This window comes from Heterodontus francisci, chromosome 3, assembly GCF_036365525.1.
Source record: "Heterodontus francisci isolate sHetFra1 chromosome 3, sHetFra1.hap1, whole genome shotgun sequence".
Classification (NCBI taxonomy): domain Eukaryota; kingdom Metazoa; phylum Chordata; class Chondrichthyes; order Heterodontiformes; family Heterodontidae; genus Heterodontus; species Heterodontus francisci.
In genome coordinates, this window is record NC_090373.1 from 114240112 (window position 1) to 114384290 (window position 144179).

Below are 144179 nucleotides of genomic sequence, written 5' to 3' on the forward strand. Positions count from 1 at the left end.
AAGTAATTCACCAACTGTAGCCAAAAGGTAGATTTAAATTTTTTAAAATTCTTTCACGGGATGTGAGCATCGCTGGTAAGGCCAACATTTGTTGCCCATCCCTAATTGTCCTTGACAGGATGGTGGTAATCCGCCTTCTTGAACTGCTGCAGTCCATGTGGTGTAGGTAAACCCACAGTGCTGTTAGGAAAGGGAGTTCCAGGTTTTTGACTCAGCGATAGTGAGTATAGTTCCAAGTCAGGATAGTGTGTGGCTTGGAGGGGAACCTGCAGGTGGCAGTGTTCCCATGCATCTGCTGCCCTTGTCCTTCTAGGTGGTAAAGGTAGCGGGTTTGGAAGGTGCTGTCAAAGAAAGCTTCGCAAGTTGTGGCAGTGCATCTTGTATATGGTACACATTGCTGCTACTGTGCGTTGGTGGCTGAGGGAGTTATTGTTGAAGGTGGTCAATGGGCGCCAACCAAGTGGGCTGCTTTGTCCTGGATGGTGTCGAGCTTCTTGAGTGCTGTTGGAGCTGCACTAAACCAGGCAAGTGGAGAGTATTCCATCACACTCCTGACTTGTGTCTTGTAGATGGTAAAAAGGCTTTGGGGAGTCAGGAGGTGAGCTATCGCCACAGAATTCCCAGCCTCTGCTCTTGTAGCCATAGTATTTATATGGCTGGTCCAGTTAAGCTTCTGGTCAATGGTGACCCCCCCAGGATGCTGCTGGTGGAGGATTCAGCAATGGTAATGCCATTGAACATCAAGGAGAGATGGCTAGATTCTCTCTTGTTGGAGATTGTCATTGCCTGTAACTTGTGAGGTGAGAATGTTACTTGATTATAAAACAAGGAACACCGCTTTATATTTGCATTTTTTTCACTAAAAGTAGCAAATAGAGGAAAATATACATATACAGTGCCAAATATCCCTGCTGCTTCCTCTTACACAGAGTTGAACATCTCTGAGTAATTATTTATTTATTTAGAGATTACAGCACTGAAACAGGCCCTTCGGCCCACCAAGTCTGTGCCGACCAAGAAACACCCATTTATACTAACCCTACAGTAATCCCATATTCCCTACCACCTACCTACACTAGGGGCAATTTACAATGGCCAATTTACCTATCACCTGCAAGTCTTTGGTGGTGGGAGGAAACCGGAGCACCCGGCGAAAACCCACACAGTCACAGGGAGAACTTGCAAACTCTGCACAGGCAGTACCCAGAATTGAACCTGGGTCCCTGGAGCTGTGAGGCTCTGCGCCACTGTGTCACCCGAAATTAGTTCAACAAACTTTCTACTGACAAAGTTCCGGTCAAACTGCAAACCCAAGATGATCGAAGATGGACCATTTTATATTGATTTACTGGATGAACACATCAGGCCAAATTGGGTAATATGTTTATTCCTTTACAAAAAGGAAAACAAAATACATCCACTAGTTAGTTTCACTAAAGAGTCAAAGTGTCATTTTTTGGAAAATGTCCCATTTTAGAGTGGGAAATGTCTCATTGCATCTGTAATTTGTGCCTTTGTCATCTTGTCATGTGCACATAACTGGCTTCAATGGACATAAAATTATGAATATTAACCACAAACCCTGGAGATCCAAATGCTAAATGTATACATAAGTTGGCAGTGTCAACATACTCCCTGGTGATCCAATGGTGAGTGTGTGCCTAAGTTGGGCATTCCAATGCACTCTCAGGTGATCCAATGGTGAATGTGTGCCGATCATGCTGCAGTTCATGGATTCTGTGGCACGTTGATAAGTACTTGTATAATTCCTTGATTGGCTACTGGAGCAGATGAATCCATGTTCACAACTAGTCAGCACTTGATTACATGCAGTCTAAATTATCTGTGTGATGCCTCCGAAGGAAATTGCAGGCCACCAAGGGAAAAATGTAACACCTATTTAGCTCTAGGCATACCTCAGTTAAGGGCAGCACTTTTCTCAATCCCCAAGAAATATGAATAATATTATAAACTGTTAAAAATCTACTTCACTGTTACATCAGCAAATCATTTATAATCCAGCAGCAATTAAGAGGACAATGGTCAATAAGTTATATAGTAGCAATATGCCAAAGTGGAAAATGCACTGTAAGCAAAAGTTAATGTAGTTAAATAAAACTAAAGAGAACCATCTGTGCAGCTGAAATCTTCTAAATGGAACTTTCCAACAGTCATCAGGTCAGGTTCATAGACTTCTGGCTGCGGTACACCCTGTCAGCTGGCTTGGTAAAGCTGCAGTGTTTGATTCTCTGTTTCCTTTATCTGCTGTCATTTCTTTCTGTTTTGTTCCAACCTACTGAATCATATCACTTTTGACCCAACACACTTCCCCAAAATGAGCAATGAGTCACTTCAGTTGTGATTTCCACATTTGACGCTTCCAGAGAGTTCAAAAGAAATTAAACTATAATAAAAATGATTTTGGGCTGAAACAGGCATATCAGAAATTACATTAATAAATGGTAAAGCAATGAAGGGAATTGTACAAAGTTTCCAACATTCCACCGCTGGAAAACAGAATTGCTTTCTTGACCTCTTCTTTCTGGCTTACAGATATACTATGTTGCATTTCTAATGACTGGGTGGTTCAGTGAGTTGAAACATTGACTTTACACCTCAAGGACTTGGCTTGCAATCCAATCCAGACAGACAAGCTGAGGGCTTGTTTTTTTCAAACAGGGTTGGTATGAATCTTAAGAACCTCAGGATGGAAGTGCTGTCTCAGTACTTTTAAAATCTCTGAGAATACAAATGGTCACAGCTGCCAAACTGCCTTTGTGGAGGACCCTTCCACAGGGCCGCCTGTGACCATTTGTAAGTCGGCTTCAGCTGCGGGGGAGGTCGGGGTAGAATGCTTAAATACTGAAACGGAGCGCTGGTCCCCCAGTCTGTCGCTGGGAGGCTGCCTCCTTTTTTTGGCCATGTTTCAGCCACTGCGGAGGCCCTGCATGCTAACTGGAAAATTCTATGGTCTGTCATGCTGTGCCGTTATTGAAAATTAGTTGTAGAATGACTTCCAGTGCCTACTCCAGCCACAATGCACCTCCTCTTTAACAGGTGCAGGTCGGCTTTAAGTAGTGCAGGCTAGCTTTAACTCCTGCTGGCCCCTGTTCAGGCATGCAGCCACCCAATAGTGCACTTAGAACTAGCTGCATGTTACAATCATTTAAATTAGAGGCAGTGCAAAGTTTTCTTCGGAAGCAATGTGCGTGGGTTAATCCTGCAACAGGACTCCTGCACCTATTTGTGGGCCCTGTCCCATTTTGAGGCTAAAATCTCTTGTAAGCAAAACAATAACAAGAAGCAAAACTGGAAATGAATTGCACTGCAACTGAAAACCTTTCCGTTGCTTTTGTCCTGTCTAATATTGTGTTACCTGCAGAATTGTATTCTACAAACAGCTGCATTTAAATGTAATGAAGTTGCATAAATATCCGAAATCATAAAATTATTTTTTCTGTGTGGGGACCTTGTCCTTATCAACTGTCAGCATAAAAGAGTCCTTGGTGAATTACAGGATGGTCCAGATGGAGAATAAAGCTCTCTCTCTATCCCAACTCTGTTCCAGAAACTTTTACTCCTAAAAAGCAGGCCTTGCTGCACTCAGTGTGATATTTCTGGATCTTACATGAATCATGGGATTTGTGGGTGATAGTACCAATTTGGTGCCACATACTGCAGAATTATGCTAAGGTTTGTGTTATGAACTGAATTGCAACGACCAACCATTATTGCGATTGAAAATATAGAGACATTTCAGGGAACTTATATCATAACTCCAGTGTGAAAACAATGGAGTTGATACAAATTAGGTTACGGCCCAGCTAGATTGAATCTTAACCATGCTGTCTGCCTCTCTCATATAAGGCCATTGATGCAGGAAGGAATGGCACCCTGGCTAGGATTTCCCTATGCCAGGAGCTGTTGTGTCCTGAGTCCAGCAAAGACATGGCAGAAAAATGGGGACAGCATAATAGACTGCGAAATGATGAATTAATGGTGGGTAATTAAACAACTAACAGGAGGAAGAGGCGCTACAAATATCCCCATCCTCAACAATGGGGGAGACCAGCACATCAGTGCAAAACATAAAGCTGAAGCATTTGCATTCATTTTCAGCCAGAAGTGCCGATTGGATGATCCATATCGGCCTCCTCCTGAGGCCCCCAGCATCACAGAGGCCACTCGTCAATGCACTCCAATACTCCATTTAAACCATAGAAAGCAGTTGAGGTCAAATCATTAAATATATTCAAGAAAGATTTAGATATAGTTCTTAGGGCTAAACGGATCAAGGGATACGGGGAGAAAGTGGGAACAGGGTACTGAGTTTGGATGATCAGCCATGATCGTATCGAATGGCAGCGCAGGCTCAAGGAGCCGAATGGCCTACTCCTGCTCCTATTTTTCTATGTTTTCTATGTTCTATATCAAGAAACAGCTGAAGGCACTGAATACTGAAAAGACTTTAGGCCCTGACAACATTCCAGCAATAGTACTGAAGACTTATGCTCCAGAACTAGCCACACCCCAAGCCAAGCTGTTCCAGTACAGCTACAACACTGGCATCTACCCAACAATGTGGAAAATTGCCCAGGTATATCCTGTCCACAAAAAGCAGGACAAATCCAACCTGGCCAATTACTGCTTTATCAATCTACTCCTGATCATCAGCAAAGTGATGGAAGGGATCGTCAGTGCTATCAAGCAGCACTTGTTCAGCAATAACCCGCTCACTGACGCTCAGTTTATGTTCCACTAGGGCCATTCAACTCCTGACCTCATTACAGCCTTGTTCCAAACATGGACAAAAGAGCTGAACTCCAGAGGTGAGGTGAGAGTGACAACAAAGCAGCATTTGACCGAGTATGGCACCAAGGGGCACTAGCCAAACTGAAGTCAATGGGAATTTGGGGAAAACTCTCCACTGGTTGGAGTCATACCTAGCACAAAGGAAGATGATTGTGCTGGTTGGAGGTCAAATATCTCAGCCCCAGGACATCACTGCAGGAGTTTCTCAGGGTAGTGTCCTAGGCCCAATCATCTACAGCAGCTTCATCAATCACCTTACCCCCAACATAAGGTCAGAAGTGGGGATGTTCACTGATGATTGCACAATGTTCAGCACCATAAGCGATTCTTCAGATACTGAAGCAGCCTCGTCCAGATGCAGAAAGACCTGCACAACATCAAGCTTGGGCTGATAAGTGGCAAGTAACATTTGCGCCACACAAGTGCCAGGCAATCACCATCTCAAACAAGAGAGAATCTAACCATCTCCCCTTGACATTCAATGGCATTACTATCGCTGAACCACACCCCCCCCTGCCCCCACTATCAACATCCTGGGGTTTACCATTGACCAGAAACTGAACTGTACCATCCACAGAAATGCTATGGCTACAAGAGCAGGTCAGAGGCTAGGGATTCTGCAGCAAGTAACTCGTTTCCTGTCTTCCTTGTGCCTGTCTGCCATCTACAAGGCACAAGTCAGGAGTGTGATGGAATACTCTCCTCTTGCCTGGATGAGTGTCGCTCCAACAACACTCACGGAGCTCGACACCATCTAGGATAAAGCAGCCCATTTGATTGGCACCCTATCTACCACCTTCAACATTCACTCCTTTCATCACAGTGGCAGCAATGTGTACCATCTATAAGATGCACTGCAGCAACTCACCAAGGCTCCTTCGACAGCACCTTCCAAACCCGCAATCTCTACCACCTAGTAGGACAAGGGCAGTAGATGCATGAGAACACCACCAGCTACAAGTTCGCCTCCAAGCCATACACCATCCAGACTTGGAACTATATCACCGTTCCTTCACTATCGTTTGGTTAAATTCCTGGAACTCCTTTCCTAACAGTATTATTGCTATATCTATACCCCAAGGCCTGCAGCAGTTCAAGAAGGCAGCTCAGCACCACCTTCTCAAGGGCAATTAAGGATTGTCAATAAATGCTGGCCTAGCCATTGATGCCCAAATCTCATTATCAAATAATAAAAAAAAACTGTGGGTCCTCTTGGAGGTCCAGGCTAAGGACCCAAACTTACATGCATTTTTTATTTTTTAGCAAAAGTTGTAGGGCAAGCTTTTGGCTCAGTGGTGGCATTGCCATCTGAGTCAAAAGATGCAAAGCTAAAACCCCATTCCAAACATTTCAGGTGAGTGGAGACCAGAGCTCCTGCTCTGAATCCTGGATTGACATCCAGTGAAGGATATTTATGTCCAATGGGTATAGATGGTATCCCCATATCCCATCCCCCTCATTGTTTGGGTTTTGAGAGTCCATAAAACCCTACTGCCCGAACTACCATAACTGCAGGTATAAAGATAGTAATGGTCATGGACAGAGGGTACATTTCACAACCTGTTAAGACTGTTAATCGGTTGATGAATTCTTCCAGTCTTTGCACTGTTCTCCAGTTTGTAAATGAGGTGAGAAAACTGTTCTATGAAGGAGTGGTGTGGAATCGAGGTGGGGAAATGGTTACCAGCAGATTGTTTCCACTTTGCTGCTGTGTGGATTTTCCAGCACGTGCGTCAATGCAGAATACGGTTAGATTTAATGGTTGTAATGGATGTGGCTGATGCCACCATCCTGGGAAGACAGTGGACCGGGCTGTCAAATACCCAAAAGATGTGTGTGAGTATGAGGACAGGACAGATGATGAAATGCTACATGACATGTCAAGGGCACTGAAAGAGGGAAGGACAGTTAGAGGTGTGAATGTCTGCAATCCATTAAGCCACCAAGTTTAATTGCAAGGTCCCCACGACCCTTAACTGAAAGGAGATACTGGAAGGCAATGGAATGGTACATGTGGCTATTGTTCTACAGTTTGCCATGTTTAAGTGGGATACTTCCAGATATTTATTTTAATCGCTTGGTAGTCCTTGTTCAGGTTTCCTTCCTCTTGTTCCAAAAATCAGTTTCCCTGATGAAGTACACAAGTGCGATGCTTTGATATATTCATTTGTTGGCAGGGTGCAAATTCTATACAACAATGGCGCCATGGCATTTAACGTGCATTTATTGACACATCTTCCCAAATGTGTGTCCATGTGGGGCCCCTCACACTATAATTACATGGCTCCTTGTAACAAAGTGTTCTTGTGCAAATCTCAAACAAAGCCATTGAAATTTTTACTTCATTTATTTAACGTTATTTTTGTGAAATCAATAAAAGAATGTGACAATGAACATGCGCCTCAAACAGACTTTCATTTTCACAAGGCGGAGGTTGGGGGTCTCCAGACCTCAGTAATAATGTACTTGGAATCATGGAGTTCATTCAGTGAAGTATGGGCATGATAGTTCAAATCTAGCAAAATCTCCAGCCAGAAAAAAAACAGAGTATATCTTTCAGTAGCTGAACACATTTTATTGCGAAAGCTGAAATGCACAAATTCAAAATCGTTGCACTTTTGGCTTCTTACTGAGATCTTGGATTTTCTCAATTTTGTAGTTGCTGAATCTCGCAAGCTCTTTTGAAACAGCCTCCTCAGTCAGCCCCTTCATTTGTAGGTGATAGTGGCAACATGCTGAAAAGAGGAAAGAGAGACCAAATTAAGCAATTTGAGACTTTCTCAAAATGTAAAAAAGGGACATCCATGACGTATTTTTAAAAAAAGATCAAAAAGTCAACATGGTTACTGGTTTGCTTTACACTATACTGCAGTATGCTTCAACTGCTGTGTCCTCACTTAAATTAACAATCAGCTCAAGTGCACATTGGCAACTGGATCCACATGTAGCAAAGTTGAACTGGTTCCAGTTTAAATCAGATAGAAAAAGCTACCTACAGCTGGACAACTGACATGCCAACAGGTTTTCAGTTCTACAAGCCTGTTAACCCAGTTCCCTCTAGTTGCCTCCAGTTTAAAATCATTTGAGACCAGTTGAGACCATTTGAAATTTGAATTGGATCGAACTTTTTTTCCTTAGGGAGATATGATAAATAAAAGAGCTAAAAATTGGTGTGGACTGTTTTTCAGGCAAGGGGAGGGCGGGCGGTGGGGTTGGTGAGGGGGAGAGGGGGTGAGGTCATGATTCGTATAATTTTCATGCTGCCTTCTCATTTAAATCATTGCTGACTGGCTGCACGTGCAGCAGGGGGCCAAAGGGTGTCCGAAGCTAGCACATGTTCCAGCTAGCCACCAGCTCTTAAAGGTAGTCCGTCCCTCTTAAAAGAATGCTGCCATGGATAACTGAAGGCTGTAAATAACTCATACTGATACAGTCTATGTGAGGGAACATGGAACACCAGGCCAGACAGAGGACTCCCAAATTCTCAGAACTCACGCTGGAGGTACCAGTGTCAGAGCTGGACTCAGGTAGAGAGGCAATGCCAGGAGAATCTCATAACAGATCCTCCTAAGGGACTGGGAGCAAGTGTCAAGGGAAATAAATGCTCAGAGTTTGACCCGAGGACATGGCAGCAATGTGGTGTGGGGTTGCTCTCTCCTGTCCTCCTGCTTGTGCTGTGGTTGTCCAAGCGGCAGTCCTTGGGTATCCAAAAGCATAAAAGCAGAAGGGGACAGTTGGGTTAAGGGATTGGGGTGGGGAGGAAAGCAAGAGTTCTACACATGTAGTCAAGGTCAGTCACAGAATCCCAGAATTACAAAATTGTTACAGCACGGAAGGAGGCCATTCAGCCTGTCCTGTCTGCGCTGGCTCTCCAAATGAGCAATTTACCTAGTGCCACCCCCACCTTCTCCCCTTGGCCCTGCACATTGTTCCTTGTCAGATAGCAATCCAATTCCCTCTTGAATACCTCGATTGAACCTCCCTCCACAACACTCTCAGGTAGTGCATTCCAGATCCTAACCACTCACTGCATGGAAAAGTTTTTCCTCATATGTCGCTATTGCTTCTTTTGCCAATTACCTTGAATCTGTGCCCTCTTGTTCTCGATCATTCCACCAATGGGAACAGATTTTCCCTATTTACCTTGTCTAGACCCCCTCATGATTTTGAACATCTCTATCAAATCTCCCGTCAACCTTCTCTTCTCTAAGGAAAACAGTCCCAGCTTCTCCAATCTATCCACTAACTGAAGTTCCTCATCCCTGGAACTATTCTTGTGAATCTTTTCTGCACTGTCTCTTATGCCTTTATATCTATCCTTAAGTTTGACACCCAGAACTAGACGCAATACTGCAGTTGAGGATGAACCAGTGTTCTATACAAGTTTAACAGAACTTCCTTACTTTTGTACACTAGGCCCTTATTAATGAAGCCTAGGATGTTGTATACTCTGTTAATCCCTCTTTCAACCTGCCCTGCCACCTTCAATGATTTACGCACATATACACCCCAGTTCCTCTTCTCCTGCACAATCTTTAGAATTGTACCCTTTATTTTATGTTGTTCCTCTGCATTCTTCAAACCAAAATGAATCACTTCACACTTCTCTGCATTAGATTTCATCTGCCACTTGTCCACCCATTCCACCAATCTGTCTATGTCCTTTTGAAGTTCTACACCATCTTCCTCCACAGTGTTTCCAAGTTTCGTTTCATCCGCAAATTTTGAGATTGTACTTTGTACACCAAGGTCTAGGTCATTAATATGCATTAGGAATAGCAAGGGTCCTAACCCCGTCCCTTGGGGGACTCCACTACAAATGTTCCTCCAGTCCGAAAAACATCCATTAATCACGACACTCTGTTTCCTGTCATTCAGCCAATTTTGTATTCATGTTGCTCCTGTCCCTTTTATTCCATGAGCTATAACTTTTCTCACAAGTCTGTTGTGCGGCACTTTATTAAATGCTTTTTGGAAGTCCATGTACACCACATCAACAGCATTACCCTGATCAATCTTCTCTGTTACCCCATCAAAAAACTCCACCAAGTTAGTTAAACATGATTTGCGCATCACAAATCCATGCTGGCTTTCCCTAATTAACCCACATTCTCCCAAGTGACAATTAATTGTGTCCTGAATTATCGTTTCTAGAAGTTTCCCCACCACCAAAGATAAAATGACTGGCCTGTAGCTGCTGGGCTCATCTTTACATCCTTTTTTGAACAAGGGTGTAACTTTTTCAATTCTCCAGTCCTCTGGCACCACCTCTGAACCTAAGGAAGACTGGAAAATTATGGTCACTGCTTCTGCAATTTCCAATCTCACTTCCCTCGGTATCCTTGGATGCATCTCATCTGGTCCTGATGCCTTATCAACTTTAAGTACAGCTAGCCCATGCAATACCTCCTCCTTATCAATTTTAAAACCTTCAAGTGTATGAATTACTTTCTCTTTCACCATGACCTGTGCAGCATCTTCTTCCTTGGTAAAGACAGATGCAAAGTATTTATTTAATACTTCAGCCATGCCCCTGCCTCCATGCATAAATCCCCTTTTTGGTCCTTAATTGGGCTTACTCTTCCTCTTACCACCCTTTTACTATTTATATGCCTGTAAAAGACTTTTGGACTCCCTTTTATGTCTCCTCATATCTCCTCTCATACTCACCAGACCACCAGCCTCTCACGCTGCTCGATGCATCACACCCCCATTACTCACCCAATAGCACTCAGGAGTCACCCCTAACATTCACATGTTTCATCTCATCTATACACACCTTCCACTGATGCCAGCCTCATACCCACCACTACCTGCCTCTACATAACTCCAGTTATTCAGCTACAGCAGGCGCATCATCCAACACAATTACTGACATTCTGCCCTCTCTCTTGCAGATCAATGTTGCTTATAACAGGAGTGAGAACCATAGGAGTGGTGGTGTAGGAGGACACCATGACTCCAGTCACTCAGCCTGTTAGAGGACATAGTACTCTGAATAATGGGGCTCGCTGCAACAGAGCCCATGGCATCCAGTATCACTGAGACCATCGAGAATGACAGTAAGCTACTGCTAAATGACCCTTCTCAACACCCTTCTCACCCTGATCCTGAGATCTGGCATGAAGTGAAAGCTACAGATGGTATGACCATGGACCTCCTGCTTTCCTCCTCATCCTCCTTCCTTAATTTAACCCTCTGTTACTTGTATGTTAATTGTGTTTAAAGTGTGCATGTGATGGGCATTAAATGGGGTTTCACTTGAACTATGAGGAGACACTTATTGAAACTGAGTTAGGGGGTATATGCTTGTAATGTTTCACTCTGTAAATAAATGTAAGACTGGGTAAAGATTGGCTCTAGTTTTATCCTTCATCAACTGACTTTCTGGATTAGAGTATGGTAGCCGAGAATGGTTTCCGAAAGATGAAGGTTGGAAGCTAAAAAAAAATCACAAAGGAGATTGCCATTAGTATCCATAATGAGAAATGGCAGAAAGCAAGTGCAAATTGTATGATTACCCTCTGATGTTCTCAGAGTCTGAACCATATGACCAGTGAAAAAATGAAGTAATGAGGCTCGCTGCAACAGAGCCCATGGCATCCAGTGTCACTGAGACCATCAAGAATGACAGTAAGCTACTGCTAAATGACCCTTCTCAACATGTGGGTTATGTCCCTACCAAAGAGGAAACAAGGTATGGCCTTGGCATTGTTGCTTACGATCAAAAGTAAAGTATTTTGTGAGCTGGATGCCCATCAGTTGGTTAATGATGAAGGTTTGGATCTTCTATTAGAGTTCTTGGATGAAATTTACAATAACTATGATCTATTAGATGCCTACAAGGCATGGTCAGAGTTTGATAGATTTTGGAAAACAAATGGTTATTCAATAGACTTTACCATGGGCTTTAACAGACTGTATAAAAGATTGAGGAAATTCAATTTAGAGATCACTGGTTCAGCACTATCATTTAAATTGCTGAATTGTGCTGAGATCCTGTATATGGACAGGCTTCTGGTTCTAACTGGTGTTTGGTTCTCAGAGAGAGATACCCGCTTGGATCAAATGTCTGCTGCCTTGAAATAAATCCTGGGAAAACAGTCACTTTTTGTAGCCTTTGTGGAACAAATGGGACATTTCACAGTGTCACAAAGAATAGAGGACTCAATGATTGCCAGATTTTGAAATGGTCCAGATACTGGACTCAGGCATCAATACAAGGGAAGGGTTACAGACAAGCGGAATGAGGAGGAAAGTACCTTTAGCAGATCTAGATATTATAGCAGAACACAGAACTGGAACTGTAATATTAGGCAAATGAATCCCAGGAATGCCCAAGGAACAGTTAATAGTTGCTTCAGGTGTGATTCAAAGTATCATTATGCAGTAGAAGGGTGTTTTTCTGAATGGAGGGATGTGACTAATGGTGTTCCGCAGGGATCAGTGCTGGGACCTTTGCTGTTTGTAGTATATATAAATGATTTGGAGGAAAATGTAGCTGGTCTGATTAGTAAGTTTGCGGACGACACAAAGGTTGGTGGAGTTGCGGACAGTGATGAGGATTGTCAAAGGATACAGCAGGGTATAGATCGGTTGGAGACTTGGGCGGAGAAATGGCAGATGGAGTTTAATCCGGACAAATGTGAGGTAATGCATTTTGGAAGATCTAATGCAGGTGGGAATTATACAGTAAATAGCAGAACCCTGAAGAGTATTGACAGGCAGAGAGATCTGGGCGTACAGGTCCACAGGTAACTGAAAGTGGCAACGCAGGTGGATAAGGTAGTCAAGAAGGCATACGGCATGCTTGTCTTCATCGGTCGGGGCATAGAGTATAAAGATTGGCAAGTCATGCTGCAGCTGTACAGAACTTTAGTTAGGCCACACTTAGAACATTGCGTGCAATTCTGGTCGCCACACTACCAGAAGGACGTGGAGGCTTTGGAAAGGGTACAGAAGAGGTTTACCAGGATGTTGCCTGGTCTGGAGGGCATTAGCTATGAGGAGAGGTTGGATAAACTCGGATTGTTTTCACTGGAACGACGGAGGTGGAGGGGCGACATGATAGAGGTTTACAAAGTTATAAGCAGCATGGACAGAGTGGATAGTCAGAAGCCTTTTTCCAGGGTGTAAGAGTCAGTTACTAGGGGACATAGGTTTAAGGTGAGAGGGGCAAAGTTTAGAGGGGATGTGCGAGGCAAGTTCTTTACACAGAGGGTGGTGAGTGCCTGGAACTTGTTGCCGGGGGAGGTGGTGGAAGCAGGTACCATAGAGACGTTTAAGAGGCATCTTGACAAATACATGAATAGGATGGGAATAGAGGGATACGGTCCCCGGAAGTGCAGAAGGTTTTAGTTTAGGCAGGCATCAAGATCGGCGCAGACTTGGAGGGCCGAATGGCCTATTCCTGTGCTGTATTGTTCTTTGTTCTTTGTTCTTTGAACTGCCCAAAGTGGAGAGGCAGGGTCTGCGAAATGACACATGACACAGAGAATTCTGAGGAAGATAATGATGAATCAAATAAATTGTACTGGTCACAAGGAGTTTTAGTAATGTGATGAGTGTGCTAGTCATGGACCTGCTCGACTGTGCTATGTTAGATAGTACTTGCACTTCAACAGTATGTGGAACAGATTGGTTAAAATGTTATCTAGATTCACTAAGTAGTGAGGATCGATGTAAGGTTAAGGAGTATAAAAGTACAACTTGCTTTAGGTTGGTGATGTCTATACATTAAGGTCACTAAAGAGAGTTGTAATTCCACATTAAATAGCTGGAGTAAGCCACTTTATCAGTACTGATGCAGTCTCTAGTGAGATACTTATCCAGTTGAGTGAACCTTCCATGCAAAAGGCACCAATGAAACGTGACATGGAGCATGATAAGGCAATTATTTTTGGAAAGTTAGTGGATCTGCAGTTTACCCAATCAAGACATTATTGTATCCCTTTAACAAAACCTGATGCTTCTTGTCAGAGAAGTATTTATTTTATTTAGAGATACAGCACTGAAACAGGCCCTTCAGCCCATCGAGTCTGTGCCGATCAACAACCACCCATTTATACTAACCCTACAGCAATCCCATATTCCCCACCACCTACCTACACTAGGGGCAATTTACAATGGCCAATTTACCTACCAACCCGCAAGTCTTTGGCTGTGGGAGGAAACCAGACTCCCAGCGAAAACCCACGCAGTCACAGGGAGAACTTGCAAACTCCGCACAGGCAGTACCCAGAATTGAACACGGGTCCCTGGAGCTGTGAAGCTGCACTGCTAACCACTGCGCCACCCCAACCACTGCACTGCCCCCCCTGATTTATTAATTGAATTTCAACCTTCTGCCGTGGTGGGATTTGAACCAATGTCCCCAGAGCAATATCCTAGGTCACTAATCCAGCGATAATACCATTACACCACCACCTCCCTTAACAAAACAAACAGCTCCAAAGAGACCTTGGGTTCTCCACCAGGAAGCATTGTGACTGGTTTGATGAGAACGACCAAAACGTAGTACAGGAGCTAGTTGAATGTAAGCACAAGGCCTTCGAAGACTGGAAACTTCCAACCAGCTCCCACAGCAGAACACCTCCCCTGTCAATCAAGATCAATGGTAAGATCCTGAAAAAGTAGGACTATTTTCCATATCTTGGGAGCCTCCTCTTGGCGAAGGCAGACATAAGCAATGAGGTTCATCATCACCTCCAATATGTCAGATCAGCCTTTGGCTCACTGAGAAAGAGAGTAGCTGAGGATCAGGATCTCAAATCCAAGACTAAAATCATAGTTTACTGGGCAGGAGTGATCCCTGCACTCCTTTATCCTTCGGAGACTTGGACAACCTGCAGCAGGCACCTCAAAGTACTGGAGAAGTACCTCCAAAGGTGCCTCCGCAAGATCATCCAAATCCAGTGGCAAGAAAGGTGGTCCAACAGCTGCATCCTCTCCCAAACCTCAGAGCATCCCTGAAGAGATCAAACATCCCTGTCAACTCATGGGAGTCCCGGGCTCGTGACTATCTAAGATGGAGAAAGCTTATTCGGGAAGGCATCGTACACCTTGAGGGACTTTGTTGGGAACATGTGGAGGTGAAGTCAAGGCATCGGAGGAAGTGTACAAACCTCCAAACTACTCATCTACCTTCAAGCACCACCTGTGTGGCAGAGTCTGCGGCTCAAACATTGGACGTATCAGCCATTTCAGAACCCATCAAACCAGGAAGCAAGTCATCCTCGATCCCGAGGGACTGCCTAAGTAGAGAAAGGCATCAAGTGATAAGAGACGGAAAGAAAAAATTAAAATTGCCTTAAAGTTACATAGACAAGTTTCCCTGCCTACATGTCAAAGATTAAAAATCCTGATAAAGGATGCAGGTGTGGTTAATGAAGAATATAGGAGGCTAATAGAAAAGATTAGTGAGAAGTGTAAGATGTGTAAAAAGTATCAGAGAATGCCTTCATGTCCTATTGTAACTCTTCCATTGGCATGTGACTTCAATGAAGTAGTTGCCATGTATCTAAAGGTATGGGACAAAGATAGAAATATATCATTCTACATTTTTATAGACCTAGCAACTAGTCTTTAGTCTTCAATTTAGTCTTTCTACAATAATATCGAATCATAGAAAGATTAAGGCACAGAAAAAGGCCACTTGGCCGATCGTGTCTGTGCGAGCCGAAGAACGATCCATACATTCTAATCCCACCTTCCAGCATTTGGTCAATAGCCCTGCAGATTACGGCACTTGAGGTGCATATCCAGACTCCATCTAGTAAGGACAAAAGTGTGATTATTGACAAAATCATAAATAAATGGAAAGGGACTGGATTGGGGCACCAACTAAGTTTGCGACTGATAATGGAGGGAAATTTGCCAATGACGGGTTCAGAGACATGTATGAAATCATGAACATTATGTTCATGAATACTGCAGCTGAAAGTCCTTTCAGCTATAATCTCTGTGAAAGGAGTAATGCAGTGATCTATAAAATGCTGCATAAGACCTTAACTGATCAACCAGACTGCAAGTTGACATCAAGCCTGGCGTGGGCGGTTCATGCAAATAATTCCCTTCAGATGGTTGGAAGGTATCATGCATATCAATTGGTTTATGGGCGAAATCCCAAATTGCCTCCTGTGCTGTGTGATAGTCTTCCTGTTCGAGAAGGTATTACAATTAGTTCCATTTTTCTCAGTACATTTGAATGCTTTACATGCAGGGAGATGGACTTTCATCAAGTTGAAGGTTTTGGAAAATATTTGGAGAGCTCTGAGGCATTGTGTAAGACTATCTGAGACAAAATTAAATTCATGAGATTTAGTATATTATAAAGGGAATGGATCAGAGGGAATGGAAAGGCCAGCCTAAGATTATAGGTTGTGATGGTAAGACATCAAATATGGCAAACTGTTAAGGTTCATTACTGATAATTAATAGAGTACAAGAAGACAAGAACACAAGAAATAGGAGTAGGAGTAGACCATATGGTTGCCGAGCCTGCTCCGTCATTCAATATGATCATGGCTGATCTTAGGCTTCAACTCCACTTTCCCGTCTGCTCGCCATGTCCTTTTATTCCCTGAGAGACCAAAATTCTGTCTATCCCAGCCTTAAATGTATTCAATGATGAAGCATCCACAACCATCTGGGGTAGAGAATTCCAAAGATTCACAACTCTTTGAGTGAAGTAATTTCTCCTCAGCTCAGTCCTAAATGACACGCCCCTTATCCTGAAACTGTGCCCCCATGTTTTAGATTTGCTGCCCGGTGGAAACAATTTCTCAGTGTCTACCCAGCCCCTTCAGTATCTTGTATGTTTCAATAAGATCGCCTCTCATTCTTCTAAACTCATGAGAATATATGCCCAATTTACTCAGTCTCTCATCATAGGGCAACCCCCTCAACCCAGGGACCAATCTAGTGAACCTTCACTGTATCGACACCAATGCAAGTATATCCTTTCTTAAATGCGAAGATCAAAACTGCACGCAGTATTCCAGGTGTGGTCTCACCAAAACCCTGTACAATTGTAGCAAGACTCCTTTATTCCTGTACTCCAGTCCCCTTGCAATAAAGGTCAACATGCCTTGCTAATTGCTTGCTGTAACTGCATGCTAACCTTCTGAATTCCTTGTACAAGCACACCTAAGTCTCTTTGAACATCAACGCTTATAAGTTTCACACCTTTTAAAAAATATTCTTCTTTTCTATTCTTGTGACCAAAATGACTAACTTCACACTTCCCTACATTATATTCCATCTGCCATCTTGTTGCCCACTCACTTAACCTCTCTATATCTCTTTGCAGCCTCTCTGTGACCTCCCCCACAGCTTATCTTTCCACCTACCTTTGTATCATCAGAAAATTTAGATACATTACTCTCTGTGTCTTCATCTAAATCATTAATATAGATTGTAAATAGCTGAGGCCCCAGCACTGATCCTTGCGGCACTCCACTATTCACTGCCTGCCAACTTGAAAATTTTCTGTTTATGCTCACTCTTTGCTTCCTGTCTGTTAACCAATCCCCTATCCATGCTATTATATTACCCCAACTCCATGAGCCCTTATCTTGCCTATTAACCTTCTGTTCAGCACCTTATCAAATGCCTTTTGGAAATCCAGGTATACTACATCTGGTTGTTTGATAGTACAGAACTTGGGTATTGCTGAAAATAGAGACATGTTGTCGAAGCATTTCGTCTTGCACTCATCAGGTCAATCTGCAAGAATACCAATGTAAGGGACAACAACAACTTTATACGATATAAGAGAGTGCTGACTGGTTGGCAAGTGAACTCTGATTGGTAGAGGCTTGCCATGGAGAATGCACCAGTTAACTGCCAAGCTTTGTTTGAAATTTAAACCAGGGCAGCTTGACTCTGATTGGTCAAGGCATTGCCCTGAGGAAGGAACCAGCGAACGGCTGTCACTTATTTTGTTTAGCTGAAACAGGCGCAGTGTTCGTACATTTTCTTTCTGTTTGCAAAGAACAGGGCCCTGTGTATTAATATATGTAGCTTCGAGTATGAGCAAATGCACCCTACTGTGAGCCCTACTGACAATCTTAAATTGGTTGTCAGTGTAATTCTTAGCACAATGAGGATTATTTAGCAAATGTTGTCCAATCACGGAATCACATCTAATGTTGGACACTGTGTTTTGAGTTTGCAAGCACCGGCGGTTATGTACGGCCTGTACCTTCCTGTCGCGAACAGCAGAAGGGATATGTTGTTTGATACGATCCTTCAGTCTTTGGGACATATGGCCTATATACCTAGCATCACACTAGCATTGAAATTCATATATCACATTCCTCATTTGTGTGATAGGGAGGACATCTTTTTGGCTTGATGGCAGCATCCTGTTAGTGGCGAACACCACACGTATTGCTACTGCATAGTAGCAGTGTGAAACAGCTAGCTTCACTTGTTGCTCAAGTTTGTGGGATACATTACCCTTCCAGGGTAATCTGAGGTAGACTGGGCACTTCTCAGGGCCAAAAATGACGGCCTTAGGCCCGTTCATAAGTTTGTGCTATTCTTTGGCCTCCTTATCTCGAGAGACAACGGGTAAGCGCCTGGAGGTGGTCAGTAGTGTGTGGAGCAGCGCCTGGAGTGGCTATAAAGGCCAGTTCTAGAGTGACAGGCTCTTCCACAGGTGCTACACTTCTCAGGGCCAAAAATGACGGCCTTAGGCCCGTTCATAAGTTTGTGCTATATACAGCAAGAAATGATCTGATCAGGGTAGCCATTGTCACGCAGGATGTCTTTGATTCACCCTATTATAGCATCAAGCTTGCATGGTGAGCAAATGGCTCAGGACCTATTCATGAGGTTGCTGATAAGGCCAATCATATAGCACGTGGAACTGTAAGAATTCCAACATATGTATTGACCAGCAAAGGTAGGTTTGCGGTAGACAGTGTAGAGAACCCCTTAGCAGATTTCTCAACTAGTACGTCAAGGAAAGGGAGCTCATTTGACTGCTTCATTTCAAAGGTAATTTTGAAAGCAGGATGGAGCCCATTAAGACATGTCAGGAAATTATTGCATGCAGCTGCGGATTCAAATATAGCAAACATATCATCTACATATCGGAACTATGCCCAAATAGATGTTGTTGCTGTGGGATCCCTTCTAGGTCCAGCTCTCAAAAACATCTTTGTTGGGTTCCATGAGAAATGTGTCTTTGAAGGGATGACACCTAACCTCCTACCTCTTGCATATTTCCTATATGTAGATGATATGTTTGTTATATTTTAATCAGCAGCTGCATGCAATAATTTGGACAACATTTGCTAAATAATCCTCAGTGTGCTAAGAAGTACGCTGACAACCAATTTAAGATTGTCAGCAGGGCTCACAGTGTGGCACATTTGCGCGTATTGGAAGCTACATATATTAATACACAGGGTCCTGTTCTTTGCAGACAGAAAGAATATGTACAAACATTGCACCTGTTTCAGCTAAACAAAATAAATGACAGCCATTCGCTTGTTCATTCCTCAGGTCAATGCCTTAACCAATCAGATTCAAGCTGCCTGGTTTAAATTTCAAACAAAGCTTGGCAGTTAACTGATTCTCCATGGTAAGCCTCTACCAGAGTTCACTTGCCAGCCAATCAGCACTCTCTTCTCATACAGTATAAAGTTATTGTTTTCCCTTACATTGGTATTCTTGCAGATTATCCTGATGAGTGCAAGATGAAAGGCTTCGACAACATGTCTCTATTTTCAACTATACTACATCTATGGGTTCCCCTTTATCTACCCTTGTAGTTACATCCTCAAAAAACTCTAATAAATCTGTCAAACAGGATTTCCCTTTGGTAAAACAATGTTGACTTGTTCTAATCATACTGTAATCAGGATTAGTTACAAAAACTCGGCAGCTGATAGAAGTAAACGAGACACCTGGTACCTCAAATGATCATGTGTTTTGTGATGAAGGTCTTTAGGAACAGGATAGGGTAGATCAAGGGCAAAAAGTCATAATGTGAGTGACAACAACTCAGGACAGAGCTATCTCATCCACAGGTCAATTGCTCGGAGTGGGTACGAGGGTGACATATATTCCAGAGGGGCAAGTGAATGGAATGATGTGACAAATGTGGGATGTGCAGGAAAAGCTACTGGCAAGTTTAAATATTTGTTGAATGTTCAGGGTGATGGCCACAAAGCGAGGTCCATTGACTGGTTGAATGAGATGAAAGAATGGAGAGTATAAAAGCACAGTGCACGTACTGATAGTGGGTCTGGAAGTTACTCTTGTGTTAGAAAAGCATCAAGTACTGGAGAGCCTCTGATAGTGCAAAAGGAAGATCTCGCAGTAGTAGTCCTGACAGACATAAAAGTGCAAGTAGAGGCCAAAGCTTGAATAAATTACACAATGAAACTAAGGCTACAGAACAATCTTGGGACAGAACTAGAAGCAGAAGTCCTCATCACCATGAAGTTTTGGCAGCTGCCAATAATCATGAGGTAAACTAATGAGAGGCAAAACAAAAGGAATTAGATTATTGGAGAGAGTTTGGAATTTATTCTGAGGTACCAGATGAGGGGCAAGCAGCCTTGTTACATAAGTGGATTTGTACTGAAAAAGACTTCACAGATGGGACTTATAAGGCTAAAGTGAGGCTGTTTGCTAGGGGTTTTGAAGAGCAACCGGGTGATACAGATGTTCAAGTGGACTTTCCCACAGGTGGAAAAGTAAATCAATCTTGAAAATTCTTTTTGGCTCTTTTGGACACATACTCATCATGGGTTGTGCAGATCAATTGACAATAAAAGCCGCGTTTCTGCAGGGTGATACTTTTCAGAGAAAAGTGTTTCCGAAACTATCTGGATGCAGAAGGGAAACTATGGAAACTAAACAAATGCATCTATGGCCTGAATGATGCTTCCAAGGTGTGGTATTTTTAAATGAGATCTGTTTTACTGAAAATAGGTTGTGATCAGCTAAAAGCCAATCCCACAACGTTTTAAGAGTATCATAAATGGAAACTTTTGGGCACCTTCACGATGCACATTGCTGATTTCTTATGGAGTGGTACTGTGGAATTTGAGAAATATGTGTTATTAATAAGATTAGAGTAGAATTTAAAATTGGGAGTCAGGCTTGTGGGGCTTTTAAATATATTAGTTTAGATATTATGTAGACTATGTCTAGAATAACTTTAAATCAACAATCCTATTGAAACCGTGTTACTCCCATATAAAAACAAGAAATGCTGGAACCACTCAGCAGGTCTGGCAGCATCTGTGGAAAGAGAAGCAGAGTTAATGTTTCGGGTCAGTGACCCTTCTTCGGAACTAGTGTTACTCCCATCCTGGTTAATTGTGCTAGGCATCACAGAAAGATGATGCTATATCTAAGCTCATCAGGTGAGGAGGGGTCGAAAGGCTCCCCTCTTGTCCCTCTCCTTGTTTGACTGCAACAGGGTTTATTTATACTTAAATAGTGGATGTGCTTATTAATTCAGTGAGTGTTTTACCCTTTATGTGTTGTGATCATAAAAGAACCAATCAGATAGGTTTTCTTAAGTTTAAACAAGAGGCTAGTTGATTGTTCTTAAAATCAAAATCCGATCTAAGTAAAATAATAAACTATGCTCCAACTTACACACACACACACACACACACACACACACACACACACACACACACACACACACACACACACACACACACACACACACACACACACACACACACACACACACACGAATTACACACACACAAATAGAGTGATGAAGAATAGCTTGGTTGGATTAGAGTCCAGAACAAATAAAAATAATATACAGTCTGTGGGGTCTGGTAATTCAGTTGTCTTCCAGCTGAAATCGTGATTCTGAAGTTCCTGGCTCATAGAAGTACACTTGTAGCTGGTCCACCTGGTTCAGGGTTTTCTTGGAGACAATGATGTAAATGTTTTTTTCCCTGGGGTCTCTGTCTGTGGCAATGATAGACTTGGACAGTTTTCGAAATTTTCAGTGCTACCTGGAGAGAGAGAGAGAGAGAGAGAAACATAGAAACATAGAAAATAGGAGCAGGGGTAGGCCATTTGGCTCTTCGGGCCTGCTCCGCCATTCAAAAAAGATCATGGCTGATCATCTAATTCAGTACCCTGTTCCCGCTTATTCCCCATATCCCTTGATCCCTTTGGCATTAAGAAATATATCTATCTCCTTCTTGAATATATTTAATGACTTGGCCTCCACTGCCTTCTGTGGTAGAGAATTCCACAGATTTACCACCCTCTGAGTGAAGAAATTTCTCCTCATCTCGGTTCTAAATGGCATACCCCATATCCTGAGACTGTGACCCCTGGTTCTGGACTCTCCAGCCATCGGGAACATCCTCCCTGCATCTAGCCTGTCTAGTCCTGTTAGGATTTTATAGGTTTCTATGAGATCCCCTCTCATTCTTCTAAACTCTAGTGAATATAGGCCTAGTCGACCCAATCTCTCCCCGTACGTCTATCTTGCCATCCCAGGAATCAGCCTAGTAAATCTTCTTTGCACTCCCTCCATGGCAAGAACATCTTTCCTCAAATAAGGAGACCAAAACTGCATACAATACTCCAGATGTGGTCTTACCAAGGCCCTGTATAACTGCAGTAAGACATCCTTGCTCCTGTACTCAAATTTTCTCAGAGAGACAGGCCCACTGGGGTCCTGTACAGATTAGGTCTCAAAGCTTGTCTGTTGTGTATAACAGAAACTCCAAGTTTTCACACATGCTGGGAAGACTGTCACATGATTCTCTCAGTGTACTCTTTTTTCACTTTAATGTGAGCCAAGTCTAAGAATCCCAAAACTCTCTCAGGTCTTATTGTTTCAATTTTCATCTCCTGGAGGTTCGTCTCCACCAGTGTGAATGCTGCAAGATGGCTTTGAATGTTTTATAATGAGGGCAATATCAGATGATTCACTCAACTCTTCAAGCCATTGTTCTGGATGAGAGCTACCTAGACATGCGTCTCCACTTTGATGCCTTGGAATGTGAGGTATTTCAATGCATATTTTGTAGGCCATCTTAGCTGCTTGTTTTTTTAAAAGTTCAATGTAGGAATCTAGCTTTCCTTTGAAAAGTTTAATGTAGGTTTCCAACAGATTAATTAAAATCATCAATCAGCATAGCATGTTTTCATGACAAAAGAGACATAGCAATTGCAAAGCTGGATTGGTCATTTGAACTGGTTGGGCACTCAGATGAGACCAGATGATAGTACTTAACTCTAACATATCAAAACTATGATAAAACACCCTAAAATCGAGAATGTTTTAAAGGCAAATAAAACATTTTTTTAAAAATCTGGAGAAATGTATATCTATGTTCCCATCCTTAGGTGGCCCAAAGAACAAGAAACCAGTCATTCTTACCAATGTTTCACATGCTAATCTCCTTGATGGGTAGTCTAGTGCAGCTGGTTTCATTGTATTTCATATGGGTGAAAATGGGAGATATTATCCTTTAGGTTGGGAAGCTAAGAAAATAAAAAGGGTTATTAAAAGTACTTCAGCTGCTGAAACACTGGCTCCGATGGAGGCAATGGATATGGGATTCTATTTGTCAAATATTTTAAGTGAGATTCTGTACAAGGGACAAGGGACATACTGATTATAGTATACCCATTGAATGTTATGTAAATAATCAATCCTTGTGGGATAATGTATACCTTATGAAAAGTGTGACCGAGGAAAGTTTATGGATTGACCTGGCTGGGGGAAACAAGTGTTGGAGAGAAAGGAAATCTCTAAAATTAAATGAAAACTGTCTGTTTTCCAAAAATAAATCCTTGTATGAAGACATTTTTAAGGATCCGAGTGGAGGGGTGCCTTACAATGTAAAAATGTGTATAGAACATGGAAGTTTTATTGATTTTAATTTGCTTTGAAATTTCTCTTGCGCATAGTAACTCTAATTTTTTTATTTAGAAAAAGAAAGGAATCTGTTAATTGCATGCAAGTGGTGGGTGTTAATTGGGGTTTCACTTGAGCACATATGAAGAAGCACTTTTGAAACTGAGTGAGGAGGTATATACTTATAATGTTTCACTCTGTAAATAAATGTAAGACTAAGTAAAGACTGGTTCCAGTACTATCCTTCACCAACTGGCTTTCTGGATTAGAACACCCTCCTCTTCTGCTTTCAGATACCCAAGAACTGCTGCCTGGCCAACCACAGAAGTTTCAGGAGGGAGAGAGGGAGCAACCCCATATCGGTGATGAGGAAGCACCATCACTTGATTGGACACTCACAGTCATCAGCTCAGATATTAGCATTGCCTGTAGTTTAAAGGCTAATATAGAGTTGGGATCTGCATGTGGTGAATCACCAGGTATGAGTGGGCTGCAGCCAGGCCAGCGGGAAAGTGTAGCTAGTGTGCCAGCTCACCAGAGGGAGAGGTGGCAAATGAGTTCTGCTCAGGGAACTCGGATAAAGGTTTCGATGAGGCGGCCGACAGGAGAAGCATGATTAGCATGTGCACCAAGAAGCTGGCACATTGGCAGGCCTGCCACAGAGCTTCATGTCACTGTCAAGGAGTATAACAATTCCAGTTCCAATGTAGCACAGAGCATTGTGCAGAGCTTGGAGCCCATCTTTTCCATCGTGGAAGTGGTGGCCAACTCCATGAGTGCATTAGCAGACCCAACTATGATGCAGCAGCTGGTAGCCACTGTGTCAGCTTCCAAGGGAGCACAGGCAGTAGACATGCCATGTCTGAGCGCTACAGTGCAAGCTCAGATGGAGGTCCTGAGATACATACTTGCTGCAATGCAGGCTCTGACTGCTTCCATTGTGGCCACGAATCTCAGTGCTCAAAGCAGTTTGCAGGCTATCATGGCAGTCCAGCAATCTGTCTCGCAACAGATTACTAGGATTGCTGAGGTAGCATCCCATCTCTGTGGTGCACGAACCTGCTGTCCTCTCTGGGGATTACAACATTCATGTTCCAGCCGCTACCACGCCTTTTTGCCAGCAAGCTCAGAGTCTGCCATCCATGCTGAGGTGGTACATTCTGAAGTTGGGCCTTCATAGATGCTTGAGGACATCTTGCAAGGCCATCTGCAGTCTCTGCCATTGAAAGTTACCAGCCATGCTGCAGCCACTGGGGTAGCACTGCATAGGAGCACTAGGACAAACAAAGGCACCCACAAGACAGGCACTAAGGGGATGTACAAGAATGAGTAGTTTATTTTTGTTTGTATAATTGGATATGTTGTTGGATAAAGATGTTATGCAAAGGTTTTTGTTGCTGGCTTTTATTATTAGATGGTAGCCAAGGGGACGCTGTGATTGGGTGTCTCAGATGGGTGTAATAGTGGGAAATGGCATGTCCATGTTGATCTAGGGAAGTTGTATTACTGATATTGGAGCCTCATAGTCTACCCTTTCACAGTCTGTCTGCTTAACAGGGGTCCAGGATGCTTCCTTCCTCCCTCCTCCTATTCCTTCTCCTACTCCGGATCCCATGAGGTCATGACAGTGCCCACAAAATGGCAAGGTTGCAGAGGACACAGCAGATCACCATAAACTTTGAGACCCACCCTGGCATGTACTGCTGTAATAACTCCAAGCAGTCAAGGCAGTGGAAGCATTGAGGAGCCATTTGCCTGTTAAATGTTCTGAGTGACTTTGTGTTTCTTGTTGAAGGGCCACTCTACTGTCATGGTGGAATGGCGGCAAGGCTCACTAGCCATGTACCAAGCTGTAGTCCTTGTCCCTGAGCAACCAACCTCCCATTCCTCCAGGAAGGCCATAGATGGTAGGTAGGGCCGATTGGCGCAGGATGAATGCATCGTGGCTGCTGCTAGGATAGCAAACATTTACTGAAATGATGCTCTTAGCATGGTCACGTACCAACTGCTCATTTATGGAATGGAAGCCCTCGTGGTTCCTGTACCTCATCCTATTGTCATGGGGTGCCCGCAATGCCATGTGTGGCGGTTGATGGAGGCCTGCACCATTGGGAATCCCATTACCCAGGCAAAGCCAAGTTCCCTTCATTCTGCTTATCCCTCCTCAGCAAAAAGACAATGAACTGCACTTGTCTGGAGAAATGGCCTCCATGATCTCCTGAATGCTGCGATGGACAGCATACTGGGAAACATTGGTGATATCTCCTGCTGCTACCAGATAGGACACAGAGGTGTAAAAATTGAGGCCAATTGTGACCTTTATGGTCACTGGCAATGCCATCCTTAAACCATAGAACCATAGAAAAATTACAGCACAGAAGGAAGCCATTCAGCCCGTCGTGTCCGTGCCAGCCGAAGAAACTAGCCACCCAATCTAATTCTACCTTCCAGCACCTGGTTCATTGCCTTGCAGGTTACAGAACTTCAGTTGCATGCCCAAGTACCTTTTAAAATGCCCTGCTGTGAGGCTCCAGGTCAGGTTAAAGGTGGTGATACAGTTCAGTGACCACCTGCTTGTTGAACTGAGTCACCCCAGGCACTATTCCTGGGTCAGGTGCAGGTATGAGAAAGTGCTCTCTGAAAACCTATGGTGAGTAGGGCCTTCAGTGTAGAGCCTTCCTCCTCCTCCCCCTTTGTAGAGCTTCCTCTGTCTCCATCCTTTGGTCTATTTTCTGCTCATATTGCAGAACAAGAGGCACTACCACCACAGCACCCATACCTGGGTCAGGTATTCTGCTGTCCTCCCAGATTCTAAGCTCCAGCTCTCAAAATCCAACTCCAAAGGTACAGCACAGGACCTCCATAAACTGAGCCTGAGCCTAAGTACATCGAAAGCATCTCACCTGCAACTTGTTCACTGGCCCTTTAAATAGCATTGGTGCAGCGCATATTTTGCAAATGAATGCTTGATCTTTGATGATTGGCAAGCAAATTCATTCAATGGGTCTGCGTGGTCCAAATTGGGCAATTGGACATCATGCCAGTTGGTAGGACTGTGTGACAACATGATCAGGCCAGTTCAGAAGCCTTCAGCGCACTGGAGGGGACACCTGCACGAGCAGTCTTCTCAAAGTGGTGCACCCTGCAGATTGCATCAGAAACAGCTGGTGGGGCAGCACACACCCCCCCAGGAGGGTGATCAGCTTCTGTTGTGCAATCTCCAGGACGCTACGGATCCAAATTTCATGCCCCAAAAGTTTTTCCCATTTGAGGAGATGGCTATGGCCCTTTTTGGAATGGAATCTGTGCAAAGTATAGGTCATAGTTGGAGATGTGTTGTCACCGCACAGCATGAATTCTCCATTTACTTTTACCCTTCCTACCCTGATTCACTTTCACAATCATCGCCGCAGGGGAAAATTTTTCATAGCAAAAGCATGATGAGTAGGGGCCAATTCCACAATCCAAGGGAAAAAAGGCCTCAGAATTATGGTGTACCTCACTGCTCTCACAATGGTGGGGTGGAGAGCTGACCTATCAAATATGCTCCACATGCATTACACACATGTGCACGCAACTCTTTCGCTTCCAGTGGAAATTGACTAATGAATGCAGTAGCTCTTAAAGGGCAACCACTCCTTTTAATTGCAAACGTTTTTTTGCGAAGGAGAATTGTCACAGGCTATATCACAGAATAGTCCCTTTTGATGAGAATGTGTGGTTAGATGTGGTGCAATAAAATAAAATCTTCCGTTTTGGCAGGAAGGAATCACCTTCTCAGAGCTAATGTGCAGCAAACAAAACAGGAATAACCTACAGAGTAAATGCAATTTCCCATGTCCATAGGTTTGTCAATTCAGATGAAATGAATGCTAGTGTTACATTTTTGGATATATTTACCTGTTTTAGGCTAGGCCTGATTAAATGAGTTAATCTTGGCTCGGTAGGAAGACTCTTGACTTTGAGTCAAAAGGTTGTGGGTTGAAGTCCCACTCCAGAGACTTGAGCAAGTACTCTAGACTAACACTCAGTGTGGTACTGAGGGAGCACTGCACTGGCCAAGGTGCCATTTTCAAATGAGATGTTAAATAGAGACCTTAACTTCCTTTTCCCATGGATGTAAAAGATCGCATGACACTATTTGAAGAACAACAGTTGAGTTCTCCCTGGTGTCCTAGCCAATAGTTGTCCCTCAAACCAACATCACTAAAATAGTATTTAATTGATCGTAAAGCACTTTGGGACATCCAGAGGTCACAAAAGGTGCTATTTTAATGCAAATTGTTTTTTAAATTCCTTTGTCTTTTGTGTTTCAAACTACTGTTGTAGGTGACCACTCACTCCCTAAATTCTTGAGATTGTTTACAGTTGTCCTGCTACCTCGGTAAGTTTCATAGTGGTCCTAAGTAAAAAGCAGTAAATCTTTATTTAAATTGTTTCAACTACTTGTTCGATTCATGCCACAACAGGATTCTCCTCAGGGCTTTGAGAATCGGTAAGATTACAGTGCTCTAGATCTTGTTTTAGGCTTTACTTGTCAAGTGAATTTATGAAACAGTAAATGACAAATGAATAAATCACAGAAATATGTTATATATTTACAACAGCTATTGGAACATGTTAGTTCCAAGTATAAGGAAATTAAATGGCTCCACATTTCTATTCTAAACTGTATACTGTAATTTGCTTTTAAGTATGTTGTTCTTTTTTATGTTTCCAACCATGGGAGTATTTGATTAGCTAACATTTTTAAAGTTTCAGACAAATTCAATCTAAAGATTCTTGAAAATAGTTTCCTCATTCCTGTACAAAACTCTCAGACAAATTCCAATATATGAATGGAGCAAATTGAAAATATTAACAATCAGAGCCAAGTGTAATACACACAACTGTGTTCAAAAAGCTTCCAATCATGCACATATGTGAACAAATCACACAGCATGTGTGTGTTTGAATTCGACTTGGATAGAATTGATAAATCCTCATAACATTGTATCAAATTGTGGGCTGTGGAAAACTCTATAACATGTTGTGCCTTGGCAAATCTCAGAGTTGAATATGCAGCTAATTTGGAAATGTTCCTTTGTCAAGTTCATACATGAAGCATGAGGTCAGGAGCAAAAAAGAACACAAGCTGATGGTAGCAACTTCTGAAACCTTGAATGATGACTCTTCTTTTCATGAAACAAAAATATGGTGTTAACTAAAATAGAAATAGAAAATGCTGGAAATGCACAGAATTATCAGTTCAGCTGAGGAATCCCAAATGAAAGCCAATCTTTTACTTTCAGATGCTGACTAATCACATTATTCTCTTTCTCTCTATATGTTGTTGACTAATTGGGTCAGAATTTCCTCTTTTAACACCTGGACATAGGCATCAAGTAGGCAAAGGACATAGATGAAAATTGGGCAGAGAGGATTGCTTATGCTTTACTTTGGAATTCCCTCCCTGAACCTCATTGCAGCTCGACCTCTCTCTCCTCCTTTAAGTCACTCCTTAAAACTTACCTCTGACCAAACTTTTGGTCACCTGTCCTAATATCTCTTTATGTAACTTGGTGTCAAATTTTGTCTGATAATGCTCCTGTGAAGTACCTTGGAATGTTTTTGCTATGTTAAAGGTGCTATATAAATGCAACTTGTTGCAATTTTACCCTGAATTGTGTTAACAGCAGTTATTAGTTTATCTGCCATATATTTCTATGATATTAAATGACATTAGTTGAGCATTTAAGATATCAAATTCACCAAGTTAGTGAGCAGTAGATCAGTCACAGTTTATACCTTATGTTCTTCCTTTTCCCTTATTTTGCTTATAAGCTGGGTTTTCTGTCTCCTTATCTCTGGTTACATTTCCTGCATTTTATCGGTGGACATTTGGAAATTGTGGACCCACCACCACCCCTCCCCCCCCCCCCCCCCACCCACCCCCGCCCCATGATACTCTATTGAAAATAGGTAGAAAAATCATAGCTGAATGTCATTGTAAACAAACACTATATCACATCATTATAGTGGCCACAAAACCAAACATGTATGTATAAAATTATACCATCATGGGAAAGAAAAGTCATTTTATATTTAGTGTAAATGATTACATGATGAGAAACAATTTTTATTGAATAAAAGCTGATATAACAGCTGTCTTCATTATATTCATTCTTGACAGAAAATTACTGTATTTTGTGATTCTTATAAGTTTATTTTTTTGCCAAAGTTATGGCAAATTGATCTTAGATTTTCTGTACCAACTCCTTTCTGGTTGCCAATAACATTTTGCAATCGAATGTAAGTGAAGCCGCCAGTATTTCAGAGGACAATCCTGTTAAGAGATTATGTACATAAACAGCTGAGGAGACTAGATTATTCCACATGACTGTAAGACCTCTTGAGTCAGTGTTGCTGATATTCCGTTTCTGTTTATATCTAAAGTATGGATCATCTTCCTTCCTCTCACATTTATTTGTGGCTTATTATATTTAAATTCCCCTTAGTTCCTCACTGAAGCAAAATTGTCTGTAAATGTGTAACTTATACACATTTCACTATTTTAACAGCTGTTACGAAACAGTACAACTTAATTACAGAAAGAATATAGAATCAGCACTATGAATGCTGTTTTACCTCCAAAATGGCATCCACAGCACAAGCGCACACTTCTGGTGCTAGCCACGCTAAATGCCATTTTGGTGAGATAGTTAGCGTGGACACAGGGACTGTCTGCTGGACATATGCAGAGGAGACAAATCATGGCATCGATCAGCAGTTTTTTATTCATTCCACGGCATGCGGACGTCACTGTCCAGGCCAGCATTTGTTGCCAATCCCTAAGTTGCACTTGAACTGAATGGCTTGCTAGGCCATTTCAGAGGGCACTTTAAGAGTCAACCACATTGTTATGGGTCTGGAGTCACATGTAGGCCAGGCAGATTTGCTTCCCTAAAGGGCGTTAGTGAACCAGATGGGTTTTTATAACAATCAACAATTGTTTTATGGTCATCATTAAACTAGCTTTTTTTTAATTCCAGATTTATTAATTGAATTCAAATTTCACCATCTGCTATATTGGGATTCGGACCCATGACCCCAGAGCATTAGCCTGGCCTCTGGATTACCACTATGCCGCCACCTCCCCCTCTGGTGCGGGTATGTCCACAGTGCTGTTAGGGAGGGAGTTCCAAGATTTTGACCCAGTGACAGTGAAGGAACAGTGATATATCTCCAAGTCAGGATGGTGTGTAACTTGGAGGGGAACTTGCAGATGGTGATGTTCCCATGAGTCTGATGTCCGTGTCTTTCTAGGTGAAAGAGGTCACTGGTTTGGAAGGTGCTGCTGAAGGATACATAGTGAGTTGCTGCAGTGCATGTATATGGTACATACTGCTGCCACTATGTGTCAGTGGTGGAGGGAGTGAATGTTGAAGGTGATGGATGGGGTGCCAATCAAGCAGGCTGCTTTGTCCTGGATAGTGTTGAGCTTCCTGTGTGTTGTTGGAACTGCACGCATCCAGGCAAGTGGAGAGTATTCTATCACACTCTTGACTTGTGCCTTGTAGATGGTGGACAGGCTTTGGGTAGCTCACAAAAACTCTTCAGATATTGCCTCAAACTTTTCCACTTTATTTTTCTTCTGCTCTTTTCTGTCTCTATTTGAACGTGTGTATTGCGTGTACATGCTAGTGTCGGCGCATCGTGAATCCATAGGCATCAACCGAATTAGAGTATAAGTTCAAGTTTAATAAATTTCAACTTTTCTTCTTTAAACCTAAGAAAACCTATTTTTGCTGGTTTCTTCGCCTTATAATTGAAAAGCGGTGAACAATGATTCACCAAGGGGGAGCTAAAAACACACAGTGTTTTAAAAATTAAACCTTGTTCAGGTAAGACCAGGTGAAGGCTGAGAGGGAACCTTAGACACCTTTCTCACCTGGTCATAACAGGTATGCGCAATGAAATGCTTGGTGCATTGACAGGCCTGCCAGAAAGCCCATGGTCAATGTCAAGGAGTATGGAGGTGTCTAACACTAACTTGGCACATGGCTTTGCACAAGCAGAAGCCACCCAATGTCAAGGTGCTGCAGTGAAAGTTCAGAGTGAAATCGTGCAAGCTCAGCTTGCTGCCAAGGAAGTTCAGACTGCTCTCATGTAAGCTGAGTTTGCTGCTTCACAAACCAGACTTCTACCATCATGGCTGTGGATAATCTCCAAAATGGCAGTGCTACCATTCACAACTCCTCAGATACTGAAGCAATCCATGTCCATATGCAGCAGGACCTGGACAACACTCAGGCTTGGGCTGATAAGTGGCAAGTAACATTTGCACCAGGCAATAACAATCGCCAACAAGGGATATTCTAACCATCTCCCATTGATATTCAACAGCATTACCATCATAGAATCCCCCACTATCAACATCCTGGGGGTTACCATTGACCAGAAACTGAACTGGAGCTGCTACATAAATAATGAGACTATGAGATCAGGTCAGAGGCTAGGAATTTTGGCGTGAGTATCTCACTAGCATGTACATGCAATACACACGTTCAAATAGAGACAGAAAAGAGCAGAAGAAAAATAAAGTGGAAAAGTTTGAGGCAATATCTGAAGAGTTTTTGTTACAGTTCTTTGAGCTCACTGTAGAGTCCTTGATTGTGGGTAGATCCTGCGTTTCGTTGGGGCCCTGTATTTTTCTTAAACCTTGCTCGCTGTAGGAGACTTTTCTCTCTTGGGGTTTGTGTGTCTTCAGTGGGTTTGGAGTTCCGTGAGAAAGAGATGGGAGCAGACAGGAGAGATCTTCTCAGTCCAGGAGCAAACAGACACTCTCAGTTCAAACTGTTTGTACAATTAAGAAAAACCCAGGTTGCCCAGCAGGGTAGTCATGTGACTAACTGATCTGACCACATCTTGGATTGTATCACCTTAGCAGTCTCTGGAATGCTCCTCTTACATACAATATCTGGTGATCAAGATCCATGGTGGGTTGAATGTGTCAGGGAATGGTCCTTTACCCTTCCAATCACCGTCTGTTAATATGCAAATGTCTTTTCCAGCCCTGGCTGATCTGTTTAACAAGTTCTTTCTTCACTCCAGTAACAGTTTAAAATCAATGTTCTGACAAAATTAATGTGCCTCATTCTTGGCAGGTGGGGGCCTAGCTTGACAATACCCATCAGACTTCTTCTGTAGACTGCCCCATTGAAGTCCTCATCTGACTCCTCTGCAGTAGAACTCACCTTCTGGTGAGCCGGCACATGCGCTACTCTTGTTCTCTGCCCTGGTTGCAGGCTACACATACCCACTGTCTCACCATGTGCAGATTCTGCCTCTCAGGTATCCTCTAAAGTACGCGCAGTGCCATTATCAGAGCTGATGGCTATGAGTGTGAGATCGAGTGATGATGTTTCTTCCTCATCGCTGTCTTCCTACTCTTCCACGTGTTGTTCTTCCACCATTGCTTGGTTAGGTGGCAGTTCTTGTGTATCGGAAAGGAAAAAGGGACAAAGGTAGGGTTGTCATGAGGGGAGGGGGGTGGGAAACAAGTGGTGCATGATTATACTTTCTGCAACTCATAAATCAGAAGAGATTGTGGAATGGGGGGAAGTGGGGTTTGAGAAGGAGGATGAGGTATGAGCATACAGCCATCTTTAATGGCTTCAGCCCCACCACAACCTCAGCCATGATGGCTGCAATGATGGCGAACACTCTCTTTCATCAGGGTAAGGACATGCAGCTTTGCCTGTCCACCGCTGGTTAGGTATTGCTGCCAATGGTTGTGTGCCACCTTGTTATGCTAGAGAGAGTGAAGTGTAGTGCAATGTGCTTAGGTGATGTAGCTGACATGGTTGAATAGCTGACAGTCTGTGCAAGCTGTGAGATGTGGGTGTGAGTCTTTCAGCAGTGTTAAGTGTGTGAGGGTGAGGTGAAGTAATGAATGTTAGGTACATGTCCTGATTGATAGGGATTGTTGGTAGGTGAGTGATGGGTGTGTGGTGATTTGAGCAGTGTGTGAGGTTTGTGATTCAGTTATGGGATATGCCAATTGAAGATACATCCACTAACTTTTACTAGTCGTGGGAGCTCATTGAACTTATGCAGCACTACATGCAGGTCCTTGGGGCGAGACTTCTGGCATTGACCGCTACTGCTTTCTGGTCTCACAGCCTTCAGAAAGTTTGTCTGGAGTGCCTCCTGTCCGCCTGTGGATAGATGACATCTCTCCTCCTTTTCACCTCCTGCACCAATGTCTACAGTGCAGCACTGGAAAATCTTGGAGTCCGCTCTCTACTGAAGTGCCATTACATGAAAAGTAGTTTCAGAATGATTTCTAGTACCTACCCCAGCCACAATACACCTCCTCTTTAAGAGATGCATGCTGACTTCAAATAGTGCAGGCTAGCTTTAACTCATGTTAGCCTTTCACGATTATGCGCCCCCTGCTCATCTGTGCAGCCACTCAACAGCGTTGGCTGCACACTACAGTAATTTAAATTAGCAAGTAACATTGGCACCACTCAACTGCCAGGCAATGAACATCTCCAACAAGAGAGAATCTAACCATCTCCCCTTGTCATTCAATGGCGTTGTCATCACTGAATCCCCCACTAACAACATCCTGGGGGTTACCATTGACCAGAAACTTAACTAAACCAACCATATTAATACTGTGGCTACGGAGCAGATCAGAGGCTGAGAGTTCTGTGGCAAGCAACTCACCTCCTGACTCCCCAAAGTCTGTCCACCAGCTACAAGACACAAGTCAGGGGTGTGATGAAATACTCTCCACTTGCCTGGATAAGTGTAGTTCCAACAACATTCAAGAAGCTCAACACCATCCAGGATAAAGCAGCCCACTTGATTGGTGCCCTAACCATCACTTTAAGCATTGACCTCCTCCACCATCAGTACATAGTGGCAGCAGTGTGTACCATCTAAAAGATGCACTGCAACAACTGACCAAGTCTCCTTCGACAGCACCTTCCAAACCCACAACATCTATCACCTAGAAGGACAAGGGCAACAGACGCTTAGGAACACCACCAGCTGAATTTCCCCTCCAAGTGATGCACCATGCCTACTTGGAACTATATTGACGTTCCTTCACTGTCGTTGGGTCAAAATCCTGGAACTCGCTTCCTAATAGCACTGCAATGGTGTATTTACACCACTTGCACTGCAGTGGTTCAAAAAGGCAGTTCACCACCACCTTCTCAACGGCAGTTAAAGATAGGCAATTAATGCTGGCCTTGCCATTGATGCTCACATCCCATGAATGAATAAACAAAATTATAAAGTTTGCGTGCTGCCTGCATCAGAAGCAACAGGCTCGGGGTAATCCCCATCACAATTCCACACCCATTCTTGGACCCTGTCCAATTTCAAAACCATTGTTTTTTGTTCCTCTTTTTTAAAAAGAATATTTTGAAGCCCTGGTAACAAAACAACCTCTTAATTTTTTTTGTCTATGATTTCAAATATTATTTATATATTCCTGTCAGGGGACTCATTTTTTGTTAAGTGTAAATCATTTTGACTGACAAGTGCCAACTGATATTAAGGATAGCCTAGGCACAATCTCTGCACTGATGTTTACATCTGTGCTATTTGAGAGGCCACAAGACTTCACTAGATTCCACAGCTTGGGTCATTTCAATATTTTTCATATCCTTTGTGAGTCTTGCAGAGGGAACATTGGGAATAGAAGCCCAAAGAATGAGAAGTGTGAAGATCCAAAACAGCTGCTGCTCAAAATTAAAGAGCAAAGGCTTCACATGGGGAGAAAATGTTGAAACATTTTCAAAACCGGAAAAACGAGATTTTGACAATTGCAAAGGCTGTATGCGGAGAGAGTATTTGGGGCATTTACTACTAACCTCCAGGGGTGGCGTGCAACTTCTGTGTTTCTGTGCAAAGGTGCGGTCTAGGGCTCATACATTTTACTAATCAACAATACTACGTACTTTCTACTTAGTCTGGTGTCAAGTACATACATGTATGATCATGAAAAGGCATGTTTGCAATGGGTTATATCGAAATAGTTGGCAAAATGGGTGATAGAGAAAACAAGAATATATGACATTGAGTGATTATAAAGTCCCTGAAACATTGATGTTGTTTCACCATATGAGCCGTATGACAACTCAGAAACTAGCTTTTAATGCTTTCTGTGCAATAAAGTCTTGTGTAATATATGAATAATATATGGTACCTCCAGTCATATGAACAGGTTTGATCTTCTCCTTCTCCCAACTCAGCCACAACTGTGAAGGATGAATGGGGTAGGTGAGAAATCAAATGCTAAGATCTGAGCCCAGTGAAAGCTGCTTCTTGTTAGTTCTCTCACAGACTTGCACTCACTGACTTATGCATACTCATTCTTACTCTTTCACTTATTCACACTTACTTCTAGACTCACTCATGCTGTCACATTCATTCAGCAACTCGCACACTCACCCCTTTACTCTCATATGCACTTACTCTCACACACTATCGCGGTCAGTCTCTAGATCGCACTCTGTCTTTTACTCAATCACTTATTCCTTCACACGTTCTCTCTCACTATTTCACTTGTTCAATCCTTTCTCACACAGTAGCTCACCCCCTTTAATCTCATTCACTGTTGATCATACTCGTTCACTCACTCCATCTTAAACTCATTTTCTTCCATTCATTCTCATATCCATTCACTGGCACTCAAGTCCACACACTCAATTTCTTGCACTTGCTCACTCACTCAGTCACACTCTTTTTATAACTCAATAGCTCTGTCCTGTACCTGAGGGTATGAGGAAATATTACTCCTGATCATTTTTTCTCTCTCTCTGTCCTGACCCCTATCTCACACTGATCTGATACCAGCCCCTCCTTGCCCTTTTGTTCTATGGGACCCCAGAGATAGACCCCTCCACTCATTAGCAGCACAGTATCAGCAGCCCTATAAGAAATTCTGTCCTTGGAATTAATGCCTGAAGCTCAGCCAGAACCTGGGGCAGACTCCCACTAAGTTCTACCTTTGGAATTTGTGCCTGTGATTCTCTTTCCTATACCCGTTGCAATTTTTTTTAACAATATGGAGGTGACTTACCTATTTAGTATGCTAAAGCAACAAACCATCTGAAAGACATAATAACCCTCCTGGTTATGGTCGGTGATGTGCTGCATGTCCCATGGTGCCGAAGGGTCCTTTCACTGGACCCACCTGGAGCCCCTGAATGTCTTCAGGCCCTTTGCAATTGCACAGGTTACACAGCCCTACCACTGCTCCTGACTTACTATTCTACACCTCCCTACAAACTTACAGTCCTGTCTTCATATCTCATGCCCACTCATAAAATGTCCAATAAAAGCCATGCCACACTCACATCTTCCAAGGCTTCAAGTTGGATACATGGTAGCAATGAGTGACTCCCTGTATATTGGGAAATAAACCACGCTATGGATTTCAGTGGGAAGTGTGCTGGCCATACTAACCAACTAGCAGTCACTTTTTGAAGCATGTATGAGCAGCACAATGCCAGATATTACAGTGCTTGGACAGATTGAGCCATTGCCACAACATTTGAGAGCAATAGTGATCTTATCATCAACTGGAAGTGCCATTTCTATGTTGCAAGTTTGCTGAAAGTGCCCTTGTTGCAAACAATTAAGTTCTGTCCTGCTAACCTGGAAGAAGCAGTTAGTTGTCATGTGTATTGGCAAGAACGTGTTCAAAAGACTGCAAAACATGTTTGGGACCATCCCCACTACAAAGTTCTGTTGCATTGAAAATAAGCTCATTTTAAGTATGAACAAAAATGACGGATAATTTTTTTCCTAAAAATTAAGAAAGGAGGGAGAAAATGGGAAGCTACAGATCTGTTAGCCTGATGTCAGTAGTAGGGAAAATACTAGAATCTATTATAAAGGATGTGATTAATGGACACTTAGAAAATAATGGTCTGGTTGGGCAGAGTCAACATGGATTTATGAAGGGCAAATCATGTTTGACAAACTTGTTGAGTTTTTTTGAGGATGTTACGAGCAGAGTGGATAAAGGGAACCAGTGGATGTGGGTGTATTTGGACTTTCAGAAGATTTTTGATAAAGTCCCACATAGGAGGTTACTAAGCAAAATTAAAGCACATGGGATTGGGAGTAATGGATTGAGGATTGGGTAACAGGCAGAAAACAGACAGTAGAAATAAACGGGTCATTCTCAGGTTGGCAGACTGTGACAAATGGGGTAGCACAAGGATCAGTGCTTGGGCCACAGTTGTTCACAATCTATATCAATGATTTGGATGTGGAGACCAATTGTAATATATCCAAGTTTGCAGATGATGCAAAACTTGGTGGGAAAGTGAGTTGTGAGGAGGATGCAAAGAGGCTTCAAGGGGACTTGGACAGGCTGAGTGAGTGGACAAGAACATGGCAGATGGAATATAATGCGGATTAGTATGAGGTTGTCCACTTTGGTAGGAGGAACGGAGATGCAGAGTATTTCTTAAATGGTGAGAGATTGGAAAGTGTTGATGTACAAAGGGAACTAGGTGTCCTTGTTCATAAGTTATTGAAAGCTAGCATGTAGGTGCAGCAAGCAATCAGGAAGGCAAACGGTATGTTAGCTTTTATCGCAAGAGGTTTTGAGTACAGGAGCAAAGAAGTCTTGCTTCAATTATATAGAGCATCAGTGAGGCCGCACCTGGAATATTGTGTGCAGTTCTGGTCCCCTTGCCTGAGGAAGGATATTCTTACCAAAGAGGGAGTGCAGCAGAGGTTCACCAGACTGATTCCTGGGATGGTGGGATTGCCCTATGAGGAGAGATTGAGGAGACTGGCCTGTACTCTCTGGAGTTTAGAAGAATGAGAGACAATCTCATAGAAACTTACAAAATTCTTAAAGAGATAGACAGGGTAGATGCAGAAAGGATGTTTCTCCTGGCTGTGGAGTCTAGAACCAGGGGACACAATCTCAGAATAAAGGGCAAGCCATTTAGGACTGAGATGAGGAGGAACTTCTTCATTCAGAGGGTGGTGAATCTGTGGAATTCTCTGCCCCAGAGGGTGTTGAAAGCTCAGTCACTGAGTAAGATCAAGACAGAGATTGATAGATTTCTAATTGCTAATGACATCAACGGATATGGTGATAGTGCGGGAATGTGGCATTGAGGTAGAGGATCAGCCATGATCTAGAATGGCAGAGCAGACTCGAAGGGCTGAATGGCCTCCTCCTGCTCCTATGTTCCTAATACTCTGCGATAGGGCATATCCACCATAAGTGTCAGGTTGTGCCTGTTTGGAATCTTCATTGTTAACCCTGCTGATGTTTGTGGGGGCAGGAGGAAGTCCTTTAATTAATGTGCCTCTGGCTTTGAGCCAGATCACCAGTTGCATATCTGTGGTGCCCACCAGTTGAAGAGGCTGCATATTGCAGTGTACTGTGCTAGGATCTCCCCAGAAAGGTCATCAATATTCACCCTAGTTTTATCAACTTGTCTTCCCACCTCGGACGACTTGTGCATCTGAACCCTGCAAGACCCCTACTTGTTTACTCCTTTTAAATTTTGACCCTTTGGTGTATATGTCCTGTCCTTAATCTTCCCCCCAAAATCATTCTCATGACATTAAGTTTCATTTATCTACCCACTTATGAAGTCCCCCTGAAGTAGCTGAAAGCCCTTTTCAGAGATATCTACAAATTCGTGTTATCTAGAAATTTTCATATTATGTCCCCTATGCCCAAATTTACATCATTTAAAGATATGAAGAACATCAATGGCCCCAATGTAGGCCCCAGGGAATATGGGTGTATACACGAGTTCCTCAGGGTAGTGTCCTAGGCCCAACCATCTTCAGCTGCTTCATCAATGACCTTCCTTCAATCATAAGGTCAGAAATGGGGATGTTCGCGGATGATTGCACAATGTTCAGCACCATTCGTGACTCCTCAGATACTGAAGCTGTCCGTGTAGAAATGCAGCAAGACCTGTACAATATCCAGGCTTGGGCTGATAAGTGGCAAGTAACATTCACGCCACACAAGTGCCAGGCAATGACCATCTCCAACAAGAGAGAATCTAACCATCTCCCCTTGACATTCAATGGCATTACAATCGCTGAATCCCCCACTATCAACATCCTAGGGGATACCATTGACCAGAAACTGAACTGGAGTAGCCATATAAATACCGTGGCTAAAAGAGCAGATCAGAGTAACTCACCTCCTGAATCCCCAAAGCCTGTCCACCATCTACAAGGCGCAAGTCAGGAGTGTGATGCAATACTCTCCACTTGCCTGGATGGGTGCAGCTCCAACAACACTCAAGAAGCTCGACACCATCCAGGACAAAGCAGCCTGCTTGATTGGCACCCCATCTACAAACATTTACTCCCTCCACCACCGACGCACAGTGGCAGCAGTGTGTACCATCTACAAGATTCACTGCAGCAATGCACCAAGCCTCCTTAGACAGCACCTTCCAAACCCACGATTTCTACCAACTAGAAGGACAAGGGCAGCAAATGCATGGGAACACCACCACCTGCAAGTTCCCCTCCAAGTCACACATCATCCTGACTTGGAAATATATCACCGTTCCTTCACTGTCACTGGGTCAAAATCCTGGAACTCCCTTCCTAACAGCACTGTGGGTGTACCTACCCCACATGGACTGCAGCGGTTCAAGAAGGCAGCTCACCACCTACTTCTCAAGGGTTATTGGGGATGGGCAATAAATGCTGGCCTGGCCAGTGACGCCCAAAATCCAATGAATGAACATGAAAAAATCTCCCATGAAAAAATCTTCCCAGTCCATGAAACATCCATTAACGGCTACTCTTTGTATTCTGTACTTTAATTAATTTCCTATATACGATGCCCTTTCTGCCTTGCGCCTTTATTTTAATAGCACCCCTCCTATGAGGCACCTTATCAGTCATCTTTCATGTATATCGATAAAAAAAATCTACTGCATCCCTGTGTTTCGTTCTCCTTTGGCAGAAAGGATGCAATATTTGTTGAAAGGCTTTTACGACCTCAGTGAGACTGTAACGTTAAAAATTAGAAATGAACCCACAGATCAACTTAAAGAATTACGTAGCAAAATTTCACGTTTTAAGACTTTTATTCCAACAACTAAGCTAAAAGAAAGCCCTATTAACTGAATCGGACTTTGTAAGTAGCTGATACACCAAATAACAGAGAAAGTTGTTTTCTTTACTTATTAAATAACTTGAAGACCTCACACCACACTTATACGCTACACAATCCCCTTTGATGGCAAAAACCTAGTTGCAATGGGTTGGATCTCTCAGACCTTTTTAAAATCAATATCCTTTTTACTCACTTCTCCGAGCATTTTCGACCTGGACATCCATGAATAAGGTGATTCTGTTTACAATCCAAAAGTCGGGGAGGGTGAAACCCATTGTTCTTCAGGTATTCTACCCCAACAGACTCTTTTTCAAAAAAAATCTTTGATCTGTGTTCTCTGTTATCCTGGTAACCAAGATTTCGGTCTTGTCTTTGAACAGAGGGGATGTGAGGTCATGTGACTTCTCCGACTCCATCTTAAACTTTGAAAAATCACAGTTTTTAAAACATAATCATGTTACAAAGTCCAGCGTTTATAACAATGGCATACGTACATCGTTTCAGTGTTGAACCTCACCCACGTATCATTATATCGTTTCCTGCCTTCACCCACTGAGTTCTGCTGAAAAATTGGTAGACTGAGGGAAGAAAATACCAGCCCTGAGATCTCTGCAAATGCATAAATTGGTCATACTGCAGATACAGAAAATGACGATCGAGAAGTTAAGGTCTCATGCTATTCTACTGCTTCAAATTAATTAAAAGTGGTCTTGAAATCACCACAGAAACTCAGTCCTATAGCAATATATTTTGTGTAATCACTTATATATTGTCTGTTCCATTGCCAATAATTCAATAGTGTCAATCCTGCTGTTGGCAGAGAATTCAGTTATTGTTGGTGAAGACATACAGATGTGTACAGAGTCTCTGTGGGAGGGTGTGTGGGAGCACAGAGAAAATAAGCAGTGATTACGTGTGTAGTTGTGGCAATGGAGCAAGTACAATGCTACTTTAATTCTGTGAAGGAACAAGGAGACAGAAGGGACTATTAATACCAGGCCTAAGCGTCTCAAACAGACCAGAAACACAGCAAATTTACATGTTTCCAACTCAGGTCCGGTTCCCCTATGTGAGTTAAGCCACCAATCTTTGGGATTTTTGCCATCATCACAGCAACAAAAGCAGAACCAGATTTTTTTTTTAAACTGGTGTCCATGGATATTTGCATTCAACAATTAGGGAGCTGAATAACCCTGCAGAATCAGAATTTTTGTTTAAAGTTTAATGTATTTATTTTGAATTTGCTACTATTATGGCATTCGCCACGATGGGGGCATGGCTTCTTCTTTCCCCTGTTTTCTCTTCCCTGCACCTTATAACTGAGAGCACTGATTTTAACCTTCCCAGCCAGCAGGTAAAATTGATGAAATTCACTTCCCGCCCCATTCTCATCCTGAACTGACTCTGCGTGATCTTAACAGACCTTCTGACTTTGTTATGAAACTAGTGAACCCTTCAAATTAATATGTTTAATTTGAGGGGTCCACAATGGAATTGGGGCCGCGATGAGATTTTAACTGCACAGGGCAAAGACCTGCCCAACTACCAATGCATTCAGTCTTACCTCGCAAGATTGCACTCAGAATCTGACTGACAAAAAAATAATTAAAAATGTTTATGGAATGTGGATCATTATCTCAAGAGGGTTAAATTTGATGGGAAGGAGATGATACTTCAGTTAGTCAGACTCCATTTGGAGCACTGGGCTCAGTTTTGGGCACTGAACCTCAGGAAAGATATATAGACCTAGAAGGGATACATCACAGATTCACCAGAATGACACAAAGCTTCATGGGCTTTATTATGAGGACAGTTTGCATAAACTTGGATTGTATTCCCTTGAGTTTAGAAGTCTGGGGGATGAGCTAATCAAGATATTTTAAATGGTAAATGGATTCAATAGAGTAGATACAAAGAAACTACTTCCAGAACAAGGGGGCATAATCCTTTTAACACTGTGGCATCAGAACTGTACTAAGTTGTAAAATCATTGACTCACTTTCTGTACTATATCCAGATCCTGAGGATTGCATTCCTAAAGCTGACGATTTGTGAAATCACTTTATGTGCTTACTGGACAGCGTTAGAAGTCTTTCTGGTGCTGCTGGAGCACAGGAGTATAATTCTCTCCCTCACCTTTTCCACAAACACCTCCAGGGAGTCTTCTGAGAGCCTGTGGGCTTGCCTGTGACTCCTTTAATCAAAGATTCTGGTGGTATGGTTGAGGGTGGATTGTTAGCCACAGAACTCCCTGCTCTTCTTTGAATAGTGCCATGGGATCTTTTATGCCCACCTGAAAGGGCAGACAGGGCCTTTGTTTAACATTTCACCTTTGACACATTGAATGCTCCCTCAGATACTGAAGTGTCTGCTTAGATGGTGTGCTCAAGTCCTGGAGCTTGAATTATGACCTCCTGACTCAGAAGTAAGAGCACCAACACTGAGCCAAGCTAACACTGAGCTTTTACCCACAGCTGCTTCTAGAAACACAATTACGGTATTCTGAATTGTGTTCCCATTTGCCTGGTGTGTATCCAGTGTATTTTTTGTTGTTTTGACAATTAGTTATCATTCTGTTCAAAACAACTTGCCCTAAATTACACAAATATCATGGAGTACTGAACATCATAGTCAGATTGTGCAACTATGAAATCTCTGTTGCTTCACTTCAACTGAGTACATCATCATGTGAACCAACTGGACAGATTTTTGTATCTATATGAAATCTCTGTTGCTTCACTTCAACTGAGTACATCATCATGTCAACCAACTGGACTTATTTTTGTTTCTATATTTGTGCCCTGTATGAACAGTAAACAAAACATATTCATAAACCAAGAATGTAGATGTGGGCAACAAACATGTCCCAAATTTACATAAAAGTGGCATCATCACCACCACCTGCAAGTTCCCCTCCAGGTCACACACCACCCTGACTTGGAAATATATTGCCATTCCTTCACTGTCACTGGGTCAAAATGCTAGAACTGCTTCCCAAACGGCACTGTTGGTGTACCTACATCAGATGGACTGCAGTGATTCAAGAGACGGCTCACCACCACCTTCTCAAGGGCAATTAGGGATGGGCAATAAATGCAGGTCTGGCCAGTGATGCCCACATTCCATGAAAGAATTTTTTAAAAATCATGATAAACCATTACTGCTCTCATAGGCTTGCTTTAACTTCCCAAGCACTTAGAAGTAATCAAACTCCCCAACTCAAAATTCCCTTGTATCATAAGTTATGTAATCGGAGTGTGATACTTGGTATTATTTTGGGGATAGTGACCATAACTCTGTAAGATTTAAGGTAGTTTTGGAAAGGACAAAGGTGGACCGGAAATAAAGGAACTGAATTGGGGGAAGGCCGATTTCAATATGATAAAACAGGACCTGGCCAAAGTGGACTGGGAGCAGCTACTTGTAGAAAAGTCTACAATAGATCAGTGGGAGTTATTCAAAAAGGAAATAGTGAGAGCTCAGGGCCAACATGTTCCTGTAAAGATGAAGGGTAGGACCAACAAGTCAAGGGAACCCTGGATGTCTATGAATATAAAGGATTGGATAAGGAAAAAAAAGGAGGCTTATGGATTCAGGAGGCTGAAAACAGCGGAGGCCCTACTGGAGTACAGAAAGTATAGGGGGGTACTTCAAAAAATAATTAGGAGAGCGAAGAGGGAGCATGAAAAAACACTGGCGGGCAAGATAAAGGAAAATCCAAAAGCGTTTTATAAGTATATTAAGGGCAAGAGGATAACCAGGGAAAGAGTAGGGCCCATTAGAGACCAAAGTGGCAATCTGTGTGTGGAGCCGGAGGACATATTAGCATTGAAAGGGAGGTATGAGCAGTTTTAGTGTGCTTAAAAGTGGATAAATCCCCAGGCCCAGATGAGGTGTATCCCAAGCGGTTATGCAAGGCAAGGGAGGAGATAGCAGGGGCTCTGACACAAATTTTCAAATCCTCTCTGGTCACAGGAGAGGTGCCAGAGGACTGGAGGACAGCGAATGTGGTACCATTATTCAAGAAGGGTAGTAGGGATAAACCAGGTAATTACAGGCCAGTGAGTCTAACATCAGTGAATTTATCGGAAAGAATAATGAGGACAGGATTGATCACCATTTGGATAGGCAGGGATTAATCAGGGATAGTCAGCATGGTTTTGTCGGGGGAGATCATGTCTCAAACTTGATTGAATTTATCGAGGTGGTGACGAGATGTGTAGATGAGGGTAAAGCAGTTGATGTAGTCTACATGGACTTCAGTAAGCCTTTTGATCAGCTCCCGCATGGGAGATTGGTTAAGAAGGTAAGAGCTCATGGGATCCCGGGCAATTTGGCAAATTGGATCCAATATTGGCTTAGTGGCAGGAGGCAGAGGGTGATGGTCGAGGGTTGCTTTTGCGATTGGAAGCCGGTGACCAGTGGTGTACCGCAGGGATCGGTGCTGGGACCCTTGCTGTTTGTAGTGTACATTAATGATTTAGACATGAATATCGGAGGTATGGTCAGTAAGTCTGCAGATGACACTAAAATTGGTGGTGTCTTAAATAGTGAGGAGGAAAGCCTTAGATTACAAGACGATATAGATGGGCTGGTAAGATGGGCAGAGCAGTGGCAAATGGAATTTAATCCTGAGAAGTGTGAGGTGATGCATTTTGGGAGGACTAACAAGGCAAGGGAATATACAATGGATGGTAGGACCCTAGGAAGTACAAAGGGTCAGAGGGACCTTGGTGTACTTGTCCAGAGATCACTGAAGGCAGCAGCACAGGTAGATAAGGTGGTTAGGAAGGCATATGGGATACTGGCTTTTATTAGCCGAGGCATAGAATATAAGAGCAGGGAGGTTATGATGGTGCTGTATAAAACGCTAGTTAGGCCACAGCTGGAGTACTGTGTATAGTTCTGGTTGTCACACTATAGGAAGGATGTGATTGCACTGGAGCGGGTACAGAGGAGATTCACCAGGATGTTGCCTGGGCTGGAGCATTTCAGCTATGAAGAGAGACTGGATAGGCTAGGGTTGTTTTCCTTCGAGCAGATAAGGCTGAGGGGAGACATGATTGAGGTATACAAAATTATGAGGGGCATAGATAGGGTGGATAGGAAGAAACTTTTTCCCTTAGCAGAGGTGTCAATAACCAGGGGGCATAGATTTAAGGTAAGGGGCAGGAAGTTTAGAGGGGATTTGAGGAAAAATGTTTTCACCCAGAGGGTGGTTGGAATCTGGAACACACTGCCTGAAGGGGTGGTAGAGGCAGGAACCCTCAGAACATTTAAGAAGTATCTAGATGAGCACTTGAAATGCCATAGCATGCAAAGCTACGGGCCAAGTGCTGGAAAATGGGATTAGGATAGGTGCTTGATAGCCGGCACGGACATGGTGGCCAAAGGGCCTGTTTCTGTGCTGTATAACGTTATGACTCTATTGCACAAAACATTCTGATATCACCAACTATGATGTGACTTCTCTACTGTACAGACATGAAAAATGTTCATACATGTTGCTGTATGGCTGAGAATAGAACAATAAGAAGCATTATGCCGATCCAATTTTATATAATGACCTCAAATATTGCGACAGAGACTCTGCATTAAGATAATATTAAATTGTTCCTCCAGAGGATTGATCTAAATTACTGTTGAGATGGGACAATTTGTTGCTGAGATTGCATGGTGTAAAATTCTGCCCACCAAATTTACCTATAATTGCAGCATTATTTAAATTGAAACAGGACCAAAGAAAGATTGTATTGCTCTCAGTTGAATTAGATCTCCAACTACTTAAATTATGAATATTTTGAGATCTAATTCTGATATTCTTCCCAATCTAGAACATAGCTGGTGGTATAATCTGGAATAATTAACATGCACCTATCGGCATTGTGGCAAATTATCCCTTTGACAATGGATTTCATAGCTGAAAGATACCTTAGGCAGCCTTGATGTCTCCTGGAAATGTAAAAGTAGTAACTTAAGTTCATAGCGCTGATTTCCCTTTGCTCTACATTTGCCCCATTAGATTTCAAAGGACTATATGGTTCAGGCATGGTGCCTGGCAATGGTAGTATAGTGGTTAGATTACTGGAACAGTAATCCAGAGCCCTGCACCAATGATCTAGAAATATGAGTTCAAATCCCACCACAGCAGCTGCAAATTTAACTTAAATTAATTAAATAAAGTTGGAATAGAAAGCTAGTATCAGTAATAATGGCCAAGTAACTACCAGATTGTTGTTAAAAACCCATCTGATTGACTAATGCCCTTTAGGGAAGGAAATTTGCTGTCCTTAACCCTATGGGGATTGAGTCGGGGAGTGGGAATGACTGCATAGCTCTGTGGAGAGCTGGCATGGACTCAATGAGCCAAATGGCCTCCTTCTGTGCTGTAAATGACTTTATGTGACTACAAATGACAGAAGGGGATACGAGGATAGTGTGGAAAAAAAGGCATTGAAGTGGATGATCAGCCATGATCATATTGAATGGTGGGACAGGCACATTGGGCTGAATGGCCTACTTCTGCTCCTATGTTCCAACATGAAGTCCATTGCAGTAGTTCTGGATACTAATGAGGTAAGTTGTGTATCATGAGATAAAAGAGTAGCAGGAGGTCTGTTTGACAGTTTGTAACAGCAAGATGTGTATCTCCTTGATTCCAGCTTGCTTTTAAACCTTTGACCAGGTGAGAAAAGGGTCTAAGGGTTCCCGCTCAGCCTTTACCCTGGTTTGACCGTAACAGGGTTAAATTTTTAAAAACATTGTGTTTTTAGCTTCCCTTCAGTGAATCCTTGTTCACTGCTTTCCAATTGTAATGGCAAAGAAATCAACCAGACAGGTTTTCTTAGATTTAAAAAAGAAAGGTGTAAGTTTATAAACCTTAAAACTCTAATTCGGTTAAAACTACTAAAAATACATGACGTGACCATGCCAGCAATAATATACGCACACACACGCAGATAGAGACAGAAAAGAAGAAAGAATCAAGGGGAAAAGTTTGAAGCAATAGCTGGAGTTCATTTACTGTCTTTTGGTTTGATGTAAAATCTTTGATTGCAGTTCAATTTTGCCATTTTGTTGGGGCCCAGTGCACTTTCAAACTTGTTTCGATGGTTTTTTGTCTTGAGGCGGTTTCCTTCTGTGGGTCCCTGTCTTTGCGTGAGGAGGAGAGAGGGAGAGCCAGAGAGTGATGTTCTTCCTCAACTGTACTGTGAGAACAATTCAAAACTCCAAGTTGGCCAGCAGGTTAGTCATGTGACTAACCCCTTATTTGGGAACAACCACTCCTGCAGTTTTTGGATTGTCCCTTTTAGCAGAAGCCCTCAGTGGTGAGGGTGGGTGGGGAGTGTGTGGAATGGAATACTGGCTTTTTATACATTCAGTGTCTGGTGATCAAAATCCATTTGGGTTAATTGAATCAGGGAGCAGTTCTATTGTCTGCTCCAGGCAACTGTTTCTTAGAATGCAAATTTTCCAGCCACTGTCCTTTTAAAATGTAGGTACAGCCATATTTCAGTCCAGTAAGAGTTTGAAAATTAATGTTCCATATGACAAAATTAATATGCCACAATCTTGGCAGATAGGGTTTCCATCACACAGTTATTCACTTTTTTTCACCATTCTCCTTGTTTTACACAGGATCCATTCAGCACTACTCATATCTAACAAGGGAGGCAGGACTAACCTGGGCACTTGATTATTGGATATCATTCTACAGTGTGCTGACAGGAAGCATAAATGAGATTGAAGTAGGAAAACAGAGAGATCTTTATCCTTCAACTAGAACATCTGTAATCAAGCTGTCACAAAAACTGATCAACACGGCACACTGGAGGGTGTACTGAGCAACTTTCAGCCCTCGGACTTGAAACTATCACTTATGGTTGGGAGTAGAAGTGATCTGTTACCAGAATTACTGGGCCAACTAAAGTAATGAGATTTTATTTAGAACGAACATCAACAATTGCAGAAGAAATTAAAATTTTTGCTATGTCTTAAATAGCCATGTCATTTCAGAATAAGTTGGCTTCACGGCTGTTATGTAAGTCAATGATAAGATTCTACTAAATTCTAAACACTGCCATCAGTCTTCATTCAAAGTAATGTTTGCTCGTATTGCTGCAGATAGGTGTAACAGTTGATCGCACAGAATAGCTGATGGTGACCCTTTTAACATAGGGGTCAATACCGGACTACTTGTGTTTACTTAAAACATACTTTTCAGTCCTCTGTTATGAATCTGATCTTGCTCCTAAACCAGGCTTGTTTTCACAGTTGCTTCTAGTGCATGAATCGCAAAAGGTTAGTATGCAGGTACAGCATGTAATTAGGAAAGTTAATAGAATGTTATCGTTTATCGCGAGGGGAATTGAATACAAAAGCAGGGAGATTATGCTTCAGCGAAACAGGGCATTGGTGAGACCACATCTGGAGTACTGTGTACAGTACTGGTCTCCTTATTTAAGGAAGGATGTAAATGCGTTGGAGGCAGTACAGTGAAGGTTTACTAGACTAATAGCTGAAATGGGCGGGCTGTCTTTTGAGGAAAGATTGGACAGGCTAGGCTTGTATCCGCTGGAATTTCGAAGTGTAAGAGTTGCCTTTATTGAAACATATAAGATCCTAAGGGGTCTTGACAGGGTGGATGTGGAAAGGATGTTTCCCCTTGTGGGAGAATCTAGAACTAGGGGTCACTGTTTAAAAATAAGAGGTCACCCATTTAAGACAGAGATGAGGAGAATTTTTTTCTCTCTGAGGGTTGTGAGTCTTTGGAATTCTCTTCCTCAAAGGGCGGTGGAAGCAGAATCTTTGAATATTTTTAAGGCGGCGGTAGGCAGATTCTTGATAAGCAAGGGGGTGGAAGATTATCGGGGGTAGGCGGGACATGTGGAGTAATCAGTTCAACCATGAAGTTATTGATGGTGGAACAGGCTCGAAGGGCCGAGTGGCCTACCCCTGCTCCTAATTCGTATATTCGTATGTAAGAAGCATCTGGACAATTGCAGACAGTGTCTATGCAACATGTATTGACTGACAGTGTTTAGCTGCTCAGAATGTGTCTCCTTGAGATTTTCTAAATACAGTAAATTAATGTTTACAACATAGCGAGACAACACCATAGTGTATACAAATAAAAATCAATCAGTATCCTGGGTCTTTCCTTCAGCAATTAGCTAATAATGATGGATCCTTGTGTCCAAATACAACATTGTTGTTGTTGTTGCTGTTATTTCAAAATTAAAATCTATTTATTGGTCAAAGAGGAGAGTTGCCAAGGTATTAGGAAAGGACTGGTACGAGGTTAATTGCTTCCTTCCATTTCTGTGACAGATTTACGTACGACCACTGAATCATAATTGATTTTTCAATCTGCAATCATCAAATCCAAGATAGAAAACATTGGACAGAATTTTATGCCTCCCCAAATGAGCTGGCTAGTGGTGGGGGTGGGGGGATGTAAAGTTGAATGGGAGTCTGTGGGGTCCGTTCCTGACACCCTCCCGCCCCCACTGCAATTTTATGTGGGGCAGCGGCGGCGAGAAACGGCCCACCCGCCCCAGGCCAATCAAGGTCCTAAAGTGGCCAATTAACTGGCACTTAAGGACCTCTTCCCGCCACTGTGGGTATTTTAAATACTTAAAGACATATTGAATAAAATTAAATAAATTCATTTATTTTTCCCCTCTCACACCTACCCCCGCCCCCCCAACCCCCGAAGGCATAAGCCTCAAAAATTAGTTGCCTTCTTGTGGGCCGGTGGGGAACTCTCCTTATCGGGAAACTTGTGCCCCACAGAGGGCTGTCCCCGAAGCCCCAACTGCCCCCAACACACAACAGTACCCCTGCCCCCCTAACCAACTGTTGCCTCACCGGGGCCCGACCGATTGTCTCCGGCGAGGCCTTAAAAGGTACCTGTCTTCTGGGGCCATCCTTCATCTTGCTTACGATGTCTGGGTGTAGTCCCAGCAGTGGCCACCATTCCTGGTGGCACGGCTGGGACGAAGAGCTGCTGGCCTGCTGATTGGCTGGCAGCTCCACTAGGCGGGACCTCCTGTCTCAAGGAGGTAGGAAGTCCCACCCAAAACCAATTAAAGGCCTAGGGAGCAAAAAATACTGATCTGGCTCCCCAGGCCCAGCGGAGGCGGGCTCGCCACGGACTTTTCAGCTAGTGGATGGGGCCTCCCGCCCAACTAAAAATTCTGGCAATTATGTACGTGTACTGATATAAATATCCTCAACATTGACTCTGGACCCCATGAAGTCTCATGACATCAGGTCAAGCACGGACAAGGAAACCTTCTGCTGATTACACCTACTGCCCTCCCTCAGCTGATGAGTCAGTACTCCTCCATGTTGAACAGCACTTGGAAGAAGCACTGAGGGTGGCAAGAGCACAGAATGTACTCTGGGTGGGGGACTTCAATGTCCATCACCAAGAATGGCTCAGTAGCACCACTACTGACCAAGCTGGCCGAGTCCTAAAGGACATAGCTGCTAGACTGGGTCTGCGGCAGGTGGTGAGGGAATCAACATGAGGGAAAAACATACTTGACATTGTCCTCACCAATCTGCCTGTCACAGATGCATCTGTCAATGACAGTATTGGTAGGAGTGACCACCGCACAGTCCTTGTGGAGACGAAGATCCGCCTTCACATTGAGGATACCCTCCTTTGTGTTGTGTAGCACTACCACTGTGCTAAATTGGATAGATATCGAACAGATCTAGCAATGCAAAACTGGGCATCCATGAGGCGCTGTGGGCCATCAGCAGCAGCAGAATTGTACTCAACCACAATCTGTAACCTAATGGCCCGGAATATCCCCCACTCTACCATTACCATCAAGCCAGGAGACCAACCCTGGTTCAATGAAGAGTGAAGGAGGGCATGACAGGAGCAGCACCAGGCATACCTCAAAATGAGGTGTCAACCTGGTGAAGCTACAACACAGGACTATCTGCGTGCCAAACTGCATAAGCAGCATGCGATAGACAGAGCTAAGCGATCCCATAACCAATGGATCAGATCTAAGCTCTGCAGTCCTGCCACATCCAGCTGTGAATGGTGGTGGACAATTAAACAACTAACTGGAGGAGGTGGCTCCACAAATATCCCCATCCTCAATGATAGGGGAGCCCAGCACATCAGTGCGAAAGATAAGGCTGTAGCATTTGCAACAATCTTCAGCCAGAAGTACCAAGTTGATGATCCATCTCGGCCTCCTCCTGAAGTCCCCAGCATCACGGATGCCAGACTTCAGCCAATTCGATTCACTCCGCATGATATCAAGAAACGACTGAAGGCACTGGATACTGCAAAGGCTATGGGCCTTGACAATATTCCGGCAATAATACTGAAGACCTATGCTCCAGAACTTGCCGTGCCCCGAGCCAAGCTGTTCCAGTACAGCTACAACACTGGCATCTACCCTGCAATGTGGAAAATTGCCCAGGTATGTCCTGTAAATAAAAAGCAGGACAAGTCCAACCCGGCCAATTACCGTCCCATCAGCCTACTCTCAATCATCAGTAAAGTGATGGAAGGTGTCGTCGACAGTGCCATCAAGCGGCACTTGCTTAGCAATAACCTGCTCAGTGACGCTCAGTTTGGGTTCCGCCAGGGCCACTCAGCTCCTGACCTCATTACAGCCTTGGTTCAAACATGGACAAAAGAGCTGAACTCAAGAGGTGAGGTGAGAGTGACTGCCCTTGGCATCAAGGCAGTATTTGACCGAGTATGGCATCAAGGAGCCCTAGCAAAACTAAGGTCAATGGGAATCAGGGGCAAACCGCTCCGCTGGCTGGAGTCATACCTAGCGCAAAGGAAGATGGTTGTGGTTGTTGGAGGTCAATCATCTGAGCTCCAGGACATCACTGCAGGAGTTCCTCATGGTAGTGCCCTAGGCCCAACCATCTTCAGCTGCTTCATCAATGACCTTCCTTCAATCATAAGGTGAGAAGTGGGGATGTTCACTCATGATTGCACAATGTTCAGCACCATTTGTGACTCCTCAGATACTGAAACAGTCCGTGTAGAAATGCAGCAAGACCTAGACAATATCCAGGCTTGGGCTGATAAGTGGCAAGTAACATTTGCGCCACACAAGTGACAGGCAATGACCATCTGCAACAAGAGAGAATCTAACCATCTCCCCTTGACATTCCATGGCATTACCATCGCTGAATCTCCAAAGCCTGTCCACCATCTACAAGGCACAAGTCAGGAGTGTGATGGAATACTCTCCACTTGCCTGGATGGGTGCAGCTCCAACAACACTCAAGAAGCTCGACACCATCCAGGACAAAGCAGCCCGCTTGATTGGCACCCCATCCACAAACATTCACCCCCTCCACCACCGACGCACAGTGGCAGCAGTGTGTACCATCTACAAGATGCACTGCAGCAACGCACCAAGGCTCCTTAGTCAGCACCTTCCAAACCCGCGACCTCTACCAACTTGAAGGACAAGGGCAGCAAATGCATGGGAACAACACCACCTGCAAGTTCCCCTCCAAGTCACACACCATCCTGACTTGGAATTATATTTCCGTTCCTTCACTGTCGCTGTGTCAAAATGCTGGAACTCCCTTCCTAACAGCACTGTGGGTATACCTACCCCACATGGACTGCCGCGATTCAAGAAGGCAGCTCACCACCCCCTTCTCAAGGGCAATTAGGGATGGACAATAAATGCTGGCATAGCCAGCTACGCCCACATCCCATGAATGAATAAAAAAAATACACATATAATTGTAGTGTTGCAGTGTTTTGAAATTGCAATTGCAATGTGCATTAGGTACACTTGGAGTTGCTGTAGAACACAAGTGCTAGCAAAAGGAAAGTGAAAGTAAAACAGAAGAAAGAAGAAGCCTTTATGTTTAACAGCCTGCAAACTCTGCCTCACATATCTTATACTAAACTCGGCTAAACCTCACGCCAGACCAGAGAGACATCACAATAATATGCACTATTTAATGTTTAAAATTAATAGTTTATATATAAAGTCACCACCTGTGCTGAACTGAACCATGTAGACAATTTAGACGCCAAGTTTGACCTGCAATCAATCCTGAATTTACTGATGAAAGTAGGGGCATTATAACTGACTTCAGCTTACTTACCCAATATCTATGGAGATGAAAGGATCAGCCGGAGTTCCTGTCCCTAATTGCTATCCAGCAATGCCTGTTAGAAAACACATATGGGGTGAGCATTGGACATGACAGTGATAACACCAATCGCCCAACAGCATTCACACATGATGTTAACACAAGAAGGATGACCACTTGTGCAAGGTACGCGAGGGCTCCTGTGAACTCTACATCAGCAAGAGTCAGCCTTTTGGTAGAGTTGAGGAAAAGTAGAAATCAAAAATATTTTGACACCCAAAAATATGTTATATGCAGGTATATATTACTGAGACTTTTTCTATTAGTGACTCTCACTACTCACCTCTGTAATAGTCATCAAGTCAAATTTATTGGGATGTATAACGGTAAGTAAGACAAGTTATATGAACAGTGCATTTTCATGTTTGTATTTTAGGGGTAATTTCCCAATTTCATACTCCTGCCAGTGAGCTTTGCCCATCGAGCGCCTAGAATAAATTCAGCTGAGTTGCACATGATGGGCTGGATTGTATGAGCTCGCCGCCAATCTCGGCGGTAAGCTCCAAAAATGGCGGACCACCTGTGCAGGCCACACACCAAAGAGCCACCGCAATCTCAAGCACAGTGGCTCATTTAAATGACCGGGGAGGGCCGCCCCCACCCCCCCCATCACATGGAGGGGGCGGGCTGTCCATCCCCAGCAATGGCATCAGTTGTCTTTGCGCAGGCTCTGGCGGCATTTTTAAAGGGCTGTCAGCCCTACTGGCTTATTTAAATATTTAAAGACATAGTGAATAAAATTAAATAAATTCATTTATTTTGCCCCTCTCCCACCCCTCCCCCACCCCCCCCCCCCCCCCCACCAATAACAATTACATTAACTATTTTCCCTTAAATAAAAACAAGAAATGCTGGAAATACTCAGTAGGTCTGGCAGCATCTGTGGAGAGAGAATCAGAGTTAACGTTTCAGGTCAGTGACCCTTCTGCAGAACTATTTGCCCTTCCCTTTCAAAACACTGACTTTTACCCTCTGACCTTCCCCCCACCACCCCTGAAACTGCACAAAGTTTAAATTTCAACCCTTCCCACCATCACCTACACCCATGAGGTTTATTTGACTCTTTTCCCCACCCTCCACACTGCTAAATCTACCTCCTCCCCCCTCCCCACCAGTGTGGCACCTCGTTTCCCCAGACAGGATCCGAAGGCGCAGGAATGCCGGGCACTGGGCTGAATATCGCGTCGGGCCATCAAGATTAGATGTAAGTATATGTAAATCTATTAATTTGCTTATGCTGACTGTGTTCTCATCGATGCAGGGAGGGTCGAGCTGGGCCCTGCTGGTGTTGAGGTCCGTGGCAGGCCTCATCGGAGCCATCTTTGAGTGCCGCACCTGCCACGGATCCCAACATCATGGGCTCCTTAAAATCCAGTCTGATCTTTCCATGACTTATACTAAAGGTGGAAAATTAGGCACTACGCATACCCCAATTTCTGACCTACACACTTGCTGGGTTTGACTCAGTGCCGGAATTGTAGTATGATGATTATTTCAGATGCAACAGTTTTTAAGGAGAAAGATCTCAACAAATTTTTACATATTTTTACTTTGAAAAATTGGCTCCAAACCTACATGCACATCGGATGCAAAGATCTTTACCCAAAATAATATGTATTTTATATATGGTATGAGTTATAGCAGAATTAGAATAAGCTAGTCCTTCTATTTAAATGAATCATGTCACCTTGCCAGTTAGCTGGAGAAAAAGAAAGATAATGATAACTTAGTTCAGCCTCATCTGTCACTCTGGCAATATGACTGTTTCAGGATAATCATAGGGGGTGTCAGAAGTGAGTCTTTTTCTATGGAACCAGTTTCTATTGACAGTCGCTGTCTGCCTCTGCAACATTCATAACATGTAAGCATAGCTAGAAACTAAAAAGATATTTAAGACAACAAAGTATAAGCTCATGTTAGTACTGTGCCAAAATATGATGGCATACACTTACACCATATAGAGGTGAATATTGTGTTCACTGAGGAAAGGGATGGAAAGGAAGGCTTCTCCACATGTTTTCAGCATCAGCTTTCTCTGCTTTGCCTCAACCTTAGCTTCAGAAGGGACGTCCTCCACATCAATATGACATTTTCTATTACATACTTCAGTCTTCCCTGTGCTCCCTTGAGTAAGATTACCCATTTAGTGTCAATTAGTGCATCATTATTGGCAATTTTGTGCTCTGTACTTATGCTTTCAAGGAACTGGGTTGAGATTACCCAAATCCGTCTTATGTAGGACTCTAACAGTCAGCAGCAACATTAGACTCCATCAGTTTGGGCTGGATTTGAGTTCAGTAAAACAATACAGTCCTACAATACTACGAATATATTGGCAATTAGGCCATTATGAATGAGATAAATTATCCTCTTGTGATCTTTCCTAGTTGTACTAATAAAACTGGATTAAAGATTGTCCTGCTAATACCAGAACATGTCAATCTTCAGAACTGTCGTTGACTGAATGGTCTATGGTTCAGATTTTTAGCCAACCAAGTGTCATTGAACGTAGGAGCAAGAGTAGACCATTCAGCCCCTTAAGTCTGTTCAATTAGATCAGGGATGAATTATATTATAAATCAATTTATCCACCTTGGATCCAGATCCCTTCATTCCCTTATCTCACAGAATCTATCAATCTCATTTTTGAAATGTTCAATTGGCCTAGTCTTAATAGCTTTTTAGCAGTAGAGTTCCAGATTTCTGCTATTCTTTGTGTGAAGATGTTCTTCCTGATGTCACCCTTCAATGGTCTAGCTCTAATGTTAAGATTATGCCTACTTGTTCGGGACTCAATCAACAGTGGAAATAGATTCTCTCCATCAAATCCTTTAATCACTTTAAACACCTCAATTAGATCAATTATTTGGTTATAGGAATGTAAGTAATCTTATTTTTTTTATTGGTTAAACAAAATGCATTTGATGGCACTAAAGTAAAAGTAAATAATTATCCTCTGACATTCCACAGAACCTCTTACCTGGCCCTGACAGAACTTTAGTGAGTACCAGTCACTCTCCAAAGAAATTACATAAACAGTCATTTATGTGACAATTCTAAAACGCCTACCAAAGTTACAACAGTAGATCAGATGAGCTTCTGCAGAACCTCTGTCTAAATGCAGCTTCCAATAGCAGCTGGAGGCTCCCTATCTGCTCCTGCAGCCTGCTTTGGAGTCCTCCTGCACAAATGGAAATCAAGCCTGTCAATCAGGCAGACTTCCAGGCAGGGAACCTGTCAAGGAGATAAGCCACAGGGTGTGGAGTCAGAAATCCATTTCCCCCCAAATAACCCCCCCCACAACTGCCAATGCAACCTGCACCTCTGAATAGCAACATCATGACTTTGTGTCCTGCTGCACCTAAAACTTTGGACATAAAAACAAAGTACATCCATTATGTGTGAATTTGCTTGGAAAATAGGAGTAACTTTGCTCTAATGCTGCAGTTATGCAGAAACTTTCCAGGAAATTCCAGGCCATTGAATCCGTGCAAGAGTGTCTATATCATTCTGCCACATTTCACCATTCCACTAAGACAGAGTTTTTATTTATGTAGCATCTTTCATGACCACACACTGTTCTAAAGTACTATACACGCTGTCATGCAGGCCCCCACCTGCCAAGCATGAGGTATATTAATTTTGCCACATGGACATTACATTTCAAATTGTTGTTGAAGTGAAGAAAGGATTTGCTTTAAACAATAGCCAGATTTTGGCTGGAAAGACATTTGCACGTTAACAGACAATGTTTGGAAGGACAAAGCAGCCATTCCCTGACACATTCAACCCACAATGGACTTTTGATCACCAGACATTGAAGGTGGGGGAACTCGCATTCCATATTGACTGTGAAGATGGCCAAATACACAAATGGACATGGTTAAACCATCTAGTCACATGACTAACCTGCTGGGCAACCTGAGTTTTTTGAATTTGTACAAACAGTTTGGGCAAAGTGTCTGTTTGCTCCTGGATCGAAAAGATCTCTCCTGTCTGGCTCTCTATCTCTTTTTCATGGAACTCCAAATCTACTGAAGACACATGAACCCAAAGAGAGACAAGTCTGCGACAGCGAACAAAGTTTAAGAAGAATACTGGGCCCCAATGAAAAGCAAGGTCTACCTACAATCAAGGACACTACAGTGAGCTCGAAGAACCATAACAAAAACTCTTCAGATATTGTCTGAAACTTTTCCACTTTATTTTTCTTCTGCTCTTTTCTGTCTCTATTTGCATCTGTGTATCGTGTATGCATGCTAGCATGGGCGCGTCAACCGAATTAGAGTTGAAGTTTAAGTTTAATAAATTTCAACTTTTCTTCTTTAAACCTAAGAAAGCCTGTTTTTGGTTAACTTGCCTTATAATTGGAAAGCGATGAACAAGGATTCACCAAGCGGGAGCTAAAAACAGTGTTTAAAATTAAACCCAAATGCAGTAAGATCAATTGAAGGCTGAAAGGGAACCCTAGACATCTTTCTCACCTGGTCGTAACAACTCAATTAAGTACTTTTGAAGTCTGGTCACTGTTTTAGCATGAGAAAAGCAGCAACCAATTTGCACCCTGTAAAGATAAACTGTTTTAGTGTTGAGGGATAAATATTAGCCAGGATACCAGGGAGAATGTTCCTGCTTTTCTTCAAAATAATGCCATGGGATCTTTTACATCCATCAGAAGGACCAGATGTTATATTTGCTGTATTCTAAAATCCTCCCAATGCTCAGGTTTACTACTATTTCTGGCAACTTTATGGGCCTTTTCTTTTAATCTTGTACAATCCTTAAATTCCTTTGTTAACCACGGTTAACTGCCTTTACTTTTGGGGGTTTTGTGCCTTGAAGGAATGTTTAGTTGCTGTAAACCATGTAATAATTCTTTGAAGACTATCCACTGTCTATGCACTGTCATTCCTTTTAATGTATTTTCCCAATCCTCCTCAGCCATTTTGCCCCCATACCTTCATAATTTCCTTTGTTCAAATTTAACACCCTTGCTTCAGATTGAACTACCTCACTTTCAAACATAATGCACAATTCTACCATATTATGGTCACTCATCCCTAAAGGTTCTTTTACAAAAGATTATTCATTTGCCCTTTCTCATTACATAGTACTAGATCTAAAATAGCCTGTTCTAAGGTCAGTTCCTCAACATACTGCTCTAGAAAACCATCCCTAACACACTCCTGAAACTCATCCTCCACGCATTAGTGCTCATTAGGTTTACCCTGTCTATATGCAGATTGAAGTCACCCATGATTACTGTATTACCCATGCTACATGCTTCTCTAAACTTCTGATTAATACCATGCCCCACACTACCACTAGTGTTTGGTGGCCTATAAACAACTCTTATCAACATTTGCTGCCCCTTGCTGTTTCTTAGCTCCATCCAAACTGATTCCACATTTTGTTTTTCCAATCTGAGATCATCCCTTACTAATGTACTGACCCATCCTTTATTATCAGCGCAACATCACCTCTTTTTCCTTTTTACCTGTCCTTCCTAAATGTCGAATATCCTTGAATATTCAGTTCCCAGTCTTGGTAACCCTGTAGCCACATTTCCATATTGGCAATTAGATGATACCCATTTACCGCTATTTGTGCCTTTAAATCATCTACCTTGTTGCGAATGCTGCATGCATTCAGGTAGAGTGCCCTTAACCTTGTCTTCTTGACATTAATCTGCATTCTAAACCTAGTTGAGCCTTGTCATTGTTTCACCTGCCTTCTAATGTTACTTGCTACTTTTCTGCCTCCTGTTATCAGCTTTATTGCATTCCAATTTGAGCTACCCCTCAGGTTCCCATCCCCCTGAGAAGCGAGTTTAAACCCTCCGCAACAGCACTCCCCAAAGAGAGGGGTTCAATTATAGATTTAGTCTTCAGTAATGGATGTCAGTTGCCAGTCATGGATGAGCTGGATGAACAGCCAACAAATTCGGAACTCAGTGATGCCATTGATTCTCTAGCCAGTGGAAAAGCCCCTGGAAAGGATGGCATTACCCCTGAAATAATCAAGAGTGCCAAGCCTGCTATACTCTCAGCACCCCATGAACTGCTTTGCCTGTGCTGGAATTAGGGAGCAGGACCACAGGACATGCGCGATGCCAATATCATCACCCTCTATAAGAACAAGGGTGACCGCAGTGACTGCAACAACTACTGTGGAATCGCCCTACTCAGCATAGTGGGGAAAGTCTTCGCTCGAGTCATTTAAAACAGACTCCAGAAGCTGGCTGAGTGTGTCTACCCTGAGGCACAGTGTGGCTTTCGAGCAGAGAGATCCACCTTCGCCCGCTACAGGAGAAATGCCGTGAACAACAGATGCCCCTCTACGTTGCTTTCATAGATCTCACCAAAGCCTTTGGCCTCATCAGCAGACGTGGTCTCTTCAGACTACTAGCAAAGATTGGATGTCCACCAAAGCTACTAAGTATCATCACCTCATTCCATGACAATATGAAAGGCACAATTCAGCACAGTGGTGCCTCATCAGACCCCTTTCCTATCCTGAGTGGTGTGAAACAGGGCTGTGTTCTCGCACCTACACTGTTTGGGATCTTCTTCTCCTTGCTGCTCTCACATGCGTTCAAGTCTTCAGAAGGAATTTTCCTCCACACAAGATCAGATGGCAGGTTGTTCAACCTTGCTCGTCTTAGAGCGAAGACCAAAGTACAGTAGGTCCTCATCAGGGAACTCCTCTTGGCTGACGATGCTGCATTAACATCCCACACAGAAGAATGTCCGCAGAGACTCATCAACAGGATTGCGGCTGCCTGCAATGAATTTGGCCTAACCATCAGCCTCAAGAAAACGAACATCATGGGGCAGGACGTCAGAAATGCTCCATCCATCAATATCGGTGACCACGCTCTGGAAGTGGTTCAAGAGTTCACCTACCTAGGCTCAACTATCACCAGTAACCTGTCTCTCGATGCAGAAATCAACAAGCGCATGGGAAAGGCGTCCGCTGCTATATCCAGACTGGCCAAGAGGGTGTGGAAAAATAGCGCACTGACACAGAACACAAAAGTCAGAGTGTATCAAGCCTGTGTCCTCAGTCCCTTGCTGTATGGCAGTGAGGCCTGGACAATGTATGTCAGCCAAGAGCGATGTCTCAACTCATTCCATCTTCGCTGCCTCCGGAGAATCTTTGGCATCAGGTGGCAGGACCGTATTTCCAACGCAGAAGTCCTCGAGGCGGCCAACATCCCCAGCATATACACCCTACTGAGCCAGTGGCGCTTGAGATGGCTTGGCCATGTGAGCCGCATGGAAGATGGCAGGATCCCCAGAGACAGCGAGTTCGTCACTGGTATCAGACCCACTGGCCATCCATGTCTCCGCTTTAAAGACATCTGCAAACGCGACATAAAGTCCTGTGACATTGACCGCAAGTTGTGGAAGTTAGTTTCCAGTGATTGCCAGAGCTGGCGGACAGCCATAAAGGCGGGGCTAAAGAGTGGCGAGTCGAAGAGACTTAGCAGTTGGCAGGAAAAAAGACAGAAGCACAAGGAGAGAGCCAATTGTGTAACAGCCCCGACAACCAATTTTGTCTGCAGCGCCTGTGGAAGAGTCTGTCACTCTAGTATTGGCCTTCATAGCCACTCCAGGCGCTGCTTCACAAACCACTGACCACCTCTAGGTGCTTACCCATTGTCTCTCGAGACATGGAGGCCAAAGAAGAAGAATGAAGCTGGACAAGTGATGGAAGTTACAGTAAGTGACCATTTTGGAGGTAGTGACCATTACACAATAAGTTTTAGCATAATCATGGAAAAGGATAAAGATAAAACAGGAGTAAAAGTTCTAAAATGGGGGAAGGCAAATTTTAAGAAACTGCCGAAAGCTGACTGGATACAGCTACTTGAAGGAAAATCAGTGGCAAACCAGTGGGAGGCATTCAAAAGCGAGATACTACAGGCATAGTGTAGGCATGTCCCCACAAAGATAAAGGGTGGTACTGCCAAATCTAGAGCCCCCTGGTTACCTAGAAGTTTACAGGGTAAGTTAAAGCAAAAAAAGAAACCTTATGACGATCACAAAAACCTTAATACTTTAGAAAGCCTAGAGGAGTATAGAAAGTGCATGGGGTGAAGTAAAAAAGGAAATTAGAAAAGCAAAGCGAGGACATGAAAAATTATTGGCACATAAAATCAAGGAAAACTCGAAGATGTTTTATCAGTACATTAAGAGCAATAACTAAGGACAGGGTAGGGCCTATCAGAGATGTACAAGGGAACTTATTCTTGGATGCAGAAGATGTGGGCAGGGTTCCAAATGAGGTTTTTGTCTCTGTCTTCACAAAGGAGATGGTTGATGTAGACATTGTAGTTAAAGGGGAAGAGTGCGAAATATTAGATACGATAAGCATAATCAGAGAAGAAGTACTCAAGGGTCTGACATCCCTGAAAGTGGATAAATCGCCAGGGCCAGATAGATCGCATCCCAGGTTGTTAAAGGAAGCCAGGGAGGAAATAGTGGATGTGCAGAGGATCATCTTCAAATCCTCACTAGATACAGGAGAGGTACCAGACGTTTGGAGGTCTGCGAACATTGTACCACTGTTTAAAAAGGGTGCGAGGGATAGGCCAAATAATTATATTCCGGTCAGTCTGACCTCGGTGGTGGATAACTGTTAGAATCTATTCTGAGGGACAGGATAACCTGCCACTTAGAAAGGCACGGATTAATCAGGGATAGTCAGCAGGGATTTGTTAAGGGAAGGTCATGTCTTACTAACTTTATTGAGTTTTTTGAGGAAGTAACAAGAAGGATTGATGAGGGTAGTGCAGTGGATGTGGTCTACATGGATTTTAGTAAGGCATTTGACATGGTAACTGGTCAGTAAAATGAAAGCCCATGGGATACAGGGGAATGTGGCAGGTTGGATCCAGAATTGACTCAGGGAGAGGAAACAAAGGGTTGTAGTTGATGGATGTTTTTGTGAATGGAAAGCTGTTTCCAGTGGGGTTCCACAGGGCTCAGTGTTGGGTCCCTTGTTGTTTGTGGTAGATATTAATGATTTGGACTTAAATGTGGGAGACATGATTGGGAAATTTGCTGATGGCACAAAAATCGGCCGTGTAGTAGATTGTGAACAGGATAGCCGTAGACTCCAGAAAAATATCAATGGTTTGGTTGAGTAGGCGGAAAAGTGGCGAATAGAATTCAATCCAGCGAAGTGTGAAGTAATGCATTTAGGGAGGGCAAATAAAGCGAGGGAATACACCATAAACGGGACAATATTGAGAAGGGTAGAAGAAGTGAGAGACCTTAGAGCGCATGTTGACAGGTCCCTGAAGGTGGCAGGACAGGTAGATAAAGTGGTGAAGAAGGTATATGGAATGCTTTCTTTTATTTCCCGAGGTATAGAATACAAAAGCAGGGATATAATGATGGAACTGTATAAAACGCTGGTTAGGCCACAGTCGGAGTACGGCATACAGTTTTGGCCACCACATTACAGAAAGGACATAATTGCTCTGGAGAGAATACAGAGGAAATTTACAAGAATGTTGTCAGGGCTCAAAAGGTTGCAGCTATGAGGAAAGATTGGATAGGTTAGGATTGTTTTCCTTGGAACAGAGGAGGCTGAAGGGTGACTTAATAGAGGTGTACAAAATTATGAGGGGCCCAGATAGAGTAGACAGGAAGAACCTGTTTCCCCTAGCGGAAAGGCCAATTACCAGGGGGCACTGATTTAAGTTGGTTGGCAGAAGGATTAGAGGGGACATGAGGAAAAACTTTTTCAACCAGAGGGTGGTGGGTGTCTGGAATTCACTGCCCAGAATGGTGGTGGAAGCAGAAACCCTCAATTCTTTTATAAGGTACCTGGACCGGCACCTGAAGTGCTGTAACCTGCAAAGCTATGGACCAGGTGCTTGAAGGTGCGATTAGATTAGGTGGCTAGTTTTTTCAGCTGCCGTGGACACGATGGGCTGAATGGCCTCCTTTGGTGCTGGTGTTTTTCTATGGCTCTATGGTTCTACTAGCAAATTTCCCTGCGAGGATATTAGTTCTGTCCTGCTAAGGTGCAGTCCGTCCAACTTTTACAGGTCCCACCTGCCCCAGAACCGGTCCCAATGTCTCAGGAATCTGATGCCCTCCTTCCTACACCAATTCTCCAGCCACGTGTTCCATTGATCAATCCTGCTATTCCTATTCTCACTAGCACATGGCACTGGGATTGATCCTAAGATTACTGCTCTTGAGATCCTGCTTTTTAATTTCCTTCCTAACTCCCTAAAATCTTCTTTCAGGACCTCATCCCTCTTCCTACCTATGTCATCGGTATCAATGTGGACCACGACCTCTGGCTGTTCACCCTCCCCCAGAAGGATGTCCTGCAGCCACTCAGTGGCATCCTTGACCCTCACACCAGGGAGGCAACATACCATCCTGGAATCACGTTCACTGCCACAGAAACGCCTGTCTGATCCCCTGACTATCGAATCCCCTGTCACTAGTGCTCTTCCACTTTTCTTCCTTCCCTCCTGTGTAGCTGAGACATCAGTGATGCCACGGACTTTGGTCTGGCTGCACTCCCCTGAGGAACAATCACCCTCACCAGTATCCAAAATGGAAAACCAATTACCAAGCAAGATGGACTCAGCGGACTCCTGCACTGTCTGCCTGCCTGGTTCTTCTAGACTGCCTGGCAGTCACCCATTCTCTCTCTGCCTGCATGCTCCTAACCTGCGATGTGGCCACCTCCCTAAATGTGTTATCCACATAGTCCTCTGCCTAGCGGATGCACAACAGTAACTCTAGCCGCCGCTTGAGTTCTGAAACCTGGAACTAAAGCTTCTGCTGCTGGTGACATTTCCTGTATATGTGTTCATCTAGGACATGTGGTGTGTCCATGACTTCACACGTACCACAGGACGTACATTCCACTTGGCCGAGCTGACCTGCCATAATGTAACTTTAAAAACTTTTTATTACAATTAGAAATAGAATAACTTACCAGTTACTCATCAATCAGCTTCTTCCCCTGTTACGAAGAGAGGGGCAGCTACTGGAGGCTGAAAAAAGGTAGAAAAAGAAAGAAAGGAGCCCCTCCCTCACTGAATTCCCTTACGCACCAACTCCCACTTTACACTCTGTGCATTCAAAGTAGCTCTCAGTGCAGACAAATTTATTTTCTCTCTTAATTTATAGTTCCCTTCCTTACCGAACTCCCTCACTTACCAAACTCCCTTCATCACACTCTGTGCCCTCCAGCAACACTCAGTATCACTATCACTATTCAAAACATGGCAATCGGTATGGGCTGCCCGGAAAGTTATCAGGAGAGGACCCGCACCATGTTTTTGTCACCTGGCTCCAGTAGTGCCAAAACCAGCAGCACTACGGAAACAAATTTTACGGCCTCAGCTAAGAATGTGCAAATTAGTTGTTGACAGTGAGGATCCCATTTTCAATACAATTAGAAGTAGAATAACTTACCAGTTACTCACCAATCAGCTTCTTCCCCTGTACCAAAGAGAGAGCTGGCTACTGGAGGCTGAAAAAAGAAAAAGAAAGAAAAAGCAAGAAAGGAGCCCCTCCCTCACTATCTTTTTTTTAGGGCCTTAACTCGCATTTGTGAAAGGACAGGCCATAAATATGATCCAAATATACTTCTGCTAATGCAACTGCTGAGATGTGAACGAAAGTAACCCAGGATGAATCATCTTCTGATCTTCACTTCCCCATTGGGGAATACCTACCACTTCCCTTTAACAATCCATCTGGCAGTCTGAGGTCACCTTGTGGGCTGAAATCCAGTTTCTAGCACACTTTTTGCTCTTATTTTCTAATCTGACTGTATGTAGAATTGTGTAACACTAAAACCAACCATACAGTCTTCCCTTGTGTTTGCCCATTCACACAAAATAATTTTTGCAAAGGATTCATACCGTACACTGACTTCAGCTTCATTATTATAAAATAAACAAGGCAATCTCTGCGTAAACTCTTCCACCCACACCCAAAGCCATTGCCTCAACCTCATCATCTCAAAAGGCCTTGCTACCTCTTAGGTTTTTATCTTTGACAAGCCATCTCTGATCTCTTCCTTGTTTTCCCCAACATCCATATCATTCTGCCTGCGTCAAACCCTTCTAAGAACATCTTGTCCCAAAAAAATCCCAGCTTCTTCTCCAATGTCCTTTCCTGCTCCCAATTTACTCTTCCCTGGACTCCATCTGTCCCAATACACTAGCAGTCCCTTGCCTTTACCTTGCCTCAATGCTTCTTTGACCTTTATTGGCTCCCAGTAAATTCATTGGAAGGGAAAATCAGCTGATATGTATATGACAGCCAGCTAATCCACAACTGCCTGTTTAATGTCATCAGAAAAAATTAAAGTCAACTCTTGTGTCTCCATTTGTCCTGAAAATGCATCTGTAACACTGAAGGTTCTCTAGAAATTAATGCAACCTCTTCTGTATGCCTTTGTATATATATATCATCTCACCATTGTTTTCTAATTCATTTTTAGTTTTGGTTTCTGTGGGTTACACTGAATTCCCAAAGCAAATTTGTGCCAGTTTTAATTGTCACTCTTTTCACTCTTGTAGTGACTATAAGTAATGAAATGAAACATTCTCCTGCCCAATTCTTGAGGTGGCTTGATTGTGCTGATCATGTGCTACATCTACAGTACTATTCCTTAGCTATTAACACATTAAAAGTGTCAGCATAGCAGAAGTGGGGTTAAAAGCAGCTTTAGATTTTGATAATCATGACTAGAATACAAATAGCCCAAATTTTATACCAAAATACTTTTAAGTTACGTATCTTAATTTGACATAGATTTCACTGGATGTCATTACATAGAATTAATTAGTATTTTATAGCATAGAAACAGGCCATTTGACCCAATATTTGATCAGTGTTTATATTCAACATGAGCCTCCTCCCACCTTAATTCAATTTGTATAAAACAGTTCCAGTTGGCTAAATATCCAACACTTTCCAACAGGCTCCATCCAGCTAACCAATTGTTAATCTCGATGATCCTACTCATGAGCTCAATTAACTCCATCAGTGACTGTCATCGCAACAGGCCAGAAAAATTGTTGGTGGTAGCGGAAATCAGCAGTGTTGCCACTGGGTAAAAACAATTCAAAAATCAGGCAATTAGCCTACATTCAGGAAAAGCCCAAATAAAATTGATGTACTTGCCATATTTTCAAATTGTTCTAATTATTTCATATTAGCATTTTCCCTGTGTTTAACTTTTCACTAGTGTAATCATTTTGGAGAGCATTAACACAATTTACTGTGATTCCAGATTATACATTCAAATGACTTGGCGGCACAGTGGTACAGTGGTTAGCACGGCAGCCTCACAGCTCTAGTGACCCGGGTTCAATTCTGGGTACTGCCTGTGCGGAGTTTGCAAGTTCTCCCTGTGACCACGTGGGTTTTTGCCGGGTGCTCCGGTTTCCTCCCACAGCTAAAGACTTGCAGGTTGATAGGTAAATTGGCCATTATAAGTTGCCCCTAGTATAGGTAGGTGGTAGGGGAATACAGGGAAGGTGGGGATGTGGTAGGAATATGGGATTAGTGTAGGATTAGTATAAATGGGTGGTTGATGGTCAGCACAGACTCGAAGGGCCTGTTTCAGTGCTGTATCTCAAAATAAATAAGCTGATTTTTAATTCACAGTTCATGAAAAAATCACATGGCTTGAACATAGATTTGCTTATATATATTCAAATATTGCCAAGATTAGCACACTGCTTGCCAAAGGGAAAAATGTTAGTGGAAAAATAATGCCACTATTAAACAAGAAAAGATCCATAGAGGCCCAAACTTATTTGTTGTTTGATGGCCTATTGCCCACTTTGTCTAAATAACATACATGTTTACGTGACAGTTTTTATTCTCTCTAGGAAAATGAGACAAAGTCATAATTCAACCACATGATCTCTTTTGTGATAAGCAAGTCAGGGCAAAGGCACAAATGTTCTGCAAAATGTCACATTCTTGGCTTCTGGAATGAAAAAGGGAAAGGTCAGCATGTCACCAATGTATAACTGTACAAAACAATTTCAAAATCCTCAGTTTACACTCATGCTATTCATCTATACCTGGGGGAACTTTCCATCCAGAGTATAAGCAAATTTTCTGCAGTTTCTACTGTGGTGTGTAACTTAAAGGTGATAGCCCTGGTTAACAGGCATTTGAGGCCCACCTCCCCTTCAGCCTAATGCCACTGAAATGAACCTTAAATCACCGCACACAACAAACAATCCAGATCAAATGCTGTGGCTTCCATTGCATTCGGCAAATAATGAAATGGTGACCTGCTTTTCTCTCAACTTTACTAAACAGAAAACAATTCTCATGCTTTGAATTCCTCCAGTCTGTTTTGAAACACAAATCTGCTTTCTCTAAATCTCCCTGCCATGTAGATGTGAGAACAAACTTTTACTTACAGCACAATCTTACCCACATGTAGTGCACATATTTCCATTAGTTCTCTACAGAACCAAATTTTCAAAATAGGTATGATACAGTATTTTAGTTACTAATCGATTTTCTAACACCTCCCACCTAACTCTGTTACAATTCTTGACTTGATTGGGTTGGAAGTAGCAGGCAATACTGTTCTGAGGAGGAAAGGGAAGCAAAGATCTCTTATTTAAACTTTCAAGAGGTACTGCAAATGAAGATACTTTAGAGCTTTTTTTAATTATTGAACTTCTCTTGCTCTAGGATATTGATGGTCCAGTGATATCTTCTTTTAAAGTTTTCAAATGAACTGCAGAAAACACCATTGCCTAAAAACAGGCTGTTCAGGGAGCGGGAGGTGAGCACGCCTGTTCACATGGCCAGGAAGGAGCTAGCAGAGGTTCTGCCAAATTTTTAAATCTTTCTTAAATATGCAAACTGTAGTGTGTTACTAGAGAGTGGCTGATGTAACATTCTTGTTTGAAAGGCTAGAAGGATAAACTGGATAACTATTGACCAGTTAATCTAATATCAATTGTGGGCAAACACTAAAGAGTAGAATTTAACTTTTGCTGGTGGCAGAAAACAGATGGTAGCTAGTCAGTCTCACATTATACATCCTGCTCAATTTTCCATTCCGTCCATTTTCTATCCCTGATGAAAATTAACATTACCCCTTAGAATCCTTAGATAAAATAATTACGTATGGTGACTGTTTTGTTAGTTAATGTAATGTAGTATCTGTAGGATCAGAGCATCCAAGGGGTTCTTCTAATTTCCAGAAGGTATTAAAAGGCTTCAGGCGTATGGTATAAGAGGAAATGTAGCAATCTGAAAATAACACTGCTTGATAACACTTAGATCCACCTCTCCACCATCTTTATCAAAAATAGCTCCACTGTGCTGTCAGACTATTAATCCAAAACCCAGTCTTGGATGAGCTGGCCGAGTCCTAAAGGACATAGCTGCTAGACTGGGTCTGCGGCAGGTGGTGAGAGAACCAACAAGAGGGAAAAACATACTTGACCTTGCTCTCACCAATCTGCCTGCCGCAGATGCTTCTGTCCATGACTGTATTGGTAGGAGTGACCACTGCACTGTCCTTGTAGAGACGAAGTCCCGCCTTCACATTGAGGATACCGTCCATCATGTCATGTGGCACTATGACCGTGCTAAATGGGATAGACATCGAACAGATCTAGCAATGCAAAACTGGGCATCCATGAGGCGCTGTGGGCCATCAGCAGCAGCAGAATTGCACTCAACCACAATCTGTAACCTCATGGCCCAGCATATCCCCCAATCTACCATTACCTCAAGCCAGGATGCCAATCCTGGTTCAATGAGGAGTACAGGAGGGCATGCCAGGAGCAGCACCAGGCATACCTCAAAATAAGGTGTCAACCTAGTGAAGCTACAACCCAGGACTACTTGCATGCCAAACTGCATAAGCAGCATGCAATATACAGAGCTAAGCAATCCCATAACCAACGGATCAGATCTAAGCTCTGCAGTCCTGCCACATTCAGCTGTGAATGGTGGTGGACAATTAAACAACTAACTGGGGGAGGTGGATCCACAAATATCCCCATCCTCAATGAGGGATAGCCCAGCACATCAGTGCGAAAGATAAGGCAGAAGCATTTGCAACAATCTTCAGCCAGAAGTGCCGAGTTGATGATCCATCTCGGCCTCCTCCTGAAGTCCACAGCATTACAGATGCCAGACTTCAGCCAATTCGATTCACTCCGCGTGATATCAAGAAACGACTGAAGGCACTTGATACTGCAAAGGCTATGGGTCCTGACAATATTCTGGCAATAGTACTGAAGGCCTGTACTCCAGAACTTGCCGCTCCCTTAGCCAAGCTGTTCCAGTATAGCTACAACACTGGCATCTACCCGGCAATGTGGAAAATTGCCCAGGTATGTCCTGTACACAAAAAGCAGGACAAGTCCAACCCGGCCAATTACTGCCCCATCAGTCTACCCTCAATCATCAGCAAAGTGATGGAAGGTGTCCTGATCTCATTACAGCCTTGGTTCAAACATGGACAAAAGAGCTGAACTCAAGAGGTGAAGTGAGAGTGACTGCCCTTGACATCAAGGCAGCATTTGACCAAGTATGGTATCAAGGAGCCCTGGCAAAACTGGAATCAATGGGAATCAGGGGGAAAACTCTCTGCTGGTTAGAGTCATACCTAGTGCAAAGGAAAATGGCTGTGGTTGTTGGAGGTCAATCATCTGAGCTACAGGACATCACTGCAGGGGTTAGAACATAGAACATAGAATATAGAACAGTACAGCATAGTACAGGCACTTCGGCCCACGATGTTGTGCCGAACCTTTAACCTACTCTAAGTTCAAACTACCTACATACCCTTCATTCTACTATCATCCATGTACCTATCCAAGAGTCGCTTAAATGTCCCTAATGTATCTGCTTCTACTACCACCGCTGGCAGTGCATTCCACGCACCCACCACTCTCTGTGTAAAGAACCTACCTCTGACATCTCCCCGAAACCTTCCTCCAATCACTTTAAAATTATGCCCCCTGGTGATAGCCCTTTCCACCCTGGGAAAAAGTCTCTGGCTATCCACTCTATCTATGCCTCCCATCATCTTGTACCCCTCTATCAAGTCACCTCTCATCCTTCTTCGTTCCAATGAGAAAAGCCCTAGCACCCTCAACCTTTCTTCATAAGACATGCCCTCCAGTCCAGGCAGCATCCTGGTAAATCTCCTCTGCACCCTCTCTAAAGCTTCCACATCCTTCCTATAATGAGGCGACCAGAACTGAACACAATATTCCAAGTGTGGTCTAATCAAGGCTTTATAGAGCTGCAGCATAACCTCGCAGCTCTTAAACTCAATCCCCCTGTTAATGAAAGCCAACACCCCATATGCCTTCTTAACAACCCTATCAACTTGGGTGGCAACTTTGAGTGATCTATGGACATGGACCCCAAGATCCCTCTGTTCCTCCACACTACCAAGAATCCTGTCTTTAAGCCTGTATTCTGCATTCAAATTCGACCTTCCAAAATGAATCACTTCACACTTTTCCAGGTTGAACTCCATCTGCCACTTCGCAGCCCAGCTCTTCATCCTGTCAATGTCCCGTTGCAACCTACAACAGCCTTCCACACTATCCACAACTCCAGCAACCTTCGTGTCATCGGCAAACTTGCTAACCCAGCCTTCCACTTCCTCATCCAAGTCATTTATAAAAATTACAAAGGGCAGAGGTCCCAGAACAGATCCCTGCGGAACACCACTAGTCACCGAGCTCCAGGCTGAATACTTTCCATCTACTACCACCCTCTGTCTTCTATGGGCCAGCCAATTCTGTATCCAATTCTGTATTCTGAATGAGCCGACCATGGGGAACCTTATCAAATGCCTTGCTAAAATCCATATACACCACATCCACTGCTCTTCCTTCATCAATGCGTTTTGTCACATCTTCAAAGAATTCAATAAGGCTTGTGAGGCATGACCTGCCCCTCACAAAGCCATGCTGACTGTCTCTAATCAAACTATGCTTTTCCAAATAATCATAAATCCTGTCTCTCAGAATCCTCTCGAATAATTTGCCCACTACCGACGTAAGATTGACTGGTCTATAATTCCCAGGATTGTCCCTATTCCCTTTCTTGAACAAGGGAATAACATTTGCCACCCTCCAATCTTCTGGTACTACTCCAGTGGACAGTGAGGACGCAAAGATCATCGCCAAAGGCGCAGCAATCTCTTCCCTCGCTTCCCTTAATATCCTTGGGTATATCCCGTCTGGCCCCAGGGACTTATCTGTCCTCATGTCTTTCAAAATTTCCAGCACATCCTCCCTCTTAACATCAACCTGTTCGAGCATATCAGCCTGTTTCACGCTGTCCTCACGCTGTCCCCTCTCACTAGTGAATACTGAAGCAAAGTATTCATTTGGGACCTCCCCTACCTCCTCCGACTCCAGGCACAAGTTCCCTCCACTATCCCTGATCAGCCCTCCCCTCACTCTGGCCATCCTCTTGTTCCTCACATAAGTGTAGAACGCCTTGGGATTTTCCTTAATCCTACACGCCAAGACTTTTTCATGTCCCCTTCTAGCTCTCCTGAGTCCATTCTTCAGTTCCTTCCTGGCTACCTTGTAACCCTCTAGAGCCCTGTCTGATCCTTGCTTCCTCAACCTTAAGTAAGCTTCTTCTTCCTCTTGACTAGCTGTTCCACATCTCTTGTCATCCAAGGTTCCTTCACCCTACCATCCCTTCCTTGCCTCATCAGGACAAACCTATCCAGCAGTCGCAGCAAGTGCTCCCTAAACAACCTCCACATTTCTGTCGTGCATTTCCCTGAGAACATCTGTTCCCAATTTATGCTCCCCAGTTCCTGCCTAATAGCATTGTAATTCCCCCTCCCCCAATTAAATATTTCCCCATCCCGTCTGCTCCTATCCCTCTCCATGACTATAGTAAAGGTCAGGGAGTTGTGATCACTATCACCGAAATGCTCTCCCACCGAGAGATCTGCTACCTGGCCTGGTTCGTTGCCAAGCACCAAATCCAACATAGCCTCCCCTCTAGTCGGCCGATCTACATATTGAGTCAGGAAACCTTCCTGGACACACCTGACAAAAACTGCTCCATCCAAACTATTTGCACTAAGGAGGTTCCAATCAATATTAGGGAAGTTGAAGTCACCCATGCCAACAACCCTGTTACTTCTGCACCTTTCCAAAATCTGCCTCCCAATCTGTTCCTCCATGTCTCTGTTGCTATTGGGGGGTCTATAGGAAACTCCCAATAAAGTGACTGCTCCTTTCCTGTTTCTGACTTCCACCCATAATGACTCAGTAGACAAACCCTCCTCAACGACCTCCCTTTCTGCAGCTGTGATACTATCCCTGATTAGCAAAGCCACTCCCCCACCTCTTTTACTCCCTCCCTATTCCCTTTGAAACATCTAAACCCCGGAACATCCAACATCCATTCCTGCCCCTGTGATATCCAAGTCTCCGTAATGGCCACAACATCGTAGCTCCAAGTACTGATCCATGCTCTAAGTTCATCACCCTTATTCCTGACAATTCTTGCGTTAAAATAGACACACTTCAACCCATCATACTGGCTGCAACTTTGCCCTGTCAACTGTCTAACTTTCCTCACAGACTCTCTGCACTCTGTATCTGCCTGTTCAACAGCTACCCCATCCACTGTTCCATAGCTCCGGTTCCCATCCCCCTGCCAAACTAGTTTAAACCCTCCCGAAGAGCTCTAGCAAACCTCCCGCCCAGGATATTGGTGCCCCTCCAGTTCAGATGCAACCCGTCCTTCTTGTACAGGTCCCACCTTCCCCAGAAGGTATCCCAATGATCCACATAACTGAAGCCCTCCCTCCTACACCAGCTCTGTAGCCACGTGTTCAGCTGCACTCGCTCTCTGTTTCTAGCCTCACTAGCACGTGGCACCGGTATCAATCCTGAGATTACTACTCTGCTCGTCCTGCCTTTTAGCTTCCAACCTAGCTCCCTATATTCGCTTTTCAGGTCCTCATCCCTTTTCCTAGCTATGTCATTGGTACCGATGTGTGCCACGACTTCTGGCTGCTCCCCCTCCCCCTTAAGAATCCGGTAGACTCGATCCGAGACATCCCTGACCCTGGCACCCGGGAGGCAACATACCATCCGGGAGTCTCGTTCGCGACCACAGAATCTCCTGTCCGTTCCTCTCACCATTGAATCTCCTATCACTATCGCTCTCCTATTCTCCCCCCTTCCCTTATGAGCCGCAGAGCCAGGCTCAGTGCCAGAGACCTGGCCGCTGTGGCTTTCCCCTGGTTGGTCGTCCCCCCCAACGGTATCCAAAACGGTATACTTATTATTGAGGGGAACGGCCACAGGGGATCCCTGCACTGTGCGCCTATTCCCTTTCCCTCCCCTGACGGTCACCCAGCTACCTTTATCCTGTGACTTAGGTGTCAGTAGTTCCCTATAACTGCTCTCTATCACCCCCTCAGCCTCCCGCATGATCCGAAGTTCATCCAGCTCCAGCTCCAGCTCCAGTTCCCTAACGCGATCTGTGAGGAGCTGGAGTTGAGTGCACTTCTCCCAGGTGAAGTCAGCAGGGACTCAAGTGGTGACCCTTACCTCCCACATCCTGCAAGAGGAGCATGCAACTGCCCTAGCTTCTATCCCCTCTGCTCTAAATTGACAACAGAGAATAAAAACAAATAAAGGAAAACCTTACCTTACCAAACCCTCCTCACAAGAGTCCTTTTTTTTTGGTTAGAGGAGGAGGATGGGTGGGAGACACTACATGCGTAGTGTTTTGGGTTTAGCCACTGCCCGAATATATAAGTTCACTTATCTAGCAGTCCCCGTGTCCACGTCCGCCGAATCACGAGGTAAGTACTTTATAGTGAAACTTACCTTCCCGGCTGCTCCCTGGCTCGCACTATCACTGCTACCGCTGTTCAAAAGGAAGTTGCCGAATCGCCAGTTAAGTACTTTATAGTGAAACTTACCTTCCCGGCTGCTCCCTGGCTCGCACTATCACCGCTACCGCTGTTCAAAAGGGTTCCTCAGGGTAGTGTCCTAGGCCCAACCATCTTCAGCTGCTTCATCAATGACCTTCCTTCAATCATAAAGTGAGAAGTGGGGATGTTCGCTGATGATTAGACAATGTTCAGCACCATTCACGACTCCTCAAATACTGAAGCAGTCTGTGTAGAAATGCAACACGACCTGGACAATATCCAGGCTTGGCCTGATGATTAGAAAGTAACATTCATGCCACACAAGTGCCAGGCTATGACCATCTCCAACAAGAAACAATCTAACCATCTCTTCTTGACATTCAATGGCATTACCATCACTGAATCCCCCACTATCAACATCCCAGGGGCTACCATTGACCAGAAACTGAACTGGAGTAGCCATATAAATACCGTGGCTACAAGAGCAGGTCAGAAGCTAGGAATCCTGTGACAAGTAACTCACCTCCTGACTCCCCAAAGCCTATCCACCATCTACAAGGTACAAGTCAGGAGTGTGATGGAATACTCTTCACTTACCTGGATGGGTGCAGCTCCAACAACACTCAAGAAGCTCGATACCATCCAGGACAAAGCAGCCTGCTTGATTGGCACACCATCCACAAACACTCACTCCCTCCACCACCGACGCACAGTGGCAGCAGCGTGTACCATCTATAAGATGCACTGCAGCAATGCACTAAGGCTCCTTAGACAGCACCTTCCAAACCCGCAATCTCTACCACCTCGAAGGACAAGGGCAGCAAATGCATGGGAACATGACCACCTGCAAGTTCATGTCCAAGTCACACACCATACTGACTTGGAACTATAACGCTGTTCCTTCACTGTTGCTGGGTCAAAATCCTGGAACTCCCTTCCTAATGCACTATGGGTGTACCTACCTCACATGGACTGCAGCGGTTCAAGATGGCAGCTCACCACCACCTTCTCAAGGGCAATTAGGGATGGGTAATAAATGCTAGCATAGCCAGTGATGCCCACTTCCCATGAATGAATTAAAAAAATTAGTTCATTCTAAAACAAGACGTAACCAGTAATGAAGCAAAGCATTAACACACAGATTGAAATATGAAGTTCCCTTTTTAAAATTCCCCAATTACACTCACACACACACTGGAAAAAAATACAGAAATTTTCTCTGGAGGGGTCGGTTCCAAAAAAAGGATAACAAAGACTACTTTGACCAAATACTTGCTAATTCTTGATGAAAAAAAGAGAAGATATGGAATGCTGTCAGTTGTCCCGTTTTTGGTTTGGTGTTCGGGTATACAGAGACGGGTCACTGGGATCGGTTCAAGCAGTCCATCTGGAGATGTCGAGAATTATTCTAGTACGCTTTCTAGGAGAAATATGGCATCAGGGTTTTCCGCCAACACACACTTGAATCGCAGGATTTTATTTCAGCTTCTCAGGAGCTATTCAGCACTAGGAATTTTAACTCTCCCACACTAGATCGTCACAGAATTTCTTCAAAGAGGTAGAGAAAGAGTTGATCTGGGTGTTTCTTTTTCCTAGGCAGGAAAAGCACCAACTGTCTTCAAACAGTTCACATCCCAACTGCCCTGAAAACAATATCCAAACCCCATGACCTCCATAAACCTTTTCATGTGCCTTCTCTGTCACCATTTTCCCCAAGTCATCAAGGGTTCTGTTGTTTATTGAGCCCAAAGCACATGACTTCCAGCACAAGTTTTCTTTTCAAACCACATCTCTAGTGTCCTTTCAGTGAACTTGGTAAAACACACATCCATGGAATCGTTTCAGTTTTAGCACAAGTCCTCAAAAAAATAGAGTATTTAAAAAAATGGAAGCACTTTTGTAACACATGGTACTGAATTTTGCGAGCGCACCGCCGATTGCAGCAGCACGCTTTGAAGATGATGGTATGCCGACGTGGATTGCCCATCGCTGAGCCCCCGCTATGTTAAGCACGCGGCTCATGAGCATCATGGCGATGCGCCGACCCCCCCCCCCCCCCCCCACTCATGGCGATGCGCCGACCGCACCCCCCCCACCCCCACACCCATATTACGTGGCGGGAGGTGGGTCATCTGCCGCTGTGATGGACGTTGGCTCAGCTGTGTAGCAGATGCTGGGGCGCTATATAAAGCACCCCAGCACCTGCTTCCTCACTGTTGAAGAGTGGGGATGCTGGCAATCTGGCAGCAGAGCAGAAAGTGCTGGAGAAACTCAGCAGGTCTGGAAGCATCTGTGGCGAGAGAAGCAGAGTTAACTTTCAGGTCTGTGACCTTGCTGCTAGACCTGCTGAGTTTCTCCTGCACTTTTTGCTTTGCTGCCACATACTAACTCTGCTTTGTTCCAGTGTCCTGGTGCAGTTGAGATCCTTGTCTTCCACTCAAGTGCAACATTCCTTCTTGTAGGTTTGCTGCACCTGGGTCAAGTTTGCATATACCAGAACATGAGACTGAATTGTATAATAAAAGGCAAATGCACTAACAGAAATAAAAGCATAATTTAAGAATATCCATCCAAGACATTTGATAGTCGGCTGGGAGAACTCACATTTTTTATTGAGAGTAAGTCCTGCTTTTGCTAAGTGTTGCAGCACTGCTCTCACTCTAGTTTCATGTTCTGTCTGAGTGGATCCATGGATCAGGACAGCATCCATATGATATATAACTCCATCTAGTTCCAGAATGCTTGACATTGTCCTCTGGAAGATTTCAGGCACTGATGTGATACTAAAGGGTAGTTGATGGAAACAAAACCTTCCAAATGGGGTAATGAAGGTTGTGAACAATTTAGACTCTTCATTGAGGGTTAGTTGCCAAAAACCACTGTTTGCATCCAGCTTCATGAAGGTTGAACTCTTCCCCAATTTAGCCAAGCTCTCATCTAGAGATGACATTGGATGGACTTTGGCATTCAACTGCTTTTTTCAGCTGTATAAGATCAACACAGAGTCTAATAGATCCATTTGTATTTTGTACTGGGACCATACATAGAGTATAAAAATTGGCAAGTCATGCTGCAGCTGTACAGAACCTTAGTTAGGCCACACTTGGAATATTGCGTGCAATTCTGGTCACCACACTACCAGAAGGATGTGGAGGCTTTGGAGAGGGTACAGAAGAGGTTTACCAGGATGTTGCCTGGTCTGGAGGGTATTAGCTATGAGGAAAGTTTGGATAAACTCGGATTGTTTTCACTGGAACGACGGAGGTGGAGGGGTGACATGATAGAGGTTTACAAAGTTATGAGCGGCATGGACAGAGTGGATAGTCAGAAGCTTTTTCCCAGGGTGGAAGAGTCAGTTACTAGGGGACATAGGTTTAAGGTGCGAGGGGCAAAGTTTAGAGGGGATGTGCGAGGCAAGTTCTTTACACAGCGGGTGGTGAGTGCCTGGAACTTGCTGCAGGGGAAGGTGGTGGAAGCAGGTACGATAGCGACGTTTAAGAGGCATCTTAACAAATACATGAATAGGATGGGAATAGAGGGATACGGACCCCGGAAGTGCAGAAGGTTTTAGTTTAGACAGGCATCAAGATTGGCTCAGGCTTGGAGGGCCGAATTGCCTGTTCCTGTGCTGTACTGTTCTTTGTTCTTTGTTCTTTGTTCATACCTGAACTCCAGCTTCTAGGCTCTGTCACAGGTGAAATAATTCCTTGCTTCACCATAGAGCTGATTTCTTTCTTTACCTTTGCAAGAGCAGGTGAGGAATATTCCTGGGTGTAAACAAGCACACTGGCTTCGCTTCTAGCTGTCGGGTTATATGGTCTGCTGTCTTCAGCTTCCTAGTCCTGTGAACAGCTTTGGCAACTCAGCTCTAAAGTTTCGGGGCTGATCTTTTCTGCTTTCCAGTTCTTCCATTCTGCAGATTAAATGCAAGTCAGTGCAAGCTTTCCTGCTCAAAAGTGAACAATTTTGATTTTGAATCACATGTTTGTTTCTGTGATTTCTTTCTCCTGATATTGGAGGGGTGCCTTTAGTTCTATGACTTTGAGTTCTAACCCTCCTCACCTGTATAATTTCTGGCCTGATGTCTGAATCCTCTCTAACCACGGTTCGGTGTCAGAAAGAACTTTTACTTTGTTCCTGGATCTCTCCCAGAAAATGTATCTGAACATCATGAATATCTTCTACTTCATGGATCCTGCTACTTTTCATTCTCTATGTTCCGTACCAGATTTTTGCTATGACACACAGCCTGGAAGTGGCCCAACTTCCCGCAGAATGGCATTCGGCATCTTTGGTGGTACAGTTTTCCCGCCAGTGTTTCTCTCGGCCACACCTACTGCAGTTAGCCTGGGCTGCCGCTAGATGATCCTCCTATCTCCCTTGCTTTTTGCCACCATCTTTCCCTTTCCTGTGCCTAACAAACTCAACTGAATCGGCTGCCCTCGCGACGGGACTCTCCCTGTCACCTCAGACCACAGATCAATTCTACTTCTGGATCTCTGTTTGACTGCTCAGTTGGATTGCTTTTGCTAAGGTTATATCATCTCTTGACTGCAAGTGATCAGTCAAGACATCATCAAACACTCCATACAACAACTCTGTCACTGATCAGTTCGTCCTTCAATCCACAATACTCAGTTGTTTGCAAGTTTGGATAGGTCATTTATAAATGCATCAACACTTACCCCTTGACGCTGGATGCGTTTATTAAATTTGGCGCGCTCAATAATGATATTATTTCTCAAAATTGAGTTCTTTGATTACTTCGTCATACATGGCTTTCTCCTTGTCGATAACTAGTTTATCATCTGCACAATCACCCATCACATATAACAACATACTGACCTGCACACTGCTTGGTTTTCTAGCTAGACCAGATGCGTTGTGATACCTGGAAAATCTTCGATACCAGGTTGGCCATGCCTCAGCTTGATTTAAGCCTGTGACTTTTTTGAAGCTTTCTGGTAAAGGTAGGGATTTTGCCAACATTGTGGTTTACAGTTGCCACCATATAATATTCTGCGTACTGTTAACCTGGTACAGAGTATCTGAAGAGTCAAAAGAAACTGGAGCTTTATTAAAACACCTCTTACTACTATGGCTTACATTTTCCTGGAGACTGCATGAGGGATTCACACACATGGGGCTAGATTTTGTTGTCCCGTTGCCGGGAGCGGCAGCGGGTGCAGAAAATGGCGGCTGCCCCGCACGGGAGCTGCGGCGCCATGATTACACCCCCAATCATGTGGCAGGGGCGGCATTGGCGACGCCATTCACAGCATCACCTGATGCCGGAGCAGTTGCTGGTTCCATTTTTGAAAGGCTTCCAGCCCTGCAAACAGTTGACCCCTTCTCCACTTTGGTGGCGCCAGCTTCTCCTGGACAGGAAAGTAAAGGTGCGTGAGTGCTGCATGACATGCTCAAGATTGGGAACTGCAGGTAAGGCTGCAGAGAATTAAAGTTAAAATTATGCAGGGAGGTATTTTAAATATGTAAATTAGAGTCCTGTCGCAGAGCAGCAGAGGTGCTGCCAAGGAACCTCACTGCCGCCGGGAAGATCGGGTCCAGCAATCGCGCTGTTGGGCTCCATAGCGGCTGGTGCCATTTCGATTCTCCATACCCCCCCCCCACGCCCCCCGTGCCCTCCGTGCCCCCCACCCCGCCGCGAAATCCGACATCAAACTGGGAACAAAATCCAGCCCATTGTTTTACATCACTTCCTGTGATGAGGTATACAGTATGATTAGCATATTAACCCAGTAACAACCCAATGTCCAGTCCAGTATACCACATTATACTGCAATATCCTGTAAAAATGCATTCTCTGACCTTGGCCACCCACATGAGATCATTGAACTTCTTCCAACACTGCTGCCAGGTCCTCGGGGCGAGATCACGGGAATTGATCTCCCTGGCCACGTGCTCTAATTCCCTTCTGAGGCTTCCTCGAGGGCCTCCTGGCAGCCACTACCCCACCCCCCACCCCAATGAAAATATCTCCTCTCTCCTGCTGTTGACCTCCTGAACTAAGGCCTCTAGTACCACATCCAAGAACCTAGAAGTCCTTCTGCTTGGCTGCTTCTCCATTTGGTTCCCTTTTCCTTACAGCCATCTTCCATCTTCATTACGGACAGCCACAGCAGCTTCCCATAATCAGAGAAGCTCCCATTTAAGTGGTGCAGGCTAGCTGGACCACGTACTAGCCACAAACACTGCTGGGCCCCAGCAGCGCAGTTCACACTAGACTGAATACTACAATCATTCAAATGAAGAGGCAGCAGGAAAATTGCGTGTTATTGAGATTTAGAGTCGTTTATGGCACAGAAGGAGGCCATTTTGCCCATCGAGTCCATGCTGGCTCTCCACCGAGTAATCCAGTTATAAAGATTTAGCAGAACGTCCTTTGTACTCTAAGGAACAAAATTTAACTCCTAAAATCAGCTGTGTTGGTGTCAGATCAGAGATTAAAATTCAAAACATCTGAAACAGGAACCCAACCCTCCTCGAACCAGCTCACATCTGGATCTAACTGAGGCAGGACAAAGGGTAGATAACGCTGGTGGTACGTTGCTCATTTAAGTATTATAATGAGGCTGCTGTTACCTGCCTCAACAGGACCGGATGCAGGCTGATTGCGAATCACAACCCCTGCACCTGACAATGGGAGAAAATCAATTTTTAGCCCCATCTTCTTACCAGCAACTCCATTTCCCTTTTACCAGCCATTATCTCAGGCTGAACCTCAATCCCTCATCTTGACATACTATTTGACACCGAACAGACCCTCCAACCCCATATCTTTTCTATCACAAGGACCATCTACTGCCACCTCCATAACATCACCTGCCTCTGCATTTTACTCGGCCTATTTGCCGCTGAAATGTTCATCTTTGAGTTTGTCCCCTCCAAACTCAACTATTCCAGTTCTTTCCCAGCTGGTCTGCAAATCCCCAACCTTTGCTCGACAGTTAATGGCCATGCCTTCTGCTGTCTAAACCCCATGCTCTGGAATAGCCTTCCTATACTCTTCAGCCTTTCCGCCTCCCTCTCCTCCTTTAAGACTCTCTTTAAAATCCACCTCTTTGACCAAGCTTTCGATCACCCTTCTTAATATCTTTCTTTATCTCTGCATTCATTTTTTTTCCTTTTGCTTCTGAGCTGTCTTGGGACATTTTTCTATGTTAAAGATGCAATATAAATGCAAATTGCAGTTGTTGTTACAAAAGAGAAGAAAAGAGGGGAATTAATGGAGGTTTCTAAAATTATGATAGCTTCAGACGGAGTGAATAGCAAAAGGTATTCCCTTTATTGGAAAGGCAACTATTAGGGAGTCTTCAATTTAAAATTGTCACTGATAGTGAAGGGAGAGGGGAGAGAAATATCTATATGCAGAAGGTTTTTAGGCTGTGAAATACTTTAACAGACGCAATAGTTAAGGTAGAGACCCTTGCATCGTTTAGGGGAAAATTGAAGCAGAAAGTACGAGGGTGTGGTGAGAGAATAGAGCAGTGGGGTTAGTTTTGGATTGATGTAAAGAGCTGATACAGGCACAATGGAATGAATGGCCTTCTTCCATGACACAAACTTCTATGGTTGTAGAGTTATAAGGGCAGTTACATTGAATAACGCATGCTCACCCTTGTGCTGCAGGCAATTTTCACTTAATCGGTAATGAGATGTTAAACCAAGGTCATGTCTGCTTGACCCAGCAGTTTGGGGAAACACCTAGAGAGTGTTTAGAATGTGGAACTCATTACCAGAAGCACTAGTTGAGACGAATAGCATAGAAGCATTCAAGAGAAAGCTAGATCAGCACATGAGGAAGGAATAGAAAGATATGCTAATGTGGTTAGATGAAGAGGAATGGGAGGAGGCTCATGTGGAGCATAAACACCAGCATGAAGTTGTTGGGCCAAATGGCTTGTTTCTCTACAGATAATTCTTAGCAATACCTTGTACTAAAGACCTGACAATGTTATTCAAAGAAGAGTAGCTATTGTGACCAAAATGTTCCCCACAACCATTAGATTAACATAACAGGTAATGGGTCAAATTCAGGCAGGCTAAGTTACTGATGTGTAAAGTCTTGTTTTACTATGTTTAAAGTGTTACATAAGTATTATAACCTGGAGAGAGTCAGGAGCAGTGACGGCGACGGCAGACCAGGAGCAGATAAAAGAGGCACCCAGGCTCGGGGCCTTCCACTTACCTGCGGAGAGTGGGGAGCGGCGGTGGACCTGCGAGTAACCTACTACCAGGAGCAGATAACAGAGAGGCCCAGGCTCGGGGCCTTCCACCTACCTGGAGAGAGTGAGGAGCAGTGGTGGACCTGTGAGGAACCTACTACCTCTATCTACATGCTGAAGTTTTGAAAAAAAGATGATGAAAAAAAAAATCAAATTGTGACATCATAAGAAAGTTGATTGGCTGGTGTGTATTGCTGCTTTGGGTGTTTGGTGTGTGAGGGAATCTTAAGGGTCAATCTCTTTCTAAAAATGTAGACTCGCCCGCATTTAGTATTTAACTGAAATTTACTGTTTACGTAAGGTTTAAGTTCCTTCCAGCCTTAGGCAGGGATAAACAAGCTCTCTGCTGGAGAGCAGCTGTAATTAGTTATTCAGGTAGCTAGTTTAATCTGGTTTCTGTAGCTGCAGGTACCAGGGAAGATGCAACTGGTAAGTATTCTACTTATAATAAATAGTTTATAAAGTTAAAGTACGGCAGGGCAGCTCAGTCGAATGAAATGTGCATCCTGTGGCATGTGGGAAGTCATGGACACACAATGTGTCTTAGACAGACACATCAGCAGGAAGCGTCACTAGCTGCAGAAACTTGAGCTCCAGGTTTCGGAATTGGATTGATGGCTGGAGTCACTGTGGTGCATCTGTGAGGCAGAGAGCAATGTGGATAGCACGTTTAAGGAGGTGGTCACACCGGCGGTTAGGAGTATGCAGGCAGTGGGGGAATGCGTGACCACCAGGCAGTCTAAGGAAACCAGGCAGATAGTGCAGGAGTCCCCTGAGACGATCTCGCTTGCTAATCGGTTTTCCATTCTGGATACTGGTGAGGGCAATGGTTCCTCAGAGGAGTGCAGTCAGAGCCAAGTCCATGGCACCACAGGTGGCTCAGCTACACAGGAGGGAAGGAAGAAGAGTGGAAGAGCAATAGTGATAGGGGATTTGTTAGGAGAACAGACAAGCATTTATGCGGCAGTAAACATGTCTTCAGGGTGGCATGTTGCCTCCCTGGTGCCAAGGTCAAGGATGTCACAGAGCGGCTTCAAGATATTCTTCTGAGGGAGGGTGAACAGCCAGAGGTCGTGGTCTACATTGGTACCAACAAAATGGGTAAGAAGAGGGATGAGGTTCTGAAAGCAGATTTTAGGGAACTAGGAAAGAGATTAAAAAGCAGGACCTCAAAAGCAGTAATCTCAGGATTACTCCCAGTGCCACGTGCAAGTGAGCATAGGAATAGGAGGATTCAGAGGTTGAACACATGGCTGGAGAATTGATGTGGGAGGGATAGCATCAGATTTCTGAGGCATTGGGACCGGTTCTGGGGCAGGTGGGGCCTGTACAAGATGGACGGTTTGTACCTTAGCAGGACTGGGACTAACATCCTTGCAGGGAAATTTGTTAGTGCTGTGGGGATGGTTTAAATTAGATTGGCAGGAGGATGGGAACCTGAGAGGGAGCTCAGATTGGAGGGAAGAAAAACTGGTAACAGGAAGTAGAAAAATAGTAAGCAAAATTAGAAGACAGATGAAGCAAAGGCAAGCAACAAATGGAATCAGATTATGCAATAATGTTAAAAAGACAAAGCTAAGGGCACTCCATCTGAATGCATGCAGCATTCGCAACAAAGTAGATGATTTGAAGGCACAAATTGAGGTAAATTGGTATGATTTAATTGCCATTACAGAGGTGTGGTTACAGGGCGACCAAGACTGGGAACTGAGTATTTAGGGTATTTGTCATTTAGGAAGGATGGGCAAAACGGAAAAGGAGATGGAGCAATGCTCTTAATAAGGGATGAGATCAGTATATTAGTGAGAGAGATCATGGGTCAAAGGATCAAGATATAGAATCAGTTTGGGTGGAGCTAAGAAACAGCAAGGGGCAGCAAACATTGGTGAGAGTTATTGATAGGCTACCAAACAGTAGTGGTAATGTAATGTTGAGCAAAGTATAAGTCTGTAAATTAGAAATACATGTAACATGGGTAATTCAGTAATAATGGGCAATTTCAATTTACATATAGACTGGGTAAACTTAATCAGCACTAATGCTGTGGAGGATGAATTCCTGGAATGTGTACGAGATGGGCTTCTGAAGCAGTATGTTGAAGAACCAACTAAGGATCGAGCTATTTTAGATTTAGTATTGCGTAATGAGAAAAAGCTAATTAATAACCTTGCTGTAAAGAGGCCTTTGGGAAATAGTGACCATAATATGATAGAATTTTACATTAAATTTGAAAGTGATATAGTTCATTCTGAAACTAGGGTCTCAAATCTGCACAAAGGAAACAATAAAGTTAAAAGCAAAATACTGCAGATGTTGGAAATCTGAAATAAAAATAAAAAGTGCTGGAAATACTCAGCAAGTCTGGCAGCATCTGTGGAGAGAGAAGCAGAGTGAACGTTTCAGGTCAGTTCTGATGAAGGATCACTGACCTGAAATATTAACTCTGCTTCTCTCTCCACAGATGCAGCCAGACCTGCTGAGTATTTCCATCATTTCTTTTTGAAACTATAAAGTTATGAGGAGCAAGTTGGCTATGATGGATTGGGAAAATACACTAAAAGATTTAGCAGTAGACAAGCAGTGGCTAGTATTTAAAGAAGTATTACATGGTCCACAACAAATATAAATTCCTCCAAGACACAAAAGGAAAGATGAATCAAGCATGACTAACAAATGAAGTTAAAAATTAGATCAAAGGAAGTGGCTTATAAGGTTGCCAGAAAAAGTGGTAAGCCCAAGGATTGGGAGCAATTTAGAATCCAGCAAAGGATGTTCAGAAAACTGATAAGGAAAGGGAAGAGAGAATATGAATGCAAGCTAGCGAGAAACATAAAGGTAGACTGTAAAAGCTTTTTTAGGTACGTGAAAAAGAAAAGATTAGCAAGGACAAATGTGTTTCCATTACAGGCGGAGATAGGAGAATTTATAATGGGTAATAGGAAAATGGCGGAGAAACTAAACAATTACTTTGTGTCTGTCTTCACGGAAGAAGATACAGAAAATCTCCCTGAAGTACTAGGGAACCCCAAGGGACTTGTGACAATGAGGAACTGCAAGAAGTTAGTATTAATAAAGAGGTAATACTCAATAAATTAGCTGGATTGAAGGTTGATAAATCCCCTGGACCAGATGAGCTACATCCCAGAGTGTTGAAGGAGGTGGCTATAGAGATAGTGGATGCATTGGTGGTCACCCAGCGGAACTGGATCCGATGGAAGAAGAGGATCAATGACCTCTTGCATTCTGCCAAGCTGAGTGCTCCATACCACTCTCCTTTTTGGGGATTGCTTGTGGCTACATGGGAGGGTGTGTGACATAGGGAGGGTGGCACAATTACAGCGATGGCCGAGGGGCAAGGTTAGGACCTCCTCCTGACAGATGCATGGCTGCATCTCAGCCATAGGCCACCATCCTTCATAGCTCACCCCCATTAACTCCCCTGACAGTGTGTGGCAGCATGAGAGAAATCTGGTCCCCCAGTAGGGTACGTGGGGCTGACGCTAGCAAAACTGTCAAGTTGATATCTCTGCCAATCCCTTCAATCTCCATCTTTCCTCTTGCAGGACAAGATGGCCCACAACAGGAGGGAGATGGCACGGACTAGTGGAGTAATTCCTGATCTGCTTCCTCTCACCACTACTGAGGAAGAGGCCTTGGAACAGGTGGGACCCAGGTCAGCTGTGCAATTTTAGATGGGGAGACTGGAGTCCCTGTGCAAAAGTGTGAGGATTTGGCCTCCATCAACATACTCATTAATAATGGTGAACCACATCACGTGTGGTTGGCATGAGGAGATCTGCACAGCCGAACCCATACATTCTCTCATGCAGTTGACATGTGAAGGAGACTGCAACCACAGGGGGACAGCTGCCTACCTCTGAGGAGGAGGACCACTCAGAGGATGGAACATCCTATGATTCTCCTGCACCTTCCACCAACACAGATACTGTTACCTTGGTGGGTAACCGCTCGGCATTAGAATCAGGGTCACAAGCTGGTGATAACAATATACATGCGCACAGGCAGTTGGCTGAGGTTGAGACAGCCGAGGCCTCCGACAGTCAGAAGACTGTAGGTGGCCAGGCCCATACTGAGCCCCAGGCTGATGATGAGCCTCTGGTGCTAATAGCACAGGGCCTGCTGGAGTTGCAGGGAGAGATAAGGCAACATCTGCCGGAGATACCAGAGGCCATACACAGCCATGAGCAGACGATGGAGGAGTTCATCCATGCCATGTGCTATCATGTCTCAGGCATGTGAGTGCATGGCTTCCTCCATTGAGAGGTTGGTGACCCTTATTACAGAAAGGATGTAATTGCACTAGAGAGGATGCAGAGGAGATTTATGAGGATGGTGCCAGGACTGGAAAATTGCAGCTATGAGGAAAGATTGGATAGGCTGGGGTTGTTCTCTTTGGAACAGAGGAGGCTGAGGGGAGATTTGATTGAGATGTACAAAATTGTGAGGGGCCTGGATAGAGTAGATGGGAAGGGCCTCTTTACCTTTGCAAAGGGGTCAGTGACGAGGGGGCATTGATTTAAAGTGATTGGTAGCAGGATTAGAGGGGTGATGAGGAAACAATTTTTCACCCAGAGGGTGGTGGGGGTGTGGAACTCACTGCCTGAATGGGTGGTAGAGGCAGAAAACCTCATCTCATTTAAAAGGTGCCTGGATGTGCACCTTTTGCTACATATAAATGACTTGGATCTTGGAATAAAGAGTAGAATCTCAAAACCTGCTGGCGACAACAAATTTAGAGATGAGGCATACAGTGAGAAGGATATGAACTGCCTGCAACAGGACACAGATAGGCTAGCAGAATGGGGTGGCAGATGGAATTTAGGACTGACAAATGTGAGGTGATGCATTTTGGCAGAAGGCATAGGGAGAGACAATATATACTTGATGGCACAGTTTTAAAGAGTGTGCAGAAACAGAGGGACCTGAGGGTGCATGTGCATCGATCTTTGAAGATAGCAGGACATATTGAGAGAATGTTTAGTAAAGAATATGGGATCTTAGGCTTCATAAATAGAGGCATTCACTACAAAAGCAGGGAAGTGCAGAACCTTTATAAAGCTCTGGTTAGGCCCCAACTAGAGTATTGCTTCCAGTTCTGGTCACCACACTTTAGGAAGGATGTCAGGGCCTTTGAGAGGGTGCAGAGAATGGTTATCAGAATGGTTCCAGGGATGGAGGATTTTAGTTACAAGGTTAGGTTGGAAAAGCTGGGTTTGTTTTCCTTCAAACAAAGGAACTTGAGGGGAGATTTAATAGAAGTATACAAGATTGTGTCAGGCTTAGATAAGTTGGACAAAGAAAAGCTGTTCCCATTAACAAATGGTACAAGGACTAGGGGACACAGATTGAAGGTTTTGGGCAAAAGATGCAGGGGAATATGAGGAAGCATGTTTTTATGCAACAGGTGGTAATGACCTGGAACTTGCTGCCCAAAAGGGTGGTGGAAACAGACAATCACTGACTTGGATGGCCACTTGAGAGAAATAGATTGCAGGCTACAGGGATCGAACGGGGGAGTGGTACTGATTAGATAGCTCCGTGGAGAACCAGCATGGACTTCTTGGGCCGAATGGCCTCCTTCTGAGCCATAAATGACTCTGTGACTATGACTCTGTGAAGTGCCGTAACCTGCAGGGGTATGGACCAAATGCCGGAAAGTGGAATTAAGCTGAAGTTTAGCGCCATGGTGATCTTCAGGGCCACTGGCATGGAGTGACCCCCAAATTTCATAGGTCATAACTTGTCCTGCAGGAGAGCATATAAGTAGGTGATGGCCTCTCTGGAGAGCCATAGTCTTCACTGACAATGGCATTCGAACATTCGGAGGTAACTGTTCTGAGTCCAGTACAGTTGGCATGACGTTGAGCTCTTCTTCCGTCGCCTTCGCCTCTCTGCTCACTTCTTTGACCAGGAGTCCTCCCCCTGACCAGCAGATCCATTCACCCGCCTCCAGCATTCTCCCTCTACCTGGACCCCTCCCTTTGGCCTCTTACCCACTCTTGATCTTTTCATTCAGAACTGTCGGCGAGAAATCGGCCGTCTCAATTTCTCTGCTCACCTCACTCACGCTAACCTGTATCCCTCTGAACTTGCTGCACTCCGTTCTCTCAGGTCTAACCCCGCCATTGTGATCAAACCTGCAGACAAGGGTGGTGCTGTTGTTGTATGGCATACAGACCTCTACTTTGCAGAGACACAGCGCCAACTCTCAGACACTTCTTCCTACCACCCCCTGGACTATGAATCCACCACCAAACATCAAGCTACTGTCCACAGGACTGTCATTGGCCTCATCTCCTCCAGAGATCTTTCCTCTACAGCTTCCAATCTCATAGTCCCGCAACCCCGGACAGCCCGCTTCTACCTCCTTCCTAAAATCCACAAACAGGAATGTCCTGGCAGACCCATCATTTCAGCCTGTTCCTGCCCCACTGAACTTATTTCTTCCTATCTTGACTCTATCTTTTCTCCTCTGGTCCAGTATCTTCCCACCTACATCCGTGACTCTTCTGACGCCCTACGTCATTTTGACAATTTCCAGTTTCCTGGCCCTAACTGCCTCATCTTCACTATGGTCATTCAATCTCTCTACACCTCCATCCCCCACCAGGATGGTTTGCGAGCTCTCCGTTTCTTCCTTCAACAGAGGCCCAACCAGTCCCCATCCACCACCACCCTCCTCCGCCAGGCTGAGCAATTTCTCCTTCAGCTCCACTCACTTCCTGCAAGTAAAAGGTGTTGCTATGTGTACCCACATGGGTCCTAGTTATTCCTGTCTTTTTGTGGGATATGTCAAACATTCCTTATTCCAGTCCTACTCAGACCCCCTCCCCCAAATCTGTTCCGGTACATTGATGACTGTATTGGTGTCGTTTCCTGCTCCCGCCCCAAACTGCAAAACTTTATCAACTTTGCTTCCAACTCCCACCCTTCTCTTACCTTTACATGGTCCATCTCCGACACTTCCCTTCCCTTCCTCTTTTTTTGTGTTTCCATCTCTTGGGATAGGTTGTCCACTAATATTCATTATAAGCCCAGCGACTCCCACAGCTACCTCGACTACACTTCTTCACACCATGTCTCCTGTAAGGACTCCATTCCATTCTCCCAGTTTTTCCGTCTCCGACACATCTGCTCTGATGATGCTACCTTCCACAACAGCGCCTCTGATATGTCTTCCTTTTTCCTCAACCGAGGATTCCCCCCCACTGTTGTTGACAGGGCCCTCAACCATGTCCGGCCCATTTCCCGCACCTCTACCCTCACCCCTTCCCCTCCCTCCCAGAAATGCGACAGGGTTTCCCCTTGTCCTCACTTTCCACCCCATCAGCCTCCACATCCAGAGGATCATCCTCCACCATTTCCGCCACCTCCAGTGTGATGCCACTACCAAAGGCATTTTCCCCTCCCCTCCTCTGTCAGCATTCCAAAGGAATCGTTCCCTCTGCGACACCCTGGTCCACTCCTCCATTACCCCCGACACCTCATCCCCTTCCCACGGCATCTTCCTATGCAATCGCAGGAGGTGTAATACCTGCCCTTTTACCTCCTCTTCCCTTGCTATCCAAGTCCCCAAACAGTCCTTTCAGGTGAAGCAGCGATTTACTTGTACTTCTTTCAATTCAGTATACTGTATTCGCTGCTCACAATGCGGTCTCCTCTACATTGGGGAGACCAAATGCCCTATATTATAAATATAGTGTTGCAAATATTTTCCAGCCTAGCCATGAATTTTTTTGTTAATAGATTGGGTGACTGCTTTGCGGAACACCTCCACTCAGTCCGAAAGCATGACCCTGAGCTTCCGGTTGCTTGCCATTTCAACACAGCCCCCTGCTCTCATGCCAACATTTCTGTCTTTGGCCTGCTCCAGTGTTCCAGTGAACATCAACACAAGCTCGAGGAGCTTTCGATTAGGCACTCTACAGCCTTGCGAACTGAACATTGAGTTCAATAACATCAGAGCATGACTGGCCTTTTTTTAATATTTTATTTTTTAACCATGTGCCTGCTTTTAATGTAGCCAGAGCTGCTCATTCTGCTATGAACAGTCTCTCTGGACTAATGCTTTGTCTTTCACCACAAGCCTTTGTCCCAGGAAAGCTTTGTTATTTAATCTCTCCTGCCCTCTGCCCTATCAAACACCTTCCCCTTTGTTCTCTCCCCCACCCCCTCCCCTTCATTTGCTTAAAACCTAATTCTTTTCTAGCCTTTGCCAGTTCTGATGAAAGGTCACAGACCTGAAACATTAACTCTGTTTCTCTCTCCACAGATGCTGCCAGACCTGCTGAGTATTTCCAGCACTTCTTGTTTTTGAGTCCAGTACACTCTCTGGCATATGTGGGCCTGGTCTGCTGCTGCTGCTCTCGTCATGGAGCTTCACAGACAGGCGCAGCTGCCTGTTGGCCCACCCTCCATCGGAGGTGCCGGATCACGCCACAGGGGTCCAAAAATATAGGGACTATAAGTCCCATGCCAGCTAACCTGTGGGCCTGCAGATCACTGTCAGAGATGGCCCTGCCTTGGCTACTGACTTTTAATAATTCGCTTGGCGGAATCACTAATGCCCAACCTTGCTGATAGTGCAGCCTCTGTTCCAGCAGTGTAAGCAACCAACTACATCAATTTGATAACCCAATACAGCCCCCCAAACCCACACAAAAGCCTTTCAGAGCCCCCCCACATCCACATTAAACCCTTGCAGAGCCCTTGAGACCCTGAAGCCCCTGCAGAGCCCCCAAGAGCCCGAACCCCCTTGCAGAGCTCTTGAGATCCCGAACCCCCTGCAGAGCCCCAGGGACCCAGAAACCCCTTGCAGAGCTCTCGAGATCCCAACCCCTCTTCAGAGCCCCCAAGATCCCGAACTCCTGCAGAGCCCCTGAGATCCCGAACCCCTTGCAGAACCCCCGAGATCCTGACCCCCCCTACAGAGCTCCCTGCAACACATTCCAACAATGGCCTCCAAACCCCCCTCTCCCCACTTCCCCTATACAGCAATGCTCAGGACTGCTTCCCCATCACGATAATAAGACCTCTTGCCTCGGTGCCGCCAGGTTTTAACAGTCATGAAACTGAAGCCATTGAGTGCCACCCACCATTCACAAAATTGAGGGCCTATCATTAAATTGTATTTAATTACATTTAAATACTTTTAAAAGAGCAGTTCAGCAATTTAAAATAGCTCCCCCTCACATCGGGGTATCAATACCGCCATGGTGCTATCCCGCCGTTGACAAAATCCAGAACTGACGTCACGACATCAGATTTCCGGGCGGATGGCTCCAAAGTGATTTTCTGTTCCTCCACACCGCCCTACCTTCCTTAAACAGCCGCATGAAATTCTGCCCTAAAAAAGTTACCTTTCTTTATATATCTAAATTTCTTTATTGCTGTAACACCAATTCATGAAAAAAGAATAGTGTATAAATTTAAGGCAGCTGTTTTCCTACTCTGTGTCAATGTATTTTTTTTTACCCAGGAACATCTGTTTATTTTCTTTTACCAGGAAAATTATTTACTCTACTTGTGCATACTTTTACAAAACATAAACTGGGTAAAAGGTAATATTTCACTCTTGTTTGATATTGTATGGCTCCCCTGTGTCTCAGTATGTCATTTTACATATGTTCTGTATAAATGTACTGCATACCATTCATAGCAAAGGACCAGATATTTAAGGGTAGAAAAAACTGTATTAGTGGTAGAAGAGCTGGTATTCATTTCATTGCAGCCAAGTTTAATACCACAGTTGCTTTAATGGTATCTATCTCTTGTACAAATGTTGTCAGTGACCAAATGATAAGTTTATTCGTTGTATGTACAAAAAACATGTACAAGTGTCAGCTTTCATACAACTTGTATACAGCAGAGACACAAAAACAAAGTGAAAGCGTCCCTCAGTGTTGAACTTTGGAGCATTGATGATCAATACTTCATCAGGACACAAGCAAAAGGCCTCCAAAAGAGCTTTTTCAGCAGTAGTGTTTCCTAACACCACAAAATGGTGGGGAAAGTTAGTCAGAATAAATATAATCATGTCAATTATTTTTGCTTCTGAGCCTTGTTTGGCTGAAAAACCCCTTGGAGGCAGTTTCCACCAATCAAACGCTAATTCTTTCAGTTATATTTTTCCCAACACCATGTAATTCCTGCAGTTGGTTAAGAGAGCAGAATGACATTGGCCTATGTTTTCCTAATTTTGGAATTAATTATTAAAGTTCACCATTTTGTTTTCATGAATATTGCCATTGAATCAAATTGATATGTATATCTGGTTCCATCCTGTCAGATTCTTACCTCATGGGTTCATTAATCTTGCCCAGCAGAAACAACCAATCAGCACATACCTACACTGCTCGAGTGTCTCACTTCTCCAGAAGCGAACTAGATAGGAACTAGATGAGCAGAATCAAAATGCATAAATCTAGCATCTTATTCACAAATATGTAAAGAAAACAAAGTGTTGTTACAAAATCATTTCTATTGTTGTTTACTGCCTGAGGCATGTAAATTTTGCTTCACATTGGCGTAGGTAGGTTTAACACAACTCCAGTAGCAGCAGTCATTTTACAGTCCACCCCCCACTGCCCCCCACGCCCTGCAACCTCATCCCCCACCACCACCCCAATGTTCTCAATCGTGCTATAGATCACTTTGCCAAGCTCTTATCCAAACCTCTGATCAGGACCTACACATTAAAATAATCAATGTGAGCCCACACAGTTCCAATAATAACCACATAGCCCCAGTGTCATCTTATACAGGAGGGTGACCATATTTTCTAAACTGAATCCAGGGACACACAGCCCAACACTCACACACACCATCCAAGGTTGCTGAGCCGCTCATTAGTCTGGTTATAATTATACAAACATTTTGGCATTGAAATGACAGCTGCTCGCAAGAGAGAATCAAAGGACAATGACAACAGCAACAAAAAGCTGCATTTATATAGCACCTTTAACGTAGTAGAACATCCCAAAGTGTTTCACAGGAGCATAATCAGACAAAATTTTACATCAAGTAAAAGAAGGAGACATTAGAAAAGGTGACAAAACACTTGGTCAAAAAGGTAGATTTTATAAAGCATTTTAAAGGGAGAGCAAAAGGTCTGGAGAGGCAGAGGAATATAGAGAGGGAATTCCAGAGTTTAAGGCCTACGTGGCTGAAAGCACGGCTGCCATTGGTGTGAACAGAAATTAGAACATGAGGACAAGTATTTTAAAATGTAAAATTTGGTAGATACGACCCAATGAAGGTTAGCGAGCCCTGGGGCAATGGATGCTTGTGGGGGTTGACGTTAAGTCTATTGGTGATGAAAATCACAATACACCAGTATTGTGCTGAGATTCATCAACTCTGCTGAGAGCTGCAGCTTCACCTACGCACACAAGTTAATAATAAGTCTGAGTGATAACAATATTGATGACATCTTTGAATTGCTACTGCATTGAGGAAAGCACGAACTCTTACTGTGCACAAATTGACTTTTCTCCTGTTTTAGTAAAAGAGATATTATCTAGCCATTTATGTTTTTAAGAAAGGTACAAAATTCAGAATAGACTTTGTTATTTGGAAGTAAAAGTAAAGTTAAATTGACAAAAATAGGAGAAAGAACAAGGAAGAAGAGAAAAGAGGAAAAAGCAGTAAGTTCTCATTGTACAATTTTTAAAAAAACGATTACATTTGTTATTTAGGTTTAATATTACTGTCATATAACTATTATTGAAATGACAGCAACTTTATTACTGTACTATTAGTGTTTATTTCAGCAACATGTGGGTTGATTATGTGATTTAAAATGCCCACAGCACTGCATTGGACCCCCAGAGTCCCAAATTATTGGTCCCCAGAGTCCTGCATTATTATGCCCCAGAGTATTTTTTTTTATTATTCGTTAATGGGATGTGGGCATCACTGACAAGGCCAGCATCTATTGCCCATCTCTAATTGCCCTTGAGGAGGTGGTGGTGATCTGCCATCTTGAACCATTACAGTCTGTATGGTGTAAGTACATCGACAGTGTTGTTAGGGAGGGAGTTCCAGGATTTTGACCCAGCAATAGGGAAGGAACAGCAATATATTTCCATATAAAGGATTGTGTGTCAATCCTGGCACTTGTGTGGAGTGAACATTATTTGTCACTTATCAGCCCAAGCCTGAATGTTGTCCTGGTCTGCCCAAGAGTCCTGTATCATTTAACTCCATAGTCCTGTGTTATAGGGCGCCATAGGCCTGAGACCTATTCCATGCCTGACGTACAAGCTGCATATCTATGCAAGTGGGCAGCACATAAGCATGAAAGGCGTGTGCACAGACTGTATATAAAACTGATTAAGGCCCCACTTTTATGTAAATAAGGATGCTTCTCATAATATAGCTGGAATGACTGAACAATACTCCAGATTCTCAACACCTACTTGTATCAGGACACTTTGAGTTTTGCACTTTTCTGGGTGGCTCGCTCCTTAATATAGGCTACATTTCATTGCAGGTCCTTATTCATCAATACCTCATCAGGGCTGCTGCTGCTCCTGTAACCTCAGCGCTCTCACAGCATCACAACATCTACGCACTGGGAGCTCCAGGAAATGATGTAAATAAGCCTAGGCTGGAATTTTATATCCCCAGCAGGAGCTGGCTGGAGGTGGGGGGGAGCATAAAATTGATTGGGAGATGGGGGGTGCCATTCCCGTTGCCTTCCAGCCCCCGCTGCAATTTTTTGAGCGGTGGTGACAGAAAGAATCGGCCCGCCCATCCGCCCCAGGCCAATTAAGGCCCTTGAGTTGCCAATTAACTGCCACTTAAGGGCCGCCTCCATTACCAGCAGCGGCCGGGTGGCTCAAGACCTCAGGAGGCCACACAGTAAAAACCTAGCGGCCTCCTTGCAGGCTTGGCGGGAGCTTTCCTGATCAGGCACCCTGTGCCCCACGGAAGGACCCCCCATGGCACAAACCGCCCCCCACGGCACTGAATTCCCCTGCCACCCACCAACAACTGAACCCCGCCTCCCCCTCCACTTGCCCTCAGGGGCCCAGGTGATTGTCCCCAGCAAGGCCCCATACACTTACCTTCATTTTGGGGCTGGCATCCCTCTTGCTCTTCTGGCTGGGTGCAGTCCCAGCAGTGGCCACCGCTCCAAGTGGTGCTGCTGGAACTGGGAGCTGGCGGCCCACTGATTGGCCAGCAGCTCATGGAGGCCAGACCTCCTGCCTCAGAGGGGCGGATGTCCACCTGAGGCCAATTAAGGTAAATTCATAGCGTGACTTTTTGGCCGATGGGCAGGGCCTCCAGAACAATGTAAAATTCCGGCCCAACCTTGTCGTACTTTGGGGTGAGGTCAGCTAGGTGGACCTCAGGTGGACCATAGGACATGTAACACCTGAGGAACTCTAATTCGTGAACATTCTACATCACACAGCATTATTGGCCCATTCTGTGAGCTGACCTTTTAAAAATAGTTTGAATTCCATGGAGTAAAGGCAGTTTAAACTCTTGACGATTGCTATGCTATTTATTCAAAGCCGACATCTCTGCTGCCGTCTCCCTTGATTGAGCTGCTTGTGTGTGAGTGTGGGGAGCTCAACCATTAACGTGCTCTCCCTCTCTTCAATCTTGTTCTTGCACAATATCTCAGTCATCCATTTGTCACTATTGTGCTTATGACAGGTCAACAGTAACACTGGGCAACTTGCCATCTTGAGCAAAGAACTTGTGTACTTTCTAAAGATTATTTTGCATTTTGCCTCCTGTGACACGTAAACAATTAATTTTATTTTCAATGAGCAGGTCACAGGACCTGCAGTCCTTCACTCAGTGCTTCCACGTTGAATTGCCTGACTTGCCTGGATCTCTGGAGGGGCAGAAGATTAGCAGATGTTCCTACAGCTGCTACTTTCATCAGGTTGCACTGTGGTGATGTAAAGCCCTTGTAAATTTTGGCATACAACAGCGCAACGGATGTCACCACTATCGTTGTCATCTGCCTCATGTCTTGGATGAGGTTGCGCAGAATGCTTTTGATGTCCTTCTAATTTCCTCCGTTTCATGCATACATGCTCTGTAGGCAGGAGCTGACATTTCTAAAGCCTCTGCTTGGCAACATCAGGCTTCACTTCTACATCTATGATTCTATTCTATCTGCTTCCTCTGTCATCCTTGTTTTCTGTGCTTCACCATGTAAAAACATCTCATCTACACAATTCTGTCACCTTCCAAGTGACTGTCTCTACAATTCTGTCACCTTCCAAGTGACTGTCTCTGGATTGCTAAGCGCAAGGCAGAGCGTGGATGATGCAGCAGGTAAGTAAATGGTAATACTGCCAGAAGTAGAGAGGACTGAGCGAACTACTATCTCTTGATCATCATCATTCTTCTGTTCTGTTTTCTCGGCTGCAGCCTCAGGAGTTAAAAACAGTGTTGCTAACTTATGTGTGCATGACCAGCATGCCAGCTTAAACAGTTATGGTGTATAATTCTTACTAGGAAACTGGTAGAGGAATTGAAAAATACATTTAAGAAAAGGTGTGCATGATCTGAAGCCCATTGAATGAACTTTGGGGTAGAAATTTGTCTTGGGATGTAATGCAAAACAGGTATGAGTGAATCAACAGCTCATTCTGCACTCAGTTCAATTTTCTTTTCTCGGTCTAAAAACAGGCTGCTGATGCATTATCACCCATTTTTCACTGCTGTTCAAGAGAAATTCATGCCCTATTAACTCACATGTCACCAACTGCCAGTGTTGATTGACAGTGCATTCTCTTCATGCTGCCTTCTTGTGTAGATGCCTGTGATTCTCCCTCCGTGGCCTGGCATTCCTGAGCATTATATGTTGTCTGCTCCTGTGGGCTGGATGCATTGTACTAATCGGTTATGGTAGTCTGCAGATCCTGAAGGCAAGTTTGTCAGGATTTATGGAATGGGTAATGAAAAGTCCCAAGGATCTTGGATGAGAGTGTTTAGTGTACTAATATTCATTAAAGGATGAGAGACAATTGACATTACTCATGGCAAGTTGCAATGCTTCTGTGCAAGGAACAGAATGCTATGTGATAACCCAATGGGCACAAATTGAATATTGAAGCCGAGAATACCCATTTGCCTCTCTATTCTTCAGTGAACAACTTGCTTACCTTTGTTGACCTTGTGAGATCATTATACCTCTTTCAATACTATATGAGGATTCTTGAGCTGCTGGAAGTACCACTCACAACCACAGCCCCCACCTTCCACAAAACCCATGCTGCTGAATTTGATGCCTTCTTCCTAGCTGTTCCAATATTTATTTCCTTTCATTCTCTAATTACTGCCAGCAGGACTTCAACATCAATCTCAGGAAAGTTTGATTCTTGTCTTTTTCCTTTTGTTCCAGTTACCATTGAGTTTTGTCTTTCCTTAGTCCTTTAAATTTAAATGAGAAACCTGCACCTTTACTCCGCGCCGTAAGTGGCTGGAAGCAGCAACTCAGCTGCTAATTTCAGGTCTCTGGGCTTCCATAGCGCTGACATTAGCAGAGCTAAATTTTGAGGCCAATATATTTGATTCCTAGCCTGTGCTGGATCAGTCAATCTCACTTGGGGTGGTAGAGGGGACATTATTATTTGCCTTAGCATCTCTCGGTTAGAGAGGAAATTAGAGGAGAGAAGGTTATAAAGGGGGGATTCAGTCAGAATTCCTGCCCCAGATCATTATCTAGTGATTTCTGCTGGTAAGTGCTGCAAGGGTGGATGTTGGATGATGACGTTAGTAGTGATCACGAACCACCCACCCGGTGACCCCCAACACCCATCCCCCATCCATTGAAACACCATATGCTAAAAATGAACATCGAAAGAGCACAAGTATCATAGGCAGCATGGTTTTAGAAGTAATAGTCCAGATCATTAAACCAACTGGAATTCTTTGAAGAGGTGAACCATTATATAAAACAAAGAGAACAAAGAACAGTACAGCACAGGAACAGGCCATTTGGCCCTCCAACCCTGCGCCGATCTTGATGTCTGCCTAAACTAAAACCTTCTGCACTTCTGGGGACCATATCCCTCTATTCTCATCCTATTCATGTATTTGTTAAGATGCCTCTTAAATGTCGCTATCGTACCTGTTTCCACCACCTCCCCCAGCAGCAAGTTCCAGGCACTCACCACCCTCTGTGTAAAGAACTTGCCTCGCACATCCCCTCTAAACTTTGCCCCTCTCACCTTAAACCTATGTCCCCTAGTAACTGACTCTTCCACCCTGGGAAAAAGCTTCTGACTATCCACTCTGTCCATGCTGCTCATAACTTTGTAAACCTCTTTCATGTCGCCCCTCCACCTCTGTCGTTCCAGTGAAAACAATCCGAGATTATCCAACCTCTCCTCATAGCTAATGCCCTCCAGACCAGGCAACATCCTGGTAAACCTCTTCTGTACCCTCTCCAAAGCCTCCACATCCTTCTGGTAGTGTGGTGACCATAATTGCATGCAATAATCCAAGTGTGGCCTAACTAAGGTTCTGTACAGCTGCAGCATGACTTGCCAATTTTTATACTCTATGCCCCGACCGATGAAGGCAAGCATGCCGTATGCCTTCTTGACTACCTTATCCACCTGCGTTGCCACTTTCAGTGACCTGTGGACCTGTACGCCCAGATCTCTCTGCCTGTCAATACTCCTAAGGGTTCTGCCATTTACTGTATACTTCCCACCTGCATTAGACCTTCCAAAATGCATTACCTCACATTTGTCCGGATTAAACTCCATCTGCCACTTCTCCACCCAAGTCTCCAACCGATCTATACCCTGCTGTATCCTCTGACAATCCTCATCACTATCCGCAACTCCACCAACCTTTGTGTCGTCCGCAAACTTACTAATCAGACATTTTCCTCCAAATCATTTATATATACTACAAACAGCAAAGGTCCCAGCACTGATCCCTGCGGAACACCACTAGTCACATCCCTCCATTCAGAAAAGCACCCTTCCACTGCTACCCTCTGTCTTCTATGACAGAGCCAGTTCTGTATCCATCTTGCCAGCTCACCTCTGATCCCATGTGACTTCACCTTTTGTATCAGTCTGCCATGAGGGACCTTGTCAAAGGCTTTACTGAAGTCCATATAGATAACATCCACTGCCCTTCCTTCATCAATCATCTTCGTCACTTCCTCAAAAAATTCAATCAAATTAGTGAGACATGACCTCCCCTTCACAAAACCATGCTGCCTGTCGCTAATAAGTTTGTTTGTTTCCAAATGGGAGTAAATCCTGTCCCGAAGAATCCTCTCTAATAATTTCCCTACCACTGATGTAAGGCTCACCGGCCTATAATTTCCTGGATTATCCTTGCTACCCTTCTTAAACAAAGGAACAACATTGGCTATTCTCCAGTCCTCTGGGACCTCACCTGTAGCCAATGAGGATGCAAAGATTTCTGTCAAGGCCCCAGCAATTTCTTCCCTTGCCTCCCTCAATATTCTGGGGTAGATCCCATCAGGCCCTGGGGACTTATCTACCTTAATGCTTTGCAAGACACCCAACACCTCCTCCTTCTTGATAATGAGATGACTGAGACTATCTACACTCCCTTCCCTAGGCTCATCATCCACCAAGTCCTACTCTTTGGTGAATACTGATGCAAAGTACTCATTTAGTACCTCGCCATTTCCTCTGGCTCCACACAGAGAGTCCCTTCTCTGTCCTTTAGTGGGCCAACCCTTTCCCTGGTTACCCTCTTGCTCTTTATATACGTATAAAAAGCCTTGGGATTTTCCTTCATCCTGTTTGCCAATGACTTTTCATGACCCCTTTTTTCCCTCCTGACTCATATGTCAGTTACAAGTTCCTCGACTGAGACTGGGAGTGAAGGTTAAAGATCATGGAATAGTTGACAAATTGCCCAAGTGGAAAACAAATTGTCTTAGGTAAGTGTTTTTATAGATAACGTTTGGTCCATGTGATCACCAATTACCTGAGAAGTTAGAAAAACACATTTTCCAGTGTATTTCTTCCCTTTTTTTTCTTGCATTTTTGCCTCTCCCAGGAGGTTGCATGGCTACTCTTAGGGAATCGGGGAGAGAAAAGTGTTTATCCATGATGCTACAGCCATCATGGTGGGGGGCAGCTTTGTTTGGCCAGCTGGTCTTTTTCTGCCTGTCAATTTTGTATGTTCATAATGATCAAAATCAGGGAACAGTGATGGAAAAAGTAACCAACGGTGTTAACACCGAGAGTTGTTTTGGGACTTTGCTCTTAACACTATTTGTGAATGGTATGGAACATGGTGCTTGTAGTAATATTATTAAATTTGCTAAAGACACTTAGGTAAGGGATTGGTCAATGGGGAGAAAGACGTTGCATTATCTTCAGAGAGATTTGGCCCAAATATGTCAATGCACTGAAATATGGAAGGTGAATGTTAATGTTGATAGAGTAGCATATTTATTATATTCAGCTTCTTACTCTAGAGCATTTCAGCTGTGATATCTTAGATCATTCTTTTGAATGAGTTCCAAGTTGCCATCCATCAATAATGCCTATCCTTGCCTTGAAATTTAGGTCAGCCTGAGGTAATGTATCTGGGAAAATGAGCAACAAACCTTGTCTGGTAATTGCTTTTAGGCACTGGCCATATCTGATGTCTTCATAAGACCTCACTCCAGTCTTTGAAAGCAATTGAATATCACATCTGACCTCATTTTGGGTTTAAAACAACAAATTAATTTATTTTAATAAGATGAACAGTCATAAGATATTGTTGGATATTCAGTGTAGACATCCTACTACCAGCAGAGGCTGAAAAGGAAAAGGATATGGCAGGGATCACCAATAATACATTGAAAGCTGCTAGTCGGTGTGAAACAATAAATAATAAGACAAGTTGGGTACTGGGTGGATCAAGAGGATATTGGATTCATGGAATAATATTATAAGTCTGCACTGCCATTGGAGAACCTCGTTACTGTCTATGCATATTTTAAGTTGATTATGGTTGGACAATTGTGGCAAAAATAAACCCAAGTTTCTAATATGTGGTGCCCAATGGCTTAAAGTTACCCTATATTATTTCAGAGTTATTTGTATTGGCATTGTACAAATCAACAATGAAGCAAATTCTGGAATTTTGGTCACACTTAATAAAAGGTAGAAAGGATTCAGAGAGGAGCAACCTCAATGATTCCAAGGTCTTATGGAACTAGTTTATTGAAAAATAATCAAGCATCTAAACATATTTTTTCTGGAGAAAAGAAGATCGGGTAAACATGATACAGACCTTTTCTTTTCAGGTCAGCCAGGGGATGACATAAATAAACCCAAAATCAGGTTTAAGAGTCTCTGAGCCAAATTACTGAAAAATCCACACAGTTATCATCTATATGAAAGCCATGATTGAATCTGCCCCCACCACACCCTCAGGCAGTGCATTCCAGATCCCAACCAGTCACTGCGTAAAAAAAGTTTTTCCTCATGTCGCTGTTGGTTCTTTTTCCATTCACCTTAAGTCAGTGTCCTCGTGTTCTCAATCCTTCTGCCAATAGGAACAGTTTCTCCTTTTTTACTCTGTCCAGACCCCTCATGATTTTGAACACCTCTTTCAAATCTCCTCTCAACCTTCTCTTCTCTGTCCAAGAAACAGAAGTCCCTCATCCCTGGAACCATTCTCGTAAATCTTTTCTGCACCCTCCCTAATGCCCTCACATCCATCCTAAAGCGTGCTGTCCAGAATTGGGACAATACTTCAACTGAGGCTGAAACAGGGTTTAATAAAGCTTCATCACAACTTCCTTGCTTTTTTACTCTATGCCTCTATTTATAAAACCCAGCATCCCGTATGACTTATTCACCGCTTTCTCAACCTGCCCTGCCAACTTCAATGATTTGTGCACATATACACCAAATCCCTCTGCTCCTGCACACCCTTTAGGATTGCATCCTTTATTTTATACTGCCTCTTCTCATTCTTTCTATCGAAATCTCGCACTTCACACTTCTCTGCATTAAATTTCATCTGTCTCTTGTCCGCCCATTACACCACCCTACATCCTCTTGAAGTCTATTACTATCCTCGTCATAGTTCACAATACTTACAAGTTGTGCTTCATCGCAAATTTTGAAATTGTGCCCCGCACACCCAACTCAAGGTCATTAATATAGATCAAGAAAAGCAATGGTCCTAATCCTGACCCCCTGGGCAACCCCACTATATACTTTCCTCCAGTCCGAAAAACAACGGCCAGAATTTTACGCCGCCCTAGCAGGTCAGATGGTGGCGTGGGGGCGGCGTAAAATTAAGCGGCAGGCTCCGGGAGGCCTACCCGCCCCGCTTCTGCCTCCGGACAAGTATACAGCGGTCAGGCGGGGTGGGGGGGGGGGCGGCGGTGGTGGCGGCGGGTGGGAAACAGCCCGCCTGCCCAAGGCCAATCAAGGCCCTTAAGTGGCCACTTAAAGGCCCTCGCCCTCCTCCATGGGTATTTTACCCGTGGAAAGCGGGTATGCTGGGAATGTGAAAGGCACCCCCCCCACCACCCCCCAAACGACCACTCCAGCCTCACAAGGAAAGGATCGATCCCCCTGGTGAAGCATGCCCCTACTTACCTTCCCTCCTCGCTCCATGGTGCCAGCTGGGCTGCAGTCCCAGCAGTGGCCACCGCTCCCAGTGGCGCTGCTGGGGCTAAGAGCTGCCAGCCTGTTGATTGGCCGGCAGCTCACTGAGGCGGGACCTCCTCCCTCAAGTGGGTGGAAGTCCCGCCTCAGGCCAGTTAAAGCCTGGGGACCCGTAAAATACGGGATGGATCCCCGGGCTAGGCGGAAGCGGGTTCACCACCGACTTTCACATCAGAGTCTGGCTCCCGTCCATCCACCATAAAATTCCGGCCAACCATTCACCATTATTTCCTGTTTGCTGCTACTCAGCCAACTTTATATCCATGCTGTCACTGTCCCTTTTATTTCATGAATTTTAACTTTGCTGACATGCTGTGATGTGGCACTTTACCAAACACCTTTTGGAAGTCAACCACATTACCCTCATCAATCCTCTCTGTTACCTCATCAAAAAACTCAATCAAGTTAGTTAAACACAATTTGCCCTTATATACCAAATTCCTTAATGGATCCACATTTGTCCAGGTGACTGTTAATTTTGTCCTGGTTTATAATTTCTAAAAGCTTTTCCAGCACTGAGGTTAAATTAACTGACTGTAGTTGTTGGGCTTATCCTTGCAGACTTTTTTCAACATTTGTAACTCTCCAGTTCTCTGGCACCACTCCTGTATCTAGGGGATTGGAAGATATGGGCCAATGCCTCGGCAATTTCCAACCTTACTTCCCAAGTATTCTCAGATGCAACCCATCTGAACTTTCTATTTTCAACCTGGTCCCTCTGGACTTTCAATATTCAACCTGATTCTCGCTTATATTTTCAACCTGACATCTGTCATATGCACCCTTTTTCTGTGACATCTTACTCTCTATCTCTTTTATCATCCAGGGAGCTTGGACTTTGTTTGTCCTACCTTTCCCCCTTGTGGGAATGTACCTCGATTGTACCCGAACCCTTTCTTCTTTAAAGGCAGCCCACATTTAATACCCACATTTTCCCTGTAGAGATATACTACACTTAGCTAAGAACAGAAGATTTACTTGCAGGCTGGTCAAAGTCAAGGCTTTGGGACCCTCAAGTGCATGCAGTTGTAATATTGGGGTTTAAGCAGATAAATCCCCACAACTTACCAGCATAGAGCTCCAATATGCTTCCCGTTGCTCAGCCAGCTAGGTCCACCTCAGTTGTTAAGACATTGGCATGGATTATGTGGAGCCAAGAGGAAAGAATCCAAACCTCAGTGACAAGTTTACCCTTTTAAGCTCTATTAACATATAAGTTTAGCTGGCCTATCATCAATAACAGTTTGTAGTACTGCGGACCTGCTTGGCTCAGGCATTAGATTACTGAGTCTACCATATGTGGTTCTCTAGGAGTCTCATATTCCATTCCAAATACTTTACCTTGACATCAACTTGACCCCAGATAAACCCTGGCTACTTTTCCTCAAGAGGCATGTCTCCAAAATCATCATCACTTGCTGCATGCTGCACAATCCTGCAATCCAAAGAGTGATGTACATGCAACAGAATGAATGATAGCTGCAGGATGCAGACCCACATAAAGAAGATGAAGAAAGGGAGAACAGGTAATATGAATGAGATGAAGTGAAACCAGGAAGGTTGGTGTGGAACATTCTGCTCAGGAACTACTTACAGTAATGGACACCTCCTGCTACTTGCCAGCTATATTTTCCCACACATTAATGTCCCCCAGAACGTGCATACAGCAAATGGTGTGTTTATAGAGATAAAAATTGTCTCCCTTCAATTTTATCAGCATTCTCCCAAAATGTAAGTCTCTGTCTTTTTAGTTCTGTTTCTCTGGCTATGTAGCTGTTCTCAGCTATTCAGAAAGTATGTGCTCGTCTATGCTCATTTAAGGGCACTACATCTGGTTTCAATGTTCCTGGGCTAGAAAGGGAATAAAGACCATGTTTCTTATCCTAATCTTGATCCCTATTTGGTGACTCCTGAAAGGATACAGACATTGGTTGAGGATTGAGCTTGGTTTTAAAGGCTGCAATAGATGAATATTCTGGCAACACTTGCTAGCCATACCCACATAAGACCATTTAAATTAGGATGCTGAATGTTGCTAGCAGTCTCAGAACGACAGTCCACTGCCAACAGAAGAGGAAAACAGGGACAATGAGAGAAAGCTGGAGCATTATTTGATCCCTGCAATCAGTTTAGGAATTATGGCAAAATGTTCCAAGACTCCACACCACTGGTGGGGCCTCATACACAATGAACAGCTTGGAAAATTGCATGTGCACTGGCTGTGATTTTCTAATAAACTGTCCACTGTGAGTGAGACCCCACCAGTGACTGGGGTTGAGAAAATGTTCCTGATTGTACGTTAATGAAAAGTTCAGTGATGCGTGACAGATTACATGCTTGCTGGTCACTTATGTTACTGTGAAAATATCACATTTTTAAACCTTGTTAAGTTTTATGTAGAGTAGAGCTTGCTGAAACTGCTTCATTGAGAAGATTTGATTATAATTTGGCCTGCTGGATTGATTGACAGCCTGTGTTGCTGTCCCATTCATTGTTTTATTTATGTTCAATAGTCCATCCAAACGTGGTAATGTGGAAGGGATTAGGGTCAGGTCTGCAATGAGAGATTTCAACATGAAACCGTGAGAGTCTGCAGTATATTTTTTTTCATTCATGGGTGTTGCTGGCAAGTCCAGCATTTGTTGACCGTCCCTAATTGCCCTTGAGGAAGTGGTGGTTATTAATCTAATTGTGTCAATTGTTTAATTATGTATAGGTGGAGGGTGTTAATTGGGGTCTTACTTGAGGTAAGACTGGTGGAGGGTTCGAGTGAGGAGCTACATGTTTGTAATCCTTTAACTCTGTATAATAAATGTGAACCTCAGTAAAGATAGTCTCCAGCATTATCATCCCACAACAAGCTTTCTGGAGTTTAACAGTGGTGAGCCACCTTCTTGAACCGTTACAGTCCATGTGGTGCAGGTAAACCCACAGTGCTGTTAGGGAGGGAGTCCCAGGATTTTGACCCAGTGAAAGTGAAGGAATGGCAGTGGGTGCAGTCAATTGAAACCAACACTGTGGATCAGTTAGTATTGTTGACTTTCCAGATATTGGGAAGTTGATGCATTCCTAAGTGAAATATCAATGATTCAAGAAATAATTGTTGACTTTACTGAGTGCCAGAGACTGAAAGGAACCAGTGGTATAGAATGTGAGCACTGCTATCACCTTCCCTGGAGCCAACAGAGAATGATTCACATGAACCTCGAACTCTAAATCCACTTTTGATGTGCCACACAGCTCACACAGCCTTCGCTTATTAAAACTAAATTCCCAGTAAACAGTAGGTGTCAGATCAAGCAATAAAACTTATACACTTGTAAATCCTGAGGGATTGCCCTTTTCCTTTGTGCACCTGAACTCCGAGCAGCTACCACCATTCTGAATTCAGCAAAATCAACTTGAAAACAGCAGCACTTTACAATGTACATCATAGAACCAACAGAAAAGCGAGGTTTAAAAAACAAGTATTTGCATGAATAAAATAGCACTTTGTTCTAAAAATGCCATGTTGTATGCATGAAAAGATGCATAAAGACGATTTTACATATCTGACAATGATGCACAACGCATTTCTTGGTCTATATTTTCATTAGGAGGTAAAGAATTAGATTAAAGGGGCAAGGCATAAAATTATAAGGAAATCAGTTCATTTTTTGTAATTTTCCTATCATATATCTAGTACATCTAGTATGACCAGAAAATTATAGAATCTAGTCACACGTGAACAGAAAAGGTACTCGCCTTCTCAATATGCAAATGATGTGTGACCAACAGTTCAAAATCATACATGTCAGCACACAGCAGCCAAGAAGTATGCATGACAGTCAAAAGTAACCATGTTGTTTGAAGATTAAGGTCACATGCAAAGAACTCTAATAATTTATAATGAATAAGGTTGGTACATATGAACATATGAAATAGGAGCAGGAGTAGGCCACTCGGCCCCTCAAGCCTGCTGCACCATTCAATAAGATCATGGCTGATCTGATTGTAACCTCAAATCCACATTCCCGCCTACCCCCAATAACCTTTCACCCCCTTGCTTATCAAGAATCTATCTACCTCTGCCTTAAAAATATTTAAAGACTCTGCTTCCGCTGCCTTTTGAGGAAAAGAGTTTCAAAGAGTCACAACTCTCTGAAAGAAATAATGTCCCCTCATCTCTGTCTTAAATGGGCAACCCGTTATTTGTAACTAGTGACCCCTAGTTCTAGATTCTCCCACAAGAGGAAACATCCTTTCCACATCCACCCTGTCAAGACCCCTCAGGAGCTTATATGTTTCAATCAAGTCGCCTCTTACTCTTCTAAACTCCAGCGGATACAAGCCTAGTCCGTCCAACCTTTCCTCATAAGACAACCCACCCGTTCCAGGTATTAGTGTAGTAAACCTTCTCTGAACTGCCTCCAACGCATTTACATCCTTCCTTAAATAAGGAGACCAATTCTGTACACAGTACTCCAGATGTGGTCTCACCAATACCCTGTATAACTGAAGAATAACCTCCCGACTTTTGTATTCAATTCCCCTCATAATAAAGGATAACATTAAACTAACTTGCCTAATTACTTACTTTACCTGCATACTAACCTTTTGCAATTCATACACTAGGACACCCAGATCCCTCTGCATCTCAGAGCTCTGCAATCTCTCACCATTTAGATAATATGCTTTTTTATTCTTCCTGCCAAAATAGACAATTTCACATATTATACTCCATTTGCCAGATCTTTGCCCACTCAATTAACCTATCTATATCCCTTTGTAGCCTCCTTATGTCCTCTTCACAACTTACTTTCCTACCTATCTTTGTGTCATCAGCAAATTTAGCAACCATACCTTTGGTCCCTTCATCCAAGACATTTATATTTTATTTTATTTTATTTAGAGATACAGCGCTGAAACAGGCCCTTCGGCCCACCGAGTCTGTGCCGACCAACAACCACCCATTTATACTAACCCTACAGTAATCCCATATTTCCTATCACCTTCCTACACTAGGGGCAATTTACAATGGCCAATTTACCTATCACCTGCAAGTCTTTGGATGTGGGAGGAAACCGGAGCACCAGGTGAAAACCCACGCAGACACAGGGAGAACTTGCAAACCCTGCATAGGCAGTACCCAGAATCGAACCCAGGTCCCTGGAGCTGTGAGGCTGCAGTGCTAACCACTGCGCCACTGTGCCGCCCATAAATTGTAAAAACTTGAGGCCCCAGCACTGATCCCTGTGGCACACCACTCGTTATATCTTGCCAACCAGAAAATGACCCATTTGTCCTTACTCCATGTTTCTTGTTAGCTAGCCAATCTTCTATCCATGCCAAGATGTTACCCCTTACACCATGAGCTTTTGTTTTCTGCAATAACCTTTGATGTGGTACCTTATCAAATGCCTTCAGGAAATCTAAGTACAAAAGTGCAGAACATCCACGTCCATTCAATAACTCAGCCTCCACTGCTCTCTGGAGAAGAGAATTCCACAGACTCACAACCCTCTGAGAGAAAAAAAATCTCTCCTCATTTCAGTCTTAAATGGGAAACCCCTAATTTTTAAACTGTGTCCCCTAGTTCCAGACTCCCCCAGAAGGGGAAACATCCTCTCAGCATCCACCCTGTAAAGTCCCCTCAGGATCTTATATGTTTCAATAAGATCACCATAGTTGTATCGTTACTGGAGTCGCATACCAAAAGCCCAGATGAAGGTTCCAGAGACATGAACAAAGAACAAAGAACAAAGAACAGTACAGCACAGGAATAGGCCATTTGGCCCTCCAAGCCTGTGCCGATCTTGATGCCTGCCTAAACTAAAACCTTCTGCACTTCTGGGGTCCGTATCCCTCTATTCCCATCCCATTCATGTATTTGTCAAGATGCCTCTTAAACGTCTCTATGGTACCTGCTTCCACCACCTCCCCCGGCAACAAGTTCCAGGCACTCACCACCTGTGTAAAGAACTTGCCTCGCACATCCCCTCTAAACTTTGCCCCTCTCACCTTAAACCTATGTCCCTAGTAATTGACTCTTCCACTCTGGGAAAAAGCTTCTGACTATCCACTCTGTCCATGCCGCTGGTAACTTTGTAAACTTCTATCATGTCGCCCCTCCACCTCCGTTGTTCCAGTGAAAACAATCCGAGTTTATCCAACCTCTCCTCATAGCTAATGCCCTCCAGACCAGGCAACATCCTGGTAAACCTCTTCTGTACCCTCTCCAAAGCCTCCACGTCCTTCCGGTAGTGTGGCGACCAGAATTGCATGCAATATTCTAAGTGTGGCCTAACTAAAATTCTGTACAGCTGCAGCATGACTTGCCTATTTTTATACTCTATGCCCCGACCGATGAAGGCAAGCATGCCGTATGCTTTCTTGACTACCTTATCCACCTGCGTTGCCACTTTCAGTGACCTGTGGACCTGTACGCCCAGATCTCTCTGCCTGTCAATACTCTTAAGGGTTCTGCCATTTACTGTATACTTCCCACCTGCATTAGACCTTCCAAAATGCATTACCTCACATTTGTCCGAATTAAACTCCATCAGCCATTTCTCCGCCCAAGTCTCCAACCGATCTATATCCTGCTGTATCCTCTGACAATCCTCATCACTGTCCGCAACTCCACCAAACTTTGTGTCGTCCGCAAACTTACTAATCAGACCAGCTACATTTTCCTCCAAATCATTCATATATACTACAAACAGCAAAGGTCCCAGCACTGATCCCTGCGGAACACCACCAGTCACATCCCTCCATTCAGAAAAGCACCCTTCCACTGCTACCCTCTGTCTTCTATGACAGAGCCAGTTCTGTATCCACCTTGCCAGCTCTCCTCTGATCCCATGTGACTTCACCTTTTGTATCAGTCTGCCATGAGGGACCTTGTCAAAGGCTTTACTGAGGTCCTCTAGATAACATCCACTGCCCTTCCTTCATCAATCATCTTTGTCACTTCCTCAAAAAACTCAATCAAATTAGTGAGACACGACCTCCCCTTCACAAAACCATGCTGCCTGTCGCTAATAAGTTTGTTTGTTTCCAAATGGGAGTAAATCCTGTCCCGAAGAATCCTCTCTAATAATTTCCCTACCACTGACGTAAGGCTCACCGGCCTATAATTTCCTGGATTATCCTTGCTACCCTTCTTAAACAAAGGAACAACATTGGCTATTCTCCAGTCCTCTGGGACCTCACCTGTAGCCAATGAGGATGCAAAGATTTCTGTCAAGGCCCCAGCATTTTCTTCCCTTGCCTCCCTCAGTATTCTGCGGTAGATCCCATCAGGCCCTGGGGACTTATCTACCTTAATGCTTTGCAAGACACCCAACACCTCCTCCTTTTTGATAATTAGATGACTGAGACTATCTACACTCCCTTCCCTCGGCTCATCATCCACCGTCCTTTTCCTTGGTGAATACTGATGCAAAGTACTCATTTAGTACCTCGCCCATTTCCTCTGGCTCCACACATAGATTCCCTTCTCTGTCCTTGAGTGGGCCAACCCTTTCCCTGGTTACCCTCTTGCTCTTTATATACGTATAAAAAGCCTTGGGATTTTCCTTAATCCTGTTTGCCAATGACTTTTTATGACCCCTTTTAGCCCTCCTGACTCCTTGCTTAAGTTCCTTTCTACTGTCTTTATATTCCTCAAGGGATTTGTCTGTTCCTAGCCTTCCAGCCCTTATGAATGCTTCCTTTTTCTTTTTGACGAGGCTCACAATATCCCGCATTATCCAAGGTTCCCGAAACTTGCCAAACTTATCCTTCTTCCTCACAGGAACATGCTGGTCCTGGATTCTAATCAACTGACGTTTGAAAGACTCCCACATGTCAGATGTTGATTTACCCTCAAACAGCCGCCCCCAATCTAAATTCTTCAGTTCCTGCCTAATATTGTTATAATTAGCCTTCCCCCAATTTAGCACCTTCACCTGAGGACTACTCTTATCCTTATCCACAAATACCTTAAAACCTATGGAATTATGGTCACTGCTCCCGAAATGCTCCCCTACTGAAACTTCGACCACCTGGCCGGGCTCATTCCCCAATACCAGATCCAGTACGGCCCCATCCCTAGTTGGACTATCTACGTATTGTTTCAAGAAGCCCTCCTGGATGCTCCTTACAAATTCTGCCCCATCCAAGCCCCTAGCACTAAGTGAGTCCCACTCAATATAGGGGAAATTTAAATCACCCACCACTACAACCCTGTTACCTTAACATCTTTCCAAAATCTGTCTACATATCTGCTCCTCTACCTCCCGCTGGCTGTTGGGAGGCCGGTAGTAAACCCCCAACATCGTGACTGCACCCTTCCTACTCCTGAGCTCCACCCATATTGCCTCACTGCATGACTCCTCCGAGGTGTCCTCCCGCAGTACAGCTGTGATATTCTCCTTAACCAGTAATGCAACTCCCCCACCCCTTTTACATCCCCCTCTATCCCGCCTGAAGCTTCTAAATCCTGGAACATTTAGCTGCCAATCCTGTCCTTCCCTCAACCAAGTCTCTGTAATAGCAGCAACATCATAGTTCCAAGTACTAATCCAAGCTCTAAGTTCATCTGCCTTACCTGTTATATTTCTTGAATTGAAACAAGTGCACTTCAGACCACCAGTCCCGCTGTTCTGCACAACATCTCCCAGCCTGCTCTTCCTCTTAGTCTTACTGGCCTTATTTACTAGTTCCCCTTCATTTATTTCACTTGCTGTCCTACTGCTCTGGTTCCCATCCCCCTGCCACACTAGTTTTTAGCCTCCCGAGTGACGTTAGCAAACCTCGCAGCCAGGATATTTGTGCCCCTCCAGTTTAGATGCAACCCGTCCTTCTTGTACAGGTCCCATCTGTCCCTGAAGAGATCCCAATGGTCCAGATATCTGAAACCCTCCCTTCTACACCAGCTGTTCAGCCACGTGTTTAGCTGCACTATCTTGCTATTTCTAGCCTCACTGGCACATGGCACAGGGAGTAATCCCGACATTACAACCCAAGAAGTCCTGTTTTTTAACTTTCTACCTAACTCCCTAAACTCCCCCTGCAGGACCTCATCACTCTTCCTGCCTATGTCGTTGGGACCGATGTGTACCACAACCTCTGGCTGTTCACCCTCCCCCTTCAGAATGCCCCCTGTCCGTTCAGAGACATCCTTGATCCTGGCACCAGGGAGGCAACATACCATCCTGGAGCCTCCTTCACGTCCAAAGAAGCGCCTATCTGTGCCCCTGACTATAGAGTCCCCTATAACTATTGCTCTTCTGCGCTTTGTCCCTCCCTGCTGAACAACAGTGCCAGCTGTGGTGCCATTGCTCTGGCTGCTGCTGTTTTCCCCTGATAAGCCATCCCATCAACAGTATCCAGAATGGTATACTTGTTAGAGAGGGGAATAGCTACATGAGTTCAAATCCCACCATGGCAGCTGGGGGAGTTTAAATTATATTAATTAATAAGTCTAGAATAAAAGCTAGTGTCATTAATAATGATCATGAAACTACTGGATTGTTGTAAAAACCCATCTGGTTCACTCCCCTTCAGGGGAGGAAATCTGCCATCCTTACCCGGTCTGGCCTATATGTAACTCTAGATCCACAGCAATGTGGTTGACTCCTAACTACCTTCTGAAATGGCCTAGCAAGTCACTCAGTTATACCAAACTGCCATAGAAAAGTCAAATAAGAATAAAACTGGATGGACTATCCGCATTAACCTAGGCACCAGAAAGAACAAAGGCACATAATGTCCAATTGACCCTGTAAAATCACCCTCATCAATATCCAGGGAATTGTGTCAAAATTGGTAGAGCTGTCCCACAGACTAGTCAAACAATAGCCTGACATAGTCATACTCACCGAATCATACAATACAGCCATTGCCCCAAACTTCTCCATCACCACACCATAGGTACACAGTGATACACAGTTAGGAGGGAGTGGCCCTGGAAGTTCCCAAAATAGACTCAAGACCCCACGAAGTCTCATGGCATCAGATCAAACAAGGGCAACAAAACCACCTGCTGATTCCCACCTACACCACTCCCTGAGCTGATGAATCAGTGATTCTCCATGTTGAACACCACTTGGAAGAAGCACTGAGTGTAGCTATGGCACAGAATGTATTCTAGGTAGGGGACTTCAATACCCATCACCAAGGGTGGCTTGCTAACACTACTACTGACGGAGCTGGCAGAGTCCTGAAGGACATATCTGCCAGACTGGGCCTGTGACAGGTAGTGGGAGAACCAACAAAAGGGAAAAGCTTACTTGACCTTATCCTCATAAATCTACGTGTCGCAGATGCATTTGTCCATAACAGCATTGATAGGAGTGGCCAACACACAGTTCGTGTCCCTTCTTCACACTGAGGACATTTCCATCGTTTTGTGTAGCAATACCACTGTGCTAAATTCTAGTTCTTTGAAGGAGTGACCTGTGCTGTGGATAAAGGGGAGCCCATTGACGTACTGTACTTGGATTTCCAGAAGGCATTTGACAAGGTGCGGCATAAAAGATTATTGTGCAAAGTAGGAGCTCATGGTGTAAGGGGCAATATATTAGCATGAATAGAAGATTGGCTGTCTGGCAGAAAACAGAGAGTATGCATAAATGGGTCCTTTTCTGTTTGGTAGGATGTGATGAGTGGAGTCCCGCAGGGATCTGTGCTGGGTTCTCAACTTTTTACAATTTTTATCAATGACTTAGATGAGGGGAATGATGGCATGGTAGCTAAATTTGCAGATGACACAAAGATAGGTAGGGAAGTATGTTGTGAAGAGGGCATAAGGAGATTGCAGACCTATATAGATAGGTTGAGTGAGCGGGCAAAAATCTGGCACATGGAGCATAATGTGGGAAAATGTGAAGTTGTTTATTTTGGCAGGAAAAATAAAAAAGCAAACTATTACTTAAATGACAAATGACTGCAATATTCCAAAGTGCAGAGGGATCTAGGTGTTCTAGTGCAGGAGTCACAAAAAGTTAATATGCAGGTACAGCAGGTAATAAAGAAGGCTCATGGAATGCTATTTTATTATGAGAGGAATTGAAAATAAAAGTAAGGATGTTATGCTTCAGTTATACAAGGCATTGGTGAGACCACATCTAAAATATTGTGGCTTTTTTTACATTTCTTATATCTGCCAATTCTGAAGAAGGGTCACTGACCTGAAACGTTAACTCTGCTTCTCTCTCCACAGATGCTGCCAGACCTGCTGAGTATTTCCAGTGTTCCTTGTTTTTATTTCAGATTTCCTGCATCTGCACTATTTTGCTTTTATCTAAAATATTGTGTGCCGTTTTGGTCTCCCTATTTAGGGAAGGATATAAATGCGTTGAAGGTGGTTCAGAGGAGATTTACTAGATTGATACCTGGAATGAGCGGGTTGTCTTATGAGGAACGTTGGACAGACTGGGCTTGTTTTCACTAGAGTTTAGAAGAGTGAGGGGAGACTTGATTGAAGTTTATAAGATCCTGAACAGTCTAGACAAGGTGGATGTGGAGAGGATGTTTCCTCGTGTGGGTGAATCCAGAACTAAGGGGCACTATTTTAAAATTAGGGATCATCCTTATAGGACAGAAATGAGGAGAAATGTTTTCTCTCAGAGGGTTGTGCGACTTTGGAACTTTCTTCCTCAGAAATTGGTGGAGGCGGGGTCATTGAATATTTTTAAGCAGAAGTAGATAGATTCTTTTTAGGCAAGGGAATCAAGGGTTATCAGGGGTAGATGGGAGCGTGGAATTCGAAACACAAACAGATCAACCATGACCTTATTGAATGACGGAGCAGGCTTACTTCTGCTCCTAATACATATGTTCATAAATGGGACAGACTCAGAACAAGCAGCTCAAAACTGAGCAACCATCAGGAGCTGTGGGCCATCAGCAGCAACAGAATTGTATTCAACCACAATCAACAACCTCACGACCCGGCATATCCCTCACTCTACCATTACCATCATGCCAGGGGACCAATCTTGGTTCAATGAGGAGTGTAGAAGAGCATGCCAGAATCAGCACCAGGAATCTCTGAAAATGAGGTGCAAATCTAGTGAAACTACAACACAGGACAATGTGCTAAACAGTGGAAGAAGCATGCTATTGACAGAGCTAAGCGATCTCACAACCAATGGATCAGATCAAAGCTCAGCAGTCCTGCTACAACCAATCATGAATGGTGGTGAACAATTAAACAATTAATGGAGGAGGAGGCTCCAAAGACACCTCCATCCTTACTGATGGGAAAGCCCAGCACATCAGTGCCAAAGACAAGGCTGAAGCATTTGAAGCCATTTTCAGCCAGAAGTACCGAGTGGATGATTCATCTCAGCCTCCTGCTGAGGTCCCCAGCATCACAGATGCCAGCATTCAGCCAATTCAACTCACTCCACAGGATACCAAGAAATAGCTGAAGGCACTGGATCAGCAAATGCCATGGGCCCTGACAACATCCCAGCTGTATAACTGAAGACTTGTGCTATGGAACAAGCCACATCCTTAGCCAAGCTGTTCCAGTACAGTTACAACACATGCATCTACCTGACAAAGTGTAAAACTCCGATCCCAAAAAAAAGGACAACTCCAATCTGGCTAATTACCGCCCCATAGATCTCTTGTCAATCATCAGCAAAGTAATGCAAGATGTCATTGACAGTGCTATCAAGCACCACTTACTCAGCAACAACCTGCTCACTGATGCTCAGTTTGGGTTCCGTCAGGGCCACTTGGCTCCTGAACTCATTACAGCCTTGGTCCAAACATGGACAAACGAGTTGAACTCATGAGGTGAGGTGAGAGTGATTGCCCTCGACATCAAGGCAGCATTTGACAGAGTGCGGCATCAAGGAACCCTAGTAAAATTGAAGTCAATAGGAATCAGAAGGAAAATTCTCCACTGGTTGGAGTCATACCTAGCACAAAGGAAGATGGTTGTGATTCTTGGAGGCCAATCATCTCAGCCCCAGGGCATTGCTGCAGGCATTCCTCATGGTAGTGTCTAAGGCCCAACCATCTTCAGTTGCTTCACCAATGACCTTCCCTCCATCAGAAGGTCAGAAGTGGGGATGCTCGCTGATGATTGCACAGTGTTCAGTACCATTTGCAACCCTTCAGATACTGAAGCAGTCCATGCTGTATTCGGCAAGACATGGGCAACATTCAAGCTGGGCTGATAAGTGGCAAGTGACATTCGCACCACACGAGTGCCAGGCAATGACTATCCCAACGAGAGAGAATCCAACAATCTCCTCTTGACGTTCAATGGCATTACCATTGCCGAATCCCCCACTATCAAGATTCTGGGGGTTACAATTGACCAGAAACTTAACTGGACCAGCCTACTGTGATGACAAGAGCAGGTCAGAGGCGGGAATTCTGCGGCAAGGAACTCACCTTCTGACTCCCCAAAGCCTGTCCATCATCTGCAAGGCACAAATCAGGGGTGTGATAAAATATTCTCCACTTGCCTGGATGAATGCAACTCCAACAACACAACGCTCAAGAAGCTCAACACCATCCAGGACAAAGCAGCCTGCTTGATCGGCACCCCATCCACCACCTTCAACATTCACTCCCTCCACCACCAGCGCACAGTGGCAGCAGTGTGTACCATCTACAAGATGCACTGTAGCAACACACCAAGGCTCTGTCAATAGAACCTTCCAAACCTGCGACGTCTACCACCTAGAAGGACAAGGGCAGCAGATGCATGGGAACACCATCACCTGCAAGTTGCCCTCCAAGTCGCATACCATCCTGACTTGGAACTACATCACCGTTCTTTCACTGTCACCAGGTCAAAAATCTGGAACTTCCTCCCTAACAGCACTATGGGTGTACCAACACCACATGAACTGCTGTGGTTCAAGATGGCAGTCACCGCTATCTTGTCAAGGGCAATTAGGGAAGGGAAATAAATGCTGGCCTTGCCAGCGACACTCACATCCCAAGAATGAATTTTAAAACAGTACTTTCCAGCTTTCTTCAAAAAGGAAGCCAATGATGTGATGATTACATCAAAACCTTACACCTGGAGAGTGATGTTATAGATATGCTAGTAATAGATAGAGGAGATGCACTAATTGATTAGCATTATTGAAAGTTGGTAAGTTACCTGGTCCAGATGGAATGTATCCTAGGTTGCTGAAAGAAGCGCAGGTAGAAATAGCAGAGACATTGGCCACAAACTTTCAATCCTCATTGGATACAGGGATAGTACTGGACAGCTTCGATGTTATACCATTATTTTTTTTAAAAGGGCTAGGGATAAACTAGGAAACTACAGCCTAATATTGATGGTGGAGAAGCTATTGAAAATCATTATCAGAGACAAAATAAACCTTCATGTGGAAAATCAAGGAGAGCCTGCATGGTGTTTTTAAAGGTAAATCATGTCTGACTAACTTGATTGAATTCTTTAATGATGTAACAGAGAAGGTTGAGCAAGATAGAGCAGTAAATGTTATATATATAGATTTTTGGAAGGCATTCAACAAAGTGCCATACAGGAAGCTTATTAAGAAGATGAAACCCATGGAATTAAGAGGACAGTATTGGTAACAATACAAAATTTTCTCAGTGACAGGAAACAAAGAGTGGTGATAGATGGATGATTTTAACACTGGGATTTGCTTTGCAGTGGTGTTCCACGGGGGTCAGTTTTAGTCCATTAATCTGCAATTTTTATAAACGACCTGGACTTGGGTGTAGGGACTAGTATTATAAAGTTACAGATGATACAAAACTCGGCAAAGTAGCAGATCATGTTGAGGATAGTTATAGATGTCAGGATGGCATTGACAGGCTGGTGAAATGGGCAAAAGCATGGCAGATGGAGCACAATGTGGAGAAGTGTGAAGTGATGGACTTTGGGAGGACTAATATGGAACGGCAATATACTATTAATGGAACGATCTTAAAATATGTAGATGAGCAGAGAGACTTTGGTGTCCATGTACACAAATCCTTAAATGTGGCAGGGTAAGATCATAAAATGGTTAAAAAGGCATATGAGTTAGTTGGTTTTATAAACAGAGGAATGGAATATAAAAGCAAAGAGATCATGTTAAAACTTTATAAATCACTGGCTAGGCCTCAACTGGAGTATTTTGGACAATTCTCCCACCACAGTTCAGGAAAGATGCAAAGATATGAGAAAAAGTAGAGAAGAGATCTACCATGATGTTACCAGGGATGAGGGACTTCAGTTATGAAGGGAGCTTGAAAATGTTAGGACTGTTCTCCCTGGAACAGAAAAGTTTTAGAGATGACCTAATAACGATTTTCAAGATGATGAGGTGTTTGGATGAAGTAAATAGGGAAAAAAAATATTCCCACTGGTGTGCGGGTCAATAACTAGAGGTCATAGATTCCAAATCATTGGAGAGGGATCTGGAGGGGAGATGAGGACAAACTTTTTCACTCAGAGAGTTATCAAGATCTGGAAAGCTCCACTTGATAAGTTGGTGGAAACCGATTCTATGAATAATTTTAAAAGAGAGTTGTACAGGTACTTGAGGCTGAGGAACTTAAGGGTATTTGAACAAAACATGGGGATGTGGGACTAAATTTCTTCTCTGGAAAACGAGGGAGACATGTTGTGCCTGTGGCTGATGAAATGCTATACTCAACCACACTCCCATACTACACCTCCAGTGAACTACCAGACTTGACCACATCTTTAGTGAACTACATTCTCAACTACACTGCCACACAACCATACTACAATACCTTTAGTGAATTACCATACTCAACCACTCTTCTATGGAACTACCATATTCAACCACACTACCATACCTCTAGCGAGTTAATATACTCAACCGCAGAAAAGGTGAAAAAAACTTTTTAACCCAGAACCAAAATGCTCAGTAAGCACACCATGTTAAGAACTCAAGCAACATTTTTGATGCTTAGTTCAGTCAGGTAGTGCCTTGCCCTTTTCCTATGAAAGCCAACTATATGATTCACAATATTGCTACTAACAAAGCCTTGCACTGGAGGTACAACAGGAATACAGAGGCAACAGGACAAAGAACAAGAAAAAGAGCAGAAAGCTTTAGCAGCAACAGTTTAAAAAGGGAGCAAAGGCGCTGGCAGCTGATTAAAAAGTGCAAGAAACCTGAGCAGCAATAGGGTAAAAAGGGAACGGAGGCACTGAGCAGCTGTAAGTCTGTGAAGAGCACAGAAGAAAGAAAATCGCAAAGTAATAAGAACTTAAGAAATAGGAGCAGGAGTAGGCCATTGGGCCCCTCAAGCCTGCCCCGCCATTCAATAAGATCATGGCTGATCTGCCCCAGACCTCAACTTCTCTTTCATGCCAGCTCCTCATAACCCTCAACTCCCTGATATTTCAAATATCTGTCTACCTCCTCTTTAAATACTTTCAGTGAACTAGCCTCCACAACTCTCTGGGGTAGAGAATTCCAGACATTCACTACCCTCTGAGAGAAGAAATTCCTTCAAATCTCAGTTTTAAATGAGTGTCCCCTTATTCTGTAACTATGTCCCCTAATTTGAGATTCCCCCACTAGTGGAAACATCTACTCAACATCTACCCTGTCAAGCCCCCTCAGAATCTTTTACGTTTCAATAAGATCACCCCTCATTCTTTTAAACTCTAATGAATAAAGGCCTAACTTGTTTAGCCATTCTTGATAAGTCCTTCATCCCAGGAATCAGCCAAGTGAATCTCTTTTTTTTAGGTGGTGCAGTGGTTAGCACCGCAGCCTCACAGCTCCAGCGACCCGGGTTCAGTTCTGGGTACTGCCTGTGCGGAGTTTTCAAGTTCTCCCTGTGACCGTGTGGGTTTCTGCCAGGTGCTCCGGTTTCCTCCCACAGCCAAAGACTTGCAGGTTGATAGGTAAATTAGCCATTGTAAATTGCCCCTAGTGTAGGTAGGAGAATGGTGGGGATGTGGTTGGGGATGTGGGATTAATGTAGGATTAGTATAAATGGGTGGTTGTTGGTCGGCACAGACTCGGTGGGCCAAAGGGCCTGTTTCAGTGCTGTATCTCTCTAATCTAATCTCTAATCTTTTGAACTGCCTCCAATGCCAGTATATCCTTTCTTAAATACGGGGACCAAAACTGTACACAGTACTCCAGGTGCGGCCTCAGCAACACCCTGTACAGTTGTAACAGGACTTCCCTATTTTTAAACTCCAACCCCTAAGCAATAAAAGCTAAAATTCCTTTTGCCTTCTTAATTACTTGCTGCACCTGCATGCTAACTTTTTGTGTTTCATGCACAAGAACACCCAGATCCCTCTGTGCTGCACTTTTTTGAAGTCTGTCTCCATTTAAATAATAGTCTGCCTTTTGATTCTTCCTACCAAAGTGCATGACCTCATACTTTCCTACATTAAACTCCATCTGTCAATTTTTGCCCACTCACTCAACCTATCTATATCCCCTTGCAGATTCCTTATGTCCTCATCACAACATGCCTTCCCACCTATTTTTGTATCGTCAGCAAATTTGGATATATTATACTCTGCCCCCTCCTCCAAGTCACCAATATAGATAGTAAATAATTGGGGCCCTAGGACTCATCCTGTGGCACTCCACTAGTTACATCTTTCCAACCTGAAAAAGACCCATTAATCCAGAATCTCTGTCTTCTGTGAGTTAATCAATCATCAATCCATGCTAATACATTACCCCCAATACCGTGAGCTCTGATCTTGTGCAATAATCTTTTATGTGACATCTTATCACATGCCTTCTGGAAATCCAAATACGCTACATCTACCGGTACCCCTTTATCAACTCTGCTTGTTATATCCTCAAAGAACTCTAGAAAATTTGTCAAACATGATTTCCCTTTCACAAAATCATGTTGATTCTGTTTGATTGTGTTACGCTTTCCTAATGGCCTGCTATTTCTTCCGTAATAATGGACTCTAGCATTTTCCCAACGACCGATGTTAGGTTGACTGGCCTATAGATTTCTGCTTTTTGTCTCCCTCCTTTCTTGAACAGGGGCGTCACATTCCAATCTGCTGCGACTCTCCCGAAATCCAGTGAGTTCTGGAATATTTCGACCAATGCCTCCACTATCTCTGCAGCCCCTTCCTTTAAAACCTTTGGATGTAGGCCATCAACTTGTGTGCCTTTAGTCCTATTAGTTTGTTAAATACTTTGTCACAGCACAAGGAGGGGGTGAGTTACAGGTAAATATTTATTACCTACCTATAACTCAAACTAGATCAACTAATTAGTTTAAAAACTAAAAAAAAGCTAAGTTGATTAAAGACATAAACTAATGAAATATATAAAACATGGTAAGATAGAGATGGCAGTGCAGGCAGTGTGTCACAACTGCAGCATGTGCGGGTTTGTGGACAGCATTGTGATTCTGAACAACACATCTGTAGTAATTGTGTGCATCTCAAGGAACTTCAGCTCAGAGTCATTGAGCTGGAGTCCGAGTTGGAGGTTTTGCAGAACATCAGGGAGGGGCAGTGTTACTTGGATACTTTGATTCAGGAGGCAGTCACACCCCTTAGGTAGTAATACAAATCTGCTTAGTGGTCAGGGTCAGGAGGGTGTGACTGAGAGGCAGGCGGGTAAGGGGACCCCAGATGCAGTGTTGGACTTGACTCAGCCTTTGCCCTCTCCAACAGGTACAAGGTTCTTGCTTTTGGGGCAAAGTCTGCAGGGTGAATAAGCAAACTGACTTTGGCACCATGATACAGGAGGCCATTCAAATGGGCGGAATGAAAAAGAATGTAGTAGCAGTTGGGGACTGTATAGTCAGGGGGGTAGATATTCGCTCTTTGATGCCCCAACTGGGATTCCTAAAAGGTTGTCTTGCCTGCCCAGTGCCACAGTTAAAGATATCTCCTCATGGCTGGAGAAGAACTTGGAGTGAGAGAGGGAGGATCCAGTTGTCATGGTCCACATTGGAATCAATGATAAAGGTAAAACTGGGAGTGAGGTTCTGCTGACAAAAATTGGAAGAGTTTGGTTGAAATGAGAACACGGAATCTCACAGATAAACTTTATCTTTGGCCTCCTTGTCTCGAGAGACAATGGATAAGTGACTAGAGGTGGTCAGTGGTTTGTGGAGCAGCACCTGGAGTGGCTATAAAGGCCCATTTTAGAGTGACAGACTCTTCCACAGGTGCTGCAGATAAAATTGGTTGTCGGGGCTGTTACACAGTTGACTCTCTCCTTACTCTTCTGTCTCTTTGCCTGCCATCTGCTAAGGCTCTTCGAATCGCCTCTCTTCAGCAACACCTTTATAGCTGTCCGCCAGCTCTGGCGATCGCTGACAACTGACTCCCACGACTTGTAGTCAATGTCACAGGATTTCATGTCGCGTTTGCAGACATCTTTAAAGTGGAGACATGGACGGCCGGTGGGTCTGATACCAACGACAAGCTCGCTGTACAACGCGTCCTTGGGGATCCTGCCATCTTCCATGCGGCTCACATGGCCAAGCCATCTCAAGCACCGCTCAGTAGAGCATATATGCTGGGGATGTTGGCTGCCTCGAGGACTTCTGCATTGGAGATATGGTCCTGCCACCTGATGCCAAGGATTCTCCGGAGACAGCGAAGATGGCATGCGTTGAGACGTCGCTCTTGGCTGACATACGTTGTCCAGGCCTTGCTGCCGTAGAGCAAGGTACTGAGGACACAGGCTTGAAACACTCGGACTTTTGTGTTCCGTGTCAGTGCGCCATTTTCCCAGACTCTCTTGGCCAGTCTGCACATAGCAGTAGACGCCTTTCCCAGGCGCTTGTTGATTTCTGCATCAAGAGACAAGTTACTGGTGATAGTTGAGCCTAGGTAGGTGAATTCTTGAACCACTTCCAGAGCATGGTTGCCGATATTGATGGATGGAGCATTTCTGACGTCCTGTCCCATGATTTTGTTTTCTTGAGGCTGATGGTTAGGCCAAATTTGTTGCAGGCAGCCACAATCCTGTCGATGAATCTTTGCAGACACTCTTCCGTGTGGGATGTTAATGCAATATCATCAGCAAAGAGGAGTTCCCTGATGAGGACTTTCCATACTTTGGTCTTCGCTCTAAGATGGGCAAGATTGAACAACCTGCCATCTGATCTTGTGTGGAGGAAAATTCCTTCTTCTGAAGACTTGAACGCACGTGAGAGCAGCAGTGAGAAGAAGATCCCAAACAGTGTAGGTGTGAGAACACAGCCCTGTTTCACGCCGTTCAGGATAGGAAAGGGGTCTGATGAGGCACCACGATGCTGAATTGTGCCTTTCATATTGTCATGGAATGAGGTGATGATACTTAGTAGCTTTGGTGGACATCCGATCCTTGCTAGTAGTCTGAAGAGACTACTTCTGCTGACGAGGTCTAAGGCTTTGGTGAGATCTATGAAGGCAATGTAAAGGGGCATCTGTTGTTTGTGACATTTCTCCTGTAGCTGGTGAAGGGAGAACAGCATGTCAATGGTGGATCTCTCTGCTCAAAAGTTGCACTGTGCCTCAGGGTAGACAGGCTCAACCAGCTTCTGGAGTCTGTTTAAAACGACTCAAGCGAAGGCTTTCCCCACTATGCTGAGCAGGGAGATTTCACAGTAGTTGTTGCAGTCACCGCGGTCACCCTTGTTCTTATGGAGGGTGATGATATTGGCATCGCGCATGTCCTGTGGTCCTGCTCCCTCATCCCAGCACAGGCAAAGCAGTTCATGGAGTGCTGAGAGTATAGCAGGCTTGGCACTCTTGATTATTTCAGGGGTAATGCCATCCTTTCCAGGGGTTTTTCTGGATTAAAAGCAAAATACTGCAGCTGCTGAAAATCTGAAATAAAAACAAAAAGTGCTGGAAATATTCAGCAGGTCAGGCTGCATCTGTGCAGAGAGAAGCAGAGTTAACTTTTCAGGTCTGTGACCTTTCAGGCTTCTGATGTTTTTATAATCTTTGGATTTTTAGCCACATGCAAACTGGCATAAGGACAAACAGATTAGAAGTTTAAATGCGTGGTTGAAAGTGTGGTGTGGGAGGCAGGGGTTTTGATTCGTGCAACACTAGCACCTACTATTGGGGAAAGGGGGATCTCTTCTGTTGTGGCAGGCTTCACTTAAACCAGACTGGGACCAGTGTCCTGGCAAATTGAATAACTTGGATGGTCGACACGGCTTTCAACTAATGAAGGAGGTGGAAGGGTTTAGGAAAGGGTAAATTCAAAAGTAGTAAGAGCAATGAGGAGGTTGTGGAGCAGCATATTGATTTGGGTAAAAATCAGCAGAAGGGTTAGGAAGGGACAGAAAGCTTAACAAAGTTTAACACAGCTTAACAAAGATAATAGTATATTAGTGACTCGGGTGATATCAGAGAAAGGCAGAAAAAAGTTAAAGTTAAAGGCACACTATCTGAATGCACAAAGTATTCACACCAAAATACATGAATTAATCTCGCAAAAAGGTTTGATCTAATAGCCATTATGGAGACGTTTTTGCAGAGTGACCAAGGTTGGGAACTAAATATTACAGGATACTTGACTATTAGAAGCGATGGCCAAAATGGAAAAGCAGGGGGCAGCTCTGATAATAAAGGATGACCTAAGGATAATAGTGAGAAAGGATCTTTGCTCAGAAGAACAGGAAACAGAATCAGTATGGGTGGAGATAAGAAATAACAAAGGGTAGAAAACATTGGCAGGAGTAGTTTATAGATCCCCTAACAGTAGTTGTAGTGTTGGGTAGTGCATAAATCAGGAAATTAGAGGTGCACGTGACAAGGGGGATGTTAATCTTCATGTAGACTGGGCAAATCAAATTTGCAGTAATAGTGTGGAGGATGAGTTCGAGGAATGCATTCAAAATTGTTTTCTATGTTGAGGAATCAATTAAGGAATAGACTATTTTCGATCTAGTTTGTGCAATGAGGCAGGGCTAATTAATAACCTTGTAGAAAAGGAGCCTTTGAGGAAGAATGATCATATCATGACAGTCCTTAATATTGAGTTTGAGAGTGATTTAGTTAACTGCAAAACTCGGATCTTAATGCTGAACAAAGCAAACTACGTAGATATGAAGAAAGTTGGCTAACATAGTTTGGGAAACTGGATTAAAAGATATGAGTGTAAATAAGCAATGGCAAATATTTAAGGAAATAGTTCATAATTTGGAACAAATGTATATTCCCTTGACGAATATAAAACCCCATGGGAAAAATGGTCCAACTGTGGCCAACAAGAGATGTTTTAAAAAAGCAGTAGATTAGTGAAAGAGGATTATAATGTTGCCAAAAAGAGTAGTAAGCCTGGGGATTGGGAGGATTTTAGAATTCAGCAAAAGATGACCAAAACATTGATAAAAAAAGGGAAAAAAGAGAAAATTAGCAAGAGACATATCAACAAATTCTAAAAGATTCTCGAGGTATGAAAAAAGGAAGAGATTAGCAAAAGTAAGTGTGGATCGCTTACAGGCAGGGACAGGATAAATTATAAAGGGGAATAAGGAAATGTCAGAGACATTAAACAAATACTTTGGGCGAATAATTGAATAGCCCCTGAAATTGGGTGCAAGGATCTCAATGTGCAAGTAACCTGCACCCATTCCTTCCAATGCAGCCAGATGTGCTTCATGCTACCTGCAGATTTACATGATAGCTGCCTGCAGTCCACAGCTAAATGTGTTGAGTGGTTACACACATCAATAGGAGGCCCAAGATCATGTGAGGTTAGCACCACTTAAAGCTAGCCTGCAGTATTTAAAGTAGGCCTGTATCTCTGAAAGGAGTAGTGCAATCTGGCTGGAGTAGGTGCTGGAAGTGGCAGGGGAAATATTCTGAGCAGGACAAAGAGTGACTAATGAGAAGAGTGTGGGTTCAAAGGTTCTTAGATGCAGCACTGGAGGCCTTGGTGGAGGAGAAGGAAAGGAGAGATGTCCATTATGATGTTCACTATCCATAGGGGACCAGGAGCTCCTCCAGGCAGACATTGAGGAGGCAGTAGGACTAGATAGCCATAGCGGTAGATGCAAGCAGTGTAGCCTCGAGGACCTGGATGCAGTGCTGAAAGAAGTTTAAGGACTTCATACGAGTGGTCAAGGTCAGTGAGTTCATCTTCAAATGCTATATCTAACCAAATGCACCATTAGCCTCACATACTGCTCAATTCACTCCACTTCACTCAGATACCAATAATCACAATCAATCATGACTCATACCTCACAATAATATCTTCACTGCACCCTCACACTCTCAGCACTGCTGCAAGGCTCATACCCACATTTCATAACTTGACACATTGCCAGCTATTCAACCATGACCACCACATCATCCAAATACATTGCACCACATTCACTGACACATTTCCCTCCCTCTTGCAGGATAATGTGCTGCATAACTGGAGGCAGCAGCACCTAACCAACAGGGAGGGCATGGATACATACCCTTACTCTGATGAAGGAAATGTGCTCTCCACCATTGGAGCGACCCTGACTGAGACCATGGTCAGTGGCAGGACTGGAAGCATTGAAGATGACTGTATGCTCTATTAGTCCTCTTTCTCACATTCCACTTCCCCCTCATCCCACAATCTCTTCTGATTTACAAGCTGTAGATGGTGTAAGCATTCAGGTCTTGCATTCCCCTCCTTCCTTCACCACAACCTACCCTTGTGCCTTTCTCCTTGCAGATACCTAGTGTTATGACCAGGTGAGAAGGGGTCTAGGGTTCCCTCTCAGCCTTCACCTGGCCTTACCATAACAGGCTTTAATTTTAAACACAGCATGTTTTTAGCTCCCCATTGGTGAATTCTTGTTCACTGCCTTCCAATTGTAAAGCAAAGAAACCAGCCAAACAGGTTTTCTTAGGTTTAAAGAAGAAAGGTTGAACTTTATTAAACTTAAACTCTAATTCGGTTAATGCCTTACGGATACGCGACGTGCCCACGCTAGCATGCATATGCGATACACACATGCAGATAGACACAGAAAAGAGCAGAAAAATAAAGTGGAAAAGTTTGAGGTAATATCTGAAGATAGTTTTGGTTACTGTTCTTCGAGCTCACTGTAGAGTCCTTGATTATAGGTAGGTCTTGCTTTTCGTTGGGGCCGAGTATTCTTCTGGAACCTTGTTCGATGGAGGAGACTTTTCTCCCTTGAGGTTCACGTGTCTTCATTGGGTCCAGAGGCTTGTGAGAAAAAGATGGGAGCAGACAAGAGAGGGCTTCTCAATCCAGGAGCAAACAGTCTCTCCATCTGTCTGTACAATTCAAACAAAACTCCCCAAGTTAGCCAGCAGGTTAGTCACGTGACCAACTGGTGTAACCACTTCTATGTTTGTGGATTCTCTTGTCCTAGCAGACCCTGGAATGTCTCTTCTTACACACAATACCTGGTGATTAAAGTCCATTTTAGGTTAAGTGGATAAGGGAAGTAACCTCTCTTGTCTCCATTGGTATGGAAATGTCCTCCATCCAAGTGTCTGGCAGCCCTTGTAACAGGCCTTCTCTTCTTCCCAGCAATCATTTGAAATTTAATGTCCATATGGCGAAGTTAATATGCCTCATTCTTGGCAGGTGGGGGCCCAGCATGGCACTAGGAATTGCAATCTGGCCAAGCAGTGGTAGAAAAGAGAGGTGGTAAAGCAACAAGTCACTGACGATGAAGAGACACCATTACTCACTCACACACTCACAGCCACCAATTCAGGTAGTGACATTGCATGTACTTTAGGGAAGTAGCTTAGAAATGGGATCTGCACGTAGTGAGACACTGGGCACAAGTGGCCTGCAGCTGGGGCAGGGGACAAGGGTAGTGTAGGTGCCAGCTCACTGGAGGGCAAGGTTGCACATGCATTCTACTGCAGAGGATTAAGATGAGGACTTTGATGGGGCAGCCTATTGAAAAAGGCTGATGGGTAAGCACAATGATGGTGCATTGGCAGGCCTGCCAGAAAGCCTTCAGTACCTGTCAAGGAGTGTGGCATAACATGGCACATGGCTTTGTGTGTGGAAGTGTTGGCCAAAACTATGAGAACACTTGTGAGCCAACCATGATGTAACGTCTGATGGTCAATGTGTCAGGCTCAATTGCAGCTCAAGCAGAAGCTACGCAACATAGTGTTGCTGCAGAAGCTCAGTCTGAAGTCATCCAGGTTCATCTTGCTGCCACACAATCTCAGACTGCCGCCAGCATGGCTGCAGGAACCAGTGTGAAATGGGACTTGCAGGGTCTCACAGCCGTCCAACAATCTGTCGTTCAACACATTGCTAAGATTGCTGAGGCACCACTCCAGGGGAATGGAAGTGACGCCGTGGAGAGCCAATCTGCTGTACTCTTTCAGGTTGGCAGCATTTGCCCATCCACCACTGCTGGTGCCTTTGCTCCTCCAGACTGGTCCAGCCAGCAGAAGCATAGCTTAAGTATCCCAATGCACTGCTCAATTACATTTCATGTAGAAGCATGGCTTTCATTATATGCATGCTGTCCTCATGTGCGTGGGTCACGCACCAGAGTCATAAGCCAGGACCTCAAAGGATAGCCATTCTCACGCAGGAGACACCCTCTGGTTTGTTATGGTGGTTCAAATGCAGATGGTACAGCAGACTGCCACAGAATGAAGGCATCATGACCCCTGCCAGGATACCAGAGATTAACCCGCATGATGTGCTGAATATGATCGCACACCAGTTGGACATCGAGGGAATGGAATCCCTTCCCGTTGTGGTACATCTCAGAATTTACTTGCAATGCCCACAAAGTGACATGTTTGTAGTCAATGGCACCCATCATCATGAGGAAGCCTACAATCCCGGTGAAGCATATGTGCTGCCACCTCCCATTACTCTCTTGTTAAGAGGAATGAAATGTATTCAGCTCTCTTTACATAGAGAGTTTCAGTGACTTTGCTATCACAACAGTGGATAGCAAACTGTGAGATGTTGCAAATATTATCTGCTCCAGTCTGAAAGGAGCCTGACACATAAATGTTTGTTGCCATGATCACCTTCGCAGCCACTGGCAATGCCATCCTTGCCCTGCTCTAAGGCTGCAGTTCGGTCTGTAAAAAGTAGCAGATATCAGTGAGCACCTCCTTGGTGAAGTGGCAATATACAGAGCACTGTTCCTCACAAAGATTAAGGTAGGAGAAGTGCTTGCTGAAGATCCCACAAGGAGTGGTATGGCATGCGATGAAGGCCTTGGTTCTGACCTGAAGATCAGTTGCTCTCCAATATTTTTTGTAGTTTTTGTATCCATCTTGGTCTGCAGCATGACAGGGAGAATGAGCAGAGGTGAAACAGAGCAGGACAAGTTGCTTGAAGATGGTGGTGGAGGAGTGGGAGAAGGGCTTTCAGCTGTCTTTACCATGCCGACTGTTGTCACTATCTGCTTACTCCACATACTTTTCGCGCACGCTCCTCGCCTTCGCACTAATGCCTATATCAATCTGGCATCCATCACAGTCAACATCAAAAGTGTGCATGCTGGCCACAGACACATTTTGGACCTAAAATGACGATGTAGCACCAGAAGTAGGGGCACTACTCAACATTACTTTGCGGCCTTTGTATTCACCGTAGAAGGTATAAAAAAAAATTTAGAAATCGTAGGGAACCAAGTGTCTGGTGAAAATGAGGCACTTAAAGAAATTAGTAATAACAAAGAAATATACTGGAGAAATTAATGCAACTAAAAGCCAACAAATCCCTGTGGATTTGAAGACAACAATGTAACAAAGTTATTCAAAAAGGAGAGAGAGAGGAAACATGGAACCATAGGCCGGTTAGCCTGACATCAATAGTAAGGAAAATGCTAGAATCTATTATTATGGATATGGTAACAGTGCATTTCAAAAATTATAATATGATTGAGCAGGTGATCTTTGAAAGGGAAATTTTGTTTGAAAAATCTGCTAGAATTTTTGAGGTTATACCTACCAGAGTAGATAAGGGGGAACCAGTGGATGTAATGTATTTGGATTTTCAAAAAGCATTTTGTGGTGCCACACAAGAAGTCATCACACAAAATTTGGGATCATGGGATTGGGTAATGTATGAGCACAGATTATCCTAATATAGTAATATAAAAGCAAAATACTGCAGATGCTGGAAATCTGAAATAAAAACAAGAAATGCTGGAAAAACTCAACAGGTCTGGCAGCATCTGTGGAGAGAGAAGCAGAGTAAATGTTTCAGGTCAGTGACCCTTATCTTTTATTATTATTATCCTAATATAGACTGAGATAGCAATAGTGTAAAGGGGAGAGAGGGAAAAGAGATTTTGAATTGGGTTCGGGAGAATTTTCTTGATCAGTATGTTTCTGGCCAAAGAGGAAGGAGGCATTGCTGGATCTGGTTCTGTGTAATGAGGTGGGCCAAGTGAATCACGTGTCAGTAGGTGAGCATTTAGGGGATAGTGATCATAGTTATGTTATGGAAAAAGGTGAGGAGAAATCTGAAGTAAAATTAGTTCATTTGAGGAGGGCCAACTTCAGTGGGGTAAGAACAGATCTGGGTCAGATAAATTGGAATCAAAGATTGGTAGGCAAAGCTGTAACAGAATAATGCACTGCCTTTGAAGACGAGATGGTTCAGATATAGTCGAGGTACAATTCCATGAAGGGCAAAGTTAGGGCAAGAAGTCAGAACTCCCTGGAGGATGAAAGAGATTGAGAGTAAGATGAAACAGAAAAAGGGTATGTATGACAGATGTCATGTTGATAATACTAGTGAGAACCAGGCTGAATATAGAAAGATCAGAGGGTAAGTTTAAAAGGAAATAAGAGAGGCAAAGATAAGTATGGGAAGAGACTGACAGCTAACATAAAAGGGAATCCAAAAGTGTTCTATAGGCATGTAAATAGTAAAAGGGTAGAGTATGAGGAGGGGTGGGACTGATTAGGGATCAAAATGATGATCTATGCATGGAGGCAGAGGGCATGGCTAAGGAACTACATGACAACTTTGCATCTGTCTTTACCAAGGAAGAAGATGTTGTCAAAGTCATAGTGAAAGAAGAGGTAGTTGAGATACTAGACGGGCTAAAAATTGATAAAGAGGAGGTATTAAGAAGGTTGGCTGTACTTAAAGTTAATAAGTCACCACGGCAGGATCAGATGCATCTGAGGATACGGAGGGAAGTAAGAGGGAAATTGGGAAGGCATTGGCCATAATCTTCCAATCTTCCTTAGATACATAGGTGGTTCCAGAGGACTGGTGAATTGCAAATGTTAAACCTGTTCAAAAAAGGTGTGCAAGGATAAATCCGAAAACTACAGGCCAGTCAGTTTAACCTCGATGATGGGAAAGCTTTTAGAAACGTTATTCCAAGACAAGATTAACAATCACTTGGACAGGTGTGGATTAATTAAGGAAAGCCAGCATGGATTTGTTAAAGGTAAATCATAGTTAACTAACTGTCTTATGGTTTTTGATGAAGTAACAGAGAGCGTTGATGAGGGTAATGCAGTTGATGTGCTGTAAATGGACCTCAAAAATGCAGTTGATAAAGTACCACATAACAGCCTTGTCAGCAAAGTAGAAGCTCATGGACTAAAAGGTACAGTGGCAGCATGGATACGAAGGTGCCTGAGTGATGGGAAACAGGGAGCAGTGGGAATGTCTTTTTTCAGACTGGTGGAAAGTAGAAAATGGGGGTCCCCAGGTGTCAGAACTAGGATCACTGCTTTTCTTAATACACATTAATGACCTAGACTTTGGTGTACAGGGCACAATTTCAAAATTTGCAGATGACACAAAACTTTAAAGTATTGTGATCTGTGAGCAGGATAGTTATATACTTCATGAGGACATAGGCTGGTGGAATGGGCAGACACATGGCAGATGAAATTTAATGCAGAGGAATGTGAACGTAAGAAAATAATAAATAGGAGCAGGAGTAGGCCATTCAGCCCCTTGACACTGCTCTGCTATTCAATAGATAATGACTGATCTGATTGTGCCTTAACTCCACTTTCCTGCCTGCCCCCATAACTCTTGACTCCCTTGTCGATCAAAAATCTACCTAACTCAGCCTTGAATATATAAAATCACCCAGGCTCCACTGCTGTCTGGGGTAGAGAATTCCAAAGATTAATGACAAAGTGATACATTTTTGTCGGAAGAATGAGAAGAGGCAAGAGAATAAAGGGTGCAATTTTAAAGGGAGTACAGGATCCGAAACACCTTGGGGGTATATATACACAAATCGTTGAAGGTGGCCAGGCAGGTTGAGAAAACAAGTAATAAGGCTTACGGGATCTTGGGCTTTATAAATAGAGGAATAGAGTACAAAACCAAGGAAGCTATGATGAATCTTTATAAAACATGGTTCGGCCTCAACTGAAGTATTGTCCCAATTCTGGGCACTACACTTTAGGAAGGAAGGTGCAGAAAATGTTTATGATAATGGTTCCGGGAATGAAGGACTTCAGTTAAATGGAGAAATTGGAGAAGCTGAGGTTGTTTTCCTTAGAGAAAAGAAGGTTGTGAGGAGATTTGATAAAGGTGTGCAAAATCATGAGGGTTCTAGACAGAGTAAATAGGGAGAAACTGTTCCCATTGTTTGGAAGGGTTGAGAACCAGAGGACACTGATTAAGGTTGAATGGCAAAAGAACCAATAGTGACATGAGGCAAAGCTTTTTTTTATGCAGTGCATGGTTAGGATTTGGACTGCACTGCCTGAGAGTGTGGTGGAGGCAGATTCAATCATAGCTTCCGAAAGGGAATTGGATAATCACCTGAAGAGGAAACAAATTGCAGGGCTACGGGGAATAGGCAAAGACATGGGACTAGCTGAGTTGCTCTTGCAGAGACCCGGCATGGACATGATGGTCTTCAGTGGTGTCACCATTCTATGATTCATTAAAACATAAAATTCTTAAAGGGCTTGACAGGATATATTCTGGGAGGCCGTTTGCTGGGAAGTCCAGAACTTGGGTTCACAGTGTCAGAATAAGAGGACTGAGTTGAAGAAAGATTTTTTCCTTCAAAGGGTTGTGAATCTTTTGAATTCTCTCCCCAAAAGGGCTGTGAATGCTTAATCATTAAGTATACTCAAGACAGATAGATTTTTGGATACTAAGGAAATCAAGGGATATGGGTAGATTGGGAAGGTCGAATTAATGTAGAAGATCAACCATGTTCTTATTGAATGCCAGAGCAGTCCCTAATGGCCTACTCCTGCCCCTAATTCTTACATTTTTATGTCAAACTATTGGTAGAATACCTGGCACAACAGGCTGGAGGCAAGGTGTGGGAGGAAATCAAGGAGACCTGTCATGATTAGAAATATGTCTAAAGTCTCAGTTGTATCAAACAAAACAACTTTCTTTCGTGCTCGGTGAAGTTTTACTTCCCCCTTTGAAATAATCTAGTTCAACTCCATTTTCTTTTAACAGGAGTTAGGAATGGAAGGAATTCAATAGCTGTTAGGTATGGATCAATGCTGGGATTATTCCTTAACTACTCCTTAGATCAGCCTGTTTTCAAAGACTACGGGCAGAATTTTCTTTTCTGGCAGCGGGTGAAAACAATGGCGGCCAGCCACCACACCATCACGATCTAGCGCATGACTGCTCATTTAAATATGCAGGGCGGGACGTCCCTCCCCCCCCCAAAATCACGTTGCGGGGGTGGGCTCTGCGACGTGTGAATGGCGTCAGCTGCCTCTGCGCAGGCGCTGGCACCATTTTTAAAGGGCTGCCAGACCTGCACAGGTGAACCCCATACCCACCCCCTCAATACACTGTAAATAAGTTTCTGACCTGTACCCCCCACAATACAATGAAAATAAATGGCTGTCCCGTTCCCACCCCCAAAACACTTACATTGAATATTTGACCTCTCCTCTGCACCCACCACCCCCCCCACAACTGCACAAAGTGCAGAGGTCAACTCCCCCTTCCCGCCCCCCCCGCCCACTACACTGGAAATCCTAAGTTCTCCCCTTCCCCACCTCGGTGGCGTCAGCTTTCCCTGGGCGGGAAAGTAACGTGAGTGCTGCCCGTCGCACGGAAGATCCTGGGCAGCCGGTAAGATCGTGGGGAATTGTCGGTAAATGTATTCATGAGGTTTATTTAAAAATTTAAAGTCGGGTCCGATTGCCGAGCGACAGGGAGGCCACCATGGAGCCTTACTGCCACAGGGAAGATCAGGCCTGGAAATACCAGCGTCGGGCTCCATGGTGGGCCGCTGCCGCTGCGATCCTCCAGCCCACCCTGCCACCCTGCGACATCAGGAGCTCAACAAAATTCAGCCCAAAGTGCTCTAGTCTGAGGAGCTTGAGAAGCTACAGCTCCTGCTCAGGAACTACTCCCCTCTGAATGCGCAACATTCAGTGCTTCCTTCTACCTTTTCAAATCCACAAACCTATAGATGCAAGTGGACTTGTGGAAGTGATGCTGTTAAATCCTATGATTTACTGCACTGCTTCTTGCACCAACTGAAAAAACCCTTATTGCATTCATGCATTTGCCAATTCACCATTTTCTTTCAACGTAATATTAGCTATTCTATAAATCAAGGTAAATTTGGAACATACCTGCTGCTGTCTGTCTCTCTCTCCATCCCAATAGAAGTGTTTTCCATTGTCACCATGTTGATTCCCAGCGGCATTCTTTCTTGGAAGGTTGTCAAGGATTTAATTGGGTTGCTGTTCCCTCCAGTGTTTACACAAATCCTGTTACACAAAACTTTTTTCTATGATAGTGACATCAATATAAGTCATTGCCAGTCTTTATTTGCTAAAACTCATGTAATGTTTTATTAGATTTCCTATAATATCGCAGCATGCACAATATGAATTTTGCGAAACCCACAAAAAAAGCACATTCAGTGGCATCTTTACAATCTGGCATTATAGGCTAAGCATGGATTTGATTCATAATGTTTACAATGTCTTAAATTATCAGATTGTAAAACATGAATATAGTGCAAAGTAAAGGCTGCATGCTTTGCAATTCCATTTCTTCAATATTTGATGGCTACATTTAACGTTGTGATACTTCTTCACCATATTTTTCCATTTTTTGGGGGTTTCCGAGCTAGTAGCTGCTACATTCAATAATCCATGACCAGCAATCAATATTGTCACTTGGTTGGTGTGCCAACCTGTGGTCCCAAATAATCACCGTATTTGTTACAAGTGTTCTCAGGAAGGACAATGAGACTTCAGTCAGAGGATCTGAGTTTTCTAATACCATTACCTGTGTGTTCTGATTTCCTCACTGCACAGTTGTGTTTGTGGCATACTCAAAAGGACTGGTGATAATAATGAACATCATTGATTGGCTAGTTTCTACCAAGCAGAATGATCAAATTCACACAAATCCAACTCGAAGAAGTCCAGGTGCCTTCGCTAATTTGATTGACAGATGATGCTCACAAACAGAAATGGATGGACTTTAATAGTTATTGTCAAAGGAGAATAATACGGTATTTTACATTGAATTACAGTGCACAATGTAAAATTGATCTAAATTTTGCTATAAAATCTGTAGCAGTACATACAGAGCTGGCTTGATATGGTGCCAGTATCTGCCAGAAATCATCCCCAAAACCACAAAAAGCTTTGATGCCCAATGTGTCCAGTGCACAAAGGATTTATTGCAACTACAGAGAAACAAATTTCCTGTTCTGAGCAAGCGTTGCATTCATTCAGTGTATGAGAATTGTCTTGCAGCTGTTCCCGGTTTAACTTGCTTGCTGGGCATCTTGTCAGTGGTCAAGGTCTCTCCAGAAGAACAACAGGAAAACCTCACACAAGGCAGGACCTTCAGTCATATCCTTTCAAAGAGGGGAAAAATATATAATCTGTCTTGCATGCCTAAGTGCCTCATTAAACACAGCCAGCAAGGTTGTATGCGTTTATGAACTGCGGAACGGAAAATGAGTATGTGTAACTTAAATCATTTCTGGCCTTACATGGCAAGTTTTTCATTTATAACTGGAGATAATCCAGATAATTGAAAACCCCATTTATTTTGAGGATGAATAAATAGTTGAGATTAGATTAAGTGCATTCCTTTTTGTTGTGCTGTAGATATGTAATGAAATGTCTGGTGTGAATAAATAGAATGAAGCATTCTAACTCTGTTGTCAGCTTTCAACGCCACTTGGCATCAATATGGTGACACAAAGTCCTTTCTGCTTACAATTGCAGAAGTGCCCAAGGCTATTTTAGATGGTACATCAGATAAAAGCAAACAATGAGGTCATCTCTACTGCTTGTGCTGCCAGTGATGGATTCAGCAGCCCACAGGTTACCTGTATAGGATGTATGGGTTCACTCTTTACTATAGGAAATATGAATTTAACAATTTGCCTCTTAACCCCTGGGACAGGGTGAGATATGGGAAAGTAATTTACTGAGCAGTTGAAATGTTGAGTGCTATTTTTAGTTCATTGGTTAATGTATTTTTCTTATTTTGGTTAACGTATGATGCAGCTGTGGCTCAGTGGTAGCACTCTCACCTCTGAGCTCAAGGGTTGTGGATTCAAATCACATTGCAAAGAATTGAGCACAAAATCTAGGCTGACCCTCTATTGAGGTACTGAAGAAATGCTGCACTGTCAGAGGCACAGTGTCTTGGATAAAATATAAAACCAAGGCCCTGTCTGCAATCTTAGTTGAACGTAAAAGATCCCACTATTTTAAAGAAAAGCAGAGGAGTTCTCCCCAGTGTCCTGGCCAGTATTCATTCTTCAACCAACAACGAAAATTAGGTTATCTGACGATTAATCCCATTGCTGTTTGTTGGATCTTGCTTTGTGCAAAATGGCTGCAGTGTTTCCCACAATAAGCATTCTTCAAAAATAGTATTTTGTGGCTTTCAGTTGGGAGAGGCACTATACAAATGCAGATCTTTTTTAAAATCAAATTTGGTTGTTAACTTTGCTGAAGTTAGGCACAAAAATTAGACATGAAAACTACAGCATAGAAGCTCAACTCCTAATTGGGAAAAAAATCATGAGCTAAGAGGACTCTTGCAGACATCTTCACAAGCAACAACAGAATAGCTTTGGGAAAACCTTCACAATCTGGATATCAGACTCTGTTTGGCAGTTGTGCACATCACGAAAGAGGGAAAACAAATGGGGGAGGATAAAAGCACCATCGCTGACGCCACAACAATGATTGAAGTTGCTAGGAGACTGACAAAAGAAATCATTGAAGTGGTGAAATGGAACAGAATTATGTGACATATGACATCAGAAAAAATATAACCCAGTATTTTCCCTCCTATGGCTCCTGAAATAATTTTCTGGTGTCTCAGCAAATTGGTTACTTTAGTTACCTTATAGTGTTAATATAAATCTATTATTTACATAAACTGCTGACATTAATGGTTTTGAGGTGAATGGAGGTTGTGTAATATTGTCAGTATTACTTTCAGGTTACATAATAAACACAAATCTCAGACAGCACCATCAGTATAATCAGAGAAATAACAATATAACAACAGAATTATTTTTGGTATCACTTTCATTACTGAACAAAATTTCAATATAAAAATAGCGACAACATAAACTGCTCTTGATTGTGTGGCACAATTCAAAATTAGTGAAACATTTATTTATTTATTTGACTTGTTATTTATGTCCTATTTATTTTCTAGGCATGACAGCAACCAGTATTAAAATAGTTAGGTAAATTCAAAGTTACAGTGCAGCTAGATTAACACTGATAGCCCTTACTATTCATGAGTGACAAAAGATGCAGGGGTCCACCTAGGTGTGGCACCCATCAGGCAGGCAGTAGGTGGGGCATCCACTCTACCTACCTGAGCACATTGGTAGATGACCCAATTGATTGAACTACTGAATGGACTTCATTTAAATTTGAATGATGAACTGCCGGTGCTAATCGCAAAACTTACTGGCAGCTAGCTTGCCATTTGCAAGAGTAGGAAACCCTGTGGGCCTGCCACTTCTTAAAGCCAGCCAATGCCTCTTCAAAAGGAGGTAGCATTTTTCAGTGGTAAGTGGAGTGGCAAACAGACTGCCTATGGCAAATTTTCGATGCTGCCATCACCAAGCGAGGACAGAAGAAGGGTGTCCTGTTTCCCTCAGATGGGTGCTACGCCAAATAAGTCCGCATGTGTAAACAGAGGTGGCTGAAAAGGTCAGTGCCAGCAGTATCATTCCTAGGACCTGGCTTCAGTGCCGCAAAAAAAGATTTAATGTCCTTACCAGGACCACCAAGGTAAAACTCTGCACATCTCTCTTACTCTAAATACAGTCCTGCAACACCATACTTTTCTCAGAGCACGATAAATTCTTTCTTCCTCAGCTGCTGCAAGCCTCTCCTCCAATCACAACAGGATACTTCATTACACTTCCTTTTTCTTACAAAGGCACAGCTATTGTGCTCTAAACCAACCCAAATACTATTCTGTTTTTATTTTGTTTGGTCTTGGATTAATTCTCATATGTCTGTTAAGGTCATTAATAATTCACATTGTTTGCATTTTCTTTCCATCAATTGGCCATTGCCCTTTTTTTCACTTAACTCTCTAGCTCACGCACTCTCCCTCTCACATTTACAAACAAATATAAACACCATACACACACGTACACTAACATCCTGGAGCTGCTTTACTATTACATGTTATCCCTTGCTCTTCTGCCCTTTCTCTAGGTCTTTCTAATAACTCCAGTCCTTCAGCCATGCAGGTGGAGGAGGGGGGATGATCCTCTAATGGATGCACTGTCACGCTCCGATATCTACCCAAGCGCCAGTACAGGGATTGTACCTAGTGAGTTAAAGGGATCTGCACAGGGTGTTTCACTCAGTACAAGTGAGCAGTAGTAGGAGCAGGAGCAGGTGCAAGTGGAAAGGGCAAGTCAGGAAATGGCTCACTGGAGGGAAAGTTCAGGTTGCAGCTAGGTTGACGAGGACAGAGATGCAGAATTTAGGGACCCAGCCTGAAGGAGAAAAATGTTTTCTGTGCACCAACAATTGCTCAATCTGTTGGTGAACCTGACAAACTGCTGCTGTAGCATGCCAAAGATAGTGCTGGAGTCTGTTACAAATTTGTATGGGTTTCTGGTGCACGACATCAACACTCTACAGTCAACAATAGAGCATGTTGTCATTTCAATAGAGACAGCAGCTGGGTCTTCCTTGCAGGCGTCTGTGGCACCAGTAATTGCATCTCTTAGGGATGCTTAGATGGGAACACTGCAGGCTTCAGGCAGCACCATCTCTTCCACCTTAGACAGGCTGGGACATCATGAGCTCCAGTTGCATCACAGATCTAGCATCTGCTGTCCTGCTGATTAGTTGGAGTACTGAGTCGGAGCCCAATGAGTAAAATAGGTGTGTAACAGGTTGCCTTCTCTCAGGTGGACAGAACACTCACACCCTTTCCATTCCTTCTGCCAGGAAGACAGAAAATCAGCTGGCCCATTTCTGTTGATGGTGCTGTTGGTGTTATTTCCCAGGGTTCCTGGGTGAGGTGGCCTGAGCAACAGCCTAAATATAGCAGTAGCTTCATCAGAGCGGTTGGCTTGGGTGAGGGGTTAAAGTCTGAAAAATCAGTTTCTTGACCCAAACCCATCTCCAACCTGCTCGTTTCCGACTTTAATTGAGCCCAGAAGGTGGGCAGGTCACCAACCCACATCAAGGAGATGGGTTAGAACTTTAAATATGATAATGAGGCTGCCAGCCTCATGGTTGTAATATAATGTACATAAGCTGGTGCTAGGTAGATTATGTATATAGGCTTTAAGCATCATCACAGGATGTGATGTCAAGAATCTGAACCTCGTGTTGCTCAGTGTTAATGTGGATATTTTAGAGATAAGACCCCTGTAAATAAACAGTTGTTACTTTGACCAAAAGTCTACTATCCTCACTTAATACTAACATTGCACTGGCAATATAGTATATGGTGGCAGCGGTAAAATGACTTTTGTAGGGTAAAGACAGAAAATATTGAAAACATCAGACAGAAGCATGAAAAAATTGATACCCTTACTGCAGAGCTTCAAGCGAGCAGTGGGGCCCAGCCAGACTAAGGCATGGCCGAGATGGATTCGAAGATTCGACAGGTACCATTCTACATCGGGTCTAGTGGCATGACCAGACAGGGAACAGGGCAGTGTTTTACTTTACATCATAGGAGACCGTGTGGACGACATTTTAACTACCCTGGGGATCAATGAAAAGGAAACCCCATATGGAAAAGTAATAAAAGCCTTGGAGGGATTCTTTAAGATCAGAAAGAATGTTATCGTGGAAAGGACAAAATTCAATAAATGCATCCAAAAATATGGTGAAAGTATCGATTCATTAATTAATGATCTATATAAAATAACAGAGGATTGCTACTAAGGGAGCTTGCGAGAAGAACTGATTCAGGACAGAATAATAGTTGGAGTCATGCATGAAGAGCTGTCAGACCAACTTCAGTCAAAAGAGAATTTGACTTTGCAAAAAGCCATTCTGTTGAGCAGGCAGGCAGAGGCCCAAAAAGTTAATCGACTACTAGTTTGGGGGATCAGAGGAGTCCAACCTCAAAAATTCTAGAATCAGTTGAGTCAGTAGAGAAGACAGAGAATAATGGTTCCAGAAAGCCCGAGAGGCAGGAAAGACATCTACAGGCAGCAAGACTGAATTGCAGTAGGTGTGGCCGGGAGAAGCACTGGCAGGAAATTTGCTGACCTCGGGAAGCTGAATGTTTCTGGTGCAAGAAAAGGGAGCACTTCCAGCAGGTCTGTCACAGCAGGAAACAAACACTGCAGACTAGCAAATGTAGATGAAATAAAAGAGAAACAAACAATCAATACTCCCCTCCTTAGGGAAGTGAAAGAAAAAAACAAAGATTGCTGGGAAGCAGAAATCTTAGTGGGCAAAAATAAAACCAACTTCAAGTTAGATACAGCAGCAGCAAGTTCTGTCTTATCTGACAAAACACCATGGATGAGGAAGGAAAGGCTTAGGAAAATGACCAAGAAATTATATGGGGCAGGAGGGATTCAATTAAAGGTTGTAGGAGAAATACAAACAACCTTAACACACAGAAATAACACCATTCCGGAAACCCTATATGTTATAAAGAACCAAGCCTGATCACTAATCAGTAAGAAAGCCTTACAGCTGTTATGCAGAGTAGAAGAGATCAAGGGACAAGAGAAGCAGCTCAGCGATTTTAGAGCTGAATTATCCAAATTATTTGAAGGTTTAGGAAAATTGAAAACAGAGTATCACATTACTCTCAACAAAGAGGCAGAACCAGTATGTTTGTTCACACCGAGACAGATCCCACACCAATTCTTGGAAAAGGTGAAGAAGAAATTCGATGCCATGCTAAACCAAGAAGTTATTTCCGCAGTGACTAAACCCACTAGGTGGTGCTCTGGGATGTTCCAGTAAGGAAACCAAATGGGTCTATTAGGATTTGTGTGGACCTTACCCAACTCAATAAAGCTGTGGAGAGAGAGAGATTCCCCAATGGCGTCAGTCGAAGACAACCTTGCCAAATTGATAAAAGCTTCATATTCACCAAATTAGATGCAAATAGCGGATTCTGGCAATTGCCTTTGGATAAGGAGTCTAAATTGTTAACTACCTTTATCATACCATTCGGTAGATTCTTTTTCAACAGATTGCCATTTGGTATTGCGTCAGCACCAGAGATATTCCAGCGGACAATATCAACAATCCTAGAAGGCTTGGAGGGAATCATCCGCCATGTGGATGATGTCCTGATTCAAGGAGCAAACTAAGAATAACATGACGCAAGGGTAAGAGTGGTATTATACAGATTACAAGAGGTCGGTCTCACATTAAATGAGAAGTGTGTATTCTCACAGTCGATAGTGAGGTTCCTTGGCCACATAATTGATGGATCTGTCATCAAGATAGATCCACGGAAGATGGAAGAAGAATTTCCCATAGCCAAGGAATGTAACAGATTTACAACGATTCATGGGTATGGTTGACCAAGTAGGGAAATTCCTACCAAATCTAGCCACTATTAATGAGCCTTCATGACAACGGCTAAACAGCAGCAATGCTTGGTGTTGGGGAGACTGCCAGAAGAATTATTTTGAGAAGATCAAGGAAATGTTAACTTCACCAGAGGTTTTGACGCATTATGATCTGCAGCTGGTGACCATTATTGCAGCAGATGCATCATCAACAGATTAGGTGCAGTCCTGTTCCAGATTCAAAAAGATGGACGATGCAGACCTGTGTATTTTGCCTCTCATTCGTTGTCAGAAGGTACGCAGTGATTGAAAAGGAAGCATTGGCAGCAATACGGCCGTGTGAAACATTTTCGGACTACATACTGCACCTCAAGATCAAGATCGAAACTGACCTCAGTTAACAAATCTTCAGTTATAGCTAAAGCAAAGACTTGTACTTCCTCCAGGAATGCGACATCTCCCACTCCAGGTAAAGCAATTGATGCTCTTGATGTTGCTTAATTCAAAGGAGTTAGCAAAATTACCCCCAAGGGTACAGAGATTTAGATTGCAACTAATGAGATATGACACAACAACTAAATATATCCGAGGGAAACATCAGGTGATGGCTGACGTGTTATCAAGAGCATCAATTGCTTTACCTGGAGTGGGAGATGTCGCATTCCTGGAGGAAGTACAACTCTTTGCTTTAGCTATAACTGAAGATTTGCTGGCAACTGCTCAAAGATTATGCTAAAGTAGAAACCTACAGAAAGAGGATGACTTCTGCGAGGAAGTAAGATAGTTTTTCCAAGAAGGTTGGCCAGACTATATGCCTAAGAAACCGGTTTTCATAAAGTATCATGAGCATGTGGAAAACTTACTAGTCAATGACAAAGGATTAGGTATCCCACGGGCTTTAAGGTTAGACAACCGAGAAAAACTATGCCAAGGACACTTTAGAATCACCAAGAGTAGAGCAAGAGCGAGGAACTCGGTATGGTGGCCAGGTGTTTCCAAGGAGATCGAAGACATGATTTCTAGGTGTATCACATGTGCTACTACCAGACAAGACTCTAGAGAGCCACTGATATCATCTTCATTTCTGTTCAACCCCTGGGAGCACCTGGGAATGGATCTGTTTGAACATAAAGGGAAGATTTTCCTTATTGTCATTGACTATTACTCCAGATGGGTTGAAGTCAAAACAATACATGGCCAGAGTTCTGAAGCTGTAAGCAAATCACTGAAAGAAATTTTGCCACACATGGCCTTTCCGGACATAGTGATCTCTGATAATGGTCCACAATTCACAAATGAAGCCTTCAAAGATTTTGCAGAAATGCATGAGCTGCCCATGTTACAATTCACCGAGGTACCCCCAGGGCAATGGAGAAGCGGAAATAGACTTTTGAACCATGAAAATGCTACTGAAAAAGAATGTGGATTTTCAGCTGGCAATATTAAACTATCGATTAATGGCACTCCAGAACGGATTGGCCCCATGTGAGTTGCTAATGGTTAGGAGATTG

At 43.7% G+C, this 144179-nt stretch overlaps 1 long non-coding RNA gene across 2 annotated transcripts; it reads right to left on the reverse strand.

Moving 5' to 3' along the window:
• Positions 1 to 7245: 7245 nt before the first annotated feature.
• On the reverse strand, positions 7246 to 65561 carry LOC137352689 (uncharacterized). Of its 2 annotated transcripts, XR_010969760.1 has the most exons (5): positions 65438 to 65561; positions 53934 to 53997; positions 21618 to 21815; positions 14956 to 15065; positions 7246 to 7547 (listed from the first exon to the last, which is right to left on the reverse strand). It is a non-coding gene; the product is annotated as an uncharacterized lncRNA (long non-coding RNA). The 2 variants fall into 2 exon arrangements; XR_010969759.1 differs by lacking the exon at positions 14956 to 15065.
• Between the last annotated feature and the right edge of the window lie 78618 nt (positions 65562 to 144179).